At 38.6% G+C, this 126362-nt stretch overlaps 3 protein-coding genes across 4 annotated transcripts; all 3 read right to left on the reverse strand.

Moving 5' to 3' along the window:
- Positions 1–27685: 27685 nt before the first annotated feature.
- On the reverse strand, positions 27686–30807 carry tnfrsf11b (tumor necrosis factor receptor superfamily, member 11b). Its single transcript, XM_072370214.1, has 4 exons — positions 30783–30807; positions 30161–30554; positions 29197–29373; positions 27686–28673 (listed from the first exon to the last, which is right to left on the reverse strand). The coding sequence occupies exons 1-4, from the start codon at positions 30783–30785 to the stop codon at positions 28342–28344; spliced, it is 906 nt and encodes a 301-aa protein (XP_072226315.1). The 5' UTR covers positions 30786–30807; the 3' UTR covers positions 27686–28341.
- Positions 30808–36111: 5304 nt separating this feature from the next.
- LOC140275284 (venom phosphodiesterase CdcPDE) lies at positions 36112–83482 on the reverse strand. Its single transcript, XM_072370716.1, has 25 exons — positions 78796–83482; positions 77151–77238; positions 75082–75216; positions 74731–74856; positions 72958–73018; positions 72126–72223; positions 70101–70180; positions 68589–68708; positions 68182–68291; positions 65499–65564; positions 65339–65411; positions 63357–63465; positions 61955–62077; positions 59585–59616; positions 59182–59309; positions 57780–57849; positions 57576–57663; positions 57185–57357; positions 53301–53346; positions 51842–51996; positions 41235–41370; positions 40401–40478; positions 40117–40249; positions 38642–38798; positions 36112–36446 (listed from the first exon to the last, which is right to left on the reverse strand). The coding sequence occupies exons 1-25, from the start codon at positions 79051–79053 to the stop codon at positions 36273–36275; spliced, it is 2817 nt and encodes a 938-aa protein (XP_072226817.1). The 5' UTR covers positions 79054–83482; the 3' UTR covers positions 36112–36272.
- Positions 83483–83574: 92 nt separating this feature from the next.
- enpp2l (ectonucleotide pyrophosphatase/phosphodiesterase 2-like) lies at positions 83575–114739 on the reverse strand. Of its 2 annotated transcripts, none has more exons than XM_072370717.1 (25): positions 114391–114739; positions 112093–112198; positions 108670–108819; positions 107935–108060; positions 107784–107844; positions 105690–105787; positions 105440–105519; positions 105086–105205; positions 104418–104473; positions 102981–103046; positions 101377–101449; positions 101149–101257; positions 100027–100152; positions 99912–99943; positions 99645–99772; positions 99178–99256; positions 97178–97265; positions 96695–96867; positions 96486–96564; positions 95331–95470; positions 93807–93948; positions 93605–93682; positions 91492–91624; positions 89941–90094; positions 83575–84251 (listed from the first exon to the last, which is right to left on the reverse strand). In XM_072370717.1, exons 1-25 carry the CDS (start codon positions 114406–114408, stop codon positions 84081–84083), a joined length of 2586 nt encoding a protein of 861 aa, XP_072226818.1. In that variant the 5' UTR covers positions 114409–114739; the 3' UTR covers positions 83575–84080. The 2 variants fall into 2 exon arrangements, with proteins under 2 accessions (XP_072226818.1, XP_072226819.1); XM_072370718.1 differs by having other exon boundaries at positions 96504–96564; positions 114391–114649.
- Positions 114740–126362: the final 11623 nt, after the last annotated feature.

A 126362-nucleotide genomic window follows, 5' to 3' on the forward strand; every position in this document is an offset into this window, starting at 1 on the left:
CATCATAGCACTGAAATAGGGAAAGCTATGAGAGAAAAATATCCACTACCTAACGCCACCGTAATGCCAAAGATGAGATGGGACCCCAAACAAAATCCCAGGGAGTATGTGGATCAGAGCAAGGATTTATGGTTGAAACACACAGGATGCCACCCAGGGAGAGCTGGAGCTCAGAGAGAGTGGTTTAGACAGGCTATACTGGAAGGAGTGCCGGAGAATGTCAAAACAGCCATGGTAAATAACCCGGACATGCTCGGTAGTGAATCCCATGTCTGGGAGAAACACTTAATACACCACCTCACCCGTGCTCAAGATAATACGCAGAAGGAACAGGATGACTTAAAAGAATTGCAGGTTCAGCTGTTAAAATTACAGTTAACGGAAGCTAGACAGAAATGTAATGATAAAAATAAAAAACAAAAAGGGGAAGCTGCGAAGGTCATGTTGGCTGCCGAGCCACCACAGGTTCCTGATTTATTTCCGGTCCCACCATGGGTACCGCAGCCCCCATCAGGCGGGAGAAGACATGGGGGAGGACCAATGTGGGGTGGAGGCTTTGGGGGAAGAGGTCGGGGACTAAGGGGCGGTACAGGAAGAGGACAGTCAGGGGAGACTCGTTGTTGTTATCTCTGTGGAGACCCTAATCATTGGATAAGAAGCTGCCCACATAATCCAAGAGCACAGAAAGGTGTGGATAGTGGTCCTCCTGGGAGAGGCAGGGGTCGCGGCTCCGGACCTCCTGTTACTGCACCTATGTATCCTCAACAGCCTTGGGGAGCAGCTGCTGCTGGTCAGTTCCCATTGTGGGACAATGGGGAGAACCCTGACCAGTCCGGTCAGTATTGACACACCCCACAGAGACTCTCAGACAGCATCACTACGGCAGAACCGATGCTGTCAGTTCAGATTGAGAAAAAAGATCTGCCTTTCTTGGTTGACACTGGAGCCACATGTTCCACATTGAAAGTTGTACCAGCTGGTTCCCTGTCATCGCATACCATCACGCTTATGGGCTTCTCTGGGGAGAAAAAGACACTGCCGTTCACTAAGCCGCTACTCACCCAGGTGGGAAAACAGACTGTGACACATCCATTTGTACATTCACCTTCTGTACCGATGAACTTGCTGGGAAGAGATCTCCTGATAAAACTGGGGGCCACGATACTCTGCAGCGCCGATGGCCTGGTTGTTGTCATGCCTGATGGATCTCATTTGCCGTGCTCTGGACCGATGGAGAACATCACTGGTCAATATCTTGTGCAGCCAGTGAATGAACAATACGCGGACATATACTGGGGTCTATTACAGCCGGAAACATCTGAGCGGCGTGGTATCCTCTCGGCTTACCTCCAGTGGAAACCCTGGATTTCCCAACTCGAACCCTATGTCTCACCTCCAGATTCCCCCCATGTTACTCTATTCTATGATGGGTTACAGACAGATTGGTATCAGGAAAATTTTCAGGACCAACTTGAAGGTCGAGATTGGCAAATTAAGACACATAATATTTATGTGGCGCCTGAAGGCGTGGCGGCAGGTGTTGCCCTGACCTCTGCACAACTTCCCTGGTATATGATGGCAGAAGAAGCGGCCCCACATGTATCATTGGCATTACACCCACAGCATCAGGCAAAAGAGCTAGGGAGTATTGTTAAACGGGCACTCCTACAATCCGATTGGGTAAATACACAACTTCCACAAGTTCAGTATTCTGCGCAAGCTCGCACATATCGCATTCAGGTTTCAGGGGAAGATACAGTCACATTAGAGCATGCACAGATCTCTAGACATCATGGCCGTGAACGTACAGATCACGTGGAGGCGGCAGCTCTACTCGCCAGCCTCCCTGAACACCTATGGGCACAGGGTCCGACAGATGTTGGACAAGTTAAGTACAAGCCCATTACATTCCAGGTGCGTGAGGGTCCCCCTATTTGGATAAGGCAGTATCCTCATAAACCTCAGGCGGAAGAAGGACTTAGGGACACTATTGATGGCCTGTTACAAAAGGGGGTGTTAGAACCCTCGTCCTCAGAGTGGAACACACCCATTTTACCTATTGAAAAGAAAGGGACAGGTAAATATCGCATGGCACATGACCTACGGGCAATCAACGATATTCTCCTCACTCCTACAGTTCCTGTTCCGAATCCATATGTGGCTCTAACCAATTTGGATCCTAAACATGAGTGGTTTACCTGCATTGACTTGGCTAATGCATTCTTTTGTCTTCCCTTGGCGGAAGACTGCAGGCACATTTTCTCGTTTTCGTATCAGCACAAGCAGCTACAGTACACCAGGCTGCCACAAGGGTTCGCTTTGTCCCCAGGGATTTTTAACCAGGTTTTAAAAGATATCCTGAGTGATTGCCCACTACCAGAGCAGGTGACTCTCGTTCAGTATGTAGATGATTTGTTGTTGGCAGCGCCCACTGCGGCTCTGTGTTTGGAAGCAACTAAAAATGTCCTTTTACATCTTGCAAGAACAGGGTTCAAGGTCAGCAAAGCCAAACTTCAGGTTGCACGGCGGCAGGTAGCGTTTTTGGGCAGGCAAATTTCCCAAAAAGGAGCAGGGCTCTCCCCTCAGCACAGGTCTACTATTCTCCATCATTCTAAGCCAGTGAAGGTAAAGGACATGTTGTCTTTCTTAGGGTTGACGGGCTATAGTAGGACTTACATAGCCAATTACACCGGCTTAACTAGACCTCTGCGGGCCCTAGTGAAAGAACAAGGCATGCGCAACCTGTCAGCGACCCTGAATTGGACTCAGGAGGCGGAGGAAGCCTTTATTGCACTAAAACAGGCCCTCTCCACAGCAGCAGACCTAGCTATACCCGATTATAGCTTACCATTCTACTTGGATGTCTCTGGAACAGAACTTTGCACTAATGGCGTCCTGTTCCAGAGAAAAGGGGGTGAGAGAGTAGTACTAATGTATATCAGTGTGATGCTAGACAATATGGAAAAGCGCCATCCTATGTGTACACAACAGGCAGCAGGGATAGCAAAGCTCATTCAAAAAACTGCACACATTGTCATGGGACATCAACTGCACATTCTGACCACACATAGCGTTGTGGCCTATGTGAACTCACAGACTTTTACGCTGACTGCTCTGAGACAAAGACGACTGAGCAAAATTCTCGAGGCACCAAACCTGACTTTCACTCATGAAGGCATAAACATGGCAGATCAGCTAGGAACAGGTGAGCCGCATGAGTGTACGGACAGAGTGCAGAAAGAGGAGAAAGTACGACTGGACCTACAAACAGAACCGATACCAGGGGCCAGAGAACTGTACACAGACGGCTGTTGCTTCAGGGATGAACGAGAAGGACTGAAAGCAGCATATGCAGTTGTAGAGGACGTGCAAGGGGAACTGATCACACGACAAACAGAGAGACTGGAAGGACAGCAGTCAGCACAAAGAGCAGAAGTACTGGCAGTAATAGCAGCACTGAGGCTAGGGGAAGGGCAGGAAGTAAACATTTACACAGATTCAGCCTATGCAGCAGGAGCAGTACATGTGGAACTGAAACAGTGGTTGAGGGCTGGATTTCTAACCGCAACAAATAAACCCATCAGACATGAGGCAGAAATGAAAGAGCTAGCGGAGGCCCTACTACTCCCGAGCAAAGTAGCTGTTATCAAATGTAAGGGCCATGAGAAAAATGACTCACCTACAAAAAAGGGAAACGACGCAGCAGATATGGCAGCTAAAACCGCGGCAGGATATGTGGTGAAGGCGATCCTCATGTGCGCTGAGACAGAGAAAGACACAGACATGACCGCACTGATAGCTGAGCAAGCTGCGGCCTCTCCACAAGAAAAGACATTATGGAAAGCGAGAGGGGCGACAGAAGTACACGGCCTCTGGAGGGGCCCAGATGGACGACCTATACTACCTCCAGGGATCAGACAGACAGCGTTGGCGGAGGCACATGGAGTGGGACATGTGGGGGTAGCTCAAATGATGAGAAATCTAGAGCACTGGTGGCATCCATACCTAAAGGACATGGCCAAACATTTTGTGGGGTCATGCGAGGAGTGTCTAAAGTACAATGTCAGACCAACAGTGAAACCACACCCTGGATGTTATCCATTGGAGGTAAAGCCAGGGAAAGAAATCATCATTGATTACACAGACATGATCACACCGGTGAAAGGGTATAGGTATATTCTGATGTGTGTGGACGCATATTCAGGATGGCCTGAAGCATGGCCTACCAAGAAAGAGGATGGTAAGTCGGTAATAAAATTTCTGATTAACCATTATATCCCCAGGCATGGATTTCCAGAAAGGATCAGGTCAGACAACGGCACTCACTTCAAAAACCAAGAGTTGCAACAGGTTGAGGCCATGCTAGGGCTAAAACACAAGTTTGGTACTGTCTACCATCCACAATCACAGGGTAAGGTTGAGAGAATGAATCAGACAGTGAAGAGCAAATTGGCTAAAATCTGTGCACAGACCAAAATGAATTGGCTAGATGCGTTGCCCTTAGCCTTAATGTCCATCAGGAGCTCTGTTAATCAGTCCACAAGGTTTACACCACATGAGCTCCAGACAGGGAGAGCTTTTCCTGGACCTCAATCTAAGTTGCCAGGAACAGGACATATTGAACAACACCTAACCCACAAAATGTATTTCCATGAACTCCAAAGTCTCGTTGCAGAATTTTCAAAGCAGGTGGCGAGTAGCAGAGGAGAGGGCCAACCAGCGCCGGCTCCAGAGGCTGAGTGGGTATTGCTGAGGGTCATCAAACGAAAGTGGTCGGAGCCAAGGTGGACGGGGCCCTATCAGGTGACCGAGAGGACCTCCCACGCAGTCCGAGTCAAAGGGAAAGGTGATACGTGGTTCCATTGGAGCCAGTGTGCGGCAGCCGAGGAACCTCAACGCTCCCTAGCAGCGACTCACCAGGCGCTGAAAGATTTGCACACTGTACCGGCTGGTACAGAGGAAAAGACCACCAACCAACAAGGGGCAGAATAATCCCCTGGTGGCATTTTGCAGGCAGAAGTAGTACACTTCTGCCTCCTTGCAACGACATTATTTACGAGCAGGAAGGGTGTTAGACCCGGGCTCCAACTCAACCCTCATCTGGAAACGTCAGCCCTCACCTTCTTCATATTACCAGCGACTGACTTTCCTTAAAGAGCACCCGGAGTTGTGCTTCTCAGAAGAACGGCACCAGATGACGTCATCGCAGTTGAATTCTTTTATTTTTGGATTTGTTATACTCATAATCGTGTTTGCTTGGGCTTTGCTTAAACTTGCTCTTACAGGTCATACCAAGTTATAATCATTGCAGTATCACCCTTATGTTATCTTTTTAATAATGTGTGCTATTTGCTAAGGAGTTGGGTAATGTTGACAAACTATAAGGTTTAAAGCTCCTCTAGGGGTAACCCCGCCTAGAGCACCCTGATAGATAAGGTCTGACTTACCAAGAAAGTTTTGCTTGCTATTTTTATCATACTTGAGACACAGTGAAACATATTAGAATGTTATTGTTTGGGAGTTGGAAAATTCTCACATGTTGTGTAGCCATCACGTGCGTGATTGTCCCCCTGATCCTCTGGTTATGTGAACCCAGTCCTGCACACAAACGACCCAAACGACAAACTCAAAAACAAGATTTTTGTTTGAATCAATATGGCGGCTTGGAGTTGAATTACACAGTAGGCTCCACCACAGCGTTTCAATTCGATTTGTGCGACGTTATTAAATGCGGAGGCAATGCAGCGGGTTGGAGAGGATATGATGTTTATCTCTGTGCTGACTCCTTTGTAAGTGAAGATTGCGCAAGGCGCCGAACGCCAGGTGGCTCCACGTGGTGGAAGCGTCTGTGCCACTCGTGGGGTCAGGCGGTGGGTTATACAGGGCCATGGACGCCCACTTATACGTATGGGAATGCAACCAAAGCTGCGAAAGTCGCCTTAGCCAGAGAAGGATGGGTTAATGATAAGCAAGGTCTGAACCCTCTCATGTTATCAATTGATAAAATGACAGGCGGATTTCACCCGGAAGGGCAAAATCATGACAAAACAGTGTATTTCATTCTCGGGGTGGAGACCTCAGGTAATGACCCTCAGGCTTTTGTAAAAGTCAATTTCATCACACCACCAGTCAATTTAACTAGCACCCCTTCGCCAGACACAACTGTAAACCCACCAGTTGGACAGGATAAGAAACTGGCCGAATCGGTAATCCAAGACAGCAATTCTAAGTTTAAGGTAATTGACTTTGCTCAACTGAAACCCGCAGATATAGTGCGTATGGCCACTGGCGTCTCAGAGGAAAATTTATGGCTATCTTGGGTAGCTCAAACTGCTCAGGAAAATAGTAAAGGAGATTGCGTGGCCTGTGCGTCTGCGCGCCCTAAACTGGTTACCGTCCCAGCTCCTCTAATTACTAATGACACATCAGGGTATCAATGTATGATGAATCTCACTTGGGGCAGAGATACAAACTGCCAGACTCTGGGCAGTCTTTTCCCACCAATTAGCAACAAGACTATAGTTGGCCCATTTACGCCAGAGAAGGGTAATGGTTCGTATGTGTGCTTTAACATTACAACCCCGCGATGCAGAGTTAATCATACCAAGCCATCACCCGATGTTCAGTTAGGCGCTATAGATCCCTCATGGTGTCGGGGGATGAGGCCAGGTAATGAATTAGGAGGGTGGGCGAGAGCAGGATTGTATTTCTATTGTGGTCAACCTAAATTACATGTCAGGGTCCCACCTCACAGCAGGGGGGTTTGCGCGATGGTCAGATTACGTACTCCTCTTATCCTGTTAGGAGATAGGTTAAGACATTTACATGGGGAACGGGACAGCAGTGCGGCTTTGACTCGCCGACGACGTCGCCATATTCTTACACGGCGCAGCACACACAATTTTGATTTATCAGTTGATAACCCCACCTACATGGATGCTATAGGAGTACCACGTGGAGTTCCTAACGAATTTAAATTGGCGGATCAAGTTGCGGCAGGATTCGAGAATATTCCTATTATAGCGGCCTTCTTTCCGGTGACTCCGAATAAAAATGTGGATCGGATTAATTATGTACATTATAACGTGTTGCGACTGACCAATTTGACCAGGGATGCTGTTGCAGGTTTGGCAGAACAGACAGCTCCCACCTCGCTCATGGCGGTGCAAAATAGGATGGCCTTAGACATGTTGTTAGCGGAAAAAGGTGGTGTTTGTGCCATGTTTGGTGATATGTGTTGCACATTTATCCCCAATAATACGGCTCCAGATGGTTCGGTATCGAAAGCCCTACAAGGTTTGCGCACGCTCTCTAAAACAATGCATGAACACTCGGGGATTGACAATCCGCTGGATGAATGGCTGACCAAGGTGTTTGGGAAATGGAAGACTCTGATAATGTCACTTTTTGTATCTCTTGCTATATTCGTCGCTATTTTGGTGACTTGTGGTTGTTGCTGTATCCCATGTATCCGTTCACTTGCCATTAGACTTATAACTACCACTATAGAGGGGAAGGCTCCCTCCCCTTTGGTAATGCCACTGCTGAACCCTCCCGATCCTGATATAGAGGAAGATGATATCATCAGAATGTCGGAGATTGTGTGATCATCTTGTTGTTATCAAAAGGGGGCGTGAAGTTTTTCAATTTATTTTTAGTCATGTATTGTTACTCAACTATTTGTGTGATCTCTTAATAGAGATCAAAAGGGGGTATTGTGAGTGAGGATAGCTGTATAAGGTGATATCCTGTATAACTGACTTGCTCATTTCTGTGCTTGCACAGCAGCCTGATAAGGAAATATCTCTGAGAACAACAGGTTGTAAAACTAGGACTGCACCCACAACGGTCTTCTGAAAGTAACGCCTTATACAAGTACACACACACACACACATAGAGGAAGAGATAAGATATTGACGCACACACATCTCATAAGGCGGAGACTGAACTCAAGTCTATATAACATCACACCCCTAGACAACGACAGAGCTTTTCCGTACTTTGTGCTGTTCGCATGCATTGTACTGAACTGCTCTCCGCACTTTGCAAACTGCGTAAATAAAACTGTGATGATTCTTATATCGTCTCCTCTGTCTTCCTCCTTCACTGCATCAACGGACTCGGAAAGAGGCACAGGTTAACCTCAACAAAGACCATTACAGTAATCGAGTCTACTGGAGATGAATGCATGGATGAGTTTCTCCTGGTCTTTTTGGGAGAGAAAACCTTTAATTCTGTTGATATTTCTGAGTTGGTAAAAAGCTGCCTTGGTGACAGCTGCTGAAAGTCAGATCTGAGTCCCCGGGCCCGAGTCTCAAGATATTTACCAATGCTGACCCTAATAATGATAATAATAAGCAAATAAAAAATAAAAATAAATAATCGTAAAAAATGAAATAATTAAATACCCATGCCCACACCTATACACACCCATACACACTCGCACATCACATACATCTGCTCCTGTCCCCCCTCCCTTAACTCTGCTGGGGTGTGGCGCAGCGGGCACATCCAGGGCCCAGCAGCCCCCCAGCCACCACAGACCCCGAACCAGCAGAACAACTCCTCCTCCCGGCCTCTCCCGCCCCAGACAGCAACCACGCAACAGGGGTGTGGGAAGACCCCTCCCCTTGCCCCTCTGGCTTTTCAATATTTTCTAATAGTGAGCAATTAAAATTAAGGGTCAGGCAACCTTGCAGAACTGGGCAGCCTACATACCCAAAGAGCCCTGCCCACCAGATACCATTCAGTGCTACCACCCCTCAAGACCTTATGTGTGTGTGTTTGATAGCATAGCTTATTTCTGCTGATAGAAAGAAGTAGAAAGTAGAAGTAGAAATAAACATATTTTTCTGAATTTCTCAACATACTGTCACACATTGTATACATTTTTTGTCTGATAGGTTGCAAAACATCTTTTTAATGATTCGTCTTACAGGTCATCATCTGACTATGTGTCTGTCACATGTGCCTTATGATGTCATGCGATATACCGTCTATGGATTTATGCTTATGTCTTATTATGTCTAATGTTACTGCGGTGTTTTGGAGAAGTGGTTACAGCCGACCTATTACACATTTCCTTGTGAGACTGGACCAAGTAAATGGAATTGCTTGTGTTCAAACTCTAACTCTGGTGCAGACTAAATATTTTGAACTATTTAATCACTACCACTGGTGAACTAGCTTTGTGATGCACTTGATTACAGCTCAACTGAAGTTTCACCACACTGTCTCATAAGATGCAAGTGTCTATTTCCAGAGAGCTGAATAGAGAATGAAGCCCTATCATCCTCTTGAGAATGTCCGGCATCTTCTACTTTTCTGTGACTTGTTTGGAACACTTCAACATGTGGACAGGTGTTGTGGAAGATCAACTCCTCAATTTGGCAGTTTTTTGGCCAAGTAAAGACTGACCAAACAGTGTTTGTGAGATCTTAGAACTCAGGAAGTAAGTTAAGAGGCAGATCCACATCCGCAAAGCTTATCAGTTCTTCCACCAGGCAAGGACTTCCAGGCATTTTCCAGATATTTATTTAACAAGTCTCCTTGTTTTGTTAACATGTCCTTATTTTGTTTCGCTTCCATGGAAGCCAGCTGAATGGATAGTATCTATCACAGTCACTTTCATCTCTTTGTAATAATTACACACCCCATTGTTATTTTATGTTGCATTTCTTGTTTTGCATGTGTTCATTATAATTTTGTGTCTATGATAAATCAGCATTAATGTTTTTATATTGTCATTTTTATCTAGTTTTCTTTTCAGTCTCCCATTAATGCCATTTATGACAGTATTATTGTATGATTCTGTTGCTGTGATCTGTCTGAAATAAGGAAACCTTTTTCTCCCATGTATGCTCATTTGACTTCCAGCTAATCACTTTTTTACTTGAAAATTGATGCAACACATCAGGCTACCGCAGTTGTGTTGCATTACTACGTGTTTTTTTTTGTTGTAATCATTTGGATTGTCTGTCTTTATACTGTGCTTTTTTGCATTCTATATTTACAAAAAAATATTTCTGTTTACAGTACCTCCGTGTTGAACAATTATTTCTTCGCTGATTTCAAGGGAATGAAATAAGTGAGGTTGTGTCTCTGTCTTTTAGTATGGAAACCTGTACTAAGGAGATGGCTCACTTTTTGGTTAAAAAATATATATAAATCAATAGCACGAAAACCTAATCTGAAGACTAACATAGCACACAGACACGCATACACAAAAGAAAAGCAATGTCACTCAAGCCGGTGGTAATGGTCAAATTCAATCACTTGCAAAACTCAAAAAATCATAAGAACAGCACTCCTCTCATGAAGGTTTTGAATTAAACCACAGCTATTTCAAATTTTGATAAAATACTACGACTGACACAGAGTGCAATATTGATTCAGGCACAACATTTAAGATGTGCATGTGTGAGCAGTCTGAAGTCATGCATGCTCTTTGATTACCAAGCAACCACCTGATGAGCACCCAGTGACATTCATGTGAGAATACAGAAGGGGATATTCCAATGCAAGAACAGTTATTAAGCAGTTTAGTTTAGGGCTCAGAGTTTGACATAGCAGAAATAAACAAAGTGAGAAATACCTAGTTAACAGAGTACCATAGACCTATTCAGTGTAAACTGCAGGGTTCATCTCAACTGATGAGCAGTCAGTCAAGATGAAGCCTATTACCCCATTTCAACCAAATTGGTTCAAGTGCTGGTTCAGAGCTGGAGCTCAGTGTGACTTTAAATCTCTCTTCAAATACATTATTGATCTTCCCCCGAGTACTGTATGTTCTGATCTTCTGTAGAGAACCACCGTTCAGGGAGACATTTTATCTTCACAAAAAAAAACAACTGATGACAGTGGTTTCCTTGTTTTGTTGGTAAATGGATGATTTGGTATCACCTGTCTAGTTTATGAAAGCTGCTTTAAAAACAATTTGGTATGATCAGCTTAAAGCTGCTGGTCTCAGCAAGCTTTAAAATATCACACAGCACAGTTCAGCGTTATATATCTTCCCTTTTTTGTCTTTAACCCTACTTTCATTCCAGGTTAATGTGTAAAATCTGTGATTTCCATGTCAGCTGCTAAAAACTTCATGTTCATGTGACATTTTGATATAAGTGTAAGTCTTGTGACAGACTGAAGACCTTTTCACCTCTTGCCTTTTGTTACATGGAATGGATGGATGGTCTACAGATGACATGTCATCACAGTGACATTAAAAAACGTTGCTGTAAGAAGACAAAAACAGCATTTAGTTATTGGTGACAAGCAGATGGTGTTATAATTTACTCATCAAAATAATGATCCTCTCACAACCAGGGACATGTTGAAACAAAGAGAGTCTCTTTGATTTTTAAGATACTTAGAATATAATTGTTTCTGGAGCAGAATTATTCAGACAGCTGCCCAATGTAACCTCTACTCCACATACATAGCTAATAATGTATCCAAAATTGAATTATATCCCATGTTACATGTTGGTGACGTCACTTATATGGACATCTGTCACTGTCCTTCTACTATAGAAAAATTAACGTGATGTGTAAGTAGTGGCACAGAAACCCCAAACCTGTAATGGCTTACAGGTGAGCTGGTTTTGGAGGTAAGGACTGGGTAAGTAAGGTGTGAGAGCCAGGACAGCAGTTGGGAGTCAGGAAGGTATGGCCTTGTTCCTCTCTGGTGATTTATGAGAGTTGCATTTGACCTTTGCTTCGCTTTGATTAATTCAGAATACAGGCAGGAAGTGGACATACAGTTAATCCAGGAATTAATGTTACAAATACTGTTCATGACTCATAGCTTTTGGGTGGCGGGGAAATCACCTGTAGCTCCTTTTATTATTTGTTGTTAAAGTAAAACTTAAAATTGGCCCCTGAGATGGACCGTACCATAGTCAGGTTTTGTTTTGTCAACCTTGTCATTATGTGGGTCACGGTGGTGAAGGAGGACCCGAATGCAGATATTAAATGAAAAAAAAAAATAAATTTAAATATTTTTTTAAAAATCCAAACAAACAAAAGTTGCGGCTGAGCTGGAATTCCAAAAACCTAACTACGAAAAACTGACAAAACAAAACCCAACAGAACTTGACAAAACAAAACCGGACTATGAAGAAAACAAGGACAAATCTGACTTGACATGAATGGCTGAGATGTGACATCAGTGACGGTGAGGATCTGACAATGAACCTAAGCAAACCTGAAGACTAAATATAGAGGAGAATGATTATTGAGTGAATGCAGCTGAGGGAAGAAACTCAGGTGACGTGAGTGAAGCTGATGGTAGGGCAGGAGAGAATGAGGGAAAAAGTGGAGACATGGCTAAACTAAAGACTAGACATAAATTTCAAACATAGAACATGACAAAAAAAAAAGCAGAACATGACAATATTCAGTGGTTCATTCCATATATTCAAAGATTAATAAGGAAATTAATCTTTGAATATATGGAATGAAACTTTGAATATATTGAATGAACCTTGAATATATGGAATGAAACTTTGAATATATGGAATGAAACTCTGAATATATTGAATGAAACTTTGAATATATTGAATGAACCTTGAATATGTGGAATGAAACTCTGAATATATGGAATGAAACTCTGAATATATTGAATGAACCTTGAATATATGGAATGAAACTTTGAATATATTGAATGAACCTTGAATATATGGAATGAAACTCTGAATATATGGAATGAAACTCTGAATATATTGAATGAACCTTGAATATATGGAATGAAACTTTGAATATATGGAATGAAACTCTGAATATATTGAATGAAACTTTGAATATATTGAATGAACCTTGAATATATGGAATGAAACTCTGAATATATGGAATGAAACTCTGAATATATTGAATGAACCTTGAATATATGGAATGAAACTTTGAATATATTGAATGAACCTTGAATATATGGAATGAAACTCTGAATATATGGAATGAAACTCTGAATATATGGAATGAACCTTGAATATATGGAATGAAACTCTGAATATATTGAATGAACCTTGAATATATGGAATGAAACTCTGAATATATTGAATGAACCTTGAATATATGGAATGAAACTTTGAATATATTGAATGAAACTCTGAATATATTGAATGAACCTTGAATATATGGAATGAAACTCTGAATATATTGAATGAACCTTGAATATATGGAATGAAACTTTGAATATATTGAATGAAACTCTGAATATATTGAATGAACCTTGAATATATGGAATGAAACTTTGAATATATTGAATGAAACTTTGAATATATTGAATGAACCTTGAATATATGGAATGAAACTCTGAATATATGGAATGAAACTCTGAATATATTGAATGAACCTTGAATATATGGAATGAAACTCTGAATATATTGAATGAACCTTGAATATATGGAATGAAACATGAATATATTGAATGAACCTTGAATATATGGAATGAAACTCTGAATATATGGAATGAAACTCTGAATATATTGAATGAACCTTGAATATATGGAATGCAACTCTGAATATATTGAATGAAACTCTGAATATATTGAATGAACCTTGAATATATGGAATGAAACTCTGAATATATTGAATGAACCTTGAATATATGGAATGAAACATGAATATATTGAATGAACCTTGAATATATGGAATGAAACTCTGAATATATTGAATGAAACTTGACTGACGTCAGACTTCACGGAAGTGCCTGCGGCCATCTTGTCTAAGGTGTGGCACTGGCTACTGTGGCGAAAAGCGAATGACAACGAGTCAGTCCGCTCGGAATTTCGTAGAAGGAATATTAAAGTATGTGGACATCATTAACACACTGGCGAATGCATGTACGGGCCAAAATCCTCCCGATAACCTTGCCCGTTCTTCTAACGAAGATGTTCGCTCGTGGCAGACTTACGACAACAGGCCAGGCAGCTGTTTATCAGGCCAACCTCTCAGGTTGAAGGCATGATATATATATATATAAAATAAAATAAAAAATAATAATAATAATTATTATAATGATAAAAAAATGTATAAGTTGAGAGTAACTGTCTAAAAACCCTTTTTTTTGTTGATATCAACCTTCATTCAACATTTTTTATTATTATTTTTTTTACTGCAGCATCATATTACAAAATCCCCATCCAAGTAGGTAAAGGCATAGTCCCTGCAGTGATTTTGACCATGCAATAATCTCCCAGACAGACATTTAATGGCAAAGAATATTTTCAGTGTTTTTTCATTTCTGTGAATATTCTCAAGCCAAGTGCCAGGCATACCAAGGTTTGAATTTCCCCCACTGAGGGATGAATAAAATCTTTTTCTATTTCTATTTCTATTTCTATTTTTACCAAGTGTTGCCGTGAATTTTGGCTTTCGTAGCCATCAAACATGAATTTTGCATCATCTTGCCACGAGGATAATACTGCGCCAATGCTTGCAGCCCACAAGTATTTGGTAAGTTTACAGCGGCACTGTCATCAGATTAGTCTAAAAAAACAACATTTGGTTGCAAGCTGCGGGAAGACATCATTTTGTGCAGTGAAGTTCAAACATCCTAGAACAGTTACATTCCGGTTTACATTTAGCCTTTAAACCAGCCTTCAGTTCTGTATAACAGTACCTCTCTTCAAGCTAGAAATAAGTGTCAGTGTCTTTAAGTGTGGCAAAAGTGTCATTGTGATGCTTGTGTTCTGATATTAAGGTGATTTGAAAATTGAAAAAATGTATTTCAGTTATATTTATTTTTTTATCAGCTTTGTTCCATGTCAGTATCCTCTTAGTTTTGCTCCTGCGTAATTCCAGCTGTAGCACAAACCAAACACGTAAAATTACAATTTGTGTGTAGTGTTTGACATCATTCAGATGAGAAAAGGGAGCAGCTGCAAGGGATAATATAGCTGTATGACTCACTGTAACAATAACAACTGCTCTGTTATGATAAAAGAATTATGAAGAAATAGCAGACTGGTTGAACAAAAACTATCAGACACTGGGAATTCTCTTTTACAAAACGCTTGAAAGCTGCTCTATGAAACAAGACACTGACACACAGGAGAGCACTGGTAATATACACACAGGAGGGAAGGGATAACAAGACACAAGTGAAACACATAAGGGTGAGGATGGGTAATCAAGGGGAAACAGGAAGTGAATGCAGAGACAAGACTATCAAAATAAAAACAGGAAACTGACACAAAACACAGACCCTGACAGATAGTCACAATGTCGTAGCACAAGTGTAGTTTCCAGTTTTCAGTGGCTGAATTTAACTTTGCTTAAACAGTCTGGCATTTGTTTAAATAGTTTGCTTTTTGTAAGTTAGATTATACAAGAGATGTGTGCAAACTAAGAAGATGTTTATGTATCCCAGCCAGTGATGTTTCCTTTATGGATGTTTCCTTATGATGTTTCCTTTTCTTAGTGGCCCAAGTCTCTAAGAATTTATATCTAACAACAAAAGGAGAAAGAATGAGAAGAATTTCTATTGAAAAGGAGATCTTGAAACCATCTGACGGAAATTTATAAAGACCACTGGCTTAGTAATATTGTAAAACACTGAGGTTATGCAATAGTTTCTCAATAGTTACACTCCGTTCCTGGAGATTTCAGTAGGACTGCAGATGATGTTCCTTTCAGCCTAATGCCCTTTCATAACCATTCATTGTCAATTGTCAATACAGTACTAATTTTCTACGGCCGTGGAAAATGTCCATCCCCTATGAAGAATGAAAAAAGAGGAGGTGTTCGAGGAACTACCTGGTGCCTGACCCCCCCGACCTGTTTGATGGCCACGTCTGGCCTATGTATTTGAAACATGAAGCACATTTTATGATTTTCAGTTATAGGCCATTAACAAGCCTTTACTCAGAGATGATCTGATTATTAACAAAATATGATCAACTTATCACTAAATAAATGCTTGTGAAAGGTTTAAAGCTTGACACTATTAAAAAGTTATTACAAATATAGTCGTCTGATTGAATAAATGACATTGATTTGAGACACAATGTAGTTGTTAACATTTTTCCAAAACTATGAAAATGAGCTTTTGCTCTATGTGAACCCTCAGGTGTGTGAGTCCTGCACTTTATTTAATTCACGTACATAAAATCTACCATCAGTCCCAGCCAACTGCTTTAGATTCCCATGCAGCTTATCAATATGACGACTTATTGGTTGAGAATAAAAAAGTAATGATACAAATCAAGTAATTCTGCCCTTGGTTATGTGGTAAGTTCCCCTCCTGCAAACCACATTTCCACATCAGAGCAGAAGTTATTCTGAAGTCTTTGGTTTAAAAAAGCCACAAAATTCTTGGAGAGTGAAAAACTGGGAGGTTGGATGTTGTGATGATGCTAAGCAGTTACCACATTATCAATCATCCATACATTCATGTCGCAACTGCACGAATAAAATATAATAATGGCTTTAGTCACGTCTGAGTTCCGTTCCATTAACAACACTTTATTATTATCCAGCCCTGTCACTTCATGGTTGGGTTTAGACAATAACATTACTTGGTCCAGGTTGAAAAAGATCATGGATCGGGCTATAATATTTATATTTTCAACAACCCAATCATCATCCTCACGGACACCATTTTTCTACATACAAATACAACATGTAAGAACAAAAATGGATGTGGTTGGATGTGGACACTAATTTTACTTGGTTAGAATTAGAAATCAAAACTACTTGCTTAGAGTTAAAAGACGACTTTAGTTAGGACTAAAAAGCATTATTTTCACCTACTCTGACCCTCACCATCATGGAGTTTTACAATTAACTTGCTCTCACGACCACCAGAGGTTGCATGTTCTACACATATTACTATTGGCCAATTCAGCCTGCATGATCAAAGTTCCCATGGATAAAACAGTCCATGCGAACATAACTAATTTAAACAATTTCAACTGTAAGTAAACACCAGATGGGAAGAATCTGAACTGAGCAACACCATCACACATAATGACAGCTGACATTATTACGAATATGATTTTTGCACAATGACAGATGGCACCAAAATAGATCACCTCATTTTTTAATGTACGCTTAATGTACAGAATATTGTTGGGATTTTGATTATTCATATTACATCGACAACTAAAAATGATTTTGCTTTCTGGTTTCCGTTTCTTTTGTCCATTTGTAGTGTAAGTCACCTGATGACTGTGGACATGTAAACATAAAGAGTGACACTCTTCAAGCTAGCAGTCTACACACTGAAAAAGTTTGGATGACTGATTCTTATGATGAATTGTTACGAATACCTACAAAAATATGTGTGCAGCATCTGCTGTCTACCAGTAACATTCTTGAATGTTTGTCACAGGTTCCACTAAATCAAGTGCCTCTATGTCATAATCATTGTAAATGTAGGATGGATTAGAATTAGTGATACTGATGATAGTAGATGAGGAACTAAAGTTGGGTAAGTATCAATGGTCACAGCACACAGTAGACACAGCAGTAACTATCGTATTATGAGTTTTAAGAGAGGTCAAGGTCAACAGTTTGCAGCAGAACAGATGTACAAGTAATTTATTCTTGGAAAATCTTTTCAAATGACATTTAGAGCAGCATGGGGCTCTAAAGGTCTCCACCGAATAATAAAAAAAAAACATTAAAACAACTCCCACATGTTCACTTAAGCCTCTTTCCAGGCCACTGACGTGAGATTTTGATAAATTCAAGTAATTGTTAACTTAAGCATTAACTTTACTACCTTGTTTATTGCAGAGAAATCTAGAATTTATGCCAGAAAACTGGGATTGTCTGCCAATGTCACAATCTACGTTCTGTGTCATGTCTTGTCTGTCTTTTCCTGTTTTATTTTGAAAAGTCACTGATCTTGTCCTCTCGTTTCAGGTAACTTGCCCTTCCTCCCGTGTCATGCGTCTCATTGTCTTCCCTGATTCCCAAGTGTTTCCACCTGTTCCCCTTGGTCCCTCATGCGTTCAAATAGTCTGCGTTTCCCTTGTCTCGTCGCCCGTATGTTGTCTCTTTTTGAGTACCTTACCTAAATCTGTCTGTTCCCATGTTCCATAGAAACCACGAGCCTGCAGCGAGCGTTTCTCCTGCAGTGCTGTCTTGTTTGTAGTTTGTCCATAGCCATAGTTTATTTATTGTGTAAGGTAAGTTTCATAGTCTTGTGTGTTCCTCCATTTTTAAGGAGAGATTTTTGTTCTAACCTGTCATAGTCGCCTCCGTTAAAGGAGAGCTTTAAGTTAAAGTAAAATTTTCATAGAGCCTCTGTTTTGGAAGAGTGCGTCTTTTTACTTTTTACGTTTTTGTTTTGTTAAAAGTCAGACTCTAACATGCACACTGTGTGCTCGTTCTGACTCATCTGGTGAGGAGAAAGAAGATTCTGCTTGTCATATGATATTGTAACCAGATTAAACCTTTTTCACAGAAAGTCTAATGATTGATTTCACCTGTAAAAAGATTATGGAAACTGAAGGAAACCTGTCCCTTTATCATTTCCTGTAATAGCAAAAGGCATCTCTTTAACTCTTATGACTACAATACATGCCTATTTGATGGATATGCAAAAAAGCAAGTACACCTCTAATTTCTTCTAAACGCATATCAACGCAATAACTCAACACATTCTTTAAGAGCTGATGTGGATTTAACTGGAAATCTTGCTGAATGGATTTCTTAATCTCTCTAACAATATTACACCGTCAGACATTTGGACTATTATAACAACACTATCAAACACTTTTATCACTAACAACACAATCCATGAGGATAAATTTTCATTTATTTACACATTTATTTCATACAAAATTGATAATAGATTTTGTTTGCAAGGATTGATGATTGAGGATTCAGAGATCACCCTTTCTTCACTCTTGGGGAAATTTGGTTTGAATATTCAATCAATTCATGGACAAATCACACAGGTCATTAGTACAACAACTAATGGTTGATAATTAATCAATACAAAAATCGAGTTGAATTCTGTTGAGATGAGGCCTAAATCAGCATCTTCATATTTTTATAAAAGTGTTTATAGAGATTATTTATAAAACTCCCACACACATTCAAACACAATGTAAATGACAAGAATTTGTATAGTAAATTAAATCCAGATTTACACAAGTTGTTCACTCCAAAAACTCTACACTAACAACTGTGTTGATGAAAAAGATATCTTAAAGAAAGGTCAGGAACAAAGCGGCAATGAGCTCTTTCTGAAACAAGGATGAAAAAAATCTAAATCGCCAAAATCATCAAATGACAGAAATTGGACCCACTTCTACATAAAGTGGTCAGTTGAGATAAGACTGATAATATACAATCAGGAATTCTTTTTTTAAGCTTCAGATAGCATATTATATCAACAGACTAGTATATATTTTCATGCCCCATCTCTCAAAATAATCTACATACACAGAAGTTAGTCATTGAGGGTTGTTTTATGTCAAGCTGTGTTGATTTAGAAAAATTATGATAAGGAAGAAATTTGCTACCACATTGCTATTGCTATTTTTTCTTTAAGGTGCATATTGTATGATCGCTTAACTCAAAGAAACCCCTGTTGAGTTCATGCAAACTTCCCGTAACACCTTACAATACTTTTAATCTAGTTGACTCTTGCAAAAATCAGATAGAAGGAAGAAATTTGTAGTGAAATTTAGGCTTGACAAAAGGCCAACAAAGCTTCTTTCACAAAAGGCATGTTTGATCTACTACAAATAAATGAAAGCTTCTTGATTATTTAAACCCTGAGTTCTCCACATGTGATAGCTCTTGGCAGATACTCGACAACTTTGCCCTTCATATTTTAAATGCGTCACAACCACTCGTTATTTACGAACAGCCATTGATAGTCTAAGTAACTCCATGTGCTGCTCCCTGTGATCCTGGAGCATAAAGTCTGTCACTTATTCTACTTAGCTATGACAATCTGATCAAATCAGTTGAGGAATGTAAAACTGACTTTATGTTTGCGTTTCCATTCAGTGATGTGATGATGTAGGCCTTTCCCGTTCAGGTTTTGTTCAGTTTTTTTGGTGACATAGTAATAGAAACTTCCTTGGACGGTTAAAACTTCCCTCCTACACTTCCTTTTCTTGTACATACTGTTCCATTACATGCAAGGTGTTTCCATGACAAGTTGAACTCACATAACCAGTTTGAGGACCTTTCTCATGTTTTAACTGGTTCAGGGATGTGTTGGAGTTTTTTTCTGAACAGAGGCATAGGTCATGGATTTATGTATTACCTAAATTACTGGTATGCTGTGCATTTACAGAACTTCACAGTAGGGTTGTTCAAAAAGAATGTGTTTAAAGGAGGAAAAAGTTGAAAGGTTTTCTTTTCCTTTCCTTTCTTTCGTGGTATCCGCAGTTTCATGTAAACTGAAAAAATGATTTAGGCTTTCTGCTTTATAGTGTTGTTTAAGCTGTCTGATTACAATGTTTCTGTGTTAGTTTGAGTTTTCTGGTTAAGTTTTTGTCGAGTTTTCTGTTTTGTTTCATGTCCTCTCCATTTATTTCTCTTAGTTTCTTCTTTTGGTTGTCTTTGTCTTGCTTTCTGCTCTCTCTCGCTCTACACCTGGATTCAAATAGACAAATTACCACAGCTGGCCTTAGTTTGTCATTAGTTCCGTCTGTATATTTGCCCCTTGGTGTTCTTTGTTGATTCTTTATTGTTTCATGCTGCATGTTCTGCCTTATGTTTTGGAATGTTGTGCTCTGGACTTCCATATAATTGCAGTGCTTACAGTAAAAGTTTAGAACCTCCACCTTCTGTCGTCCTTGTGTTTGTGTATGTATTTGCATTTGCATCTCCTCCTTTGAACAAATATTGTTACGCTGATAAATGAGCTATGTAGGTTTCAGAGTATCTGACCATTAAAAGAGTCAGTGTTTGTCATTTCTCTCCAGACTGATGTGAAAGGTTCTCCTGCTGTGCAGTGCTGTCATTTCCTCTGTGTGAGTGAGGAGTTAGTCTCCAATCCCAGACATCTCATTATTTTGTCATTTTTTGTTTTTGTTAGGGAAAAAATTAGTGTGTGGTGTGAGTAAGCAGTTTGACCCTATAGGACTCATAACTAAGCATGGTTATCATGTGGGACCTGAGCCATGTGTATTGCATTTTCACGCACACAAACACGCACAGTAGCCCAGTAGCATGCTTGCTGTGCAGTTGATGTGTTGTACTGTAATGGTCTTTTAACTGGAATTCCCAAAAAGAGCTCATCCAGAACGCTGCCAGAGCTGCTAGAGGACTAAGAGATCTGAACACATCCCACCAGTTTTAAAATCTTTACACTGGCTTCCAGTCAGTCACAGAATATATTTTAAAAGCCTACTGATGGTTTACAAATCCCAGAACAGTTTGGGCCCAAAATACATCTGTGATATGTTCAGAAAATGTTCAGGTCAGCTGGTCCAGTCCAGAGTCCAGACTAAACATGGAGAAGCAGCATTTAGCTGTTATGCTGCAAACAAGTGGAACAAACTGAGATTAAACTGTCACCAAATGTAGACATTTTTAAATCCAGGTTAAAAACATTTCTTTTCTCATGTATCTATGCATTAAATCTGCACGATATCTTTTAACTTATCGAGACTGTTGCTTGTTTTTATTCATTTTAATTGTTTTATTTCTTTCTCTTTATATCCTTTACATATTCTTAATGCTTCTTCCACTCCCCACTGCAATGCTTTTATTTTATGTAAAGCACTTTGAATTGTTTAGTCCATGAAATGTGCTATACAAATAAATTTGACTTGACTTCTTGTGCCTTTTCTGTTTGTTTGTTTTTTCTCTGCTTGTCTGCTTTCAGGTGCTCCTGGTGGCTCTAAGGCGGGATTTCTCCACAGAGGTCATGGATTGGTTGGGTTGGTGGATCAGCTGGTTGTCTGGTTTGTTTCTTTCTATTTCTGTTCCGTTTCTTCTTCTTTGCTCTCCCTCTTCCCCTGTCCCCTGGTCCGGTTCGGCACTATTACATGTTAAGTATTGTAACAAGAATAAATAAATAATCAGTTGATGGGCATCAAGGAGAGCTTTACATTCATAAAGCTTCCCTTGGCAAAGCAAATGTGTTTGACATAAACGGTAATCAGATTACAATTCTGCTGCCATAATGCTGGACAGGACAAGGAAAAAAAAGAAGTCAAACAGGATATTTTTGTGAGTAGTTGTAATTGTGTGTGTAGAGTGGAAAGTTAGCTTAGGTCACTCTACAGGGCCCTTTTTTCCTTTTCCTTTAATTTTTCTTTCTTCAAGACCAAAAGGTGCATGAGCTCACATCTTTGTGTATTTCCACGTCTTTTTTTCACACTTTTGGTCCAAAATCAGTTGGGCAGTAGTACAGATGAGATTTAGCTATGAGGTACATAGTTTGAAAAACAATCAAGTCCTCATATGGCATTGCAGGCTCTCAGAAGGCTAGTAGCCTCTCAAATTTGTGCTCTAAATTCATCCTGACAGCTGTATTACTAAAATACACCCCTTCTCTACAATGTAACAATAATTTCATTGCAAGTACTCTAAAATGATTTTTTTCAGTTCACCGCCTCCATTCATCACTCTGTCATCATGTCTGTTAAGTAGCTCCCCACCCAGCAGAAACACATCTGGGGAATCCTTTTTTTCTAATTACATGATGTTAAATGTAATAGCCAGAACTCATAATTTTTTATCTGATCATGGTGAAAGCTCTGCTACTAGTGTGGGATAATCCACTAACATTATTTCATACACCGGTTAAATCAGATCAGATGTGCTGATAATATAAAAGTCATATTCTTTAAATACCTTTTAAATTACATTTGCGGTACTCTACTCAGCTATTCGCTCAGAAGCTCTGGATGTGATATGTGCTTGGAGTATCATTACTGGTACTGGTATCTTTATGTGCCTGAGTAATAACAACTGAGAAACAATGGGTATGATGGCTGGTGTGGCAATAAGACGCTCTCCAGTTACATGACATATTTTGACTGTTTTGTTTATGTGAAGCTCTCAGAATTATAATTATAATTTTTATTCATTTGACAATTTGCCTTATAAGTTGCCTTAAAACCTTCAAGAGGGGGAAGTGTGCTGGGAAGTGACTGCAAACTGCCACATGATGCTAATTATCTGTTTAGTATTTAGCAGAATCTTTTGTCTATTTGACGAATGTGAGAACCCTGCTGCAAGTTAAGTACTTTAAATCACTGACAAAAGTGATTTCAAGTACTAAACATGTTTCCCACATGTTCTCATTCGCTGTGATTTTCTGGTGTGGAAGGCTTTTCCAGCTTTTAATTATCCACAGCGTTATCATTTACAGAAAGCCCCATGAACCTTTGCATCATATTCATGGAACTCTTTCTGTCGCAACGGGTGGGTTAGCTGTGGTGTGGTGGAAGTTTGAGGACCCGGATGCAGATATTTAAAGGAAAACTTGATTTATTTAATCAAAAAGAACACAAAGCGCGGCTGAGCCGTAATACAATGAATCTAAACTGTGGAGAAATAAACTAAACTTGACTGTGGCTGTGGATGAAACCTGAGGCAAAAGCTGACGCAACAAACCATGAGCATTGTGACAGTGAGGATTTTGCAGTAATCATGAGGGAATCTGGAAACTAAATACCGTGCGGAGGTGATTGTTGATGGCATGCAGCTGAGAATGACATGGATGAACCTAATGATGGGGCAAGAGTGACTGGGGAAAAAAACAATGGTAAAACTAATGACGTAGTATAAACCTAGAACATGAAAAAACCTAAAGCCATAACAGAAAAATCAAAAACACAAAACCCAAGACGTGACACTTTCTGTTCTTTCAGAAATTATAGTATTTTGTTTTGTCTTTTTGAATTCTCATTCAGATATAAATAAATCATTTTGATATGATGTTTGAATCACTTCTTCATAAAAGAATACGTCAAACATTAAGTTGACCTGAGAAAAGCCTCAGAGAGCTAAATGAGAGCTAAATTAAAACTTTGCAAAGATTAAAATGTTTAACAGAAAGCAATGTGCCACTAATGACCAGGACATTCCCTCTTGTGGTGGGGATAAAAACTGGAAACTACGTAAATCAGAATTTCTTAGTATTTGGAAATAATATTTGTTTTTGTCATGTAATACATCTGTTAGAAATTATACAACACAGATGAATAATAATTCATATTGGTGCATCAAAAGAAATGGAAGGATGCGTGCCAGATGTAATCCATCTCTGGAGTTTCCACTGAACACAGTCCACCCATAAGGTCATGATGAAACCAGGTCTTTACAGACTTAGGGGTACAAACTGCCACTGATCTGTGTGTTAATAGATGATGTGTTTCAGTAAGGATCTATTGTAGAGACTGCCTGTATCTACAGCCAAACAAATTAAATATGATAATTGAAACCAGTCTCATAACTGTATTAAGTACTATCATACTTGAAGCTTAATAACACAAAAGTGTTATTTATTTAGGTATATGTTTTAAGTTACAGCACAAAAAACACACTATTTTGTTGGTTTATTGGTTTATTTAAGCAATAGTATTACATTATATTCTTAATGAAGCGCACTTATTTGGTTTACATTGTCTTATCATATCTTAACCCTGTAAGACCCACGTTTGCAAATATACAACATCACTTTCAACAATTCTAAAAAAAGGCCTACAATTTTTTTTTTCTTAAAGGGGAACTCCAGTATTTTTAAACCTAGACCTTATTTCTCATGAAATACATTTATCTACTCACAGAGAACCGTTTGGCAAAAGTTGGTGTCCTTCGGGAGCTATTTAGATAACTCTCAATCGTCTTATATCAATATAACGGAGTGAACAGGGCAGGACGATGCAGCCTCTAAATAAAGCATTATCTGTCTTTATTTCACCAATACTTTAAGGCGAATGAATGAACGAATGCGTACTATTGCTCTTGTTAGCACATAGCTACTGTTATGTTGCTACTCGCAGCTATAGGAGAGCTTTAAGACCACATTTACATAGTTAATGGGTCCTATTGTTTGTCCTCACAATGCTATTGGACAGAAAGGTCCAATAGCATCCAATGTAGGTCCGGTCATCTGGCCTTAAACTCAATCTACCTGCAAATTTCCCGTTGAGCTCATCTCCTTTTTTGCATGACTGGATTTGTCAGGATCAAATTAAGTAAAATTCCTTTTTTTGTGTGTGTGTGTTTATTACAATGTGTAGAACATGTACATATGTACTTAATTTTCTTAAAAAACAATAATCAAATTAGATTTAGAGCTTGTTATGTCTATGTTGTAATTCTACAACATTGGGTCAGAGTGGTAGTGAAAACAGCCTAAGCTCCTTACACATTACATAAGGTCACTGCACTTCTCACATGATCACAAATTGAAAAAAAACTGATGTAGAAATTTAAAGTGTCAGATGATTCATTGTAACTAAGTGCTAAATGTGCTTTTCTGTTAAATTTTTTCTTAGTTTGCTTAGACCATAATTAAACACATGAATAAATTGAATGGGATGTGTGAACCTCCAGCATCTATAGCAGTATTTGAAACTCCATGTATCTTGTTGCATCTATCTTGCAATTGTTGGGGGGATGCCTGTTGCATTGTTCAGGGACAGGTGGTCTTGAATGTGAACCTGTAAGTGCTCTGGGGGGATGCGTGTGTTCCTTTTAGTATGATGGAAAAGAAGGACAAACTCTGGAAACTCAGACCATGGCTGAATTCATTCATGTCAAATGTCTGCAGGTGCCTCCAGACAGTTCTGCTCCCAACTATGCCCAACGTTGCAAATTTACGACATTTCCCTAAAAACTTACTAAAATGTAGAAACTCTGAAAACTCTTTAATTTCTACATCAGAGGTCTCCTAAAACAATATCTGAGAGGTAAAAAAATACATTATTGCTCATTTTCTTTCTATATGTGGGTCTTACAGGGTTAAATAAGTAGATCTAATTGTTTTTTAAGTTAGCTGTAGCTGCTCATGTCCCCCTGCTGATGAGCAAAGAGGTGGCTAAGGGGGGAGAAAACCTTAAGTGCTAAGATCAGGAAATAGATCGAACATGCTGCATGAACACTTGTAACATCGTGGAGGGGAATAGGGTTAATTTCTTAGTGTCAGTCAGTTATTGTGTACGTTTTGTAGGCTGATCAGCAACTACTCAAGTTTCCCATTTTACTTAAGTGTTCCAATTCTTGTCAAAGTGTTAGGACAGTTGTTTGGGTTAGTGTCTTGTTTTGTTACCAGCTACTTTGACTGTATGTTGTTATTTTGACCTTTCTTAAAGGTCCATTTTCTTGTTCAAGTTTACATGCTCTTAGGTTTTTATTTGTATGATTGTTTGGGGGCTAGAAAAAAGCACATTTTGAGTTTAACCTGTGCCTGTTTGTTGACTGCTCTGTCCATTGCACAGACAAAATCATGTAATCCTTCTGTCACCCAGGCAGCATATTTTGATTTTCGGTAGCTTGAGTTTAGCCTGAGTGAGCCTTTGGTGGCACTAATTTACTGCTACATTATCAAGGGAATCCATTTACGTTTGACATCTTTCACTATTTAGTGTAAGAACCAGTTGTGCTGTATGGTTTGTTGTTTGCTGGTTGAGTACTCTTGTGAATATGTTAACAATATCTGAATGGGTGGATGGTACATATTTGTTCAATGTCTGAACTTTCCCCACATGGTTTGAATAAAAGACTTAACTCGAAAGGCCACTAACCTGTTTTTGCATTCCATGCTTAACACTTTAACTCTGTTGCCCTTTTTCAGTCCAGTGAATTTGATTAAATGCTCCCAGTTTGAATCTCAGCTCAGGTTTGCCCCTGCATGTTCTTGCTGTGCTTGCAGTTTTCTCCATCTTATTTTGCTTCCTCAAACAGTCCAAAAATCTGACCATAGATGTTACTGTCAGCATGCATGCTAGTCTGTCTTGTTTGTTTTGTCAGACATGCTATGAATTGGTGGTATATCCAGGGTCCTCACCTCTCACCTGGTGACAGCTGGGGTATAGGTAAATGGGTATAGAAAATAGGTGGATGGGCTTTCAAATGTTTTACTGGTATTGTGTATGTGTTAGTATATCACTAATCATGGCAGCACAAGAACAGTCACTGAGCACTAGAGGCTTGCGTATATCACACCAGGCAGGAGCCCAAGTGCAAAGAGGCCTTTGAGACATTCCAGAAAATAATAGCAGAGTAAAAGAGTACTGTAGCAGGTAGCTACAGAACACACAGAGCATCAAAACCAAGAGGCTGGAATCGTGTACAGGGACATCTGTTCAGTGTATGGGTTGGAAGTCCCAAGGTCCTAGTGACAGATATCTCCAAAGGTGGTGGAAATCATCTGTGGGACTTCCAGATCGAGACTGACAAATCAGCGATGGCCAACCTATCAGACATTTTAGTGGTTGGTAAACAACAGAAGAAAACGGAAGTGATAGATACAGCAATCTCAACAGACAGCAACAAATAGAAAAGGGAACATGAGATGCTTGAAAAATACCAAGATAATAGAGACTTTCGGGTGTGACTCTCATACTAGGAGTATATAAACATATACTAGGAGTATATAAATATAGTATATAATGAAAGTATTGGAGGCATTGATTCAAAGAAGCTGAACAAAGTGATAAAGATTACTCATATTTTCAGGCAAGAAAATAAAACTGCTCACCACTGATTATATATTTATTTGACATTATTCAAAGCATACAAGTCCAGTAATACATGCATGCATTTTCACTATTCATGTATTAAAAAAAAAATAACAATCAAAACAGCTCCTCATCTTGTCCCACTGATGTCCCAGTTTACTTCATCCATATAAATACAAAAAATAAATTAAGATATCTGTTCACTTGTTTAGCTCCAATGTAAAACTATGAAACCTTATAAATGAGCAGAACTAACAAGTGCAACATCTGTCTTTAACTTAATGTTCGGGAAGAGGTAGATTTACAGTAGGCATCAACTTTTCAAAATTAATTGGTCTCTGAGTGTTTTCTCCCTCTGTGGCTGTTCAGAAATCACCCAACAGATAGATAAAGTGTCGTCTAAAACATATTGTATCATATTTTGTTTCATAGCATTTATTAGTTTTGGTTACAAAACCACGTTTAGATGTTCTGGTCCTTCAGGGTGATGAAATAATAATAACAAAAAAATTAAAAATAAAACAACGAAAATGGTGAGAATGTTTAATGTGTACATGGATAGTGAAGTATGTGGACTTTTTAATTGCTATTATACTTTACCTCTGCAAAAAGTGCTGTAGCCCATGCTGGCAGTGCAGCTTAACTAAAGCAGCAAGCTTGAAACTCCACAAAAGAAAAACTAAACCAGTATTTGAAGTATGCAGCGCATATAAAAGATTTTCTACCTCAACCTAGGCTGAACGTCCCATTCCCTCGGTCACACTTCCTAAACCACACTGCGTTAGATGTGCATTAATATGGTTCAGCTTTGTCCATAGTCTCTCACCAGAGCCATTTGCTAACGTTTTAGCCAGCATGTCTGGAAGCTGTCGAATCTGCATTGCTGTGGCAGACGCAGCCCAAGCACTGATCTTTGCATGCAGCTCTAAGTCGTTGAGTTCTGAAGTGCTCTGCTTTTTGCCATTCTCAGAAAGGAGCTTGTGCACAATTCGATGCAGACGCTTGTTCATTTTATGGTGAACGAAAAAAGCTGGGATGATTTCTTTAAGGTAGTCCCCTCCATCTGCAAATTACAGTTAAGATAAGCAATCAGTAAACAATTAGAAAACACAAAATTCCAGCATGACAGCAATGCAGTCACGTCATTCTGAGAGTACTTTTTTCTTATCATGAAGCCATTCCTGGAATTACTACAACAGAAACTGAAAATAAAACCTGTTGTGGTTGTAATTCCATGCTCAGTTAAGTTTTTGAAGTGAAAGGTATTTAGATGTCTTAATGACATGGTGTGATTACAGAGGGTAAATAATTAATTTTTTTTTAACGATCTCTTTATTCAAACACAAATCAGAGTCAAAAATCGTGGTGTAATCATTGATAGTTAAACATTAACATCTGCTTCAAATCACCGGACAGATATTTTACACCTTCTTTGAATTATTGATTAATCTTCTGCATCTTTGTCAAATAATTTTCATTCATGCGCAGGCATACCACCACATAATGCACCTTGGTGTTTAACTTTTATGTGCCTCTTCCTGTTTTTCCTTCTGCTTAGAGAATCCTTTTTAAACTTGGGACCTTACCTTTGAGCTCCGTGCAGTTAGCACATACACTGTCGTGCCAGGTGGAGCCCCTCAGCACCATCTGTAGCCCTGCATCAATACACTTCTTGTGTGCCGTGCAGTTGTGCAAAGCAGAGGAAAAGTCGGAGAAAGTGTTGCTGGAGCAAACGTGGCACACTGTGTTCTTCTCAGGTGTACCTGGTTGAGAATCACATAAGATGTCTTGATTAAGAACAAAGAATGCTTTTTGCTTTCCAAGGTTAATGAAGCTTAATATTTCACCTCCATCGAACAATTCTGATGTGCTTGAATTTAACTGGTGAGTGTTTAATACGTTTATGGAGATAGCACACACCATGCTAGCTCCTCAACATCTTCATGTTTCAAAACTGGCTAGCCAATGATAACAGTTTTAGTTAAATTGTTGGTGGGACTGGATAGTGTAGTGGTAAGATTGCCACCTTTCATGACAAGGGTTCAAATTCTCAGATACCAAGCAGATGAAAGGTACTACCTCCAGTAGGGGTCCTCAGGCAAGACCCTCTTACCCTGACTGCCTACCAATGTAAGTTGCTTTGGAAAAGCATCTGCTAAATGCATAAACATAAAGTATGGGACTGTGAAGCTTACAAGCTGATATGAAATCAATGTCCATATTAAATGAAGAGAGCAGGTAAATGTGAAGTTTGGTATGCTTTCACTGATATTTTCTGTTTGGGTTTTAATAAAACAGCTCAAGTGTTCTAAAGCTGTCATGTGTCAAATAATTCTGATTTAAGCTTTAGGAATAAAAGCCTCTGAATGGGTAAGTAACTAATTTGAGAACTCTGCCACATGCACTGCCTGTAGACTTTGTTTCCAAGCTGGCATTTTGACATGTCACACCTGGAAATCACGGATGGAACGCATTATCGCTTAAAGGTATGTTGCTGACCTATACCGTGTGAAAAGCTTTGACATTCTGAACGCGTCTTGTTCGATCTACCTTTGGTGAACACTCCTTGTCCGGACGGACACTCGCTGTGGCGGACGCACATGCCGAAGCCCTTCCTGTAGTAGTACCCTGGTTTACACTCGCACTGGCAGTCGCTGTCGGCGGTGCACTCCTTCTTCACTACCTGGTTGTGCCCACAGACACTGCAGCGTCGACACTCGTCGATGTAGTTCCACACATGCGTGAATGTGCCCTCTGGGCACTGTGCGCACTCGGTCTTCCTCGTCGACGAGCAGCTTGAGAGCAGGTAGGCTCCCGGGGGGCAGCTGTCACACTGCAACGAATTGCCAGTGAGCGGGTCCGTGACTTCGTGGGTCAGCTGCGAGGCGACGCTGTTCACCAGAGTGGTACAAGCTGATAACAGCAGCATGAGCAAAACAAACATCTGAAAGGAGGGAAATAAAAGAAAGCAAGACAGAAGAAAAGTTATTTTGGGAGCAACAAGAAAAAGAAAAAAAATATGAAGAAAAATGCAGCGGTTATCTCGGAACAGGTTATCCTGAACACAGTCAGGGTCAATTTAGATGAAAATAACCGATGAAAAGTCCCATTCCTCTGATGTTGCCATCCGATATGTTTGCCGCGGCATGTCTCAGTCAGTGTCTCCACCTACCATTGTGACTGTGATGTGGCAGCCGGAGCAGTCTGTCAAGAGGATGATGCTTTCTCTACCTACCCATCTCTATTTATACTATTACGCCTCCACAAAGCCCATTGAATTGGATAATCACTGATTGAGAAAAGAAATCCCTCTTTCCTCTATTCACACGAAGTTGATTGCCCCCACCCCCCCTATTATGTCTACATAATGATGCGTGCTTTAATTTGAATCCATCCATCCACCAAGCTAAACTTTAATTCAGTTTAAGATGGAAGAAGTTTCTTTTGGTTTAAGATTTTTTTTTTATGGCACATTTGGAAACGCATTCAAATTAATAGCCTGGTGTAAACTTGTAAACCAAGTTAAATGTTGATTTGTTTTTAACTTTCCTTTTCTTTTTAACTTAGTTAGCTTTTACAATAATCCTGTGTCTATAGCTTATACATTTACAGGACTAAGGGTGAGTGCGTGTGTGCGTGATGTCCCATCGTTATGTGAATGTGTCATCTGAATTTAGTTCCGTGTGATTCTGTATTCTTACATTTGCTCCCGTACTGTATAAACACTTTCATTTGGAGAGTATGGTGGCATACAACAGGCTTTTTTTCTTGCTGGGGAACTGTGTTTATTTCCACATAGACTTTTCATTCATAAAGTCTCTCATCCCTTCAAAACGCTGCTCTCTGGCAGCTGTGTGGCATCAGCAGGTCTGTCTTTCATACAAGTTATCTTCCCCTTTAACATACTGACGCCCTAATCCTTGATCTCAGCCAAGTTTGGAAAATGGAATTGGGGGCTGATGATGACATCTTGTGGACAAAGGATATCCATGGCTTGTTTGATGGGGTCCAAGTAATATTCCGACTTTTAACTATGCGTTGGGTGCAAATTGATGACGTGACGGCTGACTTGTCTTTTCAGTCTTTACTGACTGAATGAACTCGTGATGTGTGATTTATGAGTCAATCGTTCAAAAGTCTAAATACGTTTTTACTGACTCGGGAGTTACGAGTCATAGCCTCACGCCCATTCACTGACCCATCTCTCGTAGAAACTCGCTGCTCCGCACGATTCAGGACTGATTCATACCCGACTCACAGTTCACAGGCAGCTCACGGCTCGCTCGCTTTCTCCCTCTCGGCCTCATTTTGAAGGAAGCGGGAGTTCATTCATTCTGTACACAGTTATTTTATTCTAATGATGCACTGTTGAATGTTAGAATATTATAGCATAATTTTGCACCATTTCGCAGTGGATGTTAATGTATTGGCTGTTTGGGTTATTTGCATTTATTTAGAGAGAAAGAATTAATGAACGCATTATGTACTGGTCACATATAGGCTACAGCTACCCGTGGCAGGCAGCTTTCTCACAGCACTATTTTTACCTCCTTGAGTGGGATTTTCTTGGCTTTTATCTATTTATTTTATTTTTGCTGTTTTAGAGATGATTTATCATATTTATTTGTTCAGCTTGTGCAGCAGCACTTTGGCCAACTGGTTGATTTTTAGTTTTTTTTTTTTACTTAAGCTAAGTAAAAAAAAAACATTCTACCCAGTGACTCAAATCTGAGGTCACAGTTGACTCAACTGTGTTTGATAACCAAATGAATCATGTAAATAAATCAGTAACATGTTTTCTCTTTGTCTGACCTGGACAAAGTCATCTTCACAGCTCAAGTCGAATTACGTCTGGTATATGGTAGATGGTTTCAATGCTGTGCTGTTGGAATGATCTCTACTTGTAACTCAACATCTCTTATGCTGCATTACTGTGGCAACGGGGAAGTTGTTTACATGTGGGAACAATTAATTGAGTTTTTTTTATAGTCTTGTAAATGCCTCTCACAAGACCAAAGTCAAACAAGTTGAAGGGGACATGTCAAGGCAAAGCAGGAATAAACAGAGAGAAAGGAGGAAGTTTAAACCATTTCCTGGCTTCATTGTCATGGAAAGTGTGAGATCACTTGTAGTTTGGCCTTATGAGATGTTTTGCAGAGACCTGGCAGCAGGAACAACTTTTACCGCATCTCACAGACAGAGAGGTAACAATCAGGGAGGAGGAATTACAGTGCTTGTTTACAACAGATGAGGAGGCATCCTCAGTTAAGTTGTTGCAAAACTACAGTAAAAAAAAAAAACACCCCAGTGCATTCATGTTGATCTGTGAAGATTTTTGCCACGTGTCTTTCTGCTCAACTTCACCTTTACAAATTCAGCTGATTTTTATTCGATTTCATTTTGTTATCCATCTATAACAATGTCATATGTGAAAAATGATTTAGACGGCAACAGTATAGTTTCGTTATGGGGATTGTTCAAGTATTCCTGAACTGGACTGGATTGAAATTGAGTTGAAAAGAAGACAAACAAGCACCCTGTCTACATCACTGCTCTGATTAATTCATCATCCAAATGTATGTGCAGCTTTTACAGACAAACCCTTGAAGTCATACAATGACATGAAAAGTTACTGACAAATTCATATTTGTGCATATGTCAGGTGGTATCAGATCACATGAGTCATCAGGGTGGTTGGATTTAAGTGGTAACATTAACATTCACCGATTTGGAATTTGTATATTACTTTAAGTGAAATGATTTAGAAAACATTGCATCATCACTGCTTTTCAGGAGTTCTTGACATCATGTTGTGATACACTGATTACACTTCGGTCATTTTTCCAATTTATCAGATCATCGTATAAGGTAGAAATACAGAACCCACGACAATATGTGCAAGAACAGCCTTTTTGAAATATGTGCAGTGATCCTGACTCATATTTCATCGCATCAGTCAAAGAGTGATGTAGCGAAAACAGAAAAAGCTTATTTTAAGAATTCAGTCAAAATAGATTTAAAAAAAAAACAATTATCATAATCTTTCCCTAATGAAGAATCAGGACCTTCTTTGAAAATCTTTACATAAATTGGTTTGAAGTATGCAAGTAGCTAGTGCTACTGCAGCAATACTGCTGCATCTCTGAGAAATCTGGCAAGATGTTTCCTAACATAAGAGATGAGTCAGACAGAAATTGAACAGCAGTGCAGTTAAATTGAGGCAACGTTGTTTTTTTCTATATATTCTGGTTTTGTAAGATATATTATCAGTTTAATGGTCTTGAACACAACACTACAGAGTGTGATATGAGGTCAAGTCACTGCCATTTTCTATTACTCAGTTACACAAATATTTTGCCGGCCAGATCAAGTACATCTACGATGGAGTTGGAGAGCATTTTTTTTATAGCAGAAGAGACTGAGGAATGCCAGCAGCTGGAGTACAACACTGATACTAATTACGGAATCAGGCAGAGTCACAGGACCAACAGAGTCCTGTCTGAAGCAGTAAGGGACAGGGACTGTGACACAAAGTTTTCATTTGGAAAAACAGTACGTCATACTTAAAAGCCAACCATGACTCAATACACCTGTTGATAACCATCTGCAAATAAACACCATTAAGTGCTCTTACATGCAATTTGGCATACTTGTGTAATCACAGATTGTGTGCGGTTGCCATAAATTATGCCTTTTATGGATGTTGTTTGAAAAGCTTGTGTACATTGTTGGGAGAGTTCAGCTATTGGAACCTAAAACCTGAATGATAGGACACATGAGGTAGAACCTTTTACATAACAGAAAAACTCTGTGTGAGAGGGCACGAGGTAGTGATTTACAATAGGAAAATATTATGTTTGATGGTTATGAGAGGGCATAGTTTATTACACTGTGGTTGGTGCCAGACCGTCAGTTTCAGTTCCTTCCAAGAAGTTTCAGTTCCAAGAAGACCTTGTATGTGTAGTGACCCTGTTATTTTAAGACGGTTTTTCGTCCTGTCTGTGAGAGGTTTTACAGGACTGTTTTGTAGAGGTCGGACTAACTGGTAGTTCCTGACACGAGACATTAAAAAAAATGATGATAGCATTACAATACTGTATCAGACAAAAAAGTCCCTTTTGCGGTGTCAGGGAGGTTTTGTGATGGAGGTTTGATTACTTCTGTGTTGCCTCTCCCCGCTGCTCGCAGCTTCACCCACCTGTGGGCCTGTCTTGACTCCCGGGGCACACGGGCAGGGGCACTGGGGCATGTGCTGGTCCACTGTGTTTGGCTGTCTGGGGTGCCTGGCACTCTCGGGTATTGGGTGGGGCCTCTGCCGGGGGGGTTTGGGGATGCTCAGGCTCTTGGGGAGGCTCGGGCACTTGGGGCCCAGGTCCAGTGCACGGCCCATGTCTGTTGGCTGTTGCCCCTGTTTCCCGGGGGGCCTCTGCCCTATGCTTGTGGGGGCTCTGTCCGGGGGCTTCCTCTGCAGTCTTCTGGGTGGATGCGTGGTTGTCCCTGCGGTGGGCTTCCTGGGTTCTGTGCTCTGTGGGGGCTGCTGGTGGCCTGGGCCTTGTGGCCCTCTCTGCCTGCTTCTGATTGCTGGGGGGGCTGTGGATTGTGGCTCTGTACACTTATACACTCATAACTAAGCACGGTTATCATGTGGGACCTGTTCCATGTGTATTGCATGTTTATGCACACACACACACGCACACATTCAGTAGCCCAGTAGCATGCTCACAAAGCAGTTGATGTGTTGTCCTGTGGTTTCAGGTCATTTATATCCACAGTTATGTTGTATGTGATTACTTCTACATGTACCTTTTTTGTTTTTTCTCTGCTTGTCTGCTTTCTGGTGCTCCTGGTGACTCGAAGGCTGGATTCCCCACAGAGGACGTGGATTGTCTTCTCTTTTGTTTTTACAGGTGTAGCAGCTGGTTGTCTGGTTTTTCATCGTTTTCTCTGATTGTTTCTTTCTGTTTTGTTTCTTTCTTTTTGCTCTTCTCTTTCCCTTTCCCCTGGTCCGGTTAAAATAAGCAGTTCATACCCTCTTTGACTCTGTGTCGCTTTGCATCACTATGCTACTACAACAGGCCAGAACAGGCTTGAGAACAGGTGATATTCAGTCACTTACAATCTGTACTGAAACATGTTATGATATCCTCCAGACTGGACCCATAAGCAACCCATATGCAACCCGCTGACTCTCTAAAGGGCTGTTTACACCTGATGTTAACAAGTGTCCTGGCTACCACAGTCACAAATGAACAGCTGTTGTTGTGACTTTCTACATTTTAAAAACAATTTTTGGGTGTCTGTACCACCGAAACTCCTGATTAAGGAACCTAACTTACCATTTCTTTTGACCAAATTCCAACCTGTTCCAATAAGTAAACAACATCCCAAAGAATCCCTTTGAATTTGAACTAAATCTGACACAATCTATTAAAAAAAACAACGTAGATTTAACAATTTTTTATTTGGAAAAAAACGCACACTCCAAATGCACTGTGTACATAATTACAAAAAAATACAGGTATTTTATCCAAAGAATGCGATCTGTTCAACAGTGCTGCATATTTTTAACAGCTGAGACAAAATAAGCCTCTACTGTAGGTCTAAAATCCTCTTTAAGTGATAAAACACTTTAAGACAGAATTTACCCGTGTTTCTGGGTTTTTCATTGTTTTCGGTGAATGGCAGCGGTTGGGCGGGTCTTCACCATCAGTAACTCTGGGAGTGATCGACTGCTGCCTTGGTAGAAGTCCAGTCCTGTGATCCACTCAACATCTCTGACTCGTGCCTGGTGAAACCACATGTGATCCTCCACCCACTGAGATTCATTCTCTGTACTCTGTTAATACAAACAAAGTGATAAAAATGTGAGCCTGTAACTACATTGTGTTTAATTACATATTAATTTGTTTATCTGCGTATTTACAGACTGAACAGTTTTATTGTTTATACGGTGCACATTATCTAGCGCAAGAAACTATAACTGAAAGGCTTCTAGGAGTACAGTGTTTGCAAGAAAAGGCTGTCTCCTTATAGTGTGGTGACTTAAACTACATGTACACAGAAACTTTTTCTGAACACAAAGCACAGCTTTCACCATAATGCATTTCAATTTGATGTTTCTGTCAGGCACCATGTTTGGGTGTGTTGCAGATGGGTTGGGACCTGCACAGTAAGCCACAAAAGTTTATTCTAAGGCTAGCTGTTATGTTTTCCATCCACAACAAATTAGGTTTGAAGAACAAACTTTACCAGATGAAGAATACATGGAATACTACTTCACGGATGTTTATTAAACTATTTCTGTCACGTTGGGAGGTGTATGATACGTGGCGTGGTGAAGTTGGACCCAGATGCAGATATTCAAAGCAACTTGATTTATTTAAATCCAAACAAACAAACAATCCAAACAAAAAGTCACGGCTGGGCCGGAATTCCTGAAAACCTGACATAGACATGAGTAACAATGGCAAGGATGACAGTGATCTGACACTGATCATGAAAAACCTAAAAAACTAAATACTGAGGGGAGGTTTGGTGATAGAGTGCAGCTGAGGGGAAAAGCACAGGTGAAGTGAGTGAAGCTGATGGCAGGACAAGAGAAACTAAGCAAAACATGGCAAAAAACTAAAGACTAACAAGAAACTTAAAACATAACTAAACTAAGATGTGACAAATACAACAATAGTTTAACATTCTTGCTTTTGTAAAGTACCTCAAAATTGTTGTAAAAATTGCAGTTAAATTAGAGCAGTGTTTCTCAATTCCGGTCCTCATGATCTTTCCCTCCTTCACCACACCTGATTCAAATTAATAGCTCCTTATCAGGCCACTGCAGAGCTTGATGATGAGCTGATCATCTGAATCAGGTGTGGTGAAGGAGGGAAACATCGAAAACGTGCAGGGCAGTGGGTCATGAGGACCGGAATTGAGAAACACTATATTAGAGTGCTTGCAGAGTTTAACAAGCATTACACCTGGTTGATAGGCAGGAAACATTATCCCAACAAGAGAGAGCTGATGTAGTAAAAGCAATGGAAAGGATAATAAAACTCCTTCAAGAAGGCAGTGAGAAGCAGTCGTGGACTGTGGATATTGTGGGATGATGAAGTAATGATGACGAAGTAGCATGCATTTGGCAAGGAGATGATGCGGGAACGTTTGTTTGGTTCAGGTATAGTGAGGGGTTTACTGATGTGGAGATGATTTTTTCATGATGGTAATGTGTCATTCCATCTTGTCCATGACATGACTCCATCCTGCAAAGCTTATCTGTCATCTGATATCAGAATCACCTTTATAGTCATTATACCAAGTACATTAAAGTTTCTTGTGGCTTTCCTCTTTTTTATATATATATATATATATATATCCTCTTATATATATATAATAGCTATATATATAGGAGGATTCTGTGCAAGAATGATGTGATATATTGTAGCAGTCTCAAAAGAGTTTGTTTCTTACGATCCACTGACTTTTCTTACATAGTCCATCCTCTGGCAAAAATGTGTACTTCATGAATGGACATAAAACTAAACTAAGCAAAGAAATATACTAAATAAATCCATAAATTCTGGCTCTCCAGAGTATGAGCCCATATTTCGGACACCTTGTGGATTTCTGAATTTCTTTCACTGGTAACGATTTTTTTTTTTTTTTTACTTATGCATTATTACTTTAGACATTTTATGTATCTACATTGCCCTCTGTGTTTGAATGCTACTTTTGAAAACATTTGAAACGTTGGGATCTACTCATTACTGACTTTCTAATAATCAATTTCTATATGATGGAAATATGATGATATCAGTTTTATTGTAAGCTTTACTTCCCCAGAGTGTCAGTAAATGAGAACACATTCATCAAGAAACAAAGACACTGTTGGTTTCTTCAGGATGAGCTGATAGAAAAGGTAGTTTCCCTCTGAGCCTTACAAAGCATCTTAGTGTCTGCCCAGGGGTCAGTTTGTTAATAATAGATGTTTTCTAGAGTAAGAGTAAACCTTCAAAATAAACTGTGATATCATCTTACTTTGCAACTTTCTGAGTTGCTTGGTCTGTGGGGAAGCAGGAAGGACACCGTCTGTAGTTCACTGGTGCAGGTGCTCACTGTGTCAGCTGAGTCTCTGCAGCTGGTCAACACCACAAAGTAATGCGTGGGTATGGGGATGTTTGTTCCAGGAACAAAACTAGTGTGACAGGAAAAACATAATTAGTTATTGTCAAAAGTGCTATTATGTTTTCATCCACCCCTCTGGTTTCAGTAGGTCTATGGGCTTCCAGTTACTTCCTAAACAGAATTACAAAATAGATGAAATCCAAGTCAGCCAACCTGGGGATGGTGTAAGTACTTCAAAGTGGTGTAGAAAAGAAATTTATTTTGTCTTGTGTTTGACAAAGCTTTGAAATAGATTTTTGATATCATAATCATGCTAGGATACTTTGATATTGTAGATCACAGAATTCTGTTGCACAGGCTGGAAAACTGGGTTGAACTTTCTGGAGAGGTCCTTAACTGGTTCAGGTCCTATTTAGAAGGTCGGAGTTATTGTGTTAAAATTGGTAGCTATGAATCTGAGCGAGTTGCCATGACTTGTGGAATCCCCCAGGGGTCAATTATTGGACCTCTTCTATTTAACTTGTTTGTGCTCCCTTTGGGTCACATATTACAGAACTTTAACATCAATTATCACAGTTATGCAGACGATACACAACTTTATGTGTCTCTGTCACCAAACGACTTCAGCGCAGCAGATGTGTCAATGTCTGGAGGAAATAAACACCTGGATGAGAGAGAATTTTCTACAATTAAATGAAGACAAAACTAAGATAATTCTGTTTGGTATGAGAAGAGGAGAGGGTCAGCATTGGTAAATACCTTGAGACTCGGGCCCTTACAATCACTGACCATGTTCATCAACAGAATTAAAGGTTTTCTCTCCCAAAAAGACCAGGGGAAACTCATCCATGCATTCATTCATCTGTAATGGTCTTTTAACTGGACTTCCCAAAAAGAGCATTAAACATCTGCAGCTCATCCAGAATACTGCTGCTAGAGTTTTAACCAGGACTAAGAGATCTGAACACATCACACCAGTTTTAAAATATTTACACTGGCTTCCAGTCAGTCACAGAATAGATTTTAAAAGCTTTCTGATGGTTTACAAATCCCAGAATGGTTTTGGCCCAATAATACATCTGTGATATGTTCAGAGAATAAAAACCCAGCAGAGCTCTTAGATCCAAGGACTCAGGTCAGCTGGTCCAGTCCAGAGTCCAGACTAAACATGGAGAAGCAGCATTTAACTGTTATATTTTAACTTATCTAGACTGTTGCTTGATTTTATTAATTCTAATTCATTTTAATCATTTTATTTCTTTCTCTTTATATTCTTTTACATATTTTTAATGCTTCTTCTGCTCCCCGCTGCAATGCTTTTATTTTATGTAAAGCACTTTGAATTGTTTTGTCCATGAAATATGCTATAGAAATAAATTTAAACTTACTGATGTATTTTCTCTGGAGTGTCAAATTTGCCATCATAGTTGAGATCAAAGACAGGTCCAGTCACCACATTAATGCCATTGTATATAGAGGCATATTTCTTCAGTAAAGTGTTGTGAAAGTAATCCCAGATTTCTGAAAAAAGGACAGCAGGAGGAAATTAATAAAAATGAGGGGAAAGTAGAAAAGCAAAGAGGTCAGAGGAAGTGGTTTCCTGGCACAACATGATTCCTACTTACACCATCCAGTGATGTAGAGCATTTTTTTTTTTTGTAGTTGAACTTACTCTTAAACCCAGGATACATTGGCACCACATTACTCATCAGTAAGGCATCATATTGCTGGTCCAGTGTAACATTTAGATCTGTAGAGAACGACAATATAATTTGTAATGGTATAAATTTGTGGGAGCTGCATAAACTGAATGCCAAATCCTCATAGATAATCACCCATTCCTTAAAAAATAAGTAACAGCTTTATAAACAATGTGTCACAGTTGTGCAGTTAAACCGTAACCTCAAGTTTCAAAGGCCAACTGAAAATAAACAAAGCATTTAGGTATCAACATTTCCTACAGAAAATTAAACTCAAACCTTTCTGAGAAGTAGTGTCTCTGTGTTTGCCTATAAAGAGTTAATGGTGAAAGACCTCTTCCAGGGTCTAGTTATGGTACAGTGCTTATCTGGCTCAAGGCTTTTCAGGGAATAAGGATCAAACAAGTTAAAAAAAGCATTAAGGCAAGATCCAAAGAAAATGAAATAAAACCCCCTAATTGGTTTTAGTTCTGTGGAAACTAACATTTCACTTCCAATGCACTGAAAGAGGAATTCCTGCAATGTTCAATAAAGTGGTTATTCTTAAAGATCCAGATGACATCAATGACTTCCCTGAAACAATGTAATGATGTTCTGCTTAATATAAAACTGCTAGACAAGAAAATAATAATTTGGGTCAGGACTGGAAAACAGAGATACAGGACAAGATAATTCAGTGAGATGGCAAGCACAAAAACCTCAGCTGTGCTGACAGCTGTGCTGACTGAAGCTTGTGTGCCTTGTCCTGTGACTCATACTGGCTGGAACGTCAGTCTGTTTGTATGTAAGTGAGTGTTGATACGTACTGGGTGGATACAAGAAGGCGTAAATCAAGTTTTCAGCAGTTCCATACTCATCACATCGTGGACTCTGAAATTCTGCCAGTCTTACATCAGCCCTCACACAGTCTGGCCTTACTGGCAACGATGGGTCCAAGTTAGTCTACAAGAATGAAATAGTCATCACTTCGCTGTCATACGAAAAAAAAAAAAAAAACCTGGTTGCTAGCAGGTTCCTTCATCCACTCCCTACCAGATCATATACACTCAGACAGGCTTCTTCATTGTTTCCCAATGATACACAATTGTTTCTCAAGTCCCAATTGTTTTTTTTAAGAACTTACCAAATATCATAGAACAGGATACTCAAGCACAGACCTTCTACGTCAAGCCATGCCAAACAATGAACTAAATTCCCTTCACATATTGTAAATAGATCCCCTTAACTGGTCTCTGCGTACTTCTGGGCCTTTGATCAGCCACACACATGTGATACTTTCTATATGCATTAAAAAATAAAAAATAGCTAGAAACTATGCAGCAGTCACATACCATAAAAAAAGTAATTATATGCAAGGTTTGAAGACAAACTAAAGAAAGTTTAGACATTCCTTAAGATGTTGCATTTCTTAGTTAAACTTTTAAGTATCATTCATAAACAGCACACAATGCTGAGCAAACTCTTATTCTATACCACCATAAAAGTTAAATTACTCAAAGCTGGTATCCTAACTTTTACTACATAATGTCTAATGTAAGTTGTGTAGGACGTTTGAGGTTTCATATGTTAAAATCGAGTTCATGGACTCCCTTAGGAAGAACATCTGAAAACCATTGAATATACCAAAATAACACCCAACTGCAGCAGTGCTAAGTGTTTGAGAGCCAACCAGTCCTCCAATTGGTAACACATACGCAGTGGGTCGTCCGTTTGTTTCCTTAGATATGGCCAATAATGTTATATGTAAAGTACAGCACCTTCTTAGGGATGAGTGCCACAAGAAAGAATGAATCTATTAAATAATGATAATTACGGCTGGATTACATTAACGCGTTATTTTTGCGTTAACTAATGAATTTATTATCGCCGACAAATATTTGTCTGCCATTAACGCAGTTTTTATTATTTATTAGTTTTATTGTAAACGCCTGTTGCTCAGTGGCTTTTGTTTTGAAAAAGTACATTGTGAGCAAGCCTGGTATGTTGCTTACTGCTGCAGCGCTCATAGGAAACAGTCAGAAAAGAAAAGAATGGCGGATGAAGTGGGCTAAACAAACACAGAGAAGGTTGTGGAACTTTTACATGGCCATTTTCATTTTAAAGTTCTTCCAGATGGCGCAGTCGACAGAGCCAAAGTTATTTGTAAGCACTGCAATGTTGAATTGTCTTACTTCAGTACTTCAGTTCCTTCAGTGTACAGTTCCAATAAAAGTACATTATACGCTACTTTTGAATTCATTATTGGATTTTGCGTATAACAATGCGATTAATCGTGATTAAGCACAGGAAATCATTCGATTAACACGATTAAAGAATTTAATATTTGCCCAGCCCTAATGATGATACAATGAATATTTGTAGAAGTTTAAAAACAATTGAGTAAAAGAATAAATAAATGTGAAAATATAAGAATAAATTACAAAAAAAAAAGTTAGACTTATTTTCATACATGAAAATTTACACATAAGAGATATGTTTAAAAAGATAGAAACAAAAATATATAGACAGTGTAATGGAAAATTAATTCTTATATGCATTGTATTTGTCAGGAACCTCGAGGACTTAGGACACAGATGCAGGGTCTCTTGGGTTCAGAAGGTTTATTATAATAAACACACAGAGCAATGCAGGGCGATCTCCCGGCAGCGCAAAAGATAAGGCTGTAAAAATCCTAGGCGCTCTCCTCCGTAGCTATGGGGGAGAAGTGGCGCAGCTATGAAATTTACAAAACATAAAAGTCTCCACACTGGGAGGAAAACAGAAAAGCTATGAATAGTTAACAAAACAAAAACACGCTCTCCTAATGAGGTGGAGTAAAACAAAAGATGCACTCTTTACAAAAACAGAGGCGCTATGAACTTAAAAACTTATAAACTTAAAACTCACCTTTAACGGTGGCAACTATGAACGCTCCGCTAATAGGAGGTGGCTATGAATGGTACAATTCAAATCTCTCCTTCACAACGGAGGAACAAACAAGACTATGAAACGTACCTTTCAATAAATAAACTATGGCTATGATCAAACTACAAACAAGACAGCACTGCAGGAGATACGCTCGCTGCAGGCTCGTGGTTTCTATGGAACATGGGACAAGACAGATGGCTGGTAATGTAGCTCAAAAGGAGACAACATACTGGCACAAGACAAGGGAAACGCAGACTATTTGGACACATGAGGGACCAAGGGGAACAGGTGGAAACACTTGGGAATCAGGGAAGACAATGAGACGCATGACACGGGAGGAAGGGCAAGTTACCTGAAACGAGAGGACAAGATCAGTGACTTTTCAAAATAAAACAGGAAATGACGAGACAAGACATGGAACAGAACATAAAGCGTGACAGTATTCAGTGTTACTGTGTATAACCCAGTGTTTCTCAATTCCGGTCCTCATGACCCACTGCCCTGCATGTAGTCAGGTGTGGTGGAGGAGGGAAACATCGAAAGCATGCAGGGCAGTGGGTCATGAGGACCGGAATTGAGAAACACTGGTATAACCTGTAAATTACCTAGTTGCAACGTACCACCCTGTTCTGTTTTCTTCAATTCCTCTTTAAAATGGTGGGCTTGTTATAATGAAATAGCTGCACTTTACGGGGGACAGGGATGAAGCTGATAGTTACGACTGTGTCTGGGTAACTTCAACTGTGGTTTGGGGAGGGAAGGTAAACTAGATAAGAACGATTAACTATACTCAAGGAGAGATGACATGACAAGTGGGCAATATAACTGAGTGTCTTTGCCTCAGTGGTCAGAGCAACTCTGTATTTTGTACTGTGTTGTTCTCTCTTGCAAGATATTATTAAAGCGTCTTATCTCCTCAGAAGGCTCAGGGGAACCACACTATCACTGGTCCTTCGACTTACCAACTGTCGATGTAGCAGGCACTGCAAAGCAGCTGGCTGATCTGACAGCTGAAGTCACACGTCGCCCAAAGAGCACCTCTCTCCCAGGTACTTATCATGTCACAGTGAGGTTTAAGAAAACCACTGGTCCAGACTATGCATTTGACAAGGCCTTTTGTCGTTAAATTAACAAATTGGTGCAATATGGGAAGACACCACATGTGTCCATGGCCATAAATGGCTTGACAGACTGGAAAGATTTGAACCAATCAGCATTATATGTCAAAGACGTCACAAACTGGAGACCTGATGAGCAGAAAGGCTGGCAGTTCAGCCCCTCAACACAGTGTTATAGGAAACTGTTAAACTTGGTAGTGTAGTTCCCCATAAACACATTTGGAGGAACGCTCTGCGTGAACTATGACCCTCACTGCAAAACAAGATCAGGCTTTAGAATCATTGCCACCCACACTATGGTCCCAAGGCAACGCTGATGTGGGACTGATGAAAGGTGTGGAGCCTGTTATTATTAGGCCAAAGACAGAACAGAGGCCTAAAGCACGACAATATCCCCTGAAGTCTGATGCAATTGAAGGTATACGTCCTGTGATTACAGATTTACGAAGTAAAGGGATTATTAGACCCTGCTCAGACTCCCCGGTTAACACAGTTATTTTTCCAGTAAAGAAAGCGCCTCCATCTACAGGATGGAGGATGGTACAGGATATGAGGCCAGTAAATGAGTCTGTGATAGTCAGATCCCCAAATGTTCCAGATCCACACACACTGTTAAACCAGTTGTAACCAGAGTCATCTAATTTCTCTGTTATAGATTTGAGTAATGCTTTATTTTCCATCCCAATTCATCCAGACTCTCAGTATTGGTTTGCATTTACTTTTGAAGGAAAAAGATACTGTGGAAAATTATGTTTTAAAAGACATACAACAAGAAGCACCAGACAGCGAAAGAACTATGTAGTGCAACAAAGGGGCAGTTTTGAAAGATGACATCTACACCTGACCGCTGGGAATACCAATCTTGCTAAAATCCATGTATAAATCGGCAGCAATTGTGGCACATGGGCCTTGCCATGTGTCAACAGGAGGGATGAACAGTATAATAGAACATTATATACATTATTTTACTACTTATTCAAAAAAAAATGTGCACAATGTCAGATTTGCATAAAACTTAATCCACAGGGAAACATGAGACCACGAAGAGGTCAGTTTCCTAAACCAGAGTATCCTTTCCAAGAAATACACATGGATTTTATACAACTAAATAAATGTAACAACCAGAAACACTGTTTGGCAATAATTGATACATTTTCTAAATGGGTAGAGATATTTCCATCTCAATCAGCAGATACCCTGACAGTAGCAAAAGCCTTATGCAAAAGAATAATACCTACTTTTGGGATTCCACAGATTATCAAGTGTGATAATGGAAGTCATTTTGTGAATACAGTGATCCAAAAGATAGGAGATCACTTCTGCATAAACTTAAAAATAACAACATTGTGGTTATCATCCCCAGAGTGCAGGGCGAGTGGAAAGAATTAATGGAACAATTAAACTGAAACTGAGGAAATCAATGGAAGAAACAGGGAGAAAATGGCCTGTTTGTATAGACTTAGTTCAGCTAAGCATGAGGATAACTCCCACACAAGGTCAATCTTTAACTCCATTTGAAATAATGTATGGGAGACTATATTCAATCCTAGACCTAGCTAAAACTGCATGCCACCGGTATGAGGATGATGACATTGTAATGGAAAATTAATTCTTATATGCATTGTATTGAGTGTTACTGTGTATGACCTGCAAATGACCAGCTGCAAGGTACAACCCAGCCCTGTTTTTCTTAAATTCCTCTTTACAATGGTGGGCTTGTTATAATGAGATACACTTTAATACACTTAAAGGGGGACAGGGCTGAGGCTGATATTTACGACTGTGTCTGGATAACCTCAACTGATAGTTGGGGAGGAAAGATAGAAGATCAACTATACCCAAAGAGAGATGACATGATAATGATGAGATGATAAGAGGGCAATGTAACTGTGTTTTTGCCTCAGTGGTCAGAGCAACTCTGCATTTTGTACTGTGTTGTTCTCTCTTGCAAGATATTATTATAAAAGCCTCTTATCTCCTCAGAAGAAAATAACTGACTCTGTGCATTACTAAAATTTCCCCAACAACACTCTAGCAAGTTATATGAAAAAGATGTTCGAAACAAAAGAAATAAGTCAATATAATAATGTTCCGAACAAGACTTTGCCATTGTAGGTTGGAGCAGAGTTTAATATCGGAGACTGGGTCTTCACGAAGGTGATAAAGAGGAAGGCGTGGAACAAACCGAGCTGGGAAGGCCCGTTCCAGATCATGATAACCTCAACTGCTGTCAAGATCAAGGGACGTGATAGTTGGATACACAAGAGCCATTCTAAGAGGTACTCTTGAGGGACGCCCTTCTGAGTTCAGAGCATTGCTTCTCCAGGAGGACGAACTAGATGAAGAATATCATCCGGACCTATATCCAATGTTGCACTATGGCCAAGAAACTGACGATGATTGTGTTTAGACAAAATAAAATGAAGAACCTTTTGAGTGTTAATTGATAAGGTTGTCATACAAATGATGTTCTTACAGAAAGCTAAAATAACTTGTAAGATGCTGACATGAAGGTTTACATTTATAAATGATAAACAGTAGGGAAATGTCTGAAAAGTTTGCTTATTATAAGTATATAAATGTCACGGCCAGAGAGGCCATTATATATCAAAACTTCCCAAGGAGAAGAGGGGAGACAAAGAGAGCTGTGTTTTAAAGAGAAATGTTGTCTCCACTCTAATCGTTATCTTTACGCTTCCCATATAAGTCGACTCAGGATTTATACCAGGTCTCGGCACATGAAAGCAAGTAGAAGATTGTATGCATGTGTGTGTGTGTGTCACCAAATAATAGGAAAGGGGAGGCAACCACTCGGTGGAGAATTCTTGCGAAGCTCCAGAGAGAAGGTTTGTGTGTTGTTCTCCCCTTGTGATTTCTTGGTTTCATGCCATTGTCTGTGAGTGATTTTTTCTAACAGTGTGACTGAAGTACTCAGAAGAAGTGTGAGTACAGATTAAGGTCCTCATTGGAGATGTCCTTTGAGTGAAGGAATATATTCCCCCATTCCAAGTCCGAAAATTGGAAACAGTAGGTCTTTTGACCCTCCAGTGTTACCCAAACACGATAAAATGAAAAAGAAATGTGTTCCAGACCATGTAAAATGGACTAGATATTGGATAGAAAATTGGGGTATTCCACCTGATGGTTCTTTTAGCATGTTAGACATAACAAAATTTGAAGAAAAGTTTTGCGAATATGATAAAGATATGAAACAATAAAAGAAAGTGAAGTTTAAATATTGGGAACAGTTGGAAGAATGTAAGAAAGATATATAATGTTGGAAAAAGGAAAGTGAGCGAAAGCAAGAAAAATGCCAAATAAATGCCAGGATGGAATGGTGATAATAATTTAGTATGTGGACGAAAAGATAATTTATCTCTGACTAAGATCTTCTTTTAAACCACCACCATACTCCACTGATAACAATTTTCCCTCTTTACTCTTTACTCCACCCTGAGCGCTCTCGTTGTGCCGGATCCGGACCTGGACTACTGCCCTCCACGACGCCTACAACAACAACAACCACACCTGCCACAAGCCTCTGGCTCTCGGGAATAGGGAACTTCTTCAATCCTCCCTTGGGGAGAAATTCCATCTTCCTCACAACATCAGTTACACCAGTCTGATGATGAGGAAAAGGACGAAGTTTGGTTCACCAATGTACCAGCCCAAGACTTCTTAACACAAGTGACAAAACTCCTCTCCCCACAATCTGGACTTCAGAGATCTCAAAGTGTTATGCTTGCCATGCCCAGAACCAAGTTGACACCCGTAAGACAACCGAAAGGGACAAGACTGAAAAGGAGCTGGATTTGGCAGCCATGACCATGTATTACGCAGTAGGTGATATGATAGGTCACCCCTGAAACAGAGGACAAGTTTGGGGACGTGGATGTGGGAGAGGAGGTCGACATGGGCCATGTCTCAGCTATGACTCGAATGTTTGTTTTTACTGTGGTCCGACCGGACACTGGAAGAAGGACTGTCCACAGCTGAGAAGTGATGAAATTAGGCAAAAGGCTGATTGAGGGTGGGAGGTAGGTTCTGGACCTCATGCGCCAGCGGAGCCTCCACCAATAGCTGATAACACAACACACATAAACATTTTTCCTGCTCTGTGCAATGAAGAGACTGCATGCTATTTCCGTCCTAGAGCAAAGATATTTACCTCAGGTATTAGAAACTTATGTTCATTTAACATCTGAAGCCTACATGGCTTTTCCAACTTTTAAGCTTATTGTTTTGGGGAAACAAGTAACATTTGTGGTTGACCCAGAGGCTACATCATCAGTAGTGAAGTCAGGGGAATTTTACCGCCCTGCAAAGCTAAGTGGAAATCACGTTTACTCTGTCTCTGCATCAGGCCAGGTTGTGAAGGAGAAAATGACAACGCCTATTGCATGTGTCACTCCCGATGGGCTCTCTTTCAAGCACTCATTTTTGTTATCACAGCTGTGTCCCATTAACCTCATGGGCTGTGATATCATGTGAAAACAGCATTATTTTAACTTCCACACTATGGTTATGGTTATAGTTATGGTTATGTTGCAGCCTGACAGAGTTTTCACAGCAGTGCAGTTTGACTCATCAGCACTTATATATGCTTATGAGTGGAAACTTCCCAGCTTTCCTTTCTCACAACAGCTCTTGGAAGAAGCAAAAACTCTAGTTTCACCCCTTTAAAGAGATTAAGCCTGTTTTTCAATCTTTTCAGAAAACAGGCATCGTTGTTCCCTGTGAAAACTCACCTGTGCGCACTCTATTCTTTTTCTGTTAAAAAAGATTAAAGATGCTGGCCAGCCAGATGAATGGCATTTTGTACAGGATCTCCAAGCGGCGAATGCTGCAGTTCAGCCACATGCTCCCACTGTGCCCAACCCACACACTATTTTATCTCAAATTCCATCAGATGCACAGTTTTTCTTGGTTGTTGACTTGTCTAACACATTTTTCTCTGTGCCTGTACACCCTGATAGCCAGTTTTAGTTTGCTTTTGAGTTTGAGGGGAGATTTTGGACTTTTACTCGGTTATGCCAGGGGTACTGTGAAAGTCCCACTATTTACAATGCTGCCCTCAAAGCTTGTCTGGAAACGCTCCAACTAACCCCAGGTTCTGCTCTTTTGCAGTACGTGGATGAATTCTTTTATGCAGTCCATCTGAACAACAGTGTGAAAAAGACACAGTGACTCTGCTGAAACATCTTCATTCTTGTGGCCAAAAAGCTAGTTTTCCTAAGTTGCAGTTTGTACAGAACAAAGTCACCTTTTTGGGCCATGTGATTTCCAAGGATGGGCGCTCACTTTCTCCTAAACGTGTTGCTGCAGTTTAGAACATTCCTAAAACGATTACTAAAAAACAGCTTATGTCATTTTCAGGTAAAACATCTTACTACAGGAACTTCATTCCCAACTAGTCTTCTCTTAGGTGCTCTTATCGATGGGAAAGGCCTCTAGTCAGCTGATCGTGTTCCATGGACTCCTGAGGATGAATCAGCCTTCACCCAGCTTCAAACAGCTCCCGCACTTGGCATCCCAGATCCTCATAAACCTTTCATACAGGCAGTTGATGAGAATGAGAATGGTTGTATGACATCTGTTCTTATGCAGGAACATGAGAGCAGGCAAAGGCCAGTGGCTTATTTCTCAGTAAAACTGGACTCTGTGGCTGCAGGCCTGCCTGGTTGTCTTTGTGTTATGGCAGCTGCAGAGAAAGCTGTCCTGGCCTCCCGAGATATTGTAGGCTACACTAGTTTGACTGTTTTGGTTCCTCATTCTGTTGCCATTATTCTTCTTGAGCTGAAAACTTCACATCTTTCTGCTGCTTGCTGGCTCAGATACACCTCTGTGCTCCTTGATATGCCAAATGCCACTGTCAAACGCTGTACTGTTCTGAATCCTGCTACTTTGCTTCCAACTCCTTATGATATGGAGCCTTATGACTGTGCAGCTGTTCTGGAACAAGTTTGTACACATAGACCTGATCTTTTAGATACTCCTCTTCCGAACTCTGACATGATTCTTTTTGTAGATGGATCAGCTTTGTGTGAGTGACATACATCAGCCTAACCAACACACCCGAAAGGACAAAGAGTCAGCAGTAAAAGCTGTTATCCACCGGTGTGTTAAGTGCTAGTAACCTCTGACACCGAAGATTGAAACATCCTCACCGAGACCTGCGATGAAGCAACGTAGTGATCACACGTGCGAACCATGGCCGAAACTGTTTGTCATTTGCATTTTCTTAATTGTAACCAGCATGTGGAAATTTTATCTCGATTTTACAGGAAGCAATAATATAGATCATCTTAAAGATGCCTCTCCTAATAGCAACTCCAGAAATGTTTTACAAGAACCATGGGTGACGCACAACGTTTGGTATCAATTGGCGAATTATTCTGTCAGATCTGTCACCAATGATTCTTCATTTTTACAGGGGTGCCTGTGGAAGTTGATCCTTTAACTTGTACTTCTTATGCCCTCTGGTCTAATGGCAGTCTTAATGAGATGCTGTACCTGCCTGAGATTGCCCCTGTGATGGCAAAGTATCTGGGTACTGTAAACTGTACCTATCACCTGTGTGTGACACATTGTAGGCTGATGAGAAAAAAGTTATTTTAAGGGTGTGGATGGCAAATATCGTAGTGAGGTACTATCGTACTGAATGTCCGACCCTTACCAGTTGCATTATTCTACCACCACCACATTTTAAGTTAGCTAGAGCACAAAAATACTTCAATAGTTTGCTATGAATCCCAACCTGAATCTGCAAATGAATTCAACAGAAGCGCCCTGGGCAGTGTTCCCCCCGACATGTGTAATCTTACCATCCCTGTCAGATGGGGAAGAAATAGTACTCAGTATTTAGCACCCTCTCAAAATTGTATTTTCACTTATTGCCTATTTGATTCTTCCTCCATGTGTCGTTGGACTGTATATCTTGGCTCTTTGCGGCTGCTGTATTGTTCCCTGTGTGCGAGGCCTCGTCGTGCTATTGATAAGTCTGTATCTCACCAAATGATTCAAATGACTCAACAAACTCCTTTGCTTTCAGGTTTTTCCTCTAGCTACTCTGACTTAGAGAGGGATGACAATGATCATGTTTGATTGTTCATGTTTTGATTATTTATCATTGGACACTTTATCACTATGATGTCTGCGTTTTAAACTCATGTTGTGTGCAAACACAGGCTGATGTTTTATAGATAAAGTTATTATTTTCCTTGTTTCTTTTGGGTTTATTAATATAATGGTATTATTATAATCAAAAGGGAGGAATGTAATGGAAAATGAATTCTTATATGCATTGTATTGAGTACCTTGTCTGTTAGATTAATTTGGGCATTTATTGATTCACATTTTTGGAAGTTTTCATCCCTACTGATACGCACTGGTTTGTCAATGGTGAAGGAGCTCCACAGAGGCATGCGCATGTTATGGCTGTGGGCGCTCACGAATCCCTCTTGGTGGAGAATGCAGTAACTCTGGTTAGGCTGCAGCATTTGGGGACGACCAAACAGCAGGTGCTTCCTCTCTGCAGCAGACACTGAAAAAACAGGTGTACTTTCTATCGTGATCATCATTATTGTTAAAGACATGGTAACTAGTCATCTTTGTTTCATGATCTTTGTATAGTCTGAAGAACTTTTGTTTTTTTCTATTTTGCCTGAATTAATAATATTAAGCATTTATTAAATATGATACAAGAAATTTAATCCAGTGATGATGACAACTTTAAAGCTCAATCAAACTGATTACATGTGATATCTAAGACCATGTAGAAAATCCAAAGCAGATCCAAATATCAAGATTCTTTGTTCTTATACAACTTTGTGTCCGTGTTGACATGCTAATTAACCACGTAATTATTTTGTTGTTGAGTTAAAGGGTACCGAGTGACCTATACCCCCTTCAACCAAAAAATTCCTTGATTGGAACGTTAATAAAAGTTTTTTTCGCACATTTACGAGGCACATAAATTAGATGAACATACACATAGACATCTTTAATTATAAGGCAACTGTGTACTCTAATCTAAACATTGTTGTAAAATGTGCAGAGAAGAAAAGGTGCAAAATAACTGAAAAAGGTTTGACAGAAACCTAACTTGAAGCCACCTGAAGTCTGAACTCAAGCGCTACAATATTAAAGAACCAAGCACTAAGGGATATTGTAACACAGTGGAGTGTTACAATACCAAAAAAGCTCATAAGTTCAAGTGTCAAGATCAGGCCAGAAATACTTTACCAAATTTTCAAACCATTTAAAGAGAAAAATGAAAGATGACTTTCTCTGGAGCAGATGAACGGACAGGACTCTGTGTCTTTTCTTTTTGTCCTTTTTTGGATGAACTGAAAATCAATTAACTCATCTGCTAACATTTCTTAGAAGATCTTTTTTTCGATGAGTGGCACTGGAAGAAGTTTCTATCATTCAAATGGCATATATCCTTGTTTTTGAATATAAGCTATCTGAAGGACATAAACTTCTTCCAGTATTTTACGTCCAAGAACTCCAGACAGTCTTTTTAATAATGTATTGGCTCTGTTTCAAATGAGATTCACGGTAAGGAAAAACAATAAAACTGAATAATACTTGAGAGGCAGCAGTTGTTGTTTTGTCAGTTAATTGTGTATTGACTAAAAAAAGGCTGAAATCTCCATTAATACTTTAGAAACTGATGAAAAAATAAGTGAGGGAGAACATTTTTTATCCTGTGTTCTGAAACAGATGTTTGAGGTTCAACATTGACAGATGTACTTGTTCAACAATAGAAATAATAGCCTAATTACTGAAAACAGCATGTATCCTAAACTGTTCAAACCACAAAAGCCTGTCAACACTTCTCACCTTCCTCTGCAGTCAGATTCAAACGGCTGTTCGTGTTGTTTACATCCTAAAGAGAAACAAATTTAAGGTTAAGTTTCAACACAAGTTTCAAAACCCTATTAACAGATCCCCTGCTAACATATAAACCTTAGCTTGAGAAGACCTGCAGGATTTTTTTTATAATGCTTTGGTGCCAGAGACCACAGAAGGGGTTAGGGTTCTGGTTATGAACTACGTGCTGTAAAATATAAATCTTTCCTTATCCGAATCACTGACTTACTGAAAGTTGTAAGACAGGGACAGTAAACAGTGCTGAGGTTTTGGGTATTTTCACCGTCAGCAGTGTGCAAAATTTCTACCTTGAATGCATGGCCAGTGCTCATCCTATTAGGCTAGTATCCAAGAGAAGTGCAACATTGTGGCTAAGTCCTAAACAGTAGGATTTGGTTAATGTATTCAAATAAGCTACGAAGAATGCAGTTTGTGTGCAAGATTTGCAAGTGCACAGATGAAGATGTAGTTTCCAGTATGCCAACAAATTGGGCTAAGGCATGACAAATGCTCCAGGACTTCCATGGAATCGCATGCAAACCAATTTCAGATAACTTGGTCACTTCATTAGGCAACAACTTGTGAGTTTTCCATCTCTGTCAATGTGTAATACATCGACTGTTATCATGTAGTCCTAGAACTACCAGGTATTGAGATATCCTAGCTTTGACTGGTACCAAGTTTCTACTTGAACAGCAGACTTTTCAGTTCAGTTTCATTAAATAACATTCACTCCAGCAGTACTCTTTCACCAAGAACAGAAGTAATTACCCTTTTAAAAAGAAACAATATGTGAAATGAGTGCTGTTGGTGTTTGAGCATATCTTGGCTTCAGCACATGCTGCTGGTGGAGAGATTAGAAGACATGTGTAATCATATGGGAGGACCTGATGACAGATGTTGCTCAGTTGTGTTGCAAAACGTTTTAGGAGCAAGCATTATTGCAGGTTGCACTGAAGGGAGTAAATGTCAGAATGTCTTGACCTTTTGTTTTTGCTCATACATTTCCCAACCATAAGTGCAATATTGAACCACTGGACAACATGTCACTGGTGAAATGGCTTAAAGACATTGTTAAGTCAGTGCCTTTTTTTAGCAAGTGTTTTAATTTGATCATTTCAGACATCTCTCTGAAACTGGGCAAATTTCTGTTCTGGTTTTTTTCTATATTCATTTTTTAATACATTCACCTTCCACTGAATGTCTGAGATCTTGATGGGTGATGAGAGTAAAAGTCAGACGTTCAGATTTTGGTTGTGATTTTTAGAGAGTCTGGATTAACAAACCTGTCACGTCTCTTGCAGGTTATAAAAACAGTCGTGATGGCTCATCTATCTGCTCAATATGCTGAATTAGTTAATGGATAAGCAATATGTAATTCCTTTTTAATACCCATCCCAGCTAAATGGGGAAGCTTTCATAGTGGGTTGGAGCCTTGTGGGTTGAAAGGCAGTTAGACACTGTGGTACTTTCAATCAAAAATATCTCAAAATTTCAATCTGTGAATGTTATTCCTTAACCAGTGGAGCCACACTTAGTCTTTGAGCGGTGGGGGAGTAGGATGATTGCAGTTAAGTAAGCTCAAAGACAGGCACCACCAGGAGTTGAGCCTGTGTCTTGAATTCCCAAGACAGGTAGTCTAGCCCTGTTTAAATAGAAAATAACGGCAAACTGATTGCACTCTCAAGTAATATCCCACATTCTGGATTGTGAATACATACATTCAATGTTTGAGTTCCACTTAAAGAGACTGCTCAAATTAGGTCAAATAAATTGTGTATTGCTGTATAAAACGTTAAGTTATACTTACGTCTGCAACTTTAATCCGCATTTTAACATTTTGTGCATTTTGTCTAATTTTTTGTGATGCTGCAAGGACTTGCTGTCTTACATTTTTTTAATGTTTGGTAGGACACTAAAAGTATTTAAAAGAAGCATTTTATGTGGAAATGAATGTGTCTTTGCTTACACGGAGCCTGCATGTTTCACCTGTTGACAGAATTCAGGTTTCAACCGTGAGCATACATTTTATTTGTTATGTTAAGCACAACAAGCTTGTTTGACACCCGAGGCAACACTCCTTTCTACTCCTTCCTACTTTACTAATAATAGAACATCATGAAAGTCTTTCAAGTCAAAAAGTCTTTCAAGATATGTTGCAATAATGGAAAAAAACCCTGTTACTGCAATCCATCTAGTGTGGTGTCTTTGTTTAGTTTTGAAGTAATTAAGCTACAAGGAAGCAGGTCACAGCAAAATATACAGCAGAAACATCTGTAAGACATATTATTGTTCTCACATCAGTAACAATAGACCTTTCATCATAGTTTTAGTGTACAGGTAACATGGCAAGATGATGACTACATCTTCCTGATTTGTTTAACTTTCCAAATACGCATCTTATGTCTTGTTACATGCCAACACAGAGCAAGGCATTAGTCTGCAAACTCTTGCGCAAAAAAGATGAGTTTGAGACACAGTGTTTTCCACAGTCTTTTCACCTTTACACTGCAGCCAGAGTACTGACTGGTACCACAAGGAATGAATGAGTTGTTTTATTCTTTAGTCTTGGGAATGGTTTGGATTTTAAGTTTAGAATACATGGTTCAGTTTAGATTGAAGTGTCTGATATTTACCACCTGTGCAAAGGAGTTCTGGGAAACGTTAAGAAATATGGAGTGTCTCACAACTACCAGCTGTATAGGGGGTTTGGGGCTAAAATAGGACATCTTGAGAATAGCACACTCTCCAATTGGTGTGTCCAGAACAGGCTCAATAGATACACACACACACCATATTCAGGCTTTGTGCCTGTTGATGGGAACATGCAACATCTTCAAGGTCACCAAAAAACAGGCAGATTCTACTTAATGAACAGCACACCCCCAGCAAGTCAGAGATTCTAGGGGATTCGGACTTGAACGATCTCTCCAGACTGATGTATCATTTTGTAATTCTGATACGGACCTGGTTGACAATAAAAGTTTCTGTGTTCATACAAGTCTGTGTCAGCAGAGTTCTTCCTGCATTATCTACACATAGGCTATCTGAAGGCGACCATCCCCGATACACCACAAGATGTTAACAAATACATGGTTAAGATGGGAAAAAATATATTGAATATGGGTTTAAACATATTACTCTTCATTGTTTGGGTTTCTGTCATGTCTCCTGTATGCTGCCTTATACTAATAAGATGCTTCACAATTTCACACCATAGATTGCTCAGATAGTACTACTACATTATGGAGATTTGAACATCTGTGCTAACCAAATTATACATTTTCATCATTTAAAGACTTTCAAACACTTCGTAAATCTTGATTTCCTACAAAAGAGACCAGTTTCAGGTCACATCTTATCTCTTTTTAACTGGGAGTATTTTTCTAGAGAATGTGTTTAATTCTGTGGAGAAATAGCTCAGTGCTGTTCACCCTGAAGGAAACTTGCTTGCACAACAGGCACCCACATGCTCATACATACACGTGCAGCAGTTCCATAACATGAAAGGGAAGTACAAATTGCAGCACGCTCTGAAAAACAACATTACAGCTGTTCCTTCGACTACCATATAACTGTTTGCTGCTACAGTTAGTTTAAAATTGTAGATAAACCTTGGAAAGCAGGCGAGAGCATTTAATTAATTCAGTTTGAGGTGTCTCTGGAGGATTAAGTCTATGTCTCTTTAATCTTAAAAAACAATTTTCTTATTTTGTCTGCAAATTTAGGCATAAATAAACAAACTAATAAACACTGCGAACAAGGCTCAGTCCTTTCTGTTCTTGTCCCTTAAATTCTCCTCCCCCATTTCAATCCAACTCAAGTCTGCAATATGTAGACATGATGATACATACCAGGTCTGGACACGAGCATCCCAGGTCATCTGCAGGGACTAGGCTGACTAGCGGACACTGAGCTGGCCTACTCTGCTCTACAGGGCTTGCTGGTGTGTAGTAGGGTTGCCTCAGGATGTGGTTCATACTGCCGTGGGTCCCATTATTGTCAGCTGGAGGGACCTGCAGCACATCTACGTAAAGCAACAATAATTTAGTTTTGTGTACCATACCAAAAACTCACTGTGTGTCACATTAGCTGTTGTTATAATGAAGTTGCCAAGTTCTGAGAGCATCTCATGGGTTCAGCTAACCTTTTTAAAGCCCACATAAGTCCAATCAGAAATATTAACCCAAAATGTATAGCCTACAGTTATGTATTCCTTTAAAAAAAAGGAAATGTAGCACTCACCACACATTAGATTGTACAGCTCAATGTTAGAAAAAGGTTCAATCTTAGTTTTGTCATTAAACTTGGGACCATAACTGAGAAACATAGCCTGCAAGAAAAGATGAGGGAAGAAATGTCAGCATTTCTATTCTGTAATAGTTGCCAAGCATGTTTAATTTGATTATGGGATCAAAAAAGAACACCATCTTAATCCTCAACACTCACATGCATGCTTTCAACATCGTTGTCATAGCCATGATTCCCACCTGAGCAGAATAAGAGAGATCCAGGATATCTGTGGGAAACATGTTCGCCAGTTTTATCAGTGTGCGCCAAACGAAAATGTTCCAGACGTAAATGGAACTAGTAATGGGGGAATAAATAAACTTGAGTGGCATTGAAGTTTAGGGTGAGCCAGGTTCTGACTATAACAACATATTTTTGTTTTCAATCAGAGCTTGTCACGGTTTATGTTCTGTTCCATGTCTTGTCTCGTCATTTCCTGTTTTATTTTGTAAAATCCTTGACCTTCTCCTCTCGTTTCAGGTATCTTGCCCTTCCTCCCGTGTCACGCGTCTCATTGTCTTCCCTGATTCCCAAGTGTTTCCACCTGTTCCCGTTGGTCCCTCATGTGTTCAAATAGTCTGCGTTTCCCTTGTCTTGTGCCAGTATGATGTCTCTCCCCATGAGCATCATTTCCAGCCATTTGTCTTGTACCTCGAGCCACAGTCCCTGCAGTGAGCGATCCTCCTGCAGAGCTATCTTGTTTTGTAATTTATTCTCACTCATAGCCTTAGTTTATTTATTCTACACGGTAGGATTGATAGCCTCGTTTTTTCCTCCGTTTTCAATGAGTGATTTTTCGTTGTTACTTTTCTTAGTCGCCTCCGTTAACGGAGAGCTTTAAGTTATCGTTAAAATGTCATAGTGCCTCTGTTTTGTTTGCGTTTTTTGTTTAACCCGCCTTGTTAGGAGAGCGTGCCTTTGTTTTGTGTTCATTGCTTTTCTGTTTTCCTCCCAGTTTGGAGAGTTTTTGTTAACTTTCATAGCTGCGCTCATCCTCCGCGCCATAGTTCTGAGGAGAGCGCTTAGGTTTGCCATAGCCCTTTTCTTTGCTCTGCCGGGAGATCGCCCTGCCTTTCTGTGCTCTGTGTGCTTGTTTGAAAATAAAACCTCTTGGAATCCAAACGACCCTGCGTCTGTGTCCTGAGTCCCCTGGTAACTGACAGAGCTAATGTCTGATTTTATTTGACTATGTTGGGAACACTGCATCTTTAGTCTCCTGGAGGAAATCCATAAATACCTGCATTAATGTTCACATTTTCTGTGTTTTTTCCCATTGTCAGTCAGCATAATCTCCTGTGTCAAATGACAGCAGAAAATAGATCTTTTCTGGTTTAAGACACCTGACTGGATGCACCAATTTTCACCCATTTTGTGCTGTGAACATGTCTGGTGTATTCATAATATTGGATTTGGATCCTCTAAATATATATATATATAAAAAGGTAAACTATTATTCCCCATTAACAAGTTTATTGCTTTTTTTGTGGATTTTTGGTAGCATGGAAAAAATATTTCTGAGAAATCCTGCAAGGCAGTAAAATAAGAGAAGCATGATAAATACCTCTCAAACAGCCATTTAGGTTCAACCAGAATATTGACATCTTCAATGCGGCGACTGTTGGCAAAGTGGAGGCGCTTTGGCAGGTGGGCCTTCAGGTATGGCTTGATCTTTTGGTCTAGCTTCTTACACTTGAATCACCAAAATCACAGACACTGATTTAATTTTAAGCATTCATGCTTCTTTGATAACCATTGGCTATGTAATTGTATATGAACTGACAGACCATTGTAACATTTTTACACAAACCAAAAAGCATCAAATATCCTTGGGTTTAATGTAACATTTAGAAATGTAATTTAAGTGACAATGACTCACATTGTCAAATGTTGGTGAATATCTGAGATCAACTATTTCATGGCAAAAAAACTCAACATATAGGTGTTGTAAAAACATTCATACTTACTGTCATGTTAGCAACGAGTTCAGCTGAGTCCACTATTGAGAAGGAAAATATTTCTGTCAATGAAACTTCAAAGCCCAAACTCTATCAAAGCATGACAATATTGTTAAAGCAACACTAGAGAAGTTTGTGAACCTAAAAACAATGTGCTTCTGATTCATTTTGAAGTACACTGACCTTTGTGATGCACATTCCTGGAGCTGAAACTGTCCTGAAGACAGAAGTTCAGGGCTTTGGTTTCCAGACCCATAATGCACTTTGTCACTTTGTCTTTGTTGCCTCTTCAATATGACAACAAACTAATGTGTGTGGCTGTGCATGAGCAGAGCTCAGGCAGAGATTTTTTTTTCTCTCACTACTGTGAGCCAAAGCTATTAAAGAGTAATACATTTTTAACAGACCCCAATAACTTAAATAAACATGATAACAAATCAAAAGGTTTTGGAGTTGAAAACTACCAAGCCACTACTTTAATATTATTTTGGGTGAAGCTCAGTATCATCATTAATTTGACAAAATATGTCACGCGATTGCTTAATTGCAATTACAACAACTTGAAGCCAACAGAGTAAGTGAGTTTAAGAATAGAGCTTACCAAGCATGTTTTTTTCTCCTTATGAGTCCTAAACTTCCCAGAAATGATCAGTTATTATCAGTCAAGCAACTCACTACACTCATGGTTCCAAAGTGTCGGTGGGGCCTATTTGTCAAGAATGCTGCTAAGTGACAGATATATATATATATGTGTGTGTGTGTGTGTGTGTAAAATAATTGCAACTTACAATTATTCTGAAATATAGCTGTATACTGTTAAATTGTAAATTCTGCATGATTCTATTAGCTTATGTTCTGTACAGTATGTACAAGGTTCAGCATAAACTTCCCATTTATAATTGATGAAAGGTTATCTTAAGGAACATATTTTTATTTGTTGTGTTTAATGTTCTGCTGTAGGGCTGAACATGTTGAGGTAGAAATCTATGTGCCTTTGATATTCATTTATTTCAAACAGTATTTGAGAATATACCCTTTTTGAGGAGGCACTGCATGTAAAAAGAATAAAATATTAGGTTATTCAAATATAGAAAAAAAAAATCAGCAACTAGGTGTGTACTCATTTTTTTCCAAAGACTTTAGATTTACTGAAATTGTGGAGCCTCAGATGCTGCCATCTTGGTATTTTTGGTGTCAAAATTTGATTAAATATGGGCAAAAAGGTAGTGCTGGAGTAAAACACTTTAAAGCTGAGAGGACAAAAATATATATCTTTTAGGCCTATTGCCTATTAAATGAGAACCACCAACACAGTGATCTGACTTGGTATTTCCTCAGAGAAATAGTTTTTTTGAATGGGAGTGAGCACATAGTTGACTCCCTGGGTGGTCTACAGCTTGTAAAGAGGATTGCCCTTTACCATCTACCTTCATGTGATTGACGTATCTCAGTTTTTGATTTAGTTTTGATTACAATCAACCTTTGTAATAACACAAAGAGCTAAAATGATGTGACGCATGAAGATTCCTTGATTTCAAACTATGCATCTATGTTCTGTGATGTATATCAGGTCCAACCACTACACAGACGCCCTTGAATGGAACGTTTTGTTGCTTAATGTCGATGCTTTGTTATACTTAAGAGTATTATAACAACATACCAAGATAAGTAGGTTCATTTGTTCTCTTGTGAAAACCACACTGGATTTAAATTTGTCTTGCTGATAAAAGAAAAAAGATAAAAAAAACTGCACTTGAAACAAGTATGTTTTCCATGTTTTTCTCATGGCAAGACACAACATGATTCTTGATGAGTTGTTAAAACAAAGTCTCCTCGTGTTTCATGTGTTATATTTTCTATGTCCTAGTTTTGGTGGGATCAACCTGGGTTCTTTGCATCAATTTAGAATTCTTGTTCGTTAGTGTTCAAATTATTTCCTGTGTGTATGTTTATGAGTTTGCTGCTTCCTGCTTTATTTTAGTAATTACAGTCACAGTTAATCTCTGTTGGTTCCATTTCCACTCTTCCACTCTACACTGTATATATTATCCTGGTTTGAATCTCTTCCTTGCCAGACCATTGCATTTCAGTTGTTTCTATGTACGTATATATGCTGTTCCTGTCCCTGTCCTTCCCACGGTTCTTCTTGTTCTGTTGAGATTCAGGTTTTATAGTTTCTTTCACTGCTTGGCAGAGTTCTGGTTTATTTTCATTAAAGCTTTAGTTTTCAACATCACCAGTCCTTGTTTTCCTTCCTGGCATCCAGCATTTGAACCTTCAATCTCCTCCTTTTCCTCATCACCTGTGACACCTAGTGCTTCAGAAAGTGCTGTTGAAGATGTGCATAAAGAGGTTATTTTTCTGTGTAGATTTACTCACAGACTGAGTTTTCATTCTTTGCTCTGATGCGTCCAAATGGCCCCTCAGAAACCACGTAATTGCTGACATCTCCCACCAGTTCCTGCATTGCCTCCTTCCTGTCGCAGCTTATTTCCTCCATACCTGTAACAGCATTCAGCCTTTATTTTGTATTAGTCAAAAGGCAGTGATTTTGCAAGTTTTTTTTCATCATCTGCTATTCTAATTTAAGTCACTATTCCAGTACAGATTCAATTTTTGTTCCAAAAACAATTACATTTTTTTCATTTAACCTTTATTTAACTAGGAAAATGTTCCATTGAGATTAATAATCTCTTTTTCAAGGTAGTGCTGGCCAAGACAGAACTGCAGCACAAACAAAGAACATGTCAATCAAACCAGACATTCAGATAATACATGATGAATATCAAGTTTCATAGGGTTTTCTTAAGAGAATTTTCTTTAGATGAGGACTTAATTCCAATTAATCACCTGTTCAAAATACTTTCATTCAGTATTTATCTTCGTGTTTTTATTTCTTGATACACGCAAGTCAGTAAATATTATATTTCTTCATAAACAAATGCTCTCAACTCTATATTGGAACTTATTAGTAAGTTAAGACAAACTGATATTAACCTGATATGACTGAGAGCACAGTGTTTCTGGGGTGGCAGAGGTTTTTGTGCAACTGGAGGAGGTTGACTCATTTCAGAATGCCAAGTGGAGTTGATTAGCAACATCAAAGCATTTTCGCTTTAATCTTTTCTTGTTGAGGGTTCAAACAAACTGGCCTGTCTGCTCTCACCTTTTTTCTTGATGTTGTGGACCACTGGTTGTGAGGCACTGCACAGGAATTTAAAGTGTTTCATATTAGTTTAGTTGGGACATAGTTTTTTATTGGGAAAAGTGCACTGTTTACCTTAAACACTCTGAGTTTCTGTGTTTGTACTTTGAGTTGTTGTAGATGCCTGTCAGTTTTAGTTCACTGTGCAATGTATTATGAAAAAAGAATTGTATCACTTGTTTGTATAAAACTCACACACAAGCAAAATGAATACGAACCACTAATAAGGATATATGACTCAAGGAATTTGGGAGATTCAGGAACAGTTTCTAAGGTATAAATACTACTATTTCATTTCCCCAAAAGTTTGACGTTGACTCAAAATATTGACATCATGCCCACAACTGAAGAACACCAGAACTACCTCAAAGTTTAAATCTTTACGTTTCATTCTAATTAGAAACATCTTTTTTTCTTTGAGATGGGGGATTGCCCAAGCCCTGAAAACCTGGCTCAGTCAACAGGCATAGCTTAAATGTCCATGACAGAAAAAAACACGTTTTCAGTTTTCATATTATGGCTTATTAGTTTTTACTGATTTAAAATTAAGCCATTTTTATGTATGTTTTGAATTACCATGATCAGCCAAAACAATGATGTTGAGACAGCGGTGTAGACCAATCTGTTTGAGGCCATTCATGAGCTGACCCATGATCTTATCCACACCCTGGATTGATGAAATAATCTGCAGGAAACAAGTTAGATAAATTCAGCCACTGGTGAAATATCTTTACTTGGAAAGCTATCAGATATAACATGATGCAAAGTAACATCAACTACAACTGCAAAATAGGATTCTTTCCTAAAGCCTATGGTAAAGTATGTCTATCTCTACATTCTGTTGCCCTCTCAGTGGACTACATTAAGATCATGCTATTAACTTAGTGTAAATGCATTAATTGGAGGAAGAAACCAAGATTTAAACAGCATCCAATAAGAAAGTTGTTTATGACATAACAGCCCCACTTCCTCAGCTGGACAATTTCCAATGGAAGTCATTATATATCAAATGGAAATGCAAGTCTGATATCATACCAATGGTATTTCAGAAACCTTTGTCCCTCTTCTCCAATCTCATTCACCGTGTAATTGCATATGTATGAATAACAATTTATCTAAACTTTGTATGCTCTTAAAAAGCATGCCACACAAAAACAGGGTGTACACAATATGTTTCATAAAACTGAAAGCATTTACTGTCTGTTTGAGTAGTGCCGTCTACTCCAGGTAAACCAAGTAAACAATTTCCAGCAGATCGATTATTTCTTGAACTCCAGGCATTTCCCTGGTTTAACTTTGGTGACTGTCAGGTCTTCAAAGCTCTCTGTTGCTGACAGTGTTGGCATTAAACTAGTCAGCCTGAGAAAACTCCAGCGGGTCACCCAAACAGGGTTCAGCCATATAACCTAATAAATATAAATGACTAACTCATTTTCACATTTTCTACAAAAGTGCAGCCATTCTACATTTGTTTTATACTGTAGAAGAATGAATGTAAATTTGTAAAGTTGAAATAGGGTCCCACTAACACTATAATGTGTTTAAGAACTCCACATACCAACCACTAAGTGAAATAAATTGAAATGATGCACAGTTATATACAACTGTGTAGTTCATTTTTTATAAGAATGAGCAGGCAAGAAATAAACAGATCAATATGAGAGAAATACCAGAAAAAAAACATAAAGAACAATCAGCTGATGCAACCTGATAAGCAATGAACAGAATACAGATCACAAATGTTGGTAATGGTAAGGCTCTGACAAAGACCATCTGAACACGAAACAAAGGAGTATAAACAGAGGGGGAACTAATGAGGAAGTGGCTACAGCTGTGGTTGATGAGTTGCTGACACTATGACAGTGAAAAAACAGACAAAGTTATGCATGAGAAGGTGGAAAAAGAAACACATAAGAACTGGAGCGAGACATGACCAACTGACCAAAGTAATACTACAAAGACAAATCCCGAGAGTAACTTAAAAAAGACAACTAAAGACTAGACAAATACAAACATTTGAAGTACATCGGTTCCTTGAGATTTCACTGTGTGGCTTTTGAGATCAGATACAACCTATTTTCAAATGTATGTAACTCTAACTTTAGCAGTATTAAAGTTTGATTGTGTGTGACTCCAGTACAGTTATGGTACACAATCTGTGACCCTCACACAAGTTTTAGGGTGGAACATCAGATATGAAGAAACTCTCAAAAGATCACTTAGGACTTTTAAATGTCTTAATATGCTAATAGTTTTAATTGTATTATCAGTAGTCTCATTAGGATTTATGAAAGTTTGTTGAGGCTATAAATGGACTTTCCAACTGTGATGGAAAATTATTACTTTGTTATCATTAGTGATAATGGATGGCATTAATGTGACTATAGGAATTAATAGAATTGAATTGTTTAAGTACTGTATATTTGACTTGGTGAATTAAGGTGAAGTTCAGGTGAACATTAATCAATGATTGAAAGCAGGCTTGAAAGACAGTAAAAAGAGTAAAGGTGAACTGATAATTTCGTTTATCATTCTATAGTTGGATAGGGTGACCTTACCCCTCCGCTAACAGGACCAAAGCTGTGTCCAGATTTATCAGGTTCTTCCAGATACAATGTGTAGAAATCTGGCCTGAGAGAAAGGTAATTCATATGATTATTAATCATATTTTGATTAAACAACAATTCTAATTTGATGTCATGGAAGGGAGAAACCAACCTTTCATTGTCTGGCAGTTGCAACCACTTCAGCACAGTAAATACCCTTTCTTCAAATGGCACTTTACTGGCAAAAGAAAGGGATTGGTTAAGTAAAAAGTGTCAAAAAAGCATAATACCCACATTACACATTCAATTTGGTATAATTCGGTAACTGTTATGGTTTGGGTTGGGAATATCATTTGGAGTGGAAAATCTTGAACACCTTTAAATAGAAGGAAACGTTAGAGTAACCACATTGAAACCTATAAAACAACAAACAGCTGCATTGTTGTTCTGACCAAACAAATAAGTAAGCACGACTCATAGAGTTGAATGAAAGAGACAAATCCAAATTTTATGGCTGTTGAACCCAAAAGATCATTTTTGACATAGCCTCTATTATATCTTACATAGAACAAACTAAATCCTATTTTGTACAAAAAAAAAATTTTCTTGCTCAATTTCAACTGAAAAGTTCATAAAATTGTCTTAATCCTGGTCCTCCAAAAATCCACAGCCATCTCTTTTGTTTTGTGTTTAATATGAGGGGATTGTTCCCACTCGAGGGCTGCGGGACCCAACTCAAATCTCGCGGGAGCGGGCGGTATGAACTTTGCTGCGGGCAGGCGCGGGCGGCTAAAAAAAAACACTGCTGGATCGGGATGCAACTGTTGCTAGGTCAAGTGTACGATAATTATCGTATTTGTATGATCATTTTGCCCTGTGTACGATGTACGATCAATAATCCCAAAAAGGCCACATATATGATAATTTGACCAGTCTGTGAATGTGTGGTTGTAATCGGTTGCAATCAGCCTGTCGCAACTGTCTGTCGGATTTTTTTTGTGAACCCTGAAGGCATTTCCATTTTCATGTGAAGTTTCAAGCCAATTGTGCTTTTCTACGTGAGCTACGAGTGACGTGCATGCATTTGCCTCAGAAGTTCCTAACAGTTGGTGGCCTCCAGGCCTCATGATTTGACTCATTAGTTCCCACTCGTCATTGTTTACGGGGACATTTAGCCTAACGCAACTGCTGATGCAAAGCCCTGATTGCCTGTTAGACGCTATTCAACACTAGAGGGACTATAGCGCATCAATAGACTTGTTATTTTAGTTATGACAGGTGTACGATAATTTCCCTCAAAATATGATCATTTTGTGTCTCTGGTACAATAACACCACATTTCCCACCTGGCAACACTATCGGGATGTATCCTAGCGACAGGATGTCAATAAATGATGTGGAAAGGAAGCTCAAAGAAGGTCTTTATAGCACAAAGACAAAGCAAGGCGAGTCTGACATTTGGAGAAGTTTCTCAGTTGTTCATGAATCTCTTTATAAATAGCCTATAAAATGACGTGTTTTCTCCTGCGGGACGGAAGAAGATCAATCAATGCATTTTTATTATTGTGCGGGCATAAATAAAATGTGCGGTAATGGTCAGAAATTTAGCGGGAGCGGGATGAAGAAAACAGTGCCGCGCAGGGCTCTAGTTCCCACACCATGCCACAAAGTGACTGACCTGTCACTCTTGTACTAAGACTCTTGTACATCACTGATCAACTGCAGACTTATCTGCCTATTTCTGGATGACAGCGCTTCTGCGTTAAACTGAAAGTTTGAGGTGTAGAGAGTGAAGAGAAAAAGTGACAATACAGTCCCCTGTCGTGCTCTTCTGCTGTTGACCACCTTCTCAACCCTTCTGTCTCTCCAACTGTGGTCTGTTTGTCAAGTTGTTAATAACCCAGGTGGTTGTGGAGGCATCCACCTGTATTTTCTCCAGATTCGTACCTAGTAATACAGACTGAATGGGATTAAAAACACTGGAGAAATAAATAAACATTATTCCCATTGTGTGGCTGATCTCCAGATGAAGCTGGTAGATGATGACATCTTCAACACCAACCCCAAGATGATAAGAACACTACAGTGTGTCCAGTAAGGTTTTCATTTGCCTAAGTGAGCTAATAAGACTCTCTCTTGGGCTTACACGTCTGTAGTCACTGAGGGCTGATGCGTGATTTTTTTAGGTCCTTGAACAAGACAGGATTTCACCCACAGGACTGGATTATTGATTATATATAATCATATATATAATGAGTTACTCATTATATTATAGTCCTATAGTGAATAAATATGAGTATCGAGGAATACTATATTAGCACATGTAAAACAGAACAATGTCCACAAGATATACAAATGTTTGCTTTTATTATTAGTAGCATTTAAGATGTTACACCTGAGAATGGGCTACAGAATATAGGTAAACAAAAAGTAAAGACAACAAGACAAACAAGAGTTTGGTCAGAATATAAGTGTGCCAAGTGTCCAACACTAAACTGTTAATTAAATGGATGGCAAATAGAGAAAGTGAGAAAGGGGGCTATGGTGGGAGAAGAGAAATAAATGAAAATAGAAAAATCGATACACTCCACTGACAAAATGACACTAATCAAATTACACTGCGCTGCTCTCAGTGTCGAGCTTTACCTAGTTAGAGTTTTATTTCTGTCGCACCCTAACCTTCAAATGCATTCAGCAAGGGGTTCATTGGAAAAAGAGTGGAACAGGATTGGGTACAACACTGGCAGTTTTAGCTATACAGTCAGTCACTTGGGATGCCATATTCTCTGGCAGATTGTGACATTTCAGTTCAGTTCATCCTGCATTCTATGGAAAAACAGGAATGACATTCTTACCCATTGTAAGGCTGGTAGATGTTTGGGAAGCTTCCATTGATTTTGACATCTGATCCTGGCCAGAAGAAGGTCCCAGACTTCAGATCATGGTACCTTGCTGTGTGCCAAACCTGCAGCCACAAGAGATCTGATATTCACTGAAATGTGGGTCAACAGAGATTACACAGTCCCCCTCCATGAAATGAAATTGGAATGGCTCCTTAACAAAAATGAAGCACTTGTAGCACACTTGTACAGTGTTATCCATTTATCATCTGATGACATTTTTCTTAAATGTCTCTATAACCAAAAATAAATTTTTCAGAAACTCAGCTTCATAATAACCAACAGACTGCGAGTCCATATTCTGTCTTTGTACTTGATCTGTTTCTGCTTGTGTCACTGACAGCAAATCTAACAGGACTCACAGGCTGTCCGAGGTACCAGGCAGGGTTGTCTTTCTCTGGACTGGACAGGGTGAAAGTGACATTGAACACTGGGTCGTACATAACGTTGTCAATCAAACCATTTGACTCTGGATATAGACCCTGAAAATGGAAAGAAGGGAAGGGGGGAAATAAATGATACATATTAGAATCTCATCCACTTTACAAAAGGCATCTGTTATGAGCATTTTCGAGATGAGTCATTTATTTATTGATTGATTTATTGATGATAGGGTGGGTTGGTTCTTCTTAAGAAGTGGGTCATTTGTCAAAATATGCCTGTAAATTGTCAATTATACTCCATGTCTGTCGAGTAAAAAAGAGTTCTTGTGTTTACTTTCACTGCCACATGGTAAGAGTATACATTTCTGTTTTTCCCAAGCCTTATTTCTGAAAATCTGTTTTTGCAATGAGAGAAAATCCTTGAAAAAGGGGATCATCTGATTGCACAGAAGAGAATCCTCAAAGAAGTCAAACCATAACAAAACAGACCATTCACCCCTTTGTGAAGTTTCTTTTGTATTTTTCTCCCTTTTCATCCATTTTAATGGTGTGGCCAAACATCTTTGGAAACATTGCTCCTATTTAATCCAGCAAATTGCCAGGAGAAGCTTTAGCCAGGAGACTTGGCTTTATGTGTGTCAGCATTTAGGTTTTTGTTTCATGTATTGTCTTGTCACTTCCTGTTTTATTTTGAAATATTAACTTCTCTCGTTTCAGATAACTTCTTCTTCCTCCTGTGTCCAGTGTCTGGTTGTCTTCTCTGATTTCCGCAGTGTTTCCACCTGTTCCCCTGGGATCCTCATGTGTCAAATAGTCTTCGTCTCCCTTCCTCCAGTGCGAGTGTGTTGTGTCTCATTCTTGAGCCTTTCATTAGCCTCTGAAACCCATGTTCCATGCTCCCCGTTGTCCCGAGTTTTCTCCTGCAGAGCCGTTTTCTTTGTAATTTATTGCCAAACTAGGTTATTTATTATAACGGTAAGTTTCGTAGCTTTGTTTTTGGTCCTCCCGTTTGGACAGTTTTGAGTTTGTAAGCGTTCATAGCCACCTCCGATTAGCGGAGCGTTTTTGTGTTTTGATTTATTGAAAATATTTCGTGCCGCCGTTAAAGGCGAGCCTTAAGTTTACAGTTAACGTCCATAGTGTCTCTGTTTCTTAAGAGTGCGTATTTGGTTTAAATCCGCCTCATTAACGAGTGCGTGACTTTATTATGTAATTGTTCATAGCCTTTTGTTTTCCTCCCAGTGTGGAGTGAATTTATGTTTGTTAAATTTTACAGCCGCGCTCCATCTCTGCCTTAGTTTATCGAGAGGAGCGCTTCGGCGTTTCACAGCCTATTTTGTTGCTCTGAGCAGAGATCCTCGACCTGCCTTGCCTTTTCTGCCTGCTGTGTGTTTATTTTATAAACAAAGATCTTTGCTTCGAACTTGATCCTGCATCTGCGTCCTGTGTACTGAGGTTCTTGACAATGTGCAGCATTATGAGTGCGTTTACCGTTACAATAGTATAGTGATTAGGAAAAGTCTTGCTTGGAAATGCTGCCTGCATGTACGGAGCTGATGTTCCACAGTTTCCTGCAGTGTAAAAAGAAGACAAACGCATATTTATTTTGCAGCCCTACTCTGGAAACAATTACAGCAATCAAAGCTTTGTCGGAATAGGAGTGTGTGTTTGATTACCCTCCATTAGGTGGTTGGATATGTTTACATAAATATCCAATGCCATGGAAATGATACGCAGGCATGCACATTAACTGGAAATACTGATTAATAGGATAGAATATTTCCAAAATTGAACAGAAAAACAGAAATCCCAGTTACAACTTGTTTTTAGAGAATCTGCACCATTCTTATTAAAAATATCTATTAATGTGTCAGCAGAGAGTTGGGACACTGTAGAATATAAAAAAAAATCTCAAATAGAAATGTCTTTTTCAAAAGAACATAAACAGAAGGGCAATGTTTAAAGTGAAGCATTTTATAATTTCTTGAAAAACATTAGCTTATATTGAATTTGATTGAGGCAACAGGTCTAAAAAAGCAGTTAAGTTAGTTCTAATTCTTCTAATAATTCTAAGTCTTCCTACTCTCCACGATGTGTCGCATTTCTCTTCTCTCCTCTATCTTCCCTCTTCCTTACCTTCCCTGCTTTTTCTTCACGTCTTGTCCTGTCTTGTCTTAAACTTTGGTGCCTCTCTCTGCATTGCTCTCAAAATTAAAATCATAGAATTGGTCAAACGGTCTGAGGCCCCAAGCTGCCCGACATGATTGTAGCAATGGTCACTGTGGTCATTAACCGCAATATGGATAAAATCTTGGAGAAGCTTGTGGCTTTGAAAAGGCGAATGGATGGTTTTTGTGACCAGAATGGACAAACGGAGTAAGTTTGACTATAATTTGACTATTTGCCCTAACCCAACAATCAGAATCTAATCTGCATGGACCCGGCCTTGACCAAGGCCACTGCTGAAACAACCCCCCCTGAGATCGCTGCAGTGAGACGCTCTGAACTACTTTCCTCCCTCCCTTCTTTCACGGACACCTGTTGATTGTTGACTCCGTCTGGGACAACAATCAAGGACTTCTCCACGGCAACCTGCTGTGGTTTCACGATGACACCCTGTGAACTGAGACACTGGTTGAGAGCCAGACGTAGCAACTCTTTGGGCTTAGCCCCATCCCACGCCTTCAAGTTGTTTTGCGTTTTTATGTGTGAAGCGAGCAAATGTTTGCTTATGTGCGCATGTGCATTAGCTGCAAGCTGCCTGTTGCAAAAATAATTCCCCCCTCAGGGGATTAATAAAGTATTTTCTGATTCTGATGTTTACCACTTAGTAGCATCTACTCTTTTAACAAGTCTGTAAACATCTGGGAATGGAAGAGACCAGTTGCTGGAGCTTTGCTAAAGGAAGATTGTCCTATTCTTGTCTTAATTTCAGCTGCTCAGCAGTCCTGTGTCTTCTTAATTTTAGTTTGCATTTCATGATGCACCAAATATTTTCAGTTGGTGAAAGATAGAGACTACAGGCCGGCCAGTCTGCTATGATCCCTCTCTGAAAAACATGGCTTCTAGAAGGAAGAATATAGTGGCTTGAATATCTGTGATTTATAGAATAGATGTGCAAGTTCCCAGTTCCATAGGCACTAATGCACCTCCACAAGCTCCAGGCTTTTGAACTGAGCCCTGATAACAATCTATTCCAGCTGTCATTGGGCGAGTGGCAGGGACCACATGGAGACAAATGAGACACACAACTATGCACACTCATGCTCACTCCTGGGGATTTCAGTTTTTCATGAAATTGTTGAATGGGTCCCTTTCACCATTTGAGATGTTTCATTATGTTCAACACTAAATTTAATAGAGGATTATGAGATATGAAAATCATTATATTCAGATTTTCTTTTTACATTTTACAAACGTCCCAAAAAAAAAAAGTGTTGTTATTGATGGGTTTCTTTTGCCCTGAAGATGTCAACAGTGAAAGTAGAAGACAGTAGAAAGTGGTATGACATTAACTGAGTTTATCCAGAACTGGGATGAGATCGCCCCATGTCTGCATGTACTCAGCCCTCAGACCATCCAATGATACAAGGAGCAGAGGCTGTTGCTTAAAGCTGTGATGACAAAAAAGAAGACATCAGGAAGAAATGATCCAGTTAAACAGAAATATACGCACACTGATTAGATGGAGTTGGTCTCACTCGATAGAAACAGGATCCTGTTTGAAGTTGTGACAAACCCTCATTAAATCCCTTTGACGTGTGGAATTTGCCATTTGATGTGTTATTCAACAAAAATGGGATATTACTGCAACTAGAGCTTTGGAATTGTGTAATAATCTGGTAATGATTTTGCCAATACCTCCTTGAATAGTAGACAAATCTAATTCATAGTGTACTGTAAAGATAACAATTTGACATACTAATTTGTGACATACTTTTGAAATGAAAATTGAATAGGTTCATTGAATGAGGAACTTTCAAACAAAGGTGCACTTACATAAATGCCAGTTTGATCCTTGCTGGTGACTTCAGACACCCAAATAAATGTTTCCGAGAACAGAAATAAGTGATTTATCCATAATATGTTCCCTATAAATTGTATTTTAAATTTAAAATCAATTTAAATTTAAAATTGTATTTTAAATTTAAAATCAATTTAAAAAATAATGTGGGGAGACATATTTTTGAAAGCAGACACAAGGACTGGTTCCAGCTACTTAATGAATTTAAATTTGAGGTAAAAGGTTAAAATATTTTCAGGAAAAAAATCAAAGAATATCAATAAGTTATCAGATAACAGAGCATTTCTAATTACCTTGCAAGTGATTGCAAGTTAGAGAACTTACCCTGCAGGACATTTGGGGGTTGATAGATCCTCACATTTATCCTCCACCCACTCTCCCTCACCTACAGCAAAGGGCACAAATTATAGAGATGGACTGTTGTATGTCACTACTGCACATCCCATTGTTTATTTTACTGCATGTCATATGTGAAAAAAATAATACATCTGATGCTTAAAGTGATTTGTGCTCTGGCAGGTAGGGATTACCAGCAACATATTCATAGTTCAGGGTTTTTTCAACGCAAGATTAATTTTTAAATAGATATATATTGATATATTGTGAAGGGGCAAGACAGCCTGAGTTGGTTTAGTCAGCCAATTAAAGCCAAAACGTGGAGAACATTACTCTTAACAAGGCTATTCATCTGTTTGTCATTCTAATTTTTTTTTATCTTGCGTAAGAATGAGGGGGTGGTGGAACCAATCCCAGATGACACTGGGGAACAAGTGGGATATATCCTGAAAGGGCTCAGTCCATCACAGGGATAATTCAGGGGCAAATGCATAGGACTCAACCAGCAAGATTTTAAGTCATGACTTTGTTGCCACATGGCAACCAGATATGTTCTATTTGTAGAAAAATAAACCATCACAGTCACTCTCTCATTTTCACTTTTCATGCCCAGAGAGCTCTCTATTTGTTTGTAACTTTGATTTGTATCCTTCATTAGTAACAGATCTTAAGTCCCATCAGGGTGTGGTGTATGCACAACAGGCTGGAAAAATGGGACTGAAAACTGATTTTGAAATTTGATTTCCAACTATGAATAAGAGTTGAGAGAGTAGTAAAATGAATGATGGATTTAGACACATACATGATGGAACTGAGACAGAGCAGGAGTGACTGAGTTGGCGACTATCCTTGTTGATGACTAACTCTAATGTTTAAAATGTTTAAAACATGACAGGTTATGTTTCCGTAAAAGTAATTTTGTGTTGCCCAGACTTGGAGCTGCTCGCCGTTAGCCTACAGCCATACTATCTGCCGAGGAGCTCCGCAGGGGACTGTGTTTTACCCTCAGACTTCGGCTACAACTCTGAATTATGTCACATCCAGAAGTTTTCAGATGACACGCCATCATGGGGTATATCAGGGATGACCAAGAGGAGAAGCACAGGAGTCTGGTTAGGGACTTTGTTGTCTGGTGCCACATGAACAGTCTGCAGCTCAACACTTCAAAGACCAAGGAACTGGTCGTAGACTTTGAGAGGGCCAAACCAAGGATGAGAACATAGAAGGAACCCACTAGTCTGACTATGTCAGAGGTGACAGAGTAGAGATAGGGTGTAGGCATAGAAAGAAGTGCAGAAAGATAAAGTGCAGAGATAGAGGGGGTAGGGAAGTACAAGGTAAGTGCTAGGATAGGAGATGCTCTCTGAAGAGCTGGGTTTTCAAGAGCTTCTTGAAGATAGACAGGGACGCCCCTGTTCTGGTAGCGCTCGGTAGGTCATTCCACCATCGTGGGACGACACATGAAAAGAGTTTGGATTGTCTTAGGCGTGGTGTAGGCACTGCTAGACGACAATCCTGGGACGAACGGAGGGACCGAGTTGTGACATGAGCCTTTGCAAGAGCATTCAAGTAGATGGGAGCCGTTCCATTAAGCTCTTTGTAGGCTAACATCAGTGACTTGAATTTGATGCGGGCGGCTAAGGGTAGCCAGTGGAGGTAAGTACAAGGTAAGTGTACAAGGCATAGTGTATAACACATGCACTCTTTATTGACTGTATTTATATTAGACATACGATGCCTTTACAGTCATTGTAGTCTCACCGTGGCAGATGTTCTTGTAGTTTGTGCAACAGTCTCCTGCAGACATACAGTCGTCAGAGCAATGACATTTACTCTCTGTTAGCCTCTTTTCACCACAGCGTAGTCTTGTGCATTCCCATTGTTGGGCTGAAGGGAACAGTTAATGAGTTAGAAAACATTGCATGACACAACAGATGTAATCATTTTTGTGTTCAATTACAGTTAAGCCTGTTTTATTTGACTATAATTCTGCTGAATTAGAATTCTACTCTAATTAATTGGTTTGATAAAGAACCAAAACTGTATTGGACAAAGACAAGAAATAAAGATAAACATCAAAGGATAGATGCAACTTAAAAAATGACGTCTAACTTGGAGCAGTGCAGACGTCATGGTAGTCATAGCAGCAGCTGTTGGTGATATTACAGTTCGTGTCACATCTGCAGCCAGGGATTTCATCATCAAAGGGCTCATAGCATCTATTCCTGCATGAAGTGTGGGGGATGACTGAAAGACGATGCACAAACACATTTTTGAGTAACATTTTGTCATAGCAATGATTTAGTTAAATAGATCAGCCATAAGTGATAGTAAATATTTCATTTTAGTGTGTTGTTTCAGTTGGTGATGATCTAAGTCCCAAGAGCCAGGCACGCCAAGGCCCCCATCTTTGCCTGCCACCTAGTTTGCAATTCAGCCAACTTTTATTTTCCTCCCCCGTGAATGATGGGCCCACGTGGAAGTGGCATACTGTTGCTTCTTCTGGCAGAGCCAGAAGCCAAGGCTAGAACCAAGGTGTTGGGCATTTGATTAGAGTTTTTATGGCCATATCCAGTTGGTAGGAGCCCCCGGGGCAGACCCAGGACTCTCTGGAGGGATCATGTATCCCATCTAAACTGGGAACGCTTTTGGGATCCCCCAGGAAAAGCCTGATAGTTTCACTGGGGAGAGGGATGTCTGTATTTCCCTCCTGAATCTGTTGCCTCCGCAACCCAACCTTGAATAAGCCAAAGATAATGGATGGATGGAGGGATGGAAGAGCTGTTACTTTCAAGAAATCTCTTTCTGTCTTGTCTGGCTTGCGATACGTTGACCACCTCTTTCTATTTGACCTTGGATTCCTGTTAGACTGCAACATAAAAGGTGACTGAATGCAAGGAGTTAAGAAATTAAGACAAAGCCCAGCTGGTTGAGGCAGATGACCACCTTTCCTGAGCCTGGTTCTGCCAGGGGTTTATTCCTGTTCAAGATGTTAAAGAGTTTTTTCTTTCCAGAGTTGCCTTGTGCATACACAGGATAGGAGATTCAAAGGAGGGTCAAAGTGATGTTTTGGTGTAATCTGTAGGTTTCCTTGGTTAGGCTACTTTTCTTTAATTGGCTCTATGTATGAATTGGACTAATTTAGAATGTAATGAATTTCATTGGATTGGATGAGAATTTTGTTGCAATAAATTGGATTCTCATTGGCTTGACTTGGATTGTATCTTTGAATAACTGGAAATACATTTGAGATTACATATGTTGTGATTTGGCACTAAACAAATAAAACTGAATTGAAATTATTTATTGTAAAAACGTGGCTAGTGTTAGGTTTCAACACACAAAACAAGCAGCAAGAGTGTTGATCCCTTCAAGCCACACCAGGCATACTTTATGCACACCTTCACAGGTGTAGCCAGTGAAGTCAGATCGAGCAATTAAGCCATGCACCACCCAAAGACTTGCACTTCTACTGCATGGCCAGTGAGGATGAGGAAGGGCATAAGAGACATGTGATACATATGACATATGGGATATGTTCACGGGTCACTGTTTCCACTGCCCATCCGCCACATGTCAGCACATTAATTATATACAGGTGTGCCAATCACCTGCAGAGGACTAGTGACAAATCCTCAATCCATCCACCCATTCATTCATTCCTACACAGGGCAGTGACAAAGCAGTTTCTGTAAAATATGGGATGACTGACAAAAAACGTAGGTTTTCGCATTTTAAGATCACACTTTAAAACCTATAGAGGTCTACAGATTCTAGCACAACATTGGATGCTGCATACATTAGAAATGGTCATGAAACATGCATGTTTTGGTGACTCTAAATTCTCCCTGTGGCCTAGTGATGGACCCGTCCAATGTGTACTCCGTCTCTCATCCAATGACAGCTGGGATAGGCTCCAGCCCCCCGCAACCCTAAATTGGATTAAATGGGTTTTGGATTTACCTCAGATTTCTCTTTGCATGTGTATTTTGTTGGGCTTTATCTTCCTGGACTTTGGAAGTTTGACTTTAGTTTGTATATCATGCCTCAGTTCCCAGTCTCTTGAAGTGTGTCTTTCATGAACTCCAGTGGGGGTCCTTCTTGGGGGGTCCATCCCAGACCCCTGGTCTGGCTGTGTATTTTGGTATGTGTTCATATGATTGTGATTTATTGGAAAGTACCTTTGTTTTTACATCTCTGCAAGTCCAGTCCAAGGCCAAGTCCTAGACCAAGTATTAAGATCACGATGGTTGCCGCCAAGACACCCATCTGTTACACACATGCCAATAAAACATACAAAGGAATACAAAAATAAATTTGGTGTAAGAGTAGTGCTTGTATTATCAACAGTTTATTATACATTGTTTTAATTACACTAATGATACTGAAGATTTGTAGAAATGTAAATACCGACCAACTGCTACAAATCTACATGGGTTTCGGTTTTAGCTTTCCTTTTATGGCTTATACCACATTTGCCATCATACAGTTCTTTTAAAAATTCATCTGTAAGAAATACAGACTTCATTTCCAGAAAAGTTGGGAAGTTTACAGAATGCTATAAAACTTGTCATGTTATTTGTTAATTTCTTTTATTATATTCCTTGACACCAAAGACATAAAATCAATATTTGATGCCAAAAAAATATAAGTAACAGCTGGAGATAAGATTCTACAATAAGCAAATTAATTGGTGACTGGTGAGCAGATCATCAGCATCCACCAAAGATGTATAATTTCCAAACAACGTTTTTGCTCATTTTCCCAAACTACGTCATAGATTAGTTTATAGAAATATTTTCAATGGAAGATTGCAACAATCTTTAATCTTTTATCAGTCACTGTCATAACATTGTAAAATTATTCAGGGAGTATGGTGGATGACCTTTCGCTATCATGCCTCTATAATCAATAAAGCTACTTGGGAGTACCTTGGAAAACCTAACTTTATGACACAGGAGGAAAAAGCAGAGTTCTCTGGACATGAGCTCGCCTCAGATGGACAGAAAGACATACAAGGATATAAAATCTGTGGTCAGATGAGTTCACGTTTCAGCTGCTTTTGAGAAAAAAAAAGACATTTGGTTCTAAAAATAGAAAGATCATCCAGCTTGTTATCTGAAAAAGCTGCAAAAGCCAGTGTCTGTGATGGTATGGAGCTGAATCAAAGAAGACTTGCAAATAAGTGAGGGTCTCGGTAATGCTGAGGCGTAAATTTCAGAATTTAGAGGGGTTGTGTGCTCATTCTGCACACTATGCAACAGTATAGCTTCACAGACACCATGTGTGTGCGGGACTGGCTTGCTTATAGTTCACATCTGTCTACTACTGAAAATGTCTGAGGCATTGTGAAGGAGAATCAGACGATAACCACACTGTTGAGTTCTCACAAATCGTGGATTCAACAGACAGGACACAGATTCCTCGGAAAAACAACATAGCATAAGTATTCAGTTTCTAAATTATTAAAAAGATTATCAACAGATGGGTGACATAGCACAATGTAAACATACCACACTACCAACTTTTTTCATTATGTTGCTGGGATTAACTTACAGTCAGATAAGATTGTTAGTGAAGACAATGAAAATAATTCCTTTGGATGTATAAAGTACAAATCAAAGTTTTTACTGATTTTTTTTCCCAGTTATTCTGGAAATTATATTTGCAGAGGGAGCTCAGAACAACACAGCTTGCCAAATGCATTTCACATAAAGAAATAAAAAAAAAAAATCAAATGCATTCAATGTCAAAACCAAAACATGTAGGCAGAGCATCATGGCTTCACCTATTAATACAAACTCAAAACCGAATATCAGTTCTCACCAATATTTTCTTCTTGTTTTTCTGTGACTTCTTTATGAAATCCATGGCTACCAGGACTCTAGTTCTTACACACTCTAACAAAGCACAGACAGAAAAGAAAGATGACAGACAAACATGAGACCAAACACACAAAGAAGATATCACAGTGACCTCTGGACCAGGTGTAGGCAATACATAAGTAACTGATTGCCAGAACAAAGAGATAACTGCATGTTTCCATGTTTTAACTGTGTGAAAACACAGATAAATTCTGTTCATTCTGACATCTCAGTTGCGTACAAGCAAGATGAGAAGGGGCTAAAATTTATATGTAGCAAGCTGTAAGAAATTGAGACCTCAAATATAGACACAGATTTAAACTACCAGTGTAATATGACCTAACTGCCCAGCAAATTATAATAACTTAACCTAGTACATTAATATATTTGACAGGCATAAAGCTTAATTACAGCATGATTACACCTGTAACAAATAACAGGCTATGAATGATGCTGAAACCATGTGAAATATTGACTGACCATTTCATCCAATAGAATTATCTTAAAATCCCAATTCCATTGGTATATATCGTTCAGTGACAACATTTAAATCACCTACAGGTAAAGTAAGTAACACTGCTCATCTAATCTAATTAAAAACTTGATGTATAATATCTTTATCATTATAACTCCCATAATGAGGGGAAATATTGACTTAAGCAATAGAGATGTGGTAATTGAAAACTAGAGGACAGTTGTGTGGCTGAGAGAAACAAGACACAAATTCTGAACCCACACATTAGCAAAACCAAGAAGTCATAAAATCAAAATGAACTTAGTAAAACCTTACACGGAACCCTAGACCATGACAATACTAGCTCGCTAACAGAGTTTTTTTTGCAAAGTGCCATGTACCCATATCACTGCACTTGACTTTATCACAGTACCAGCTTTAAACAACCCATTCAGTTCAAAGGTTTTTCATCATTTAAAATATCAGAGCTTATCAAGTGAAGCTCGTTGTCATAGTTGTAAACTCAAGGTTAAGGACACGTCATAACTTGTGTGATCCTGTCTGCTTTGATACAGCAGATGCTCAGTTACTGGCAGCAAAAGTACAAGTTAATATATCACATGATCTCGCCTGTTATTGGTTACAAGTGTATTAATTCTAGGGGTGCAGGGGATCAAAAAACTCACAGTTCGGATCGTTTTGCAGATCAGCAAAAAAAAAAGACAAATAAACATAAGTTTGGTCTTTTTGTTTATCAACACTTTTAAATGGTTAAATTAAAATATTTTAAATCATCTTTATTTGCACAAGGCATAATATCTTCTTTTTAACATAATTGATGAAAAACAACTTAAAAAGCCACATAAAAAGGCATATTTCCTTCCTTTAACCGAATTTGGCCTCAAATTTGCACCTATAAACACACCCATGGTGTTTGTGATGACTGTCATTTCCTCTGTCATTTGACTATCTTGTGCCACAGTGCCTAAACACCGTCACGGTTTTATCTATTAACCTATTTTCCCCAAACAGGGGACTTAAATGATGCGGGGCGTTCAAGCTCCTCCGTTCCTCCGCTCGCCATGACCACCCTGTGAGTGGACTGAACATGTGCACAACTTTTTTTTTTTCATAAATCAATCCGCGGATCACGTGCATGCCGAACCAAAGATAGTGATCCAAACGGATCTATGATGATCCGTTGCGCCACTAATTCATTCTCTAATTAGGTTTTATGCTTTTCTCCACAGTTTACTTTCTTATAAAACTTAATCTTTTAGAAAAATTAAGATGTGCTGATTTGCACCTGATCTGCATTAGACTCTGAGGGACTTGTTCAGGATTAATGATGGGTGTGCAAAGAGCACAACTCTCGTGAACTCTGGTTAGAATTTGGTGTTGTCATGGAAATTATATCTCATTAGAATAATGAGAGGCATACCTGTTCAAAATAGCTCTATTTAAAATGAGATAGAAAGAGGTACAAGATGTTGTGTCACGCTCATGCTTGGCTGTGTTGTTGTGGTTTCTGTGGTTTCAGTAAGTCCAGGGCAAAGTCTGGATTGCCTCTGCCTTTACACCTGTTCCTCGTTTGTCCTCATCAAGACACAGTCTTATGGAGCTGCAGGAGCAACCAGCCCTCGCCAGACTGTCTCATTTCACCAGTGGTGATTAGACTGACTCCTGCCTTCTCGTTTCTCTTCAGTGTTGCTTCTGTCGTTGATTCTCCTTAGTCTAGATTTCCATGCTGAGGACTTAGCATTCATTGTTAGATTCCTGTTTCTCCTGCCTGCCTGCTCGCCCTGCCGCCAACTCAGAACCACAGTACCACAGCCAGTATCCTCCCCTTCCACTCTGGATGCCCACTTGGACCTAGTAAGAACTGATCATTCCATTTGTCTGGGCAAATTACCTTATAGATTCCTCTCTAACCATTTCCCTCCTCTCTCAGAGTTTCACGTTTACCCGGATCCTCCCTCTGACTTCCAACACCACACACCTGTAAATAAACCGTGTTCTAACTCTAAATTTCCCAGTGTTCTGCGTCTGTTCTTGAGTCCTTTTTGTGAGTCTGCTAGGCACCTAGCCGTGACATATTCAGCCTGCTGTTACCTCAATTTCTTGAACACCAATTAGTCTGTTTTGTTAACAACTTAAGTTAATCAAAGAACTTTAAAGCAATTTTAAAAATAACATTTTCTTAAACACAGTGATTCGCAAACTAAAGTAATACAGTCAGTGTTTCATGCTGAAAACCAAACATTCTAAGTTGAGTTTACATTGACCAAAAAGATAGCAAGCCTTGGCTGGAATTGTGTAAAATGACAGATTTAGTGGCTTATAGTACATAACTGTCAGTTTAATGGATAAATCACAGTGTGGAAGGAAAAATAAAAAGGAGCAGGAGTGAGAATAGAAGAAAGGAGGAAAGCTTGAAAAGTTAGACACCAACAGCCAAAATATCTGTATGATACCTATAATACCTGTATCTGAGGAGAGAAAAGAAAGCACAATGCGACCATGCACAGGATTGTCAGTGGCACCTGAAAAACACACAACAATCAGCAACATCACCAGCAGCAAGTATATGAGAAGGACAGTCGCACCAGTTACTAATTCTTATTAAAGCCACAAAGTCATATTGTAATAGTGGATTGAGCACGAGGCTGCACGGTGGTGTGGTGGTTTGTAGAACTGAGAACCCATCAGCCAATCACAGGAAAGCCAAACTCCAACCCAGCAGACAGCAGAGGAAGGCCCAAGGTAGAGCCCCTATAGCCATGGGAGCCAAGGAGCCAGGGAACCAGGTTGATGGGCCAGCATGAGAACGCATGCCCAAGAGGACCAGGCCACAACAGATAGCTGCCTGTGAGACAGCCTGTGAGACAGCGCCCAGCCCAACATCTAAGGCAAAGTAGCCCTGGGAACTCAGTTGCGTCACTGTAAATTGCAGCTCCATAAGACTGTGTCTTGATGAGGACAAACGAGGAACAGGTGTAAATGCAGAGGCAATCCAATCCAGTGGCAACAAAACGAACAAGTGCTTGGCAAATCAAATTAAATTAATTTGTTAATTATGAATGAACCTATAACCAGTTGTTTTGACCAGCGTTTCTTAGTGGTTTTATCAGTCATTTTGATGAAACAGGGTACTCTGGATTCTGCAGGATACAATTGGATCACTACTAGAATAAAGGTCAACATATATTAATAAAAAATTCCACTTGAAATAATCTGTGTTTGACCATCTTGCAATTAAGGATATATGAACTCTTCATCTTAAAGAGAGCAATATACCGGAAGGACTGATCTTCTTCAGTTGATATAAATGATTGAGACACACCAGACATAACCCCAGAAAGATTTGGCAATGGAACACAAAGTTTTATGAATATAAGCCATCAATTTTTCTTCCAAAGGCTGTGAGGGATGAAGTGGTGTCAAATGTCTCTGCTGTAGGGATTAACTTAAATTAAAATGAAATCAAAATTAAAGTAATGCTATGTGTAAGAAAATACAGGTCCAGTTTTAAAAACAAACAATCACAACAGCATTAACCTAATCACTTCTCAGGGAAAATAAAATAAAAAGCTCTACAAGCGACATATGTGCATGTAAAAACAAAGACAATTGCTGCTCTTAATGCAGTTAACATGTTGGGTTATATTCAATCTGTATTAAAATGTACTCAAATTTCCAACTACACTGCCAAAAATACAACAATTCTCTTTTTTTTAGAATGTAGTGTAATAACTGAACTGTTATAAACCCCTTTGGCTTTTTTAGTAAAAATATTTACTTTACATTTTATATTTTTTAGTTGTTTGTGTATCTATTGATCTGCCATTTCTATGTGTTTAAAGTTAATTATTTCCATTTGAAAGATCAGTGGATGATTTTAACATTGTCCTTTGATTTATATTTTTTGATCAATATCAATCAACAGTTTGACATTTTGGGAAATATTTTGGTTTATACAAAGTGACAGATAAAAGGATTGTTAGGTTATAGCAAAACGACTGCATTCAGATTGTCTTCATGTTCACTCCCTCACTCAAAATAGAGTTCAATTAAAAGAAGACTCAGTAGTCAGCTGTTGATATATTTTGGATGCTAGATATAACTTCATACACTTCATGTCACTTGTCATGACATTTGAGTGTAATTAATTATTAAGTGATATGATACATTACAAGTGTAGGCTATGTCCTAAAATTCAAACTCCTGTTTACAACCACACTATTTGTGTATATTGTAGCTTATTGAATACAAATAATAATACTGTACTTCAGAGTTTCATAGTTTTTAATCCATTTTTTTTCATGTAATTTCTGTTATGTTGCATGCAGCTGTAACTGATATTCAAAAGTAAACAACACACTTTTTATATAGTCTTTAAATGTAACTGCATATATTTGGTAATCAGTAGAAATATTAGATATAGATTATTAATAGTTACAGAGGTAAAACACTGATACAGTCCTTTATGTGTGGTGGAAAATGCAGCTGTATTCATGATGTGTGTACTGGCAGCATTAAGTCCCCCACTTTGAATCTTTCTTGTGCTAGGTTACATTTTCTTGGATTTTGTGCTTGTATTGAATTGTCCTGTTCTAATGTTCCCAAAGGCAAAATGTTACTATATTAATTCTCAAAAATCTATTCCCCTTTCAAAGCACATCTTGAGCAGTTCCTCAGGAGTGGAACAGCTATGGATCGTCTGTCCAGTGAGCATCAGTGAAAATGAAAGACTTCTACAAACATCATGTATATTTCTGTCTGTCTCTGTGGATCTAGTCATCACTCTCAAAGGTGTGCAGGTAGGTTTTGAGTCTTAGGGTGCTGGTGTAGGTGAGGTTGGTGGATCTGAAGAAGTCTAGGCCCGTCAGGATTTCCACATCTCGAACTCTGGCTGTGTGGAGCTTCAACAGGTCTTCAACCCACTGTGACTCATCCTCAGCACTCTGCAATAACACAGCAGAAAGTAATTATTCACTGTGAACAAAAAATAGCTGGAAGACCAAAAAGTCTCTACTTGTTTGTATCTTACTGGATAGATAAGGCTTTGCAGATGTCTCATAATGACCCATTTTAACAGCAGGGTTTTGGCAAGTAAACATGTAGAAGATGTACAGCAGGGTGTAAATTGGAACAGGATTGCTTTAAAACATGCCTTGTAGGGTTATTTACTACTGTTACTAAGCACAGGCATAAAAAAGAGAATCCTGCATCTATGACCTGGTCTGATACTGATCCTGCACAACTACCTTCCAGGGGACAACATATCTAAACAATATGAAGAATGACTTAAAAGGGGAAGTGTTGGACACAGCTTATGATAATTATTACTGTCTGAGATAATCAGACTACTGGTAATTTGCTGTTTTAACGGGATTGGAGACATCAGCCCTGTTCTTCAAGACGGAGAACTAACTTTCAGCTGTCTTGCAGGCAGTGAAAAAAAGGAAAACAAATCAAGGCATGTCATCTTTTTTTGTCTGAGTATTTGTCAGTTTCAAAAGCTTTTCAAAGGTTACAGTCACTAAACACTTGTTTCTGTAAAGATACGTGAGCTGTACGTATTTTTGTTGACCCAATGGCAACATACACAGTAAAATATAAGCATGTGCCATGCTTGAGCCAATAAAAATCTGCGACTACTGCAGAATTATTTGACTGAGTGGCGATGAAACACCCAAAAGCCAGGTTTAGGTAGGTGTGAGCAGGTTTAAAAGTGTAAAAATGACTTTAGAGAGGTCATCCCATATCTTAATTTATGAAAACCATTTGCACACATCCATGCCACAAAGAAGACCATGTGGGCTTGTGTCTCTATCATTTGAAAAGGACACTGCACCAAGGCTGGATTATATGGATTTTATAATTTAGTTTTCCCACTAAGTAGGCAATGACGGTTGCTTTCACTTAATGCATGCTAGTGACTTGGACTGACTATCTTTGGTTTAGGTAACAGTACAGTGGAGAGTATGGTCAATGTACACATGTTGCTGTATTACACTAGTCTATTTAGTCTTTTCTCTGCAGCCCAAGTACAGTCATGATCCCAGAACAGTTTTTGTTTTCCCATCCACATGGCCTTGCCCATCATATGGAAGAAGAAACCTTCTTGTAAATGGATTTTGTTTGCCCAACCAATTTCTCAACACAGAGCCCTTTCAATGTTCTGGCACGTCCTGCTTTACAAGCTAAGTATTTTCCTCACTTGCAAAACAAAAGATTGCATGAAATGGCATTATGCTTTCCTGACGCAACAATGGTGATTCAGAGCAATTATGTGTTTCTTTTGGAAAATAGCTGTCCTACAAAGTACTTACCTTGTGTTTTCTGTGGAGAAATAAAATTAAAAGGAAAGAGAACACACTTTTTCCTAGCTATATAGGAAATCTGCAGATTGGTTCTCCACTGTCCAAACTGGGTGGTAAAGTGATAATGCAAGGAGAAAACAAGAGCTTAAACACATAAGAGATTAGCAATTGGTCCTCCCAAACACTCCCACACCTAAAAACAATTGTGTCATCAAGTCTGCAAGAAATTATGAGTTAAAGTTCAGGATAACAAAAAGGTTTTTTATGTATGTTTTTCAATTATCAGTTAAATAGTATTCAAAATAATGTTCCAGGATTTTAACAGAAGAAAATATTGTCAAATAAGTGTTAACATTCCAGGTAACAAATTTTGACAACACATGATGGTGGTTTTTGTTTCTTAGTTATGAGCTTTCATCTGGCTAGTGAAATAATTTGAGGCCACTGTGATGTGTGAATTCATAATAAATACTAGAGAGTCAAAAAAACAAAAGAAAAAGGAAAAAGAAAATGCACATCATATAGTTGGGGGCATAGCAGCGAAGCTGCGAAGGCACTCATTGTGTTAGTAGCTTTTCTTATTGGGGGCATAGCAGCAAAGCTGCAAAGGCACCCATTGTGTTAGTAGCATTTCTTCTTATTATTGATCTACTTTCTTCTGCATATTGAAGTCTATGGCAGCCCCTAGAACGCTACGGTAAAAAGTTTTGAAAATTGGCACACATATTCAGGACAGTGCCAAAGTCAACGTCAAGAATTTTCATGCCCTAACAGTGAACTCTGTGGTTATGGTGTGGATTTTTTAATTTCACCCCCCCATCACTATATTTAGTTTTTGGATGGGAAAAGATCAGAGGAATAAGAAGCTGTTAATTCATACGATTATCTTTACAATCCAGACAACAGTATTTGAGTTTGAGTTTTTGGGTTCACCCAGAGCAATAGAGTCTGTGCTTTTTGTTTGGTTTTTGCAGCTTTTGCCTGTGACCTGCAGGAAGCTGTCAGCTGTGTTTTGCATGTATAGCTTTGTAATGATGTAGTCCTTTAGGTTATGGTAATCCTGAGTGTTTAAATAGAGGGCCACTCGACTTCTTGGTCACCATCCAAAAAGTTTCTTCATAAAAGTAGTACTGACACTATATTGATATTTCATTTTTTTTTATGTCATGATTATCATCAATACTGACATATAATGCTGCGTCCCTACTTAAAATCTGATATTTTTAGTTTGTTACTGAATATAAACCCAGAAATGTGTGTGCTTGCATGTATACTTTGTTTGTATTAATTTATTGTGCATGCTTAAGTTTTTTTTTTAGCTCCATAAGCATGTACATCACAAATTGATATCTGTGACCTTTTCTCCATGTCATCATGATCATATATTCAGATTTTTTAGGCTCCCTTTGTATAGTTTCATAAATGAAAATGAATAAAAAAATGAAAGTGAATAAAACGGACATTTTGCAGAATAAATAATGAAAACATCTGTGGCAAAATATAGCGGGGTTGCATTTCATCAGTTCAGATGGATGACTCAAGTGAAAGTTATGTTAAACAGTTTTAAGAATAAGAAAAACAAAGTGTCAAGATACTGTTTACATTTGATGATTTGGCTTTCTGTTTTGCACAATTTAGAACAATTTTACAAATTCAAAATGTTTGAGATTCTTTTCAAGGGCAGTATCTGGGAGATCTACAAAAAGGAACAGAGCATACAATGACCAACAAAAAAATGAGCAAACAGCATGGTTTGTTCATACTCTATATGGTGTCATCTAAAGTACTATATGAATGTTTCCACCTCAGAGCAGTCAATTTTTTGAAAATAGATCATATTTGGGGCTAAATTACAATCTTTTTAACGCCACATCAAGTTTATAGATTCTATTTTGCTGGTTGATTTAGTGACACATCAGCTCAACAGGTTGTGATGAGATTCTCACTTCATGGTTAGCTTTAGGCAAGCATCCCCTGCTTCAGGGAAAAATCAAAACTACTTGTGAAGAGTTAAATATGTCTTTGTATTATGTCACATGTAGTTTCCTTCATCACCACTAAAGGTTGGAAGTAACTGCAGGCCAATTATGTCTGCTTGTAATTAATCACGCGTTGGATTGTTGTAATATCATAATATCCATACATGTTACACTTTTATCAATGTTCCTTGACCTTCCCAAAAGCAGAGTGATTACACACAGTTCTCTAAAGAGCACAATGCACTAGTATGTCTTTCCTGTAATGGATGAAAGGCAATCTGCCAGGAAATGTGCTGTTTTATTATAAACGTGACAACTTCCTGGAGCTTCTGTCAAACTCAGCCAGCATACTGGAAGAGCAACCAATGAATACTTCCTTGAAACAACTGTGCAACCACAACAGAACAAACGTGTTTCCCAGTGTGGTGTCTCTTCCCCACACAGATTTTTGAGGACAAAAGATTTTGTATGTTCTGTTTAGCTGTGTGAGCATCAGAAATTCAGCTCCCTCTTGGAATCCTGTGTGATTAACCTTGAAGCAAGCAAATATAGATGATCAATATCACCCTCTGAATGTGACCTCTGGTTTTAAGAGACTAGGCTTTCGCTTCCTTATTGTGTAACTTTCCACATACAAACTATAAGCTTCCCTTTATTAGAAGATTCTTGTCAAATTTAAGGGGCCAGTATGATTCTTCAGAAACTCTTGTCAGTATATAGTATACAGTTGGTGATCACAAATGAAAACGTGACTTCTGTATGAGTTTCTGAGATCACACGTCTCTGCTTGTAAAGATTACTGTTCTTTGACATAGATATGAAAAGGTGAATGGTGGCAGAGAAGAGAAAAAAATCAATCAACCTTCAGTATTTGTTGGGACTTTTGTTGTAGTTACTTGTTCAACTGAAAGAATTGAAATGGACTCTGTTATGCTCGGGTAGTGTCATGAAAAGCAGTGATTATGTATATTATACTTTATTAGTTTATTAGTTAGTATATATTAGTTTAGCCCATCCAGTAGGTTAAGCCTCCTTCTGTGAGTATGCTGCTCAACTTCTCTATAACCATCAGCGTGATGAACTACACAAATACAGACTGTCTGTATTTGTGTAGTTCATCACGCTGATGGTTAATGTTTTCATGTACCTGTGAGTCAGTCTTGGCAGAATTTCACAAACCATAATGAGTATTTATTCACCTAACTTTTGCCGACACAACTTTTGAGACAATAAACAAAGCCATGATTCACTGCAGCTCACTGGTATGTGTAACAGTCATGCTTCCGTTATTTTTGTAGCCTGGTTTGTTTTAATAATAGTCCTACAGTTTATTACAGTGAAAAGTCATAAAGAATAACATAAAGATCACAGATGTAAGAGAAAAGTCTACTTTTTTACCACAAAGTCCCTGGAAAAATTAAACCATGATGACACTATCTGGTAGTCACTAATTCTTCCTCCCTTGACTTTTTCTTGATATTTGAATTTCCCTGCATTGCCTGTATACAGTAACTGTAACTATTTCCAAATAGTAGTGTGTAATGTTTTTAGAAAAAATTAATAATGTCAGTAATACAAATGTTAAATCCCCTCTTTCAACATAACTGTTGCTTAAATAAAATAAACGCAACATGTTAACCTTCTCATCTTCTAAATCAGTCCACATTTTCAAGAACTGTTTAATGATATAAAACTGAAATTCAAAATTATTAAAGCAAATTCAAAGAACAATAGTACGGTGTCTCTGATCTGAGGCAATGTACTGAAAAGCCCACTGTGGCCTAAAAAAAATTTTTGAATCCTTTAAAAAGGCAGTGCATCATTAAAGTTTTCCTCAAATAGTGAAAATAAAATGTTTTTTAAAGTGTTCAAGTCAGAATAAATTTTCCTCTTTCCCCCTCAGAATGACACATGCTTAAGCAGAGTTCAGCGACTAACCAGGTCAGAGTTTAACAGTGACAGAGACAAATTATCCATGAGGCATTACAGATTAAAACATTAGAAGATTATATAGACTTGATATTCAAGCAGCCTTTTTCTACTGAAGGCAGTTGAAGTGCCTCCACATTTTTTGTACTTTTTATAATTATGAATATAATATAAATATTGAGCTAAAACTACATAATTTGATATGTGCAGGGGTGGAAAAACTACAGAGTTTAAGGGAATCTAAGACAAAACAAGAGAAGCTGAAATTGTGCAGTGTTAGAAACGTGCATACGTATTAGCATGTACACGTGTTAGTATGTCTGGGCAAACCCATCTTTAGAAGCAACTTAACTGAACTCATGCAGTTGAAGCATAAGGTTTGATCGTGCTGCCCCCTGCTGGGGTTGACTTGTACTCACATTGCAAGCTTCACTGTTGTCTTGCTTGTGGGGAAGAAGGAAGGAAAAGGTCCTGAGCTCTCCATCACACTCCTCCACTGTCTGGTTCAGCTCCTGGCAGCTTGTCACAACAGTGTAGAAATGGGTGGGTACAGATGGGCCATCAACCGAGAACCTGGACACAAAGCTCCAGGTTAGAAAAACCCAAACAGAAAGCCACAATATCTCATGAGGGTTGTCATTTCTAATATTTTTGGGGTGAAAATTCACATACATTTGATCATTATCTGCCATCTCAATATATAACTGAATATACTCTGGTTAGCTCGAGAACTAATTTGCATCTGTAATCTCAGCACAACAGAAATACATCTCACATCACAAATGAACAATAACTATATATAATGTATATAAGATTGGTGATCTATCAAAAGAACATTATCTTAATTTTGGTAACCACAAAATGAACAACATAAACACTATTTGTCTGTTGAAAGTAGAACACTTTCATGCTTTAACATTCTACACTGGAACTTTTTTCTTTTTCTTGATATTTCCTGGAGTATTAATACTTATATTTTCAGTTGTTAAACTTATTCTTGCTCTTACAACATCCCTCTTTGTCTTTACAACTTTACACACATTTTTCAAACAAAAATTCAGTGTATTTCAGTAAAACCAAAAACACATTTTACCATAACAGCTCAAGAGTTTTGTCTCTTCAAAACAACAAGGCTTTGCATTGGTGTATTACATCATTTCTGTAGTTCAGAATCATTTTTCCTTTGTCCAGAGTAAAACATTATGCACTGGGTTGATGTTATTTCCAAAACTAAAGATGAAAGCAGAAATATTTTCGTGTCATATGCCTTTCATAAATTCTTTTAGACAGTTTATTATTTAATGGAAAATATTAGTTTATGTTGAATCTGAGGGTGGCAACATGTTTAAAGAAAGGTTTTGAAAGGTTCATGTTTACCACTGTGTAAAATATTCTCTTCTTTTAACAACAGTCTCTAAATGTCTGGGACCTGAGACCAGCTGCTGAACATCTACCAATCGTTCCTTCTGAGAAACTCTGCCTCTCCGAGCTTCACTTTTATAGAATAGAATAGAAAAACTGCAGATTACCGAGCTCTGTGATGAAGGAATATGCACAAGATAAATAAACAAATGCAAAAAATAGAATGTACCCAGTCATGTTTCTGACCTGTTGTCAGATGATGTAAGTAGTATGTTCCTTTAGCTGTTTCTTTTTAGTACCACTTACTTTTCCAGTCTTTTGTTGTCTTATTTCTTAACTTTTTGAGACACGTAGCTGACCTTAAATTCAAGATGAGATATTTTTTAATCAAAAAGCAAAATTTTCATTTCTAATGTCTGAGAAGTTTTCTATGTTCTATTGTGAATGAAATATTGTCTTGTGAAGGTTTTTCTATACATTTTATAGAGCGTCCTGACTTTTGTGTAATCAGGGATGTAAGTTGTAGCTTTCCATATATCAAGGTCACCAGAGCATCTAAAAAGGGGTCAAAAACATTTAATCTTTACAAGCTACTGGAGAGAACCCACTCTTTAATCTTCTCGGTGGTATCCCGAAGGCCGTCATAGTTGTTGTCAAAGACAGGTCCAGAGACAACATTAATGCCATTGTTTTCTTCTGCATAACGTCTGAGCAGCACCCCCTGCAGGTAACTCCATATTCCTGCACTCACACAAAGAATATAACAAGTTACAATACAAAGCAAATAATAATTAGATAGGAATATCATTAATCAGTGTTGAGGTTCCATTCTAAATTGCAAGTCATAAAGTAATTTCTGTGTCTGTAGGGTGAACCCAGGATGCATCGCAAACTGATCAGATGATATCATGCAGAGAAGCTCTGTCCACATTGTGATCACATCTTGTGCAAAAAGATTAGATTTTAGTCATAGAAATGCAGAAATGTTTCTCTTATGAACAAATGGGCTGAGAAAACTGTCTCCTATATCAGTGTTCTGTGTGTTAATGTCTCTGGGTTTTTTCTACTTTTAATATAAACAGCATGTAAAGAGTTAATATGTTGCTTGTCGTAGAAAATAATTATCAATCTCACAGCCAAAATAAGTTGAATTTTCTATGCAGAATCTGTCTCAGTGGCAACGAGACAAATTAAACAATTTTTTCAGCATGTTTTGATATTTTTATGTTGTGTTTTGGCAGTTGTTATTATTATTATTATTATTATTATTATTATTATTATTATTATTATTATTATTGTTATTATTGTTATTGTTATTGTTATTGTTATTGTTATTGTTATTGTTATTGTTATTGTTATTGTTATTGTTATTATTATTCAGATTCCTGAATAAGCCTATCAAAGTTTAATTTGATTCGATAACTGGCCTTTAAAAGTGGTTAAAAGTGGTGAGGAAATTGTATTCTGTTTTGGATAATAATAGACATCCTCTCCACAGCATCCTGGCAGGTCAGAGGAGCAGCTGCAGTGAGAAGCTCATCTCACTGTGCTGCAGGACTGAGAGGTTCAGGAGGTCCTTTGTCCCCACGGCCATAAGGCTTTTTAATAGTGACTGCTGACATGTTCTTCTCAAATTTATTCATTAATTTATTTCGTCATTGATTATTATTACTATTATTGTTGTTGTTGTCTAGTATGCAATCATTGTAAATATTTAGAATTTTTTGAGCTACTCGACTAATTTGAATTTCCCCCACTGGGGGATGAATAAAGTATTTTTCTATTCTATTTTCTATTTCTATTCTACATTTTGCGGATCACTGCTCAAGATATCAAATGATTTCAATAGCAGCTGCAGACTGTATAAAACTTGACTGTAAAAGTTAAACAAAAATAGAGATCTTAAAATTTCACTTCAAGAGCAATTATCAAACAATTTGACTTGTAACTAAGGAAATTTAAATTCCTTGTTTTCCAGCTATAACAGTTTTAAACCATAATCATGGAAAAGAATAAAAAAAGGATACTATTGTGTCACCCCTGCTGTTTCCACTTAATCCTGATCTATCAAAACCATTTCATAGCCTTTGTGCAGAACCAGTTAATTCCTCAGAGCCACACACACTTTTCTGATGACAATGATACATTATCTGTATCTGCATGTGCCAGCGGTTCAGATAGCGCCTATGTTGTGTCCTGATAAGACCTCTCTCCACATAAACAATCGGTATCAGGCTGTCCTCGCACAAACCTGACATCACCGCTTTTTTGTCCTTTGTTTCATGTAACACCGCTGAATGTCATTGTAAATGTAAAAGGACAAGAGAAAGGACAAATAAATCTAACATAGCTGAATAAGATAAAAACAGTTGCATAAAATAACACATTTGTTTGATCACACATTGCTCCAACTTGCTGAAGGTTGCTCCAGATTCATCTTGCAGAAAGGCCCATCTGAGGTGAGTCTTGTTTAGTCATGAGTGTGTGTTCTGTCCCTAAAAATGCAAGAAAAGGCAACAACAAAAGCTGTCCCTAAATGGATATTCGTGTTGAGATTTGTCGATAAATTTTTTTAATTGATGCAATTAGATTTTTATTTAATTCATTTGTTAAACATGATATTGACAAATTGCCCACTTCGAAGTTCCTGCTGTGATTAAAAGACCTGATTTCATGCAATAGTCTTCTTTGTCACTGTTGAAATTGGATGAATTGACTCACTCTTGAAGGCAGGGTACATGGGAACAGTGTTGGTAATGAGAGAAGCATCGTATCTGGACTCTGGAGATGTTGCCAGCTCTGTCAACATATAGATATCAAATAGGCATTGATATACAGTGTATCAGGTTGAATCTTTGCAGCTTGTATCATCTCAGAATAAAACTATGTTAAAACTCTTCCTAAGCTCCACATGCAGCCTGACCTGGGGGGAAGAAGAAGCCACTGGTAAGGTGGCTGTTCTGGCTGTAGGTGGTGCAGCTCTGACTGTGATCAGCTGAAACTCTTGGATCGACTCGGATGCACTTAACACTTGATGAAATCCCTGGAACAGGTGTCACGTCCCCCTGTAAGACAAAGACAACAAGCATGACAGAAGAAGGTAGGGGATAATAAAACCTTTACTTTTTGGCCCTCAAGCAAATCAAATTTATCCAAAAATGGACTAAATGATACACTATTTTAGTCCAACCAGATAATAGCAGTCATAAGTAGTATAATCTGGTGTACCTAATTTCTGTTTTTGATCCTTTTTACAAAGTTAAATCATAATGACACCTGAAACATGTTTTTATGAGTACTTCTTGAATGGTGAAAACTGTCAACTTTTTTCTATCAAGAGAATCAGTAGCCAATTTTGCAACATTAACCACAAAAGTATCCCACTAAGCTACTTAGCAATCAGGCCCTATAATCCACACACCACATTTTGCATCGATTCCATACAATGAAACGTCTTTGTGCAAACCTCAAACTCCATATAGGCAATATTTCTTAGAAATATATTTTTGCTGAAATTATTTTGGTTTGATATCTTGTGAAGTCCTGTGTGACTTGGATTGTATAATGTTGCAGGTTTATCTGAGGGGCTTGCCCATAGTTTGTAAAAAAAATTGTTACACACAAATATGGCTGTCCTGCCTCCGACAAAATGTACACAAACCATTTATGGTGACCAAAGAAGATTACTAGGAAGTTCATCTGGCTACTGGCTGTTGGGAGAGGACTGACTTCTTTTTGTGAAGTTACTGTATAAACACTTAGATATACCAAAGAAGGTGATTAAATGATACCATTTTTAAAAAGTCCTACAATGGTCAATATCAAACGCGATAATTGTGGCTTTCTTGTTGAATAGGTTTGAGGAGCCACATTGCAATAGAAAGGTGCACAAGTACAGTGAAATATGTCAAAATTAAGAAGTCAAACAGTAAGCCCACCAATTGAAGCATGTTACAATGTTTGCACACCTTGTATTTTAAAAAAAGTTGCAGTTCAGCTGCAGAAGCACAGACACTTTTCGTCTGACTAGAATAAAACAACTAAACAGTAACAGTAAAAACACTCATTTGTGCAACTACATTGCAGAGTAAAAGTGTGATGGGTTGGTACTAATTAACAATCCAAGAGATTAAATAAAACAGTGAACAATGAATATACAATGAAAGCTGTGGGGAAATAGATCTGTGTCGTCAATATCTTATTTGCATATAATTATTAATTCAGTTTTTATTAAACAATAATATTATCAATAAACACTTGATGAGACTTTTGATCAAGGTGTTTATTTTCAATGTATGTCAAAAGAAATTTAACATTTTTAACGAGGTAGACGCGCACCGTCTGGAATTGGCATAATTCTCACTCTCAAGAGAGCAAGTTTATACAATGAGCATCTGAGCAAAAACAACAACTGAATTTGAGTGGGTGCGTGTATGAGTGTGTATACCTGTCGTGGTAGTGTGTATGCAGTCCACAGTGGCATGGACAGTTTTTTGCTGTATCCACTGATAAACTCCACATGATGAAGAAGGCTGTACTGGGTGTCAAACATCACTGCTGGTCGACCAAATGGTAGATGTGTGCTGTCTAAAAAAACACAGAAACTCAGTAAGTTTAGTAAGTAATCATGTGACTGCAAAGTTAATTATTCAAATAATTTTCCTGTTATTTGAAAACTTAGAATTTAATGACAAACCATTTGTGACTAAGAGCACATATGAAGAGTAAGAAGATGTTAGAAGAAAAGCACAGCGATTGCACAGCTACTGAGAATGGAGCTACCAGAAGAGTGAATTTTCAACATCTACAATAGCTTAACATTTTTTTTACAGCAGTTCTTACAAGAGCTTAATTGTAGATATTTGTACTATGTCACTTCTGAATCAAGCAGTTGTTTAAAGTTCCTCAGCTGCCATGGCCTATGGCCCTGAATTGGATTAAGTGAGTTTAGAAAATGGATGGATGTATCTCTATCGAGAACAATTAGAAAATGTTTTGAGTTTTTGAGTTACACAATTTTTTGTGTTGCCATTTTATGTTCTCTCATGAGATAGGTTTGCAGTAAGTACAGTGCTTATAACTAATGGTGAGAAGAAATTAAACATAAAAATAAATCGTCAAACACTTTAAAAGCAAATTCTGAGCTTTTTCTTGTTTCACCTTGAAATCCCTGAGCAGGCAAGAGCAGGTTTTGAAATTGGATGGATGGATTCTTGCTTAAAGCTTGATGAATTTTGCAATGATCCATTCATTCATCCATTTTCTATGACTGCCTAATTAAATTCAGGGTCGCAGGGAGACTGGAGCCTATCCTAGCTGCCATTGGCAGAGGACACTCTGGCCAGGTTGTCAGTCCATCACAGGACACTTTGCAATGACGAATAATCAAAATATAAATAGTTCTTTCAATTTCCTTTTCTTTGTTGATTTGTTATCATTTATCAATCATAAACTTGATAACAAATCCCTTGCTAATCTCTTAATATAAAAAAAGATCAATAAAACCAATAGTCACAGAGGTAGAAATCTCTTCAACCAGAAAACACAGCACATACTGCTGTTTCTGTGAGAAATGAATGTCACACTATAGAATGTCATTTACCCTTAAACAACGACCTACTGTAACTGTAGACTCCATCTGGTGCAGGACTGAATGCTTCAATGATCTGCTCCACCGTATTCTGAAACAGGAAAAATAGCAAAAAAAAAAGGTCAGCTCATTTTGAAAAACATTGCAGCTACACTACAGTCTGAATTACATCCGATGTCGGAAATGATTGAATTTTTGCGGCATCAATGCTCTTCGCTTACCTCGTCATCACAGCTGCAGCCCGGAACGTAGGTCACTTTGTTGTCGGAGTCAGATGCCGGTGATGGAAGCGTGACTTCCTCTGGCATGGAGGGATGGAAAGGTGGGTCTTTCAGCATGTCATTCAGGCTGCCGTATGTTCCATTATTTGGAGCTGGCTTCAACCCCAACAAGTCTGAAGTGGGCATAAATACAAGACCGAGGCGGGGTTGTCACATGGCTGAGAAATATCAATTGAATCTGAAATTTTGGGACATAAATTTCTAGTGTTTTCTAGCTGGAGGTAGTGTTTTGGAGGTTTCCTGAAGCATCAGATATAAACTAGAGATGCAATATGCCTTTACACCACCTTCAGGGCTCAGGTCTAAAAATACTATATGAATTTTCAACACAAAAACATTTGTAGAATACTTTACCATAGGGCTGACCATTCAACATCATAAGATACTCTAGCTGTAACTGGTGGTGTACTATAGGAAACTCACCACACATCACGTTGTATAACTCTATGTTCTCAAATTCTGGCACTTTTTTCTGAAATTTGAAGCTCGGCCCATGGCCCATAAAGATAGTCTGCATGTGAAAAAAGAAAGAAAAGCACAATTCAAAGATGAGGAAATACAAATGTGCCCTGCTGAATTTTCTTCTAAAACATCTGATTTCTTTAGATCTACAGCTTCCTTTCAAAACTCTATTCATAGATTTGACATCTTACAAATAAACTTTAGTGCAGCTGCTTGGGTTGATGTTTACAGCCTCCAAATGTTCTGAACTACCTTAATGTTTGTGTGCGTGTTTTTAGAAACCAAGGTGCCCAAGACCAGGATACAGTGGCATTACCTCTTCAAAATAATATGTAAAGAGAACTGATTTTTGTAGCATTGAGTGTCATCCAAGCTGCATTTATAGGATGTTTAACCCCTTAGTCAAATGTTAATCAGGTTATGTGTGTATTATCCTTTATTTTTACTTCAATTGGCACATTACTCCTAAGGTTTAGGTAATGGAATGATGTGACATTATTGGAAAGAATATACATTATTTCACCATTATTTCACCATTGCTATTTATTCTAACAACAAATTATGAATTCTAACAAGGTAAATCAAAATTTTGACAAAATTGATCCAGGCCTGTGCCAAAGATTTCTACGGGTTCTTCCTTAACCCATGCTCCTGATCTTCACCAAGTCTTACTAGATTCTCTTCAGTAGTTTTTGTGTAATTCACCAGCCACTTTATCAGGTACACCTTGCTAGAAAAAGGTTGGACCCCCTTTTGCCTTCAGAACTGCCTTAATTCTTCGTGGCATACTTCCAACAAGGTGTTGGAAACATTCCTGAGAGATTTTGGTCCATATTGACATGATAGCATCACGCAGTTGCTACAGATTTGTCGGCTGGACACATCTATGATGCAGATTTCCCGTTTCACCACATCCCAAAGGTGCTCTATTGGATTGGGATCTGGTGACTGTGGAGGCCATTGGAGTGCAGTGAACTCATTGTCATGTCCAAGAAACCAGTTTGAGATGATATGAGCTTTGTGACATGGTGCATTATCCCGCTGGAAGTTGCGATCAGCAGATGGCTACACTGGATGTATAGAACGTGCGCACATTAATCATGTATAAAAAGCTAATTTTGAGCAAAAAGGCGTTAGCATAATTTTATTTTGCGTTTACTCGTTGAAATTGAATTTCCGTTCCTTTCCGTTTACGCCACTAATTCGTCTGCGACTGAAATCGAGACTCATCAGACCAGTCAATGTTTTTCTAATCTTCTATTTCCCAATTTTGGTGAGCCTGTGCAAATTGTAGCCTCAGTTTCCTGTTGTTAGCTGACAGGAGTGGCACCCGGTGTGGTCTTCTGCTGCTATAGCCCATCTTCTTCAAGGTTCCACGTGTTGTGCATTCAGAGATGGTTTTCTGCATTCCTTGGTTGGAACGAGTGCTTATTTGAGTTACTGTTGCCTTCCTATCATCTCAAATCAGTCTGCCCATTCTCCTCTGACCTCTCACATCAACATTCATTTTCACTGTCTATTTTCTCTTTTTCGGGACCTTTCTCTGTAACCCTAATGGTTGTGCGTGAAAATCCCAGCTGATCAGCAGTTTCTGAAATACTCAGACCAACCTGTCTGGCACCAACAACCCTGCCACGTTCAAAGTCACTTAAATCTCCTTTCTTCTCCATTTTGATGCTCGGTTTTAACTTCAACAAGTTGTTTTGACCACCTATACATGCCTAAATGCATTGAGTTGCGGCCATGCAATTGGCTGATTAGCTATTTGTGTTAACAGCAATTGAACAGGTGTTCCTGATAAAGTGGCCTGTGAATTCAGTGTACTTCCACCGAAGCTTTTGCTTCGGCATAATTAGAGATAATTTCTACAAAAACCTCAAAATTCCCCACAATATTTTTATGTATGTCGGGAGGACATAGTAAATATGATTCATGAATGAGACTGAACACTAATACATTACCCTCATGCTGGTGATCTTGTTGTCAAAGCCATGGTCGCCAAAGAAACCACACCGAGTCCTCGGTTTTTCTGGGGTTCTCCTGAAAGCACAATTTTCCATCAGTGAAGTTCTAACTGTGCAATTTGAGCAGAACAAAATGAAAGGAAACTTTAGTCATATTAAAAAGAATATAGAGACGAAATGATTCTGTGACTGAGTCCAAATGTAACTGGATCTTAAATGCCACCATTGTCCTGTGTTCTAAATTCTTATTTCATCTGAGTACAACATCACATGAACTTAGAAGAGGACTTGGGATCTGATTTGGGCAAGTTTGTCCAACAAAAGACAATCAGGAAAATATTAAATTTGGAACAAAGACTACAGTTCGTGGTCATCTAATTTCTTCCTATACTGTCTAATTTGATCAGGAAATTGTTTATTCAACACCATATATATCAAATCTGAATCAGAATCACTCTGGTTACTTGGCAATGTGCCACTTCCTCTCCATCAGCAGATGGACATCCTCGATCCTGCGGTTGTTGGTGTAGTGAAGCCTCTTGGGTAAATGCTGCTTCAGGTACGGTTTGAAGTGCTGAGTTGGCATTTTACACTGAAACAGCAAATACAGAGTTGAACGACCTGAACCTCCTCTCTGCCTCTCCCACAAACAGACCAGCTAGCAGGGACCACTGGAAACTGCTCAGTTTGTTTTATGTCTGTATTGTGATCTTTTGAATCGTCTTACTCACAGTGAGGTTTGCGACCACAACTTTTGGATCATCTAGAATGGAAAAAAAAGAACATGAAACTTGTACAATATCTACAGAAAATCTGAACCAGATAAAACCAGTCATGTCATCTTACATGTGGGGGATTTGGGGTCGCGGGGACGTATTCTACCCAGTGAACCAGGGATCAGCATGATCTCATCTAAATTGAGAGGGTAGCTGCTGAGAAACTCTGTCCTCTCACAGTGGGCCTCTTCCATACCTAACAGAAAACACAACTTTGTTTTATTAAGATTACCAAGAGATCAGTTCAACTCAGTTACTTACAACATTTTTTTATATTTATATGTGTTTTGACACATATAATGTGTTCTCAAGCATTGTGGTGCCAGTCACTGGAATTATTCTGCAATCAAATTTGATTCTGGAGAACTTAAAAAATGTTTGAAGAACTGTTTGTTCTGTCAGACAATGTCTCAGTTGTCAAATATACAAATGTGACTTTAAACAGTTTTTACGGAGATAATTTCTTATTAAAGTTGTTTAAGTAAAAGACATTCAGTCTTTTTCCAACTTTGTGGAATCAGGAGAGACTGAACCCAATTGACAAATGACTTTTCTCATTTAATTTTCTTCATAACTTATTATCTAAATCAAACTAACCTCTTTCTACAATATGTAAAAAGCTGATCATGACCAAAGGCATATTGCTGTTCATCTCAGCCATATACTTTTCTATCGGACGCTCAATGGAACTGTCAATACCCCTGTATTATCCAACTCTTCCAGTCTCTTTTCCCTCTTTGAATGTTTTGTCTCTACATGCAATGGAAGCAGGAGAGTGTAATACTAAATGATTTTAATTCTATTTTTTTTTCACTCCAGATTAACTAGGGAAAAGTTTCAAGATGACAACCTGCAGCTGACACAGTTTTGTTCCACCTCTCAGTGCTTTGAGCCTCAATGAAATAATTCTTTCAGCTCCTTCACGTTGAGGTGATAGCCAAAATTTCAGCAGACAGACTATCTAACTACGACTATCAGCATCTCACTTTTTAATTTGAGTACAATAAAGTGATTTAATCCAAAGATAAATGGAGACACAAGTCTGAAACGAATTAAAATGCAATAAATTATTTCATATTCTTTCTTAGATTTATCTGCACTTGAGTCTCCAATTAATGCTTATGGCCTGTTGCAGCAATCACTCTGTAAAATAAAAGGTTTGTTTAAAGTCATCAGGGAGCTCATACAGTACCATGGTCTCCTACAATGATAACATTGATACAGCGATGCAGGTTCATTTGCTTCAGTCCATTCATCAGCTGACCGATGATGTTGTCAATCTCCCTCAATGGGTTGTCCAACTTAGGACAAAACACAGAAGTGAAACATTTGGACAAATGTGTGACCATTCAAATTATCATTCTTGCACCCTGTGACACTTTCAATAGCCATTTTGATGTTTTCCAGGTCGCACACTTACCTCATTGCTGAGTGGTCCTAGGCGATGCCCAAAGGTATCTGGTTGCTCAGAGTGAACTGCATAAACATATGGCCTGAAGAGAGAAAACAAATGCCACTTGATCGTCAAGTCTGGTGTGATCTAATTCAGTCTTCTGTATAAGCCTTTGGAGAACAGGTTAAAAACCAAATAAGATAATACTTTTACATATCATGCTGTTTTAGAAGTCGTGTTGAGCTCAGAAAGTCAAAAAACCTTTTTCACCATCTGATGCAAGTAACTATGTAAGTGCTTAAATCTTGTGGCTACTTTACGGATTCAGTATTGGCTCAACTCTAAATGCAATCCTGATCTTCAATAAAGAAACACTAAACTAATTAGAAAACAAATATCTATGGCCACAAAGCAATGCTTAGCAATCCTTCCAAAGTCATGAAAGTCATTCACATACTTGACCATAAAAAGAATTTGAGTGCTCTGATGTAGGAGCAGCCTTAAATAGTACTAAATAGGACCACAGGAAAAAATAGACCAAAAAAGTTGGCAATTTGTTGCGATTCTTTCTAATCGTCTGTCATAGTTCAAGGAACAGTTTCATATGTTAATCATTCATTTCTCGTATGATGACACAGCTTGACACAACTTTAGAAATAGGGCAATGGTCACATCCAGTATGCTGGGTATACCTGATTAGCTTTCAGGCAAAAAGAAAAGAGAATGTGCCAGAATGGAGCATTTTCAACTTAACAGTTTTGAGATGAGGAAAATAAATAAAGTTAGTAGTTACAGTAAATATTAGGCATGTAACAACCTAAACTATAACCTGAGAAAAAGACTACAGAAAAACTACAGTTGGCAGCAAAATGATTCAATCACCATCACATGGAGAATCCCATGTACTTGGGATTTCCCTAAGGATTAATAAAGTATCTATCTATCTATCTATCTATCTATCTATCTATCTATCTATCTATCTATCTATCTATCTATCTATCTATCTATCTATCTATCTATCTATCTATCTATCTATCTATCTATCTATCTATCTATCTATCTATCTATCTATCTATCTATCTATCTATCTATCTATCTATCTATCTATCTATCTATCTATCTATCTATCTATCTATCTATCTATCTATCTATCTATCTATCTATCTATCTATCTATCTATCTATCTATCTATCTATCTATCTATCTATCTATCTATCTATCTATCTGTCTGTCTGTCTGTCTGTCTGTCTGTCTGTCTGTCTATCTATCTATCTATTTGTCTATCTATCTATCTGTCTGTCTGTCTGTCTGTCTGTCTGTCTGTCTGTCTGTCTGTCTGTCTGTCTGTCTGTCTGTCTGTCTATCTATCTAGGAGTTGAATAATATTGTAGAATAGATGAACCAACCAAGCAAATATTATTGTCCATCAATCCATCTATTTTCTATACCCGCCTAATCCAACTGAGGGTAGTGGGGCGGCTGTAGTCTATCCCAGCTGTCACTGGGTAAGAGGCAGGGTACACCCTGGACAGGTCGCCAGTCCATCACAGCAAATAATATTGTTTGTGCTTTCATTTTCCTGCTGTATATTAAAAAAAAGTCTAATTTATCTGTAGAACAGATGGACACACCTCTCATCATTAGGTAGATGCAGCCAGCGTAAGATGGTCAGAATCCTCCTTTCAAGAGGAATCACCCTGGAAACAAATATAGATTGAAGAATTTCAAAAGGTTTATACAGATACTAGGGAGTGAGACGACTGGTAACTGTGAAACATAACATACATATTTCACAAACCTTTGATAATTGAGGACAGCTATGATGACTTGTTCATGATAACATTTAAGAGAAGAGACATTCAAAACTACAAAGATAAGCTCAATTAGAGTTGAAATCAATGATATTTCTATCATATTGACACTAGAGTGATATGTGTCACTTTTTAACTTGCCATTTTCCTTCTTTGAATGAGTTCATTGAAGCTCACTGTTTGATTATGAATCTCGATTCTTCAATAGTCTCTTTTGTTACTGAGTGTGTGGGAGTATTGTCTTTCATTTGTATGTGTGTTTCCCCATTTGTGTGTATTGGACCATTGTTAGTCAGTCTTTCCCTTCCCTTGTGATTGTTATGTCATTCATATGCAAATATTTCCTGAAATGAATCGATCAGGACTGTGAATGTGTTTGCTACAAAAATTTAAGTTTTGTTTTTTCTTTAAACACAACCAGTAGTTTTGATGGGTATTTTATTCTGTCTGCTGTAAGATATGCTGTATCTCCACCAACTTAGTCATTATTTAAGAAACAGAAAACAACAACTGACAGAAGCAACATTTTTCCTTTAACTTTGATATTTTTAGCTTTCCCAGATTCAGTCCAGGACTCTCCATAATCTGTACTAGGGTTGAATTTTTCCTCACATGGCATTTAATCTTTTTCTTCTTATCTTTACAAAGTTCACTCTTGATAATTTTGCTAACTGTAAAGCAATACCTTTGTTAAAATGTTTCAATATCCGCAGCTTGCAATGATGACACATTTCCACTTAACAAAATCATATATCAATGCGGTGCTTGTATATTCCTAAAAATGTGATGATTTATCATACAATACATTTGACTATCAATTGTAACTTTTATAATTGAGACTATTAGGTATGTTTCATATAAACACTCCCAACGGGAGCAGTCAATAACACATATTGTTTTCCTACTTAAAGACTTTAATCTGCCAGCCTCCAGATTAGCTACAGAGTCTACAGAGCTCCAAAAGAGCTACAAAGGGAACATCTTTGTAGGCTGTCTACTGTTTCAACTCTGCCTTTTTAAAAGCAGAATGAGCAGTAAATGCCTCATGTAAAAAGAGTCTGCATGTCTTCTTTTTTAGAATCTGCAGAGCCGTACCTGAAATGTGTCTTAACTGTGCTGGTTCTACGTAGAGGAATAGAAAATCATTTTGAGTGAATTATCATAAATCATATTCTAAGGTTGAATGTAACTTTTTATGTCTTCAACAGGGTTAAATGTCTGAAGCTACTGAAAAATATTCCAGTACCAACTTAGTACCAAGGCCAGAAGAAAGTTCCTGCCTTCACTCCTTGTTTCTCTGCTGTGATCCAGATCTGCCAAACAAAAGGAAAGAAGTAATCAGAAATCTAAAGTCAAATTTGTGAATTCCATGTGTAAAATATCACATAATGTTTCCCTTTGGTAAACAGTAGGACCTAAAACTTGACATTGGTGCCTGAAGCGCACATGAGGCAAGACAAAATCATTCAGAAAGTGTATAGTCAGTGAGCTGGAAGATGCATTTTTTGGTGATGCCTCCCGAATCTGTCGGCAATGTTCAAGATTATACCAGAATCAAATCTGGCAAAGCCTCTTTTATTTGCTCTGGTATTACTGTAGATACTACATGTGGTCGTTGCATCCAGCCAGGAATCATAAGTGATCCAATTCAAAAGCTAAATATTCCCTCAAAGATAAGATCTATTTTCATGTCCTTATAGTAGCAATACATTTGATATCAGGTGCATATTTTGTTAGGTAAGCTAATTTTCAACTTGGATTTCTGACAGGTTGCAGTTTGATTCTATTATTTAAGCTAGGCTATATGTTTTAAATGACCTAACAGATTTCAAACCAAAGCATATTTCACTTTGCTTAATTTTGACTGCATGAGAATATTAAATGGCATCAGTACAATAACAGACTCAAATCTGGAGTGTACTTACTGGCTGCCCACCCCACCAGCGATGGTTCAGTTTTTCTCTGGTGCGCAGGCTGAAGGTGGCATTGAACACCGGGTCATGCATGGTGTTTCCCACAATCCCATGGGACTCTGGGTACAGACCCTGCAGAAAGATCCCAGAGTGTCATGTCAAAAAAAAGAAGTTCTGCAGCAGTGTCACAACAAGAACAGACTATGAGGACATATTGAACATGAGTACTGGCAAATATTTGTGTTTACTTAGCTTTAAACATAGGAGTACTCATTAACAACCTTGCTTTAACATACCTTTGACTCTTGTATGACTGAAACATAAACCATTCTAACCCATTCTACATTATACATTAAGGAGGCTTACTGTGGCTAGTGTGTATAAATTTGGGAAGGTCTTTGATGGGTAGACTGGTCGCATGTATGGTGCCGATGTACCACATGTTCCTGGGGGGAAACATATGTGATTTTTTAAGCACTAAAAACAAAATCAGTTTCAAGACATGCATCTTGATTGACAGTGTACAAAACTAACTAAAAAAGGTCACATTATCAGTCACTCCTCAGTCATTACACCATTTTGAGGCTGAGAGAATAAGAAAAAAAAGAAAGCATACTGAGTTTATGTATGTTGGGGGTGACAGATTTGCCCTTCTTCAGATAGGAGGCTCTGAACCCATCCACAGACAGCATGATGAGAGGAGGCCGGATGAAACTGGGAAGCACAGAAGTGTCAAAAATAAATAATTGTGTTTTTTGGAACTTTGAAGCGGAATTCTAAATTAGATAAATGGAGGTTGTTTTTTTCTAAATTAAATTTTGGGGCATTTTTGGACAGGGATAGTAGAAAGAGACAGGAAAGACTGTGGGGTCAGGACTCAAACCGGCAATCACTATAACTGGTAATAACCACTCAAACACCGAGCACCTGTTTTGTTTTTTCTAACAAGTATAAAACAGTCAAAATGTGTCATTTTGAAGACATTACAAGAGAACTTTTCTCAAAGGAACTAGAACAGGAATATAGTATACCATGTCTTGTATAAAAGATGGAGGTAGCAACCATAAAATCATCTCCTTATTTTTTGTACTACTGATACAAGTTTAGTTTTGTATTGTGGTCATTGCATCTCATTTTTTTTTCTTTTTCTTAAACAAGCATAGCAAATGAGAAATGGGTCTGAATGAAAACCAGTGGCCTTTAGGAGAATATTATATGTAATATACACTGTTATCAGCAACAACCTGGAGCAAAACAAACACACTCAAAACTGAAAACTGAACTGAAAAACCTAAAAAGGCTCCTTTGAATACACCTAATGCATCTCATTATTTTCGACAGATTGAACCACTCTAGAGTCAGATTGCATCCCTCCCTTTGTGAGTCTTTTGTTAACCTAAGAAAGTGCACTATTCAAAGGAGGAAAAGCTACGGTATATACTTTCTTTGCCCCAAAGGAGTGTATGTGTGCATGCATTACTGCACTATGTCATGGTCACATAGAGCTTATGATCAGAAAAACAAGCCGCAAGAGTGAGAGAGTGTTTGCACTATGGTAAGAACATCAATACAATGCTATATCTTCAACATTGAAGTTGTCATGTAATACTGTATTGGACCTAAATTAGTTGTTGAACTACTTAATGTTTCCTCTTTTTTTGTTCTCTCTCTCCACTTTGAATCAGTCAAACCTTGGAGGGCTGACATCAGTAATGAAATTCAAGCAAATTTCTTTTGTTTATAACTCTGATATTCTCTTAGTTTGTTCAGATTTAATTTTCGATATTTTATTCATCATTCTAATTTTGTGTACCTATTGTGTGACTACTGGTGACCACCTGTCTAATTATCGCCATTTGGTCAATTTTATGGTTGCAATAGTTGTGGAGCACACATTTACCACTGTGTAGTATTCCCTTTCTTTTAGCAACAGTCTATAAACTTCTGGGAACTGAGGGGTCCAGGTGCTGGATCTCGAGGAGAGGAATATAGTCCTATTCTTGTCTGATATGGGACAGTCTTTGGTCTTCTTTATCGTATTTTGTGTTTCATGATGCATCAAATGTTTTCAGTTGGTGAAAGGTCTGGACTGGCAGGTTAGTCCAGCACCTGGACTCCTTTACTATGTAGCTGTGATGTTATAATAGATTATGTGGTTTAGCATTGTCTTACTTAAATATCTATCTTCCCTGAAAAGTCACTGTCTGGATGGGAATATATGTTTCTCTAAAAACTGTCTATGCCTTTCAGCTTTTATGGTTTGTTATAAAAAGAGGATGGAACAGGACTTGTTCCCCATGCAGGGAGTGTGTACTATTATAATGTGTTATGGGAAATGTAAGATTTAGTGACCTTTGGTGTTTGACCCTATCAGAGCCCTTATGACCTCTGCTAATTAGGTCATGATTTGACTCTGGTTCTTAGAACTTCTTCAATGCTGTACCAAACATCTATGCCACAGTGTACATATCCTAAAGGGTGCACATGAACATCACTGCACTTAATGGGTTTATTTCAGTATCAAAGTTAGGTCACAATCTCTTATTTGACTGGTTAGAGGTAGGGCTTGAGAAGAAAAAGTTTGTGAATGACTTTTCCACTACAATAAACCTGCTGAAACTTAATTGTGTACATACAATATTATGTATAAATTTTGTTTTAAATGATTAAAGCACATAAATTGAGCAAATAAGTTTTTCCTCAGTCTTACCCTGCAGGGCATTCAGCACTCTTGATCTCCTCACAGTCTCCATCCAGCCATGAAGTCTCACCTCATTAAGAAATGAGAAGCCATAGCAATTATTCGCATTAAATCACACTTCTACATTTTGCGTATCAGAAAAATGTCTGTTGATATATACCTTTGCAGAGAGATTTGTAGTTGGAGCAGCAGTCTCCTCTCTCCAGACAGTCCTCTGAGCAGTGGCAGGCATGGTTGTCATTCCTCTCCTCCCTGCAGCGATCCTGCCTGCACTCAAAACCTCCCTCTGAGGCACAGAAAGGAGGTCACTTAATGTAATATCATTGCATTATAGTACCCATACTGCTTATATTGTGGCAACAATACTGAAACACCATGACGATACTGAATCGAAACACATCTAATTTGTTGTATAAATAGATAAAAGTAAATCTAAATACTTTTCAATCTAAAAGTATTACAAAATGTCCAAGCAGAAAAAGACCCCCCTTGGTATTGGAATATTCCCCACTATTGTTTGCTAAATGTTTTCTGGATGAAACTGTGGTTAGTTTTGCTTAACATAGCCAAGGTCTAATTGGCCTCAGATGAGAATTTGGATTTTGGGTAACTCCATCTTGTATCAGTTACAGCTAAAAGCACTTATTCTATTGTGTATGCTGACTTACATTTGTGAACACAGTAAGATGCAGTGGACTCTAAGGGAGGGGGAAAAAGTGTAGGGAAGTTGTACAATGTTAAGAAAAAAACTATTGGCATCGATCTTTTCATGGGATTTGTGGACACAAAGAAAATAAAAGTTTACTTCTTCCAGGTGCAAGGGCAGATATATACACCCTAGAAACAAGAAATGAGAAGAAGTAAGTCAGGCGAGGTGATATTGTGCAAAACTGACCTGTTTTCAGGCAGTGCTCATCAAAGTCGGTGCAGCAGCTGTAGTAGGTTTTACACAGATTGTCACATCTGCATCCTGGAGGATCGGCCACCTCCAGCTCAAAGCACCTCCCCCTACAGGAGCCTGCTGTGCTGACCCACTCTGAGTCAACTGGAGGGAGCAGAGGGCCACAATGAGATACAACTGCTGCAAACATCGCCATCAAAGTTTTAATTCTAATTTAAGATGACATATGTTTTCCTAGGGTAAACGCGTTCAAGTACATGCTTTAAGTCTTGTGTCTTGTTTAGTTAATTTCTACCTGTTTTCACTGTTTACTAAGAAAAATAAATCTGTAATATTTTATATCATTATCATAATAGATATAATTATTGAATAAAATGATAATAAGATTCTCTGTCCTTGGCTTGTTTACTGTCAAGAACACGTAGAAACCCCAGACTTATTTACCTCCATATATACAAGTTACACGTGTGTGGTATTTGGGTCAAGTTTACCCAGGATTTTCAAGGCCTTATTATCAAATATCCAAACCAGGCTCCCAATATACATAATGAAAACATAACATATATTTGACATATCATAATGGATCATTTGTGTCCCAGCTCAACAGGCATTAGTCTAAAGCTGAGTAAATGGCTTCCGTGTCTGCATGCGCAAACCAATTGATACAATATCATTTATTAGCTAATTTTTCTTGGACTCAATGGTTGTGCACTTAAATGCTTACACTGTTCCAGTAGAAAGTAATCACGACACAATGCCCTGCATAGGCAAAGCTTAATTTCTAAAACACAATGAAAATATTGTACAATACCTTCAACTTCTAACAGATTTGCGAGAAAGTTGGATATAGGTAGCAACAAATTTGTTTTTTTAAATGATTGAGTTTACAGTGGGGGACTGCAAATCATCAAAAAAGCTTGAACTCTTTAGGAAGGATATGTGTTGGGTCAATCATTGTCTTCTGATCTTATCTGAGAACAGACTTCTCATAAATATCTGGGGAAGTTGGTAATCACTCCTCCTTATCACCTTGTTGTAGGCAAGAACACAAACCTTCAACATGGACCGTCCAGCTGAAGGTATTATCTAAATATACCATGTACAACCACAGGAAGGTAAACCCTCAGTTATCTAGGATCGAAAACTATCTCCTTAGTTTTCCTCATGTTCAAGATGAGATGGTTAATGAGACTGACATCACATAAGTCACAAAGATTTATGTTTCACAGAAATATGCTGATGACCCTGTGTCCTTGTGCAGCAGGCTGAGCATAATTGTAAAACAAGGTTCCCTCCGTGGTTATTTGGGACTTTGCAGTAATGCAAGTGGTCCTATCTGTAGTACCTTTGGGACAGCTGTGTCAAACCTTTCCATCAGTGGACTTGTAACTGGTCTACAGTGTATTGCAGAGGCGTGGATGACAGCAATTTTTCCTCAGCCTATGACCATGACATGTCTGCAAATGCTGAATCCCACTTATTGGATCAAATAGCATAAAAACTGTAAACTGACAGAGGCAGTAGCTGCCCTTATACTGTTCTGAGACATTGCCTTGTTTTAACACAGTACATACAGAAGACCTATCACAGCCTCTACTACGAAGCCTCCCTAGTCTCTCTGTCTTTCTCCCCCTTTCTTGCCCTCTTCACTTCTTCATTACAGGGAGTGGTTCCTGATGTTCTGTGGTCGGCTCAGCTGTTAATTATCTGCAATCACCCTCTGCTATTAGAACTGGTCTCCAACACCCACTCTGCACCAGAAAGTAAACTAACTTATCTTGTTCAGTCTCATTTTAGCCACATTTATTCCAAGTGCCTGTTTTGGTATTGTCAGAACCCACATACCTGACCACTGTCATCTTCCTCTCCTCTGATCCCTGAACAAGGAAATCCCAAACCAGCACAATCTCCACTTAACAAAGACCACAACCAAACTGGTGCCTGAGCTTTTAGCCTCTGCCTGTTCCCAATAAATCCACTCTGTTTCCATGTTTGCATTAGGGTTCACTACACCACTGAGGTAACAACAAGGCCAGCTGTAGCCAAAGTTCCTGATATAGTGAGTACTAGAGGAGAGTATCAAAATGAGGATATGGTTATTATTATTTCTCAGCTCCTCATTTTCTTTTTCTGTTGTGTTGTTTTTCTGACTGGAGATTATTCTAGATTCATACATAGTCAGTGTACTCACTATGCATAGTCGCCAATATCTGGCTGCGTGCGGTATGCTGCAGAGGGACCTAGTGAACCCTTGTGGACTATGTTGAGGATGATAGAATTCACATCTCACAAGCCACACACACAAGCAGAAACGGAAACCTTTAACTGCCCTTAATGCACAGTCATCTTACTTCTGTTACTCTGAAGGTCTCATATGTTTTGCAGTTTGAAATCTAAGAAATATATGAGTGTTGGGACAAGTTTGATGAGCTCTTTTTTTTAAAACAGTAAATGAACGTTAAGTTTTCAAGGGGTTAAGGAAATATAGGACACAGATGGCCATGCTGCAATGATAATCTGACCACACTTAAACAAAGCTGTGATGACGGTTTGCAGCTCAATAAATATCCTTGAAGACGTTTTTTAGATACTTCAGAGAATGCAATCTTATCATGTGACATGGATAATATATATAATATTGGTATAATAAGAAATAATTAATATTACTATGTTATAAATATTGCTCTATCATCAAGGTTGGTGATGTAAAAAGGAAAGAAACTGGCAAAGTGAAAGATGTGGCTGTTACAGGCAGCTCACACTCACCGTCCTGTCCTCAAAGTCATCCACATATATCACAGTTCCTACAAATGGATAAATATAACTGAGTATAGCTTTGAAAGTTGTAATTTTCAGGTCATTTCACTCAGTTAGGAACCTTCCTAAGCAAAACCCTTGTTATTGGTTCTGTTGATTAGCCCACTGATCTGTTCCCTTGCACACTTGTTTGCATTTCTTATCACTTCCCTCACTTTATTCATACCCCTTATTTTCCATTCTCAAGTCCCAGGTCATTGTGTTAGCGCATTTCCTCAAGTTCCTCAAGGTTTCAGCTCCTTAAATCGATCTTCTGGTATGTCTTAGGATTACTGTAGTTCTTCAATAGACTATATGGTTTTCATGCTCCGATTTCCCTCCCAATAAAAACTTTTAGGCTTTCTCCAGGAAGTTATTGAAAGTCTAAGTTTCCTAAACCTGTTGTGTCTGTGTATGTTTGGGTGCTACTCTCTCCCCACAGTCTTACTTTATGACAGTAATTGCTTAAAACATATGTATAAAAGCAGAAACAGTCAGCCTTTTCTATAATTGGCAATATTGTGGCGGCATTTCCAAGTTGTAGTTAAACATTTACATGCCACACTAACAATAACAATAAGAGAATATGACTGTGAAAGAAAAAGACACATCTGTTCTCACCTTTAGTGTGAAGCGGTGGGTTGTCTCCTCCTTCAGCAGGTCGGCTTGCTTGAAACACATAAGCTCTGCTAACATCAGTACCCCACAGGCAGAACACAACCACTACCTGCAGAAAACCCAAGGTGCCATTAATTTTTTTTATCTATGTTCTCCTTGACACTGTAGAATATCAAAGGTCAGGCTAGTAAGCAGCACTGGAGCAAGTAGAGCTTCAGTATTGCTCAACAACACATCAAATAATGTTGTTGTTTACCAAAATGCAGGCATGACATGCAAAGTTGGTTAATTTGATAGTTTACTGCCCAAACAGGGCTTTTTTTTTGTCCTCTGACAGATGTTCATGTTCATGTCTCGCCATAAGGGTCAGGGGTCAACAAGCCATCAAGACAGGTAACTCTGGACAAGTTACAATTGATTTCTGCTTTATATTTCCTCTTTTTAGATCAATGAGATGAACCCAACACTAATCCACCATTTTACAGTACATAAAATGAGCTTGACTTTTGGATACTACATTACATGGTCGAAGAACATACCATGGCCATGTTTCAAATCCCTACATGGACCATCCTCTGACATAACTGTAAACTTGAAATTATTCATGTCAGTGAGGTGTTGCTTTTGCTACTTAGATTTACAGTTTCACTCAAAAAAGATATTCCAGGGAAGGCTGAAATGTACTACTCTTGGGGGAAATAGGGAGGCATCAATAGCTTTCACACAATAAAACCTCCTGAAAACCACCAAGTTGTGCTGAAAACATTTAATTCACAACAAAACATAGAAAACATGAAATGTTGAAAGTTGTCATTATCTTAGCTTATGTTGAATTTGTTAGCAGCAGCATGTCTCTAGGGGGCATCAAAATGCTGGAAAAGTAAGTGGTGCTAAAAATAATAAGCGGAGGAACATGTTGCAACTAATGTGGTTAATTAGTCAGTAACATGATTGAGTATAAAAGGAGCACCTTAGAAAAACAGAGTCTTTCAGAAGTAAAGATGGATAGAGGTTCAGCAATCTGTAAAAAAGCTGAATTCATAAATTATGGAGCAATTCAAGAATGATGTTCTTCCATGTAAAACTGTAAGACTGCATATGCCATTATGTACAGTAAGTAAGTAAGAGAAATGGCCAAAAGTCATCCAATGCCATTAATCTTTGGGGGTGTGTGTGTGTGTGTGTGTGTGTCTTTATTTCTTAAAGGGCTTTGCTTCACCTTTCCTTTTGATGATAAGCAAGTCAGCACTATTTGCCAGCTCAGACTGTATACTTCTCAAACCTTTTGAATTTAAAAACTTGTGTTCTTAATGGGCATTATATATATAAAAACTGAGTGGTAGCGTTGTTCAGAAAGTGGCACTACAAAAGAAATGATAATGGTGAAAAAGGACCTATGTGCTTCAAGTTTGCCTCTACAGAATTAACAAAAAATATGTCTGTGGTCCCATTCTGCCCATAGATTTACAAACTCTTTCATATAAAGAAATCACAGAGCGAGAGACACAATTAAAGACTGAGATTTTACTTCCTGACCTTGCACTCATATTTACAGGGCCTCTCATAAATTTCATCATCAGGCCCATTATAATATATCCTGGTGTTCTTAAATGAGTGTAAAAGAGAATGTAGTCATTCAGTAACTGACCATACCATAATATGAAATTCAAACAGTCAGATATTGCAAAAAAGATTTTATAACATATTATATTTACTATTTATTGTTATGAGTGACTCATTATTTTCACTGACACACAACATTAAAATATTACAATTAGATGAAAATAATCACTGGGATATTAATGATGACTTCCCGGTGTGTAACTCCGGTTCATTCTTCAGTTACTGATGATGCTGATCAAATCCACACCGTAACAGATGGAAACGAGGAGAACCCACAGTGTAACCATTAACCTACAGCTTTTGCTTACCTTTACCTCCCCCAGGTAAACAAATCTGTGTCACTGTTGACACAGAGCTGTTCCAGGCAATGCATCATCATGCATCTTGCGCAGTGTCAGTCAGATCCACAGCAGCCATAACTTCACCATAATTTGCATTCCTCGAAAGACTCGTGCAATTTTCACTCTCGGAAGACAAAGCTTCCAAATATCAGTGCCTGCGCTGATCTGAGCCAAAGAGCACTTCTGTCCCTTACAGGTCGATATATCAATTCTGCAACAGTGCTATCTCTGTTTTAGGGGAAGGAGGGGAGCTGGGAAACACTTCAACCATCCGAATGAAAGCTGGAACAAATCGACACAGCAATCAAAACACAAAACTGTGACAGTCTTACCGTACCAAATTTTCCAGTTGCATGTTCCAAACACTGAATCCACTTTTGGCATTCCAAAAAAAAAATCCACAGCTGAGAAATGTGTGGACAGCGTCCGATAGAGGATCGTCGGTGCACCTCTGCAGATCGATGGAGCAGAGCGCAGGGGTCCAGCTCTTTCTCTCTCCCTGTTGTTTGCCTTCGCTCTGCCTCTGTCTCTCTCTGTCTTGGGCCAATAAGCATGAAGTAATGGTGACAGCTGCGCTCTGGTACAAGAGTGAGTCAGGTCGGGGTGACGCTCCGGAGTCAAACACAGTCAGCAGCACTGAGCTGATCACACAGAGAGAGGGGCAAAAAGAGGCACTTACAGGGACTGGAACGGTTTGTGCAATCGCCCTCGACAATTTTCAGACTCTTATAGGGGGATGTATTTGACTTGTTTGACCATTTAATGTTCATCAATGAGACCAACATCATCAATATGTTTCCGACTAAAGTGAGACTTCGAGTTGAAACTTTACAGATAAGTTTGAACATATGACCAGCTATCAGACTGACCTCTGAGTATTCAAGTTCTGTGACAATGTGTTACACTGTTGAAATTTAAAAAGGAATTCCTACATGCATTTTTTTTATATATATATATATATATATAAATTCTTAGAATTTTGTCCCAAGTTGAGTTTAAGGAATTGTGTGACTTGTTGGATTGCCTAATGCAGATATTTTAGTGAAACAGCAGCAACATGCAGTAACTGGGCAGCTGACACTGCAGAAAGACCACACAATCTGACCACACACCACTGTGACCATTCTAACTCACGATGAAAACATACTGTTGCCAGCCTAAAAATGGGAGGTTGGTGGAATTACTGAAACTCACCAAAGGTGAAAAACGTCTGAAATTGATGCACTTATTGGCTACAACTGATCATAGTTTTGTTATATGATCCAGTTTCAGCCAAGCTTTAGCTGTTGGAAAGATGGCCTAAAATCTGAGTCCAGAATACTTTTGTATATTGAAAAGCAGCATGTGCAATGATTTCAGAGAGAACCTAGGAACTTAACCTCATAACCATGCTCTTCATTTCTATTTTCATGGGTAAAACGATCATGATGCTGATCAAATCCACTCTGTGACAAACAGAAATGAGGGCCATCCACAGTGTAACCATTACTGTTTGCTTCTCCCAGGTAAAACAAATCTACATTACTGTTGACATTGAGATGTTAAAACTGTACCGTCATGAACTTTAACATTTAAAATGCTAATGAGATCTGTAGAGTCTGAGATGTAGCTTTTAGTTTTTTTTGCAGTTTCTCTGTCTGTTGTGGAATGAACTTGCAATGATATCCACGACCTGGAAGATTGACAACTGTCTTGAATGTTTTCCACTTGAGAATAATCTCACTGTAGAATGATGGATTTTACAACCCTTACCTGACAACAACTTACCTGACCTAACAACAACTGCTTCTCTCAGACCGTCCTCTTTTGCATGTGTGGTAACACACCCAAATGCTCCAGACCAGAAAGCTACCACTATTTCTGCTTTTACAGTAAATTAATGATCACCAGTAATTCAATTGCATTTCATTAGCATGCCTGTCTTCTACTTACTCACCTATATCATACTGAAAGAGTAAGGATGAACTGCTTCTTCATTTTTTCTTAGTTTTTGTTAAATAATTGGCATGTGTGTTGTATCATTTTAGCTTTGATAAAAGTTCTCTCTGTGCAAATGCATCGTTTGTCCTGCTATCTAATTACACAACATTTTTCCCCTTTGTTTTGCGAACATACTGAAATCTAGTGAAGCACTATTTTGTGAACTTAATATAACAGAGTTTAGTTTAATTGTTTTGATACTATATTTTTTTTAACCATTTAAAATTCACTTAAAAAAAGTGTCAGCACCAGGTTGAATGGCAAGTCTCACTACATTGTCATGTACCTGCCTTGTGTGCAGACAACCACCTGTTTCTCACTCACTCACTCTCCAAATTCACCAGAGGCTTATCTTAAGAACAACAGCAGTCCATTCATCGCTATCAGAAGGGTGTGTGTGTTCAAGCCACCCACTTTGATCACCCAGCTGAATACACCCCACCACAGTAAATAATCTTATGTATTCATTAAGCACCTGAAAGCTCAGATATGGCTCAGCTTCACTTTACAGCTTCTTACTAAAAGCTTTACTATGCATTATGTGTATGTCAGAACGCAGTGTCTTCCTTACATCTGAGACACACATACATGTTTAAATTTCAGTACAAGGGTCAGAGGTCAGGGATTTGTGTCCCAGTCAGGCACATTTGTAATCAACTAGATATTGATGCTCCACTTGTTCTTCTGCAAGTACTGAAATCTAAACAACTATTTAGTTTTTTTGCTCACATGACTCATGCATTACGTTACATGCAAACAGCTGCAAAAAAAGCTGAATCTGAATGTTTTATGTAACAACAAAGTCTTCCTAAAGACGAAGGGAGGGGCAGCTTTAACAATGCTCTCAGTGAGACCCCAACTGGTCCAATGTACTTGCAGCAAACCTCCATCAATCAATGTGTCCCAGATACATTTCCAGGAGGTCTACATCTGTATTCTGTTATAGTTCATGTTTCATCATCAATTCCATAGAAATATGGCCTGGTGTTCTTTAAAAAAGACAAAGTAGGCATTTACTATGTGACCATAACTGCCTATTATCTTTTAAGCTATCCATCATTCATGCAGTCACTCATTCATTCATCCTCTCATTTTCCATACCTGCTTTAACATGTCAGGGTGGAGGGTGGGCTGGAGCACAATCAATGAGATATTGCAAAAGAGTTGTGTAACTCTGGTTAATTTTTCAATTACGGGAGGCAAACATGATGCTAATCAAACCCACACTTTAACGGATGGAAATGAGGGTCATCCACAGTGTAACCATTAACCAACAGCTGTTGCTTATGTTTCCCTCTCCCAGGTAAACAAATCTACGTTACTGTTGACACTAAGCTGTTCCAGGCAATCCATCATCATCATCAAGCGTCTTGCATAGCACAACGGTCAGACTGATCAACAGTAGCTATGGTTATGGGGGTAAGTGTGTCATTAAAAAGGCCTCTTATATTTCTGAAAAACTGGTGTCCAAAACAGATTTAGTTTTTCATGTCAAAGAAACTATTTGACAAGGACAGAAATATTTCACTTCTGCGGCAATACAAAGTACTTTAGAAGAAGATATGGTCATTTGAGTGTTTTCATTTTAGCATTGGTGGTGGATACAGTAATACCTGGCCCTATGAGAGGGAAAACAATGGGTGAGCAACATAGGGTCAAAGGCCGTTTAATTTGACTTTGCTCTATCTATGAGATTACAGAAAAACTAAAAGATATCTGTAGGCCGTGGTGAGCAAACAGCGTGTTGTTAGCACTGTGAAAGAGCCATGAACATCTTTTTTTCTCTGTTGGCCATGAGACAAAGACATCCTGCAGTTGAGTTTTTTTTACAGCCATTCACTGGTGTGTTTGGGATCATAGTCCTTTTTCCATGACCCAATTTCAGCCGAGCTTTAGCTTTTGGAAAAATGGCCTCACATTTGACTCCAGAATACTTTGATATACAGAGAAGCTAATGGTCCACTCAATGACTGCAAGGTGCCGAGGTCCGTGTGTTGTTAGTACCATGAAAGAGACATGAACATCTTCTTTGCTCTGTAGGCAATGAGACAAAGACATCCTGATTTGAAGAAAGTTCTCTTGTTCATAGTTGCCTCTGCACTCTCCCTCTGGAGAAGACAAATACCACCGCAGGCACTATCAGTAAGAAGGGTATCAGCCTTCAAAACATACTTATCTGCTCTGTGGTTTTGAAAGAACACCACAGAAAACCACAGCATTACTTCTTTTCACAGCACTGCTTTGAAAACACATCAGGGCTTTTGAAAGGCTCTATTTTTACTGACAGTCTGGACTCTGCTGAGAACATTTTGTCTACGGGAGGAACAAATCTCTGGGCTTTGAAAGTGATCTGTACATCCATCACCTCAGGGGAAACATCCTGATCTTCCAAAGACCACACACATACATAAACATTCACATATGCATGGGCATGCACACATACAGAGGCAAGGCAGCATGCCAAAAGCACACGCATGAGGATTTTCATACACATGAACACAGAATATAAAACATTTCAACGCTATTTAAACAAGGCAGCCCAATTCCTTGTTTTTTTTTTCTGAGGCCTGTGAAGGACCAGATTTATCTTCAAGATAAATGCCAAAGCACAAAGGCAAACACTTACACGTTGTCCCCCCAGCACATATTACTATCCTCAAGCTGCAGACAACAATCTGACTGGCTAGTTTGTCCTTTGTCCCTATCGCCCGAGGCCATGCTTAGTGAGCTGATCCTGTGAGGAAGTGAGTCTGCAGCTTGGGTTTCAGTGCACCTGGACCCTATGTACAACACACACACTCACCCATATAATTATATACACACCCACACACACATATGTGTGTGTGTTGAACGCACCATTAAAGCACTGGTAACAGCGGTGAAATATCGTCTAAATAAGCAGCAGCTCTCAAGGTTAGCCAAAGAAAACCTTTACAAAACACAGGGGAATTCCAAAACAATGAAGTCCTGAGTTCATGAAGCCAGTGTGTAAGAAACTATTACATGCATTGTCGGTGGTGTCATTAACTAGCCAGTAGTAATTAAGTTCTGCACTGTCTGTTTTAACCATTTGGGCTGTTCAGCTCAAGTACAGTTGAGTGGGTCACTCCACATCCTAAAATTAGCTGCTGGAATAGAGGTGCAAATACCTGGACAAAAAAATAATTATTTTGACCAAAAAATGTCATAGACATTTCATTTGGGCCTTAGGGCAAGTCATCTTTTCATAAAAAGGCACGATATCCCTCCTTTATGTGTTTCTCTTCTAGGTGATCAAGTTCAAGAAAAGAAATGGATCACCTCCACATCAGCCTAACATAATAGAGTATCTAGATTGATACAAATTAGGATAATATCATAAAAAGTTATTTCATTGGTTGTTGTAAGATACCTTCTGCTGGGAACCCCCGTCCCATGTAGGTTAACCTTTACATTAGGTTAGCTTTCCACACAAGTCCTAAAAGTATGTGTATATATGACATTTCTCACTTTATTCAACTTTTCATTCTTGTAAATAAGTTGCTTTTTCTTTTTCTTCCTTGAATGTTTACAATAAATTTGTACAAACCTCCAAAAGCTTGTATGAGATGAAAGTTTGGAAGCACGAGAGTACTGTTTAACACTGAATCGCCATCATTGAATCGTGTAGCTAAAACAATCTGACTCATCAGTGTCACTTGCAAAATCATCAACTTTTTAAAAATCGAATGTCCTATATTGCTACATGGCAGTGGTTGTTGCTGCTTAGCCAAACAGTATCTTACTTCCTGGGTAAATGCTGAAATGCAGCAAAAAAACAGAAACACCCATTACTTTAGAAACACTGCTTACAGGAAATAGTAACAGTCTCAATTTACTTGGAACCTCATGACTAAGACCACTGTACTGTTACATTGCGACACATTGCGACATTGCGTCTCATGGTAATTTTTGAAACTGCTGTTTTCTGTTATCTTCTCTTGATCTGTGTCCGGAAACAGGATTTTCTTTTTCCCTATGGGTTTGTACATGAACGCAAAACTGATTACATATAGGGATCATATCTCACGACATGGTACCGTGATGGACCGGCGACCTGTGTTGGGTGTACACACCTCTCACTCTGCAGCAGCTGGGATGGGCTTTAGCCTTTTCCAGGACGCTGAGCGGGATAAAGCTGACATAGAAAATGGATGGATGGATCTCAGTGTATTTTGAACAGAGCATTGTTTACCAGTGTGAATAAGCAACAGCAAAAAAAATTCCACTTTACTTACTTTGTATACTTTATTTGATTTTTAAACTTCACTTATGTTTTCAGTCTGTCGCACTGACTTAAGTTGCATTCACAGTTGAGTCGGGCTAAGGATAGTGTTTGACTTGGACATCTAACTAGACCATGTCCTTTCTCACTGTACATGCATAAAAGGGGAATCGAATTATTGACCAAAGTATGTCTGACACCGCAGCACTGTGGACCGTCTGAGAAATAATTTTACCATTTTAAACTTTCACTGTGGGAGATCATATAAGAATATACAAGAATAGCCAAATTCCATGCAGAAATGCTGTCTTCAAGTTATTTGATTTTGTAGGATGATGCTGGGATTATAAAATCAGGATTTTATTAGAGTTGTGTATCAGTCTGGATATGATTTAGGTGACCACAAATTAATCTTAGTCTTAATGGACTGATGTTCAATCACAATTTCTGGCCCGTTCAGCTGTCTGACAAAAGAAAAAAAATATGTGAATGAGAGCAGATTTAGTCTGAATTAAGCTGTATTAATATACACTTTTACTTATGATCACTTTACAAAAATGTGCACAAGATGACTAGTAACTAATAATTATGAAGTGGGGAAATAAAAAATAATCCAACAAGGCATAAAAAGAAGCAGGTCAAAATAGGGCTATAAAACCAAAACCAAGAATTGACAAATACACAAAAGTGTATATACACAGGTAGGCTTATCATTATTAACAATTACAATCAGAATTTTCCCCATAACTGTGATCTTGCGTGCATATAAAAGATGACTCTCTCTCAACAGAAACCAACAGAAAAGTTCTGTTTACATGTTCTTCACCACCACTTGACTGATTTGACTCAGTGACAACAATGTCATCTTGTAATGTCTCTGCCTTGTGCTTTTCTGCTTTTTCCATGTTCGATGTTTGTTTATAAAGCCTAAAAGGCATTGTGTGTTACTTCAGACTTGTTGACCTTCCACAGACATTACATTTGATTTTCTTGTCTTAGTTTTGAATGGGCGATTTGGTGAAGGATGGGAAGACAATGATGAACAAATCTTTGGAGTGGTGGTTGAATTGGATTTACGAATTTTGTATTTCAGAACTTATCTGTAAAGTCAACATTCAGAATGTGAGTGCATCTCTGAGTGCACACAGTAGAAACAGACTTTTGAAGAGGCACCTAAGATAACATCTTTATGGTCAGTCACAGGTACATCTAGTAGCTTATGCCAAAATGAGATGAGAGTACCATGTCTAAGATGTGACCTTTAGAGTATTTTGCCTCTTTCAGATTGACTGAGATTACAAAAGTCTGCAAATTCTAAAGGAGCTGAGGCAATCGGGTGAGAAGTTTCAGATTCCTGAGAGTCAATATGCTGCTCAACCTAAGTGTGTCCTCATGGGATGTTTGTACAAGCAGGCCAAAACCACCTATATTGTTATAGGTACATTCTACCAACGTTCTATTTGGTAGAATTTGCAATCTCTAATGGTTGTGAGAGCAACTACATGTGTAATACAAAACTGGCATTCTTGATGGTAACAGTCAGGCTGTAAAAATAATGTATTTTAATCCCAATCATGGTTGTTCTCTTACCCTAAAATCATTAGTTATTGGTTAAACCCAACAAGGAAGTGACTAATGTTGATCATAACGTGTTTAAAGTGTTTACTTTTAACAAAAGCAATCAGCAAAATTATGTCTATGAGTGATAGTTGCATTGTTAAATTAATGTATTTTAGCCTTATCTATCATCTAATTCTAACCCCAACCAATTAATTTTTATTTAAATCCAAATGACAAAATGTTTTAGCGGCCGTGTTATTAACTGAACGTGACTTAGAAGTGAAAAAGCTGTGCTATATGTTGGTCTTGAATTCGGGTCATGGTTATCACACAATCCAGAAACTGCTGACGAGTTTTGTTTGACATTAATAAAAAATATGTAGATTTATTTTTGCCTCCCCTATCTATTCAATCTTTCAGTTTCCCTTTTTGTACAACACACAAACTACTGCCTACTTCTGATCTGGCAAGTTATGTCATCTTGTGCAGGAACAGCCTTTATGTCCTGGCCAGTGTTCACAGTTGGATGTCATCTTTGCTGCATGTACAAACACTGACAGGATGGGGGGACCCAGCAGGGGCCCTCTCATCACCAGTGGTTCTTCATGTCTTTTGTCTCTCTCTGTTGATAAGGCTTCTTAATGCAGGACAAATGCAAGAAGCTGTCTCCATTCTTTTGTACTTTTATATTCTTTTGAGTGGCATTAAAGGGTTCTCATGAATTTTGTCAGTCAGGCTCAGGTTGAATAATGATAACTGAATGATAACTAATGTTGCCGACAGGAACATCGTAGGGTGCCATACATGCTCCTATACAGAGTTTGAAGTTCAGATTGGAGAGCAATCAAATACATTGACTCCACTGACATTTGTGCATCGTAATTCAGGAACAGCAATGTACTTTGGACAAAGTTAATATTTGCCTTACTATGCAAGTTCTCTCTCTCTTTCTCTATTACAAACACCAAAGCACACATGTACGTACACACACACACACACACACACATAAACTTTTTTTTCTATCTTTGTGGTGATTCACCATTGATTTTACCCTAAAGCTAACCATCTCAGCCGAACCCTAACCCTTAACTGAAAGCTAACCATGATCCAATTTTAACCTCAGCCATAAAACCACGTTTTACCCTCAAAAATCTCTTTACACATTTGGGGCACAAATGATGGACGCGTTGAACCCAATAAGTATATTGGGCTCCTTGTTTTTGGACCTCATGAATGTAGAAAAACAAGGACACACAGCCTGTCCCAATGGTCAGACCTCATTTGATATGCTAATCAGGTTTAATTGTTTGTCACAATGAAAAAGATTTTCAGACCTGAATCTTTTCAGCAGGAAGGAAAGAACTGTTACTGTACTATAATTAATAAGTCAGTCTAACTTTAAAAATACCTAATTAAAAAGATCTAAGGTAATCTTGTGTTGAAGATTGATGAAGATTCTCAGTCATATAAATATTGATAATCATAAGAACTTGAATAAAGGCAACTGGACTTCTTTTTGGATCTTGAAGATGTTTCACCTCTCATCCAAAATCCCAAAAGAAATCTAGTTGCCCTAATTCAAGACCTTATGGTAATTTTGAGTTCTTTTTACAAAAAAATAGCACGTAGTTGTAAACTTTTCCAGGATCTTTCCATGATGCATTTTACTGTTTCCATTATCCCCAAATACAAAACAGACAAAGGAGAGTATATGTCAGAACACTAAAAATACATTTACATTTATACCGAATAAAATCTATTTTACTGCTTTGATGCTGGCGCCCCCTATTGCTAACCAGAGGTATAATGCTTAAGGTGTCTTCAATGCAATCTCGGTTTACTCGGTTTTATTTGGTTATTGTTTCTTCCACATTATAATCATGTAACTCCTCTGCTCCGTCATGTTTTTCTTCCACCCACTTTAACTTTTTATCAACACTAATCTCACTCTATTCTTTCATAATGCAATGCCTATTCCTGTAGTTCATATATAACATCCTGCAAAACTATGTTCAATCAGAAATCGCATCACTTAAATCAAGGAAATAAATGTATGTCATCTGCAAGAGATACATTGTGCTGTGTTGGTGCTGTCATCTTTCCTTTGTTTTTCTTGTTTGGTTGTAGCATGGATTGTTGGGCCTTAAGAATAAAAAAAGATAATAACATAATAAAACCATCATTTTGACTTACATAGACACACACAGCCATTGTGTGAATAAATGATACAGATAAAAAGTAAAAGGTACAAGTAGAAGAGGTTTCAGTGAGTAAAAATCTTCCTCCAGCAGAGAGCAGTGTTACCTCTGATGGGAATGTAAGAGATGGAGATGATAAGCAGAGGGTCAGTGTTAGGCCCACTCCATTCAAACACTAAATGCTTCTGTCTCCCTTTGCAAGGATACACACATACATATCACCTGTGCTCTGTACCAACATACAAATCTTTATGATGCATTGAATAAGGTTTTTGAAAAATACATTTCTAGCCTTGGCTGACTACTCATTTACTCCCACATTTTGCGGCTGTCTGAGCTTGGCTGTGACATCAGGAAATGAAAGCCATATAATCTTCCTCAAATTACTTTAAAAGTCCGTCTGAATACCTGTTTTAAAAAGATCCCCAATGCCTGCAGGTTTATATATGTGTGCAAACAGCAGCGTAACGATAAGATGTTTTATTTTCTCTCTCTTTTTTTTAAAAATGCCTAACCTTTCCAAGTGTCAGAAATTTTCTACGAAGAATCACTGGGGAAAGTGCAATTTACATTCAAACGCACCCAGTCAATCAATGATAAAACACCACGATAAGTCTGTATGACACTCTATATATCGATTGTGGTGTTCTCAGCCCTGAACTCTATGAGCTTATTGATTCATGAAATCAATGGAGCAGGACAGTATTAGATCACCAAGCTGCTGAGTTAATGAGGACAGAGTGACAGCAAGTCCTCTGAAAGGTAGAATAGAAGATAAAGTGAAAAATAAACAAAACTAATATTAAAGCAAATGCTGTCAAACTCATCTCGAAGTATATGATGCTGTTGAGAAATTCTGATAACTCAAAAGCAAAAAAAGATCTGTGTGCATGCATGCAGTGAAAGAAAGGAGTAATTAGTCATCTAATCCTTTCTAAGTATTCTCTTTAAAGTTCCAATCTGAAAAGTAAAGATCAGTTTTTACGTAGAAGTGGGGATATATGAGCTATGTTTGCAAGTCAATCTGTGTTGGAGTTAAAGTCTACTGCGATATTCTTCTTAGATCCCACATTACACCTTTAATGTTAATGACAGCGGTACCCCTCAGTGACAAATGATCACTGCTTTTAAAATAAATTTAGATAACCCAACTTGTGGCTACATACTGCAAGAAAGCTTCACTCAGTCTCCTTTGAAATTATTCTTTAAAATTATATTAGTCTTTACATAATCTATTTAATTGTGTAAAACTCATCCAACATTACAAAGGTGTTGTAGTAGTACAAGTAGTTGCACACAATATTCAACACAGTCTTACAGTAGTTCTTAAAACTGTCCCAAACTGTAATAGATCGTATCGGTTCTTGTCCTGGAACACCATTATTTTGTGTTTGTGTATGCAAATACGTGCAGAATCTCACCGCATTTAGTAAAATTGGCACAAAAAGAGGTGTTTCCTAGTTTCAAGTGCTTTTCAGTCCACAGTTTTAAGGTCTGACTGTGGACTGCGCAAGCAGTTCAACCCAAAGTGGGAGATATGTCAAATGGCCATATGAAACTATCAAAATGACACAGAGCCACTCAAGATCTCCACACAAGATGTTGACGGTTAGATGGCAGATTGTGTAAAGACTGCAGCAACAGAGACTGTTCAGAAACCTGGAAACAAGCTGGTATCAACAGGAATTTCATCAATGATTTAGAGGAATTCTACTTTTTTTTAACCAGCTAAAATGTAGTCCCAACATCAATGTGCTTGAAGGTAGATCTAAAGTGCCATTTAGTCCACAAGAGCACAACCCTAACCCTAACCCTAATGCAGATTTTGTTCCTGCTTTTTATTACCTCTGTTGTGGTTGTTTAGTTTGAAGTTTTGATAGTTCTTATATTAATACAAGGAAGACTTTACTTATATCTGGTCTGTTATTTTAGTTTCTGTCTTGATCTTTTTCCCTCCTGGTTTTGTCCATCATCAGTATCCATTGTCCCTGTTCTTCATTCCTCCTGGTTTGATCTTAGTTTAGCCATTTAATTTGCACTCAGGTTCAGTTTGTTCCCAGTGTTTGTGTCACTTACCCAGATTTTTATGTGTACTTTTGCTTGATTGTTGTGTTTTGTGTTAGAATCTTATTTTCTCGCCGCTTGACTATAACTTGTATAATTTCTGTAAACACTCATGCAACTTTTATAGAAATTGGCTCTCAGCATACGCTGCATTATTTTTTAATATGACAATGTATTGGTTTGAACATGTTGGAGAAAATATCATTGTCATGGAGTAGCCCCATGCTTTCTGATTAATATGTCACACACAGTCACAAGAACATA

The sequence above is a fragment of the Leuresthes tenuis genome, unplaced genomic scaffold (assembly GCF_036924035.1).
Source record: "Leuresthes tenuis unplaced genomic scaffold, fLeuTen1.0.hap1 SCAF_18, whole genome shotgun sequence".
Lineage (NCBI taxonomy): Eukaryota > Metazoa > Chordata > Actinopteri > Atheriniformes > Atherinopsidae > Leuresthes > Leuresthes tenuis.

What these genes read in the sequence shown, in the direction of transcription:
- tnfrsf11b (XM_072370214.1), bottom strand. An exon ending in ACAAGGAGTGTTCACCAAAG is followed by an intron (nt 29,374 to 30,160) that starts GTAGATCGAACA and finishes ATTCTCAACCAG; the next exon opens with GTACACCTGAGAAGAACACA. An exon ending in TAACTGCACGGAGCTCAAAG is followed by an intron (nt 28,674 to 29,196) that starts GTAAGGTCCCAA and finishes TGTAATTTGCAG; the next exon opens with ATGGAGGGGACTACCTTAAA.
- LOC140275284 (XM_072370716.1), bottom strand. Translation starts at nt 79,053, where the DNA reads ATGAACAGAATTTATCTGTGTTTTCACACAGTTAAAACATGGAAACAT. An exon ending in CTACAAGAACATCTGCCACG is followed by an intron (nt 73,019 to 74,730) that starts GTGAGACTACAA and finishes CCTTTGCTGTAG; the next exon opens with GTGAGGGAGAGTGGGTGGAG. An exon ending in GCAACTCAGAAAGTTGCAAA is followed by an intron (nt 36,447 to 38,641) that starts GTAAGATGATAT and finishes TTGTATTAACAG; the next exon opens with AGTACAGAGAATGAATCTCA.
- enpp2l (XM_072370717.1), bottom strand. An exon ending in GCTGCAGCTGTGATGACGAG is followed by an intron (nt 96,565 to 96,694) that starts GTAAGCGAAGAG and finishes TTCCTGTTTCAG; the next exon opens with AATACGGTGGAGCAGATCAT. An exon ending in CAGTAGGTCGTTGTTTAAGG is followed by an intron (nt 95,471 to 96,485) that starts GTAAATGACATT and finishes GTGTTTTTTTAG; the next exon opens with ACAGCACACATCTACCATTT.